Genomic DNA, 144179 nt, shown 5'->3' with positions numbered 1-144179 from the left:
GAAGCAGAGCGTCTGTTTTCTCATTCAGCACTATATTCATAACAATTAGAAAAATACATGCCCTATTTTATGGACTTAATGCATATTTGCAGATTGACCCATTGTAAATAATTACTGGAGCTAGATTGTGTAAAGAAGAGGTCAGCAAAGTATTGTGGGCCAAATCTGGGCCACTGTCTGATTTTGCAAATAAAGTTTTGTTGGCACACAGCATGCTCATTCACTTATGTATTGTCTGTGCACTGTAATGGCAGAGCTGAGAAGTCATGACAGAGACCGTATGATTCACAAAGCTGAAAATATTTACTATCTGGTCCTTTACAGGAAAATTTTCTTGACCCCTGGAGTAAAGCCCCATTTTTTTTTTTTTTGTAAAACACCATTTAAGGACAGTTATTTCACAGCAGATGGGAAGAGATACCTTTACTTGGCTTAACATAGCCCTTCAGCTACCAGAATATTACTTTGCTCTCATTTGAAGAAAAACTCTTCAAGACAGTTTTCTGTAATGTCTGTAATTCTTATCCTTACATTTTCTTTTAAATCCACTCCACTGAAGATTTTACAATTTGCAATTGCTCTTGTCAAGATCATCAGTGTTGTGAAATCTGTGGTCAAATTTGTTGTCATATCATTTGACTTAGCAACAGTATCTGACATGGGTGGCCACACTTGGAACATTTTCTTATCTTTGCTTCTGGGTCACCACATTTCTTCTAGTTTCACTGTTTGCTCCTTCTTGGTATACTTTGCTGGTTCTTCCTCATCTTATTGGCCTCCTAATGTTGAGTGCTCTAAGGTTCATTTCTTGCCCTTCACTTAATCCATCTATATTGCCTTGGTAATCCCATCTAATTTTATAACATTAAATATCATCTATAAAACCATGACTTTCAAGTTTCAATATTCAGCCTAGATCTCTCCTCTTATCGGCCTCTTAATGTTGAGTGTTCTAGGGTTCAGTTCTTGACCTCTACTTAGTCCATCTAAATTGTCTTGGTAATTCCATCTAGTTTCATAACATTAAGTACCATCTATACAACTATGACTTTCAAGTTTCAGTCTTTAGCCTGGATCTCTCCTCTTAATGGCCTTTTAATGTTGAGTGTCCTAGGGTTCATTTTCTGACCTTCACTAATTCCATCGAAATTGCCTTGTAATTCCATCTAGTTTCATAACATTAAGTACCATCTATATAACCATGACTTTTAAAGTTTCAGTCTTTAGCCTGGATCTCTCCTCTGACCAATATAATCTAACTTGACCTCTCTATTTGAACATCTCCAGTTTAACTTATTCCAACAGAAACCTGATAATTCTTCCACAAACGTGATCCTCCCATAGTCTTCTTTACCTCTGATGATGGAAGCTTTCTTTTCCCAGTTCCTCAGGCTAAAACTCTGAACCATCCTTAACTCCTCTTTTTCACACTTCACATCCAATCCATAAGCAAATCCAGTAGACTGTACTTCATTTTTTTTCTTTTTAAAGATGCATTTATTGAAATATAATTCATATGCTATTTATTCAACTGTCCTTTAAATTATATATCTAGACTCCACCCCCTTCTTACCACTTCCTTTGCTAAAGTCATAGTCACCACCATGTCTCACCCGAATTAATGAGATAGCTTTTGTCTCCCTGTGGTCACTTCATCCCCTTTATCTATTCGCAACATAACAGAATATTCCTGTTAATTTAAATCACATAAATACCCTAAATGAGCCAAATATAATTTAACTCATTACTCATTATTTTATATCCCTAACTACTCTACTCAAAACTCTCCAATGGTTCCCTTGTATTTGAGAGTAAAAGCCAAAATCCTTACAATAGCCTTCATGGACCTACATGATCTGGCCCTCTTATCTCTCTGTCTTTACATGCCACCACTTTGGCAGTCATGAAAATGCACTTCAGAGATCTCCTACTGCAGAGAGAAGAATATAGAGACAGTTCCAGCTGCTATGCTCTGAAATTCATTACTAAATTTATGCCAAGGCCATGCTTCTCATGTTTGTTCTCTGTCAATGACTGAGCATGGTCAAGATACTGAGGCAGGTCCATTCTTAGAAGATGCAGGATTCCTGTAACAAAAGCCTTTGGCAAGAAGATTCCTTGTTAGCCTGGTCAGAATTTTCCTAGAATCAGACTGAACTCATACACTCTCCCTACCTTTCTTTCCTTACCTCTCTCCTTTACAATGTTCAGACCTGTGTCATGGTGGGAGGCCCTCCCTACCTCATCCAGCTCCTTCTTTCTTTTCCCTCACAGGTGTTTTCCCCATCTGGTAAGATTCAAAATTATGTAAAATTATGGCATATAATTTGTTGTTTTCATGAAGACTTTGACTAATTTGTCATTTGTCAGTTATTTCTAATGATGTGGACAGTGGGTTCCATAATTTATTTTTCATGCTGAAGTTCTTTGACTGTATTGAGCCAAGGGTATGACTATTTCATTAGGCAAGAAATATAAATAAGTCCTCCCCCCAAAACCCCAGAGACCCAAAACCCTCCCTTTTTGATAAGTAACTCCATTAAATGAATCTTTCTAAATTAGGAAAAGGTTGCTTCAACTTGTATTTTTTTGTGTGTGAAACTTCTAATGAGTGAAATAACTTCAACTTAACAATGTATGGTTGAAGAATTATTGTGTTTGTAATTGCAAATGAAGTGTCAGTGTTGAAACTGATGTCAAATTTTATTCAATATGCAAAATCAAAATAAATGAATTAGATTCTTTTGAAACTTTGAAGAACTATTTAATAAAGACAACCACTGAGGAATATGAAGTTTTATCAAGTGGCATTGTTAAACATCTAAGAGTGTTTAAAGATGTTTGAAAAAAAATTTGCTGTTAAAACAATGAAGATTCAGACTGGTTGAGGACCTATTCATTGACTTTCTTCAAAGAAAACCATTTGTAATTAGAGATTCTGAGTTATTGTTAGATATTGTTGATGAGTTACCTTCAAAACAATTGTCTACTACTCTTTTTTTCTAGCTTCTGGATCAATTTAATAGAAAACTCTCCTGCTACTCTTTTTTTCTAGCTTCTGGATCAATTTAATAGAAAACTCTCCTGGATGGCAAAGCAGGCTATAAAAATAAAGAAAACATCAGAAGTAGTAACTTATGTAACTACTCATCCTTGTGAATTAAAGCTTTCTTGATTCCTTAAAATGAAAACAAAATATACTGGATGCTCAGGCTGATTTAGTTATCATTTGTAATCTCAATTTCACAGTTATATTTATTGAAATAGTTTTATTTTTACACTTAGAATAAGTGAATATTTTCATATAGTAAAATCTAGTGTTGACTTTCCTTCCATGATTTTTATACCTGCTTAGAAGGAATTTTTTCATCCCAATATATATAACTCTTCACCCATATTTACTTTTGATACTTTTTCTGATTTCCTTTTTTCATTTGTATGGAGAATCTATTAATTTTTGAATATGCATTTTGAAACTGACACTGTCCTGAATTCCCTTGTGTATTATAGTCATGATTATGTAAAAATTATATATAAAATATGGTATGGAAACTAAAAATACTATAATTATTTTAGATGATGGGATTATGGGAAGCTTTCTCATTTATTAGGAAACTTTTTAAGAATGATTACATCTTCCCTAAACAGGGGGAAAAAGGCAGGAATTTATGGATCCAGGCTCAAGCCCTGGCTCTACCCTTTTCTAGCTGGGTGACTTTGGCAAGTCCCCTCTCAATTTCCTCATCCAGGAAGATGAAGTCATTTGAGCAAATGACCCCTAAGGCCTCTGGTAACTCTAGTATTCTGGATTGTGCATTTTGACTGAACAGATCTTATTAATAACTTGTCAGTTCAAATCAAAACAGGAAACTGTTTTGTAGTTCTTGTAGACATGTTTTTAAAATGTCTTTTGAAGTTTTAAACAAGGAAGTGATAATCCCCAGTCTTGCTTCTAACATGGGTCATTATAAACCAGACATTGGAAAAGGTAACTGTAATGATGTGATCGGTTATTTGATGTTTCCTGGGAATATTAACCATATTGCAGAATTCACATAGTTGTTACAGTTTGTGGGATGTGCTCTGGAGAAATAGGGCTGAGCAAGCATGGGGACTAAAATACATGTGCTTCTACCCACGTTATCCTTAGTAGTGGTTCACAGGCCTTAGACATGAGTGTTCGTTCTGTTTACTCAAAGTACATTACCTTCCAATTCTCCGAGTTCTCATCTGTCACTGGTCACTATGTCTACTCTCTTCTTTAGCTAAAATGTACCAAAGTGAAGTTGTCAAAAACACTACAGTGCTTTTACAGTAATTGGATTTTCTGCTCTGAGTTGGAAACATAAGACATGTATTAAATGGAACATGCCAGAATGTTAAGGCAGTATGAGGGACACCATCTGTCACAATATTTTTCTAGTGAATTTTAAGTGAGCAAAAGATGAAAAATATGTTTTCTTAGTCCTTGTATCTTCACTGAGGAAATCTATTAAAGCGGGACCTGTGCTGATTGCCATTCCCTTATCTGTCTCCCTAAGTTACCAGCATTTAAATGAGGTTATGAATCATGTAGGAAGGGAAAGGAGCTTTGGAGGAGGAAGGAAGTTGGAGAATGATAGAATTCTTTGCCGACTGCTTTAGTTTCCTATTGCTGCTGTAACAAATTGCCATAAACTTAGTGGTTAAATAACACAAATTTATATTGCAGTTCTTTAGGATAAAAATCTGAAATGGGTCTCACTGGGCTTAATGTAAGTGATCACAGTGCTGCATTTTTTTTTTTAGAGGCTCTAGGGAAGAACCTGTTTCCTTGCCTTTGTGGCTTCTAGAGGCCACCTACATTCTTTGGTTCATGGCTCCTTTATCCATCTTCAAAACCAACAAGTTTCCATCTAACAGAAAAGAATTGTTTAAATATATAACAGGTGACAAGTAGAGAAGTAGAACCAGAAGAGAATTTGTTAGATGAAGATGAACTATAGTGGTGAGTAAGGCTTTATATGTAATGAACTTAGCACAACTTATATCTCATAGGTCTGTTTCAAAAGTGGTTGGCCAGGTCAGCATTCATTTTGTTGATTGAAATATAATGGATGTGTAAGCTTTGTGCAGTGGCAGTATCGTAGCCAATGAGGTTTATCTGAGACGTGATTATTCCTAATTGAAATAGAATGGATATGTAACATTGTGTAAGTTTAAGGTGCACAGTATTTTGATTTATACTTACACATTGCAATATACTTACCACTATGATGTTATTAACACCTCTGTCTTGTCACATAGTTGCCATTTGATTTTTGTGGTGAAAGCATTTAAGACCCAATCTGTTAGCAACTTTGAAGTATATAATACAGTGTTATTGATTACAGTCACAATGCTGTGCATGAGATGTCCAGAACTTATTCATCTTCTAATTGCAAGTTTGTACCCTTTGACCAATATTTCTGCAATTTCCCTGACTCCCAGTCCCTGGTAACCAATGTCCTACTTGGTTTCTACAAATCTGACCTTTTTAGATTCCACATATAAGTGAGATCATGCAGCATTTGACTTTCTCTGTCCAGCTTCTTTCACATAGCATAATGCTCTCAAGGTCTATCCATGTTGCTGCAAATGGAAGGATTTCTTTCTTCTCCATGGATGAATAATATTTCACTGCCTAGATATATACACCACATCTTCTTTATCTATTCATCCACTGATGGGCACTTAGGTTTTTCCATGTCTTGGTTATTATGGATAATGCTGTAATAAACGTGGGAGGGCAGGTATCTTTTTTTTTTAAGTTTTAACTTTTAATTCCAGTGTAATTAACATATGGTGTTATATTAGTCTCAAGTGTACAATACAGTGATTCAATACTTCCATACATCCCCTGTGTTTATCACAATAAGATCAGTCCTTTATCCCCATCTCCAGTTTCACCCATCCCCCAACCCATCCTCCTTTGTGGTAACCATCAGTGTGTTCTCTGTAGTTGAAAGTCTGATTCTTGGTTTATATCTCTCTTTTTTCCTTTGTCTGTTTTGTTTCTTAAATTCCACATATGAGTGAAATCATATGGTATTTGTCTTTCTCTGAATGACTTATTTTGCTTAGCATTATACTCTTTAGCTTCATTCATGTTGTTGCAAATGGCAAAATTTCATTCATTTTAATGGCTGAATAGTATTTCATTGTACACACACACATATACACACCCCATATCTCCTTTACCCATTCATCTATTGATAGACACTTGGACTGCTTCCATATTTTGGCTATTGTACATAATGCTGCTATAAACAGAAGGATGCACCTAGGGGTGCATGCCAGATATCTTTTTGATATCCCGTTTTCATTTCCTTTGGATATATACACAGAAGTGGGATTGTTGGATCATATGGTAGATCTGTTTTTTTGAGAAACCTCCATACTGTTTTCCGTAGTGGCTGTACCAGTTTATATTCCCACTAAAAGTACACAAGGGTTTCTTTTTCCTACATCTGTGCAATACTTATTATCTCTTGTCCTCTTGATGATAGCCATTCAAATAGGTGTGAGGTAATATCACATGAGCATTCATTTTTGAGTTTTTCCTGGGCTCTGAGTATAAGTGACTAATAAAATGCTGTTGATCTCATCTTTTCAGAATCAAGTGTCATATGTTTAACCCTAGTGCAGGGTCTCTTCTTCATCAATGGGGTGAAGAGGAGTTAATAAAAAACAATCTTCAGAGAAATTGAATTTACTTTATGATGGTTTTTCTGAAGCATTGGGGATCATGCATCCTATACAAATGTTACGAAAGTTAAGAATCCTATGCCCAGAAAGAATGAGCTGGTGATCAAAACTCATACATTTTAGGTAGAATATCAGGGGTCAAGGGATCCTCTGATGCACCCAAAATGACTGTCCTCATGAGTTCGAGTTTTTTCTATGACATAAAAAATTGGGTATCATTTTATTTTTTTGCAAAATTTAAAAAGTGAGTAAGTTTGATTCATTTTCTCTGTGAAATGTGCTTCTAGTAGCTTACATCCTAAGATATTTTTGTAACAACATTACTACATATATTACTGTACAGATGGACTCAATGTTAGATATGTAGAAAGAACATTAGATATGTGGGAAGAATAGAGGACTTGGAGATCCTGTTATTCAATTAAAAGAATTACTGTCTTATTTGTTTTGTGTAGTTGATTGGGTTTTGGCAATAGAGAGACCTGGACTGGAATCTTGATTTCTCCACAGCATATCCTTAGGCAATTTACTTAACATCTTTGAGTTTCAACCTTCTTGTGTAAAATGGAAACAACAACAACAATAATAATACTTCTCTTTTATGGTGTATGCGTATTAAAATTGTTAATCTATGTTAAGCACCTGCTTTAGTACCCAGTATTACCACCACTCTTTTACAGATGTGGAAACAGGTCTTGAAAGGTACTTAACTGAATGTCACAAAGCTAGTAACTTATCAAGGTCATAGAATTGATATGATCTAAGTGAAGTGACAGATGATTGGACACATATTTTAATTAGATTAATCTTCAGAATGTGTGCAATTTTCTGCAGTTTCTCTTAGCACATCAGTATCTATCAACAGAATGAAAACTTGGAGCAGGGGAATAGGGACATCATATTTGGTGAGAAATAGAGGAACAGTTGTAGCTATAACATCTCAAGAATGCTCAAAGAGCAAAGACGGGGTTAGTGGGAAACCCATTAGGAAATCTGAGTTGAGAACTTGCCTTCTAAGCTTCTGCCATGGTGTTCTACCATAGAGGGCTCCTCTGCTGTGATTCAGCTGTGCCTTGGAGGTATCTGCTATATTTCAGATGCTGAGAGTTTGCATACATTTTCGCATTTGAGTCCTATAACTAAAGAGATATATTCATCCCCATTTTACATACATTGAAATTGAGGCTTTCAGATGTTAAAGAACTTGTTCATAATCACCAGCTTTCCAACACAAGTAGGAAAGGCCAACATGCAATCCAGGACTGGCTGAGTGCTCTTACCTAAATTGGTTGGGGAGTAAGATGATAATTATATAATGATAAGAGTAGCTATTATAATTACCCTGTATTGAGTGTTTACTGTGTGCTAAGCACATCACTAGCACTCTACATGAAATAGCTCATTTAATCCTCACCAGAATCAGAAGACATAGATGCTATTATTACTCACATAAGGAAGAGGAAATGGGTTCAAGAGGATAAGTCTTCTTTGGTGAAGGGTTTGGTAAACCTTTAAACGTTTCCCCATGTTTATTTAAATTTTTTGTTATTTGTTGCATTTTGAGGGTTTTAATACGTATCCTCAATAGAACTTTCTTGTCACATATATAACTAACAAATATTTCTTTACAGTCTGTGGTTCATCTTTTTATTCTCTTAGCTGTGTTTCATGCAGAAAAGTTGTTTTTTTTAATGTTGAAGAAGTTCAATTTATCAGTGTTTTCTTTTATGCATCATGCATAAAATAATCATTTCACAAAGATTTTTCTTGGGAATTTTTCCATTTTCCATTTAAGCTGGTAATCCATTTTGAGTTAATTTTTGGCTAAGGTGTGCGATAAAGGATGTGGTTCTTTTTTGCATACAGATATCCAATATTTCCTGCAATATATGTTGAAAAGACAACCGTTTCAACATAGAATTGGTTCTATTTATATGCTCTCTATTTTGAAATTTCTTTAGTCTAATTCCATTAATATATCTCTGCCTTTTGGCTACATTTTTTGTATTTTTGATGGTTTTTATAGAAATTACAAGATGCCTACCTAACTTTTTACAGTCTACTTAGAATTAATATTTTACTACTTTAAGTAAAATGTAAAAGGTTCACAGTTGTATAGATCCCTTTTGTCCTTCCCACTTTATATTAATGTTTTCATGTGTATTACCTTTATATACATTGAAAACTAGACAAAGTCAACTTTTGCTTTCAATAGTTATACACATTTAAAATAATTTAAAAGGAGCAAAAGAGTCTCTTATATTTACACAGACTAATCATTTTTGTTCCTATTCCTTCATTCCTGAATTTTCAGGTTTTCCACTGGTATCATTTCCTTTCAGACTGAAGAAGTCCCTTTAGCTCCAAAGCAGACCTCTTGGTGATGAATACTTCGTTTTCCTTCATCTGAGAATGTTTTTACTTCTCCTTAATTACTGAAAGACATTTTTTCTTGGTTACTGAATTCTGGGATAGTAGTTTTCTACTCTAAACACTAAGACGGTATTCCACTCTTTCTGGTGAAAATTGTCTCCATTTGAGTCTCTATTCGCCTATCTGTAATGTCAGTTTTTCTCTGCCTGCCTTTAAAATGTCTTCGGTGTTTAGCAGTTATGAGACACATCACAATTATAAAGTGTCTCTGCATGGTTCTGTTGAATTTATCCTGCTTTGAGTTAACTGAGCTTCATGAAAATCGATACTTACCTATCTCACCAAACTGAGGAGATTTTCAGGCATTGTTTCTTCAAATATTTCTTTTGCACCGATTTCTCTCTCTTCTCATGGAACTCCAGTGACATGAATGCTAGTTCATTTGAGATATTTACAGAGGTTTTTGAGCTTCTGGGTTTTTTTTCTTTAAACTTCTTTTTCAGTTTGAATGATTTCTATTGAAAGACAGAGATAAAAATTATTTCTATTGAAAGACAGAGATAAAAATTATTGAGGATTCCCTCTACATTCTTTGGATCAAAGATTCCATTTTTCTGTTTATCTTTATTCCTGGTGAGAAAAATTGGATTTTCCCATAGTTTTAGCTACAGTTTTACTGAGAGAGAGAGAGGCAGAGAGAGAGAGAGAAGAAAAACAAAACAAAACAGAAAAAATAGGATTTTTCTCTTTTCTCCAATGGCTCCTTTTCTGAGTTTTGTGGCCAGGAAGTCAAGGTTGAACCTGGGACTTGTGCCAGTCTGCACACAGAATTATGAGATCTCTTCTCCAGCTCTAGGCTCCCCTCACATGACTTAGCTCCCCAGGCCCTTTTCCTGATTCTCTGACTGAAAAGACAGACATTCTCTCACATTTTTGGCTACCTCTTCCATGTCTAGGTCAATGACTGAACCATAATTCAAGTCAAAGCCAGAAGATAAAAGAGGAAATAAATCTGAGAAAATCAATTCTGTGTCAGTTGCTTTCCTAAGTTTGAATCACCTCTTCAATCTGCCTGCTGTTTATTTTTAAGGACCATCAGGTAGTTTTTGTGTTTTGTCCAGAATGTTTAGTTGTATTCAGTAGGACGGATAGACCGTGAAGGGTTTACTCCATTTTGGCTGGCACTCTGAATCCTCCTGTTGTGATTTTGATTGGGCTTGTCTTAAATCTAAGTCATTCTGCGAAGAAATGTGGACATGTAAAACAAAAAATATATCGACTCTTCAAATCCTCGACTATAGTATATTTCTTTGTTTATTTATATCTTCTAAATATCTTTAAAAAAATTTTATGACCTTCCTCATTAGAGATGTTGATCATGTTTTTTTGGATTTATTCCTAGGTATTTGATGTTTTTATGTTATTATTCATGGTACTTTAAAAAAACTTTTGAAATTATTATTGCTTATATAGAGAAATTCCCTTGATTATTTTATATTGATATTTTAACAGGAAAATTGCTAAACTGTTATTTTTTAATGACTCAATGTTGAAATTTATCCAGTGCTTTTTCTGCATCTATCCACATGATACCTTTTGTTTTTTCTTCTCTAACCTACCAATGTGGTGAATTATTTATTTTTTTGATTATTCAATATTAAACCAAACTTAGATTACTGAAATAAACCTGACTTGAGCAAAATGTGTATTTTTTTCATTTACTTTTGAATTTGGTTTACCACAATTTTGCTTAGGACTATATATGTCTAACCATTAGTAAGAGTGGCTTATAATTTTTCTTTTCCAAATCATCTTTTCAGGTTTACATATCAAAGTTATGTTAACCTCATAAAATGAGTGGGGGAGTGTACACTATTTTTACATTTTCTGGAACAGTCATTTCAGTTTGGAATTTTTCTTTTGCTAACAATTCACAGAACTTGAAAGTTGACAAAGAAGGTAATTTGTCTCACTATTTGCATGTGTGTATGTATATGGGTGTGTGTGCACACATGTACATGAATGAGGGGTAGTTATAGGACTGTTCATATATCCTGTTTCTTCTTGAGGCCATTCTGGTAAGTTAAAATCTTTCAGGAACTTGCCTATTTTGTCCACATTTTCAGATTTCTTAGAATATAATTTTTTTAATTTCTTATTTTTCATGTCTTATTCATAGTCATTGTCCCTTTTTTATTTCTTACATTTAATAAATGCTTTATCTTTTAATCACTCTCACCATAAGATTGTACATTTTTTTCCATTTTTTAAGAACCAACATTTGGGTTTTGATTCTCTGTATTTTTATGTTTGTTTTCTATGTTATTATTATTTCCTTGCTTCCATTAATTTAGGGAATTTATTTTACCCTTTCTTTCATTTTAACCTCATTTATTTTTAAATTATCTTTTCTGACATATGCTGTTAAGTATATAGTTTTTTTTTCCTGAGTACTGATTTAGTTGCATTTAGTCTTTTTTTTAAGAAGATTTTATTTGTCAGAGAGAGAGAGAAAGAGCACAAGTGGGGGGGGGTGTGCAGCGGAAAAGGAAGAAACGGGCTCCCTGCCAAGCAAGAAGCCCAATATGGGACTCCAACCCAGGACCCTGGACTCACGACCCAAGCCGCGGGCAGATGCTCAAATGACTGAGCCACCCAGGTGTCCCTGCATTTAGTCTTGATCTGTAGTATTGTTATTACAGTTTACTTAAAAAAAATTAAATTTCCATTATCATTTATTCTTCACGGATTATTTGAAAGAGTATTTCTTAATATTTAAACATATGGGAATTTCTTCAATTTTTTTTCAGTTGAATTCTCTCTTAGTTATCCTGTGGTCACAGAACATACTCTAAGATTTCAGTGCTCCAAAATTTTCTGAGACTTGCTTTATGGCCCACAGTATCACAGTATTTTTGGTAAATATTCTATATTTTCTTTAAGTGATGTATTTTTTCCAGTTTTTTGTACAGTGATCTTAATATCTCTACTAGGTCAATGTTGTTTATGAGGTTGTTAATATGTTTGTGTATTTATTAATCATTCTGTCAATTCCTGAGAGTTATGTGTTAAAATATTCCAATGTAATTATAGATCTGTCTAGTTTTCCCTATAGTTCTGTTAAATTTTGGTTTATGTATTTTTAGTTTATTGCTAGTTATATATACATTTCAGATTGTTTGAGCTTATTGGCTATTTAAATCTTTTATCATTAGATAGTGATCCTCCTTATTTCTGTAATGTTTTTTCCTTAAAGTGAAATACATCCAGTATTAACATAGCTATACCAGTCTCTTATGCTTACATGATATATTTCTCTATCCTTGCATTTTCAATCTTTAAATGTCATTATGCTTTAGATTTGTTTCTTATAAATAGCCAATGCTGGGTTTTCTTTTTAATCTAGTGCTATAATCCTCTTCTTATAACTAGAGCAGCTCATCCATTTGCATTGATTATAACTACTGATATATTTAGGCTAAATTCACCATCTTATTTTGAGCTTTGTATTTGTCTTGCCTGTTCTATATTTTGTTTTTCTCCTCCCTTTCTTGATTCAACTGGACTGATTATTAATCTCATTCCATTTTTTCCTTCAACTGGTTTTAAAATTATGCATTCTCTTTCTTGAGGTTGAGTTTCCCTGGACATCCCAGAAGTTACAACTCTGGGCAGCAACTTAGCATGAGAGACTGTTTTTGTTTCACCCTGACTCTGGAAGTGAGGTCTTTCAGTGGTTTAGCCTAAAAGGGATCAGAGTCCCTGACTTTCGTAGGCCCTGGGTTTGATTTCTATTGCTTTAGGCCTGCACAGCCACCAACAGTGCAACTCAATTCTTCAGCTTTTTCTTTTGGATTGGTATATATCCTTAGAGCTAAGATGGCTTTGAGTTCTTCTCCAGGTTCTATTCATCCCTGATATTTGGTTACTGGCAATTTCTCGATATATTTATTAGCCCTTCAGTTCTTTTAAAAGATAGTTTTAATATTTTTACAGCTTTTAACTTTTTATCCTCAGTGGTAGAGATGGCTATATTGCTTAGTTTGCCTTTTGTGAAAGAAAAAGTCCTCAATATCCATTTGATAATAGCAATCCTTTAATCCTTATAACAACCTCCAAATAGGTTTAATTATCCCTATTTGGAAGACAGTGAAACCCAGACTGAGTTAGGTCAGACAGCTTGTATGTGGTGGAGCTGAACTGGGAAAGCTGGTCTTCTGGATTATAAACCTGGTGCTCATGTCATTATACATGCAGTCTATTTTAAAATAATTTGAATCAGGTAGTAGTGGTAGTTCACATGATATTGTGAATTTTTTTTTGCTAGGCAAAAACATTTTTTCCTTTGTTTACTGAGATAATATTAGTAGGATGTGAATTATATAGACATGGCACTTCTAAAAATTGTACTTTAGAACTATTTTAAAGAATAATGGTTAAAAATGGTGGCTGTATGGTAAAATCCATCTATTACAAAGAGAAATGAACCAATGATAAATTCATGTGTGTCAAACAAGGCTATTTACTTACGCAGTTAACTTATAGTTGGTCACTTTATGAGTTGAAAAGCAAACTCCTGGTTTGAGTCAATTTTGTTGAAAAGCAAAAGGGTTTTAATGGGAATAAGACATAAGAGATTTGAATATCAGATTTTTGCCTTGATAAAACATTATGGTACATGTTGAGTGATTGAGTGAATCCACTCTGAGTGTGTGGAGTGGTCTTCTTCCAGGCACAAGAGCAGGATCACTGTTTAATCATGCTCAGTTTTGAATGTTAAAATCAGAATGTTTTTGACTACAAACAATAGTCACAGATATTGTTTCAAACAGTAGCTACTGAGATTTATGGTATAGATCTCTAGCAGTTATGAGTTGAAAATGTTTCTTTTGTGCTGTTTAAAATATCTCTTCTTGAAAATGTTCAGATATTATATAGCAAACCAAGCTGTTTCTCATTTCTGTTGCTATGCATAAATCTACCTAACCAGCTTCACTGCATGTGTTTGGCTTCTTAGTTTGAATGAATCTTCATTGTGGCATTGCCTCAATGCTCGGATCCTAAGACTCTTGGAAACTTTTTCTGATGCCAATTCACATTAAATGAAAACACCTTTTGGGGGTATGAATTGGAGATGTCAGGATGAGGGTGAGCTGATCTAGCTGACTCAAGGCAAAGTTGGACGTTTGCCCTCACTTAAGGTAAATCAATGTTTTCCCATTGGTCACATACCAGCAGAAAGCATGAGAAACTAACTGCTTATGGATCAGAGTGGAAAATGAAACTAGTTATTTCTACAGCTAAATAATATGAAGGTATTAGAACACTTTTTGTTGAAAAATGAGGTGGGAAGACATTAAAGCTCATGTCTTTTGCCCATGGGAGTCATCTGCTCCAGGTTTAGTCTCCTTTGCTCTTTAAGTTCCTGACCCAACAGGTAGTGGGGGGAAAAAAAAAACAAACCCACCCTCAAGCCAAACAAAATGAAAAGCCCCTAGACCAAGGTAAAAGTTACTGGTATGGGTTTCATGTTGAAACCTAACCCTATTTTTGAGCTGTCATTTAAAGACAACCAGGATGTTGCCCATGTAAATATATGGCTCCCCCTCAAGGATTTCATTGCTAATTATAGATTTCTTTATTAACTAACTGTAACTTGTGTTGGTTTGAACAAACTGGAAGATAAGACCTTTTTGAAAAATACAACTTAATTTTTAATTAAAATGATTCTATGCTTATTACCAAACGTAGCAAATACATATACAAAGAAGAGAAAAATAATTGATGATTTCATAACCCAGAGGAAACAGTTAATATGTTTGTGCATTTTCATTTAGTCTTTTATTTATGTATATGAGTATGTATGTGTACATGTATGGGATAATAGTACATATGCAGTTTTATTTCTTGCTTCCTCTCACTTTGTATTATATGTATTTCATCATGTCACTTAATGAACATGCTGTGATTTAATTATTTACCCATTGGATGTTTATACTTTTTAATCTTTTGTTATTATTAATATATATTTTATATACTAATTGTCTAGGTGTTCTATCTCTGAATATTTCCTTTAGAGCCCTAGAGATGGAATTAGTGGATCAAAGGGTACAGCACATTTTTAAATAAGCACATTTGTTACCCATTGCTGAAATGCCATTCAGAAATCCTGCTGTACTGATTTGTACTCCCCCCAGCAGTCTATGATAGTGACTATTTCTTTGCCTCCCCAAGTCCCATATAGCAGCACTGTCCACTAGAAATATAATGTAAGTCATACCTATAGTTTAAAATTTCTTTTAAAAATGGTGGCTATGTGAGGAGATAATATGCTCATTAGCTTGACTGTGGTAATCATTTCACTGTGTATATGTATATCAGATCAGGTCGTAGACCTTAAGTCATATTTAATTTATGTTAACAATAGAATTAAAAAATTTCCTAGTAACCAAATTAAAAGAGCAAAATGAAATAAGTGGATTAATTTTGGTAGTGTATTACATTTAACCCCATATATCCAAAATATATCATTTCAACATGAAATCAGTATAAAATTACTAATGGTATATTTTACTTTTCTGTGCTAAGCCTCTGAATTCTACTGTATAGTTTATGTCTCACAGCACATCTCAATTTGGACTAGCCATGTTTCAAGTGGCTAGTCATGACCCTAATGGATAGCGTAGCTGGAGTATTGCATTAAAAAAAATCCCTTGACAAAGGAAAGCAAGGGCAAAAATGAACTATTGGGATTTCATCAAGATCAAAAGCTTTTGCACAGCAAAGGAAACAGTTAACAAAACCAAAAGACAACTGACAGAATGGGAGAAGATATTTGCAAATGACATATCAGATAAGGGGCTAGTATCCAAAATCTATAAAGAGCTTAGCAGACTCAGCATCCAAAGAACAAATAATCCAATCAAGAAAGGGGAAGTATACATGAGCAGACATCTCTGCAAAGAAGACATCCAGATGGCCAACAGACACATGAAAAAATGCTCCGCATCACTCAGCATCAGGGAACTACAAATCAAAACCACAATGAGATACCACCTCACACCACTCAGAATGGCTAAAATTAACAAGTCAGGAAATGACAGATGCTGGCGAGGATGCGGAGAAAGGGGAACCCTCCTACACTGTTGGTGGGAATGCAAGCTGGTGCAACCACTCTGGAAAAGAGCATGGAGGTTCCTCAAAAAGTTGAAAATAGAGCTACCCTATGACCCAGCAATTGCACTACTGGGTATTTACCCTAAAAATACAAACGTAGTGATCCGAAGGGGCACATGCACCCGAATGTTTATAGTAGCAATGTCCACAATAGCCAAACTATGGAAAGAACCTAGATGTCCATCAACAGATGAATGGATAAAGAAGATGTGGTATAGGGAACCTGGGTGGCTCAGTGGGTTAAAGCCTCTGCTTTCAGCTCAGGTCATGATCCCAGGGTCCTGGGATCGAGTCCCACATCGGGCTCTCTGCTCAATGGGGAGCCTGCTTCCTCCTCTCTCTCTGCCTGCCTCTCTGCCTACTTGTGATCTCTGTCTGTCAAATAAATAAATAAATAAAAATCTTAAAAAAAAAAAAAGAAGATGTGGTATAGATATACAATGGAATACTATGCATCCACCAAAAGAAATGAAATCTTGCCATTTGCGACGACGTGGATGGAACTAGAGGGTATCATGCTTAGCAAAATAAGTCAGAGAAAGACAACTATCATATGCTCTCCCTGATACGAGGAAGTGGAGATGCAATGTGGGGGGTTGGGGGTAGGAAAAGAATAAATGAAACAAGATGGGACTGGGAGGGAGACAAACCATAAGGGACTCTTTTTTTTTTTTTGACAGAGAGAGATCACAAGTAGGCAGAGAGGCAGGCAGAGAGAGAGAGAGGGAAGCAAGCTCCCTGCTGAGCAGAGAGCCCGATGTGGGACTCGATCCCAGGACCCTGAGATCATGACCTGAGCCGAAGGCAGCGGCTTAACCCACTGAGCCACCCAGGTGCCCCCATAAGGGACTCTTAATCTCACAAAACAAACTGAGGGTTGCTGGGGGGAGGGGGGAGGGAGAGGGTGGCTGGGTTATGGACATTGGGGAGGGTATGGGCTATGATGAGTGCTGTGAAGTGTGTAAACCTGGCGATTCACAGACCTGTACCCTTGGGGCTAAAAATACATTATATGTTTATAAAAAAGTTAAAAAATTAAAAAAAAAAATCCCTGGCCAATTTTATAGGAGAAAAAATAACATTCCTGTGTTGATTTGAATTATAGTTCCAATTACTTAACAAAGGTGAATATTTCCTCACATGTTGTATTTTGGAAAATATTAACAGATGAGTTATCTCTATATTTAGAATGTTAACCCTTTTATGTCAGAGTTGTAGAAAACATTCTTCCTTTCATCCAACATTTTCCCCAATTTTTGGTACTGAATTTTAAAGTTTCTATCTAATCAAATTTGTGTATTTTTTTTCTTTGTGTTGTCTTTCACTGATCATATGCCTAGGAAGTCTTTTCTTCTTCCAAGACAATTAAATATTTGCCTATCTTTTTTTGTGGTTTCATTTTTTTCTAAGATCAACTCCTTAATCCATCTAGGTTTTATTTTGGGTCATGGCATGAGGCAAGGATGAAAAGTCACTTTTATTTGTTCCCAAAAAACCTAATTTCCGTAATACCATTTACTGAATAATCTATCTCTTCTTTGATTTAATTCCTTCATAATATGTTAAGATTATCTGGGTATTAGGGTCCATTTTCTCTGATCTGTCCCCTTGGTATTTCTGTGGTTTCCCATGTTTATTACTCCAATATTTTAATTATTATAGCTTAATAATAGATTCTAACATCTTGCAGGCTAAGTTTCCTATTTTCTTTTTGTTTTGTTTTTTCTAATATTAATACTTATTCTTGCTTGATTTTTCTTCCAGATAAAGTTCAGAATAATGTGGGAAAGCTCCAAACAATTCTGCTGGTATTTTTTCCATTGGTGTAATATTAGAAATATTTTAAAACTATATATTATCTTGGGAACTATTGCCATCTCCCTAACAGCCACTCTTTACATTCAGATACAGTGTTGCTCAGCAATGTCTTATAGTTTTTGCCATATAATTCCCTCATGTTTCCCGTTAATATAATTAGCAGGTTATTTAGATTTTCTAATTGGTTATTTTTGGTTCATAGGAAAGTATTAATTTTGGAATACTTCTCTCTTATCTAAGCATTATATAGAACTTGTACTATTGCGAGGGTTTGGGAAAAGAAATTATTATGGAAAGAAAACCATTAGGAGACTTACCATTAGTTAACAAAGGATATAAAAGAGATATGTTATTAAGCTTTAAATCAAGGATAAGTGACTCCTAAATATACATCTATATGTTCTTACACTTCTGATCTCTGAGAAAATGCCCTGAGCTATATAGCACACTTCGCTTTGAAACTTCCTTTCTAATCAGAAGCTTTCCGACATTCCTTTGCCTGCACCTCTGCCCGCTTCTTCCCTGAGCTGCTGAGATCTAAGTCTCCTAGGAACCACAGCTGCCTTTTTTGTTTCACTAACTTGAGTACTCCGTTTGTTTTTTTCCTGCTACAGCAGTCATGAGCTCTTCCTGTGCCTTCTCACCACCTGATTCAGTTTAGACTAAATTCAAAAGGCAGAACGTGGCAATCGTCCAGCTGCCCACCCCGTATTTTTCTGCCTCAGCAAAAGGATGTGATCAAGAGGTAGAAATGTGGGGATGCTGGTCTGCATTCAGCCTAGGCCATCCCTCCTGTCTCTCCTCCTCAGCTACTGACTTCCTGATCATTCCCCACCCTTCTCTCTGCTCTGGGCTCCTAATGGCTCTCCCGCTGCAAAATGGGTTTACCAAACCCTTCAGCTTCTGTTAAAGCAATCAAACAAATCTGCTGCTGACACTGTTTTAAATACTTTTTTCTTTAGTATAAAGTCTTTTTAAACATAAATGATTTTGAACAGTTAAAGCAGCACTCTTTTCTATGGTAACCTCATTAAATTCTGCTTTCTCTCAGCTCTGGGACCCACATGTGACAGTTGATTCCAATCACTGAGTCATTTATCTTGGAAAAATGTGTTCTATGCCATCTTGGTGGAAGAGGTAGTAAATTTTAAAAGTAAATTATATTAAACAGAAATACAGAATGTGAGTGTACTTAGAGACACATTACACAATAGCTTCTTAATAAGTTTGCATTGACAATTTGTGAGAAAACAATATTTAGTAACAGAAGCATGGTTCCATTCCATATTGTTGTAATGCCTTACATGAGTTTAACATTTTATTAAGTGTTGACTCTATTTCACAAAAATCTATGATTTGCTAAGAGTTTGGTTGGACCGTGGGAAATATATTATTTTGGAAATGGTGTATAAGCTCAAAGATTTCATCATTACCGCCCCAAAGTATTAATATTGTCCCTACTTATACATGAATGTACATGTACCCAAGCCCATGGGGAATTCAAGTCTCAAACTAAGAGCAATGTTACATTTTAACACATTCATAACAAAACACAGACACTTCTTTCAGCTTCTTTATTGCCATCTCCATTATTTACCAGATACTAAAATTGGTACAGCACTGTGAACATCAGATTTAAGGAAGGGATCTTGAATACTCTACCCTGAAAGGTGCCCAACTGTTTAAAAATTAAACTAGTGGGGCGCCTGGGTGGCTCAGAGGGTTAAAGCCTCTGCCTTCAGCTCCGGTCATGATCCCAGGGTCCTGGGATCGAGCCCCGCATCGGGCTCTCTGCTCAGCAGGGAGCCTGCTTCCTCCTCTCTCTCTGCCTGCCTCTCTGTCTACTTGTGATCTCTGTCTGTCAAATAAATAAAAAAATAAAAAATAAAAATCTTTAAAAAAAAATAAAAAAAAATAAAAAATAAATAAAAATTAAACTAGTGACCTGGTCACACTAATGGGTATCTCTATACTTTCTCTGCTAGTACCCTAACATCAGATTCCCTTAGGTCTGTAGTAAAGTACAGCATCGAGGCAACTTGAAAGTGAGAAACTACCTTTACCGTAGCAAATAGTTCAGTCTAGATGTAAATTACAAAGCAGCCTCTATGTTCTTCATGCAAAGGAAAGTGACCATTTTTCATTTCATACATCATTTACAGCATGATGCAGTGATTCCACAAGATCACTAGACTTTAAAAAGAACAAATGAGACAGAAATACTCCTTTCCTCCTTCTAAATGTTCTATAGTCTGTAAAGGTAGACATGTTGCTGCACATTTTATTTTGTTTGTCCTATATGGAAAGCAAAGATAACATTTGTAAGAAAGAAGAGTGTGTTAGAGACACTTTTTGCTACACTGTCTGAAGTATGAAGTTTCCTTTATTGGGACAGCTGGAGATACATCTTAAATTTAGATAAATTCAGTCATGTGAGGGAGAGCATCAAAGTCATTCATTCAAACTGTATTAATAAAAGTATGGCTGATTATTTCAGTAGATCGCTTTTATAGCATTTAATCTGCTTAATCATCAGAAGTTAGGAATATGTCAGAAGTTTTACCCAGGTCTGGTATTTCATACTATTAAACTTTTGCTTAAAAAATAACTGGTATACCCAAGAGATTTCAGTAAAATTTGATGGGCCATAGTTATATAGTGGGATTAAATGTGGAGGTTTTCTATTCATTATCCAGTAGCATGTCAGCATCCATTCAGTTAAACAATTTCATTGATACTCTTTCTCATTACACTTTTTAGCCTGCAATATACTCACATGGCAAAAAAGAAAAGGAAAGATAATACATTTCACCAAACTTGGAATCATGGAAGGTTGGTTGCTATAGGTGAGATTTGAGGAGAGAAAGGGTGGAATTGGAATTGGAGAGTAGGAATGAGAGCTTTTGAACGAATAGAGAAGTTAATTTGGGTAAACAATGGGTAAGATAATGTCAGGCAAGCAGTTAATAAATATGGTGCTTAGTAACCCCTTGTGTTGGTTGACTTTCCATCTATTAAAGAAACTTCACGGTTGCTGATGATAGTATTATGTACACAAACTTGGATTTGGTTTTAAAAGCTTTCTTTTTCTCCCCCTATGTGCATTCAGAAAATACTTTTGCCAGCATTTTTCATTTGTAAGTTGGCTGTTTTAATGCCGGCTTTGTTTTGGACAAGTGAGTGTGATGACTAACAAGTTCCCATCCTGCTTTCTCTGAAATGATGTTCCCTGCAAGAGGGAGTTGGGAAGCATCATTTGAACTAAACAATATGGCTTTTACATTGAAGTTATCTGGTTTTGTGTAACATTAAGAGGTTCACAGAATGTCAGTAGGGAAAGAGGTGTTAGAAATTGGCTATTCCAACTTCATTTTACTAATGAGGAGCCCAAGACCCATGTGTGGTGAGAGTTTGGCCTCCTCACTTACACAGCTAGCTCTTCCTCCTGGATCGTAGTTAGGTATATAGCTGTCTTTCTCCCCACTTGACTGTGGGAAAATTGAGAACCAGTACTAAGTTCTACTTGCCTTTATACTCCGGGTGACATCTTGTGTGGGGGCTTGCATGCAGCAGACACTCAATAAATATTTGTTGAATGAATATTAAATGAATACTTAGTAGAGATGAATTTTACAGGCCACTAAACTTAGACACCGAAGTACTATAACAATTTTTTGTATAACCCAATTTAGCCTCTATTTTGAACTCCTTCTCAGCTCCAAAGAAGAAAACTTAATTTTGCCAATTCAAGTTAATTTTGTAGCCTCAGGTTTTTGCAGCTGATTTGGAATGAATACACAGTCAATTTAGGGTTCTTTTCCTCACCATCTGTCCACAATGGCACTTAGGTCTGATGCACTCACTTAAGTGTATCTGACATTTTTTATGCATCCCTTTAGATCCTTCTGCTATTTCAGCCACCAATGAGGAGACCAGTTTGTCACCAGCTTGACCTGATTGAAGCTAAAGTATGAGATTTTTCAGAAATCACTCAGAGCCTGTGCATGCACAGCACAGAAATGGGAAGGAGTTCATGCCCAGTGGGGCAAAACTCTGAAGCAAGGGGCATGGGGACTAGCTGATAATTGCTTCTCAGCTTTATCCCCAGGAAGATGCATTTCATATGGTTTCTCAGACATTCCATTAGATCAAACAGCCATTTACTTTTGCAGTGGCTAGCTCAATAATGCACTTATTTTGCTTCTGCCCCTTCCCTGCTTTATTTCCCTTTACCTCATCCTTAATCTCCAGGATCACACTCCCAAGAAAAGTCTTTGTGTCAGGCTTTCCTTCCAGGGAGCATGGGCTAAGACACGTTGGGGTGGGTAGTGGGCCCTGGATGGCATCTTCCCATGCTGTCTTGTCCTGAAATGTACTTATTCCTGTCCTGTTTCGAATCATCCTCACCCCTCTGTACTGCTACCTGCTGAAATGTTTCATTCCCATCAATTCCCATTCCTAGCCTTAAAATTCCTCTTGTATCTGCTGAGTGGCTTTTCATTCAAGTTCTGAGGCCCTTCCAGATCCACTGTGGGCCACAGGGGACATATGAAATATTTCCCACATGCCACGGGGATCTATGAAGATTCTGTGAGGCCTATCTTCCTAGGATGAATCATCTTTCCTTTCCTCTCCTAAGCTATGATGGTTTAAGGATGTCTCTCTGAGTCTTTTATCCTCCCAGAGCAATAGTTAGAGGAAGTAGTGTATGGGACCTTCTTAATCTCGATTCCAAAATTTATCTGGGCGCTTTATCACCTCCTGCTCCTGATTGGTCTGGGAGACCTCACCAAAACCTCTCTGGCATTTTTCTTGGACCATCTCTCCCCTCCTTTATGCCTACCCCATTATTCACATGAAATCTTAAACAAATTCGGGTTGGGGGTGAAATTCATTCTGAGAGATGATATTGTTCTTTTCCTGTTGTTCATACCAAGGTTTTGTGTTCTGAGACTCAAAGGACACAGGCTCTTATAACTCAAAGAAAGTATTTCCTCTAAAGGCAATTGTCTCTGTCTCGAATTCAGAAATTCTACTGGGAAATTCAGACACTCAGCTTTGGTCACTTATTTGCTTTTCTATTTCTGTCCTAACAGCCTGCCCTAGGGGCAGTTAATTCTGTGATGCTCCAGCTGTGGGTAGTAGGAGAGGACCTTGGGAAACCGTGAAGTGGCAAATCAGTTAACCACAGTTTAATGTAAGACTGGATATGGCTGAAACTAAAACTAATCTTTAGTAAAGTTTTTCTTTGGCATCACCATCCTTCCTTGGCTTAGTACCCTTCTTTCTTCTTTGTACCCAGGCCTCCATGTCCTTCTTCATTAAGCTGTTCTAAGTAGTTGCTAAGGGACATTTTATGGCATTCTTGAAAGCAAAATATGCTTGCTTTTTCTTTAATAGGGACATTGACTTCCAGTTCTGTTGAACTGGGCTTAGAGCTAAACTTCCAGTTTGATTTTTATTGTGGGTTACCCCTTTGGGGGGTGCGAGAGGATTGATTAGCCAGACCCTGCTGTGCCCTAGGATGGAGCATTTCCTTTATTAGATTCAGAGAACTTTCTCTCTTTTCTTCTTCATTTATTCTATTTTTAAAACTGAGATATAAGACACAAAGCATAAATTCACCCTTTTAAAGTATACAGTTCAGTGGTTTTTAGTATATTTATAGATTTGTGCAACTATCTCTACCATCGAATTCCAGCATGTTTTCATCACCATGAAAAGGAACCTCATATGCATTAGTAGTCATTCCTTGTTTTGGTTCTACCAATTCTTGACACAACACAAATCCATTCTCTTTCTCTATAGATTTGCCTATTCTGGACATTTTATAGTAATTGAATCATACAATATATGGTTTGTTGTGTCAGGTACAATTAGTATAATGTCTTCAAGTTCTATATATGTTGTAGTATTTAGCAGTATGTCATTTCTTTTTTTTTCAGCTTTATTGAGGCATAATTGACAAGTAAAATCACATATATTTAAAGTATACAACATGATGATTTGATGCACATATACATATGAAAAGAAAACAAAATCAAGTTCATTAACACATTCATTACTTCACACAGTTACCATTGTGTGTGTGTGGAGGGAGGAAGAACACTTAAGATCTACTCTTAGAAAATTTCAAGTATACAGGACAGTATTATTAACTATAGTCACTATGCTGTATGTTACATCTCCAGAACTTTTTATCACTTTCCCCACCTCTTTAAATTAAAAATTTTTGAGATATATTGATGTAATGACAAATGTAATGACATTTGAGAGTGTATAGCTTTAAGGTGTACAATGCATTGATTTGCTACATTGCATATTGCAAAATGATTACCACTGTGGCATTAGCTAATACCTCCACTATGTCACATAATTACCATTTTTTTTTTGACATAGAGAGAGATCACAGGTAGGCAGAGAGGCAGGTAGAGAGGAGGAAGCAGGCTCCCTGCTGAGAAGAGAGCCTAATACAGGGCTCAATCCCAGGACCCTGAGATCGTGACCTGAGCCAAAGGCAGAGGCTTAACCCACTGAGCCACCCAGGTGCCACTACCATTTCTTTCTTTCTTTCTTTTGTAAAAACATATAAGATCTATTCTCTTAGTAACTTTTAAGTATGTAATGTAGTATTGTTAGCAATAATCACATGCCATACACTAGATCCCTAGAACTTATTAATCTTATAACTGTGTTTCGACCTCTGATAACCACTATTCTACTCTCTGTTCTTATGAGGTCAGCTTTTTTAGATTCCATATATAAGTGATACAATATTTGTCTTTGACTTATTTCACTTAGTATTATGCCCCCCATATTTATCCAACAGATTATGAATGGTAGGATTTTTTTCTTTCTTATGGCCAAATAATATTCCATTGTATGTATACACCACATTTTCTTGATCCATTCATCTGTCCGTGGACACGGGTTTTTTCTCCCCATGTCTTGGGTATTGTGAATAATGTTGCAATGAACATGGGAGTGCAGCTATCGCTTCAAGATATTGATTTCATTTCCTTCAGATATATATCTAGAGGTGGGATAGTTGTAATGTAGAGAACAAAGGCAAAAGGAAATGTAGATAAAATTAAATTTCCTTTTAACTTACAGCCCATTGACATACACTAGAGGCAAGCAAACTATGACATTCCTCCAGGAACTCCCAACAGTCTTAATGCTTTGCTAGAAGGAAAAACTACCTTAACTTAACAAGAGGTGATATTTCATTGTGGTTGTGATTTGCATTTCCCTGATGATTAAAGAAGTTGAACACCTTTTCAGGTACCTCTTGACAATTTGTATGTCTTCTTTAGAAGAATGTCTATTCAGGTCCTTTGCCTTTAAAAAAAAAAACTGGATTATTTATTTTTAATTTTTAGTTTTATTTTTGCTATTGAGTTGTATAAATTACTTACATATTTTGTATATTAACCCCCTATCAGATATGTGGTTTGCAGATATCTTTTCCCATTTTGTCGATTATTTTCCATGCTATACAGTTACTTTTTCTTTTGATATAGCCTCACTTGCTTATTTTTGCTTTTGTTGCCCATGCTTTTGTTGTCATGTGCAAAAAATAATTATCAGGACCAGTGTCAAGGAGGTTTCCCCATAAATTTCCTTCTAGGAGTTTTAAGTTTTCACATTTTACATTTAAGTCTTTTTTGAGTTAATTTTTCTGCTTGGTGTAAGATAGGGACAAATTTTATTCTTTTGCATGTGGATATCCAGTACTCCCTTATACCATTCATTGAAGAGACTGTCTTGCCCATTGTGTATGCTTGGCACAATTGTCAAAGATTAGTTGAACATATATAGGGTTTTATATCTGAGTTCTCTATTTTTTCCGTTGGTCTTTGTGTGTGTTTTTATGCCAACCATACTGTGTTGATCACTGTATCTTTGAAATGCAGTTTGAAACCAGGTATTGTGATATCTCCAGCTTTGCTCTTTTTTTCCTCAAGATTGCTTTCACCGTTTGGGGTATTTTGTGGTTCCATATGAATTTTAGGATTTTTTTTCTATTTCTGTGAAAATTACTATTGGAATTTTGTTAGGGATTTCATTGAATCTGTAGATCACTTTGGATAATATGGATGTTTTAACAATATTAATTATTCAAATCCATGAACACAGGATGTCTTTTTTTAAAGACTTTGTTTATTTGAGAGAGAGAGTGAGTAAGAGAGAGCCTGAGAGGGTAGAAGGTTAGAGGAAGAAGCAGAATCACTGTGGAGCTGGGAGCCTAATGCAGGACTCAACCCAGGGATGCTGGGATCATGACCTGAGCTGAAGGCAGTCGCTTAACCAACTGAGCCACCCAGGCACCCATACAGGATATCTTTTTATTTTTGTCTTCTTCAATTTCTTTCATCAATGTCTTATAGTTTTCAGTGTACGTGTCTTTCACCTCCTTGGTTAAATTTATTTCTAAGTATTAGTTGTTTTGGTGTAATTGTGAATGGGGTTATTTTCTCAAATTTTTTTTCTTTAGATAGTTCGTTGTTTGTGAAGCACAACTGACTGTTGTGTGTTGATTTTGTAACCTGAAGCTTTACTGAATTTGTTTATTAGTTCTAACAACTTCCTGTTAGAATCTTTAGGGTTTTCTATGTATAATCTGCAAATAGACATAAGTTTGCTTCTTCTTTTCTAATTTGGATTTTTTTTTCTGCCAAGTTGCCTTGGTACAACTTCCAGTACGATATTGAATAGGAGTGGTGAGAGTGGGCACTATATTTTTCTTCCTGATGCTAGAGGAAAAGCTTTGAGTATTTTATTATTAAGTATGATATTAACAGTGGGTTTGTCATATATGGCCTTTTTATGTTGAAATACTTTCCTTCTATACCCAATTTGTTGAGTTTTTGTTGTGAAAGGATACTGAAGTTTTTCAAATGCTTTTTCTTCATCTATTTAGATGATCATTAGTTTTTGTGTTTTTTGTGTGGTCTATTTACCAAGATTTATTTTTAATTTAAGAAAATATTAACCAATAATTGTATAGTAATCACACTGTTTTCCTAGTCTTCTACTCATGGGATTTCATTCTCTGATTGTTCCACAAATCTGAGCAGAACTGAAAACCGTCACCACACACGAAACCACATATTCCTATCAGGACCGTGCTTTCTCCTTACCAATGACCTTTCCGTCTTTTACATCCTTTTTATCCTTCATCCTATTAATGTAGTGCATCACATTTATTGAGTTTTGTGTTTTGAAACACCCTTTCATCCCAGGGATAAATCTCATTTGATCATGGTGTATGATTCCATTAATGTGCTGTTGACTTTGGATTGATTGCTAGTAGTTTTTTGAGAATTTTGCAATCTATGTTTATCAGGGTTATTGTCCATAGTTTTATTTTCTTTAGTGTCCTTATCTGGCTTTTGTATCAGGGTAATGCAGACCTCATAAGAAGAGTTTGGAACTGTTCTCTCTTCTTCCAATTTTTGGAAGATTTTGAGAAGTTTCTGCATTAATTCTTTAAGTGTCTGGTAGAATTCACCTGTGAAGCCACTTGGTCCTGGGTTTATCTTTGTTGGGAGGCCTGAATTTGGGCAGGATCATTGACTCTCCTCTATGATCAAGTGGGGACTTAGGCTGGCCTCCACACCTGGTCTGCTGAGCAGGACATCTGTGTTCCTGGCCAGATGGATCTTCTGACTTCATGGATGGACAGAGCTGATGGTTGGGCTCTCTGGCTAGGTGAAGCTGCTGGCTGGGAAGCGGTATCACCATCAAGATCTGTGCACTGGTTGCTGTGAGACCCAGCCCCATTCTTTGTTTCCAGATGACTCCAGGTGGTCTAGCTCTGCCAACTACCCCAGTGTTCCTCATGAGATGAGACTAAATTGCACCTCGTGAGTTGTGCCCTGAAATCCTGGGGAAGTTAGATATCTGACTCAAGCTTTCTTTTCTCCATTGGAGAAATCATAGGCCCAGAGGCTGCCTCTAGATATGGTTCTGTGTTGATCTGGGCTAGAGACAATGTGGTCAGAGTGAAATGGTTCCTCTCACCCTTCTAATGTGTTTTTTCCTAGTTTTTTGTTTTAAGAGAGTGCTTCAGCCTCACTCTCAGGTTCTGGGATTTTCAAAAAGGTGTTCTTGTCTGTTGATAGTTGCTAATCAGTATTTCTAAGAGGATTACTAGAGCCAGGGCCATCCTATTTCACCATCTTCTTGCTGTCATTCCTTCATCCCTTTTTATGGCTTAATACTATTCCATTGTATGACTATACCACATTTTTGTTTATCCATTCACCAGTTAGATATTTGAGCTGTTTCTACCTTTTGGTGATTGCCAGTAATGCCACTGTGAATATTTGTATGCAAGTATTTGAGTATCTATTTTCAGTTCTTTGGGATATACCTAGGAGTGGAATTGCTGGGTCATATGGTGCCTCTATAGTTAACTTTTGAACTGTTTTCCAAAGAGGCTATACAATTTTACTTTCCCATTAGCAGTGTCTGAGGGCTCCAGTTTCTCCACATTCTTACTAACGCTTTTTATTCCTATCTATTCAAATTTTTCAAAATTTTCAAAATATGTTCCTGATTATTTGGAACCACAAGGATGCTCTGTGCTCTTAATAAAAATGCATACATATTATCACTTATTGCATTTATTGAACTCTTTATGAGTTTCAAGAGTATATGCATGATTCCTTATGGTTAACACTTTGTAAGAGCTCCTGTTTGCTAGTGGGGGTTGTCTCCTGCTACCATGCAAAAAGAAGGTTTATCAAAGTGTTGATTTGCATATGGAAAAGGACCTGTGTGTTTATTATCCCAAACATATTCTGCTGAGGAGTCATCTTCACTCTCTCACACTCAACTCTTTGAATTAATGCAGCTGAGATCTTGGATAAATATAGAAAATTTACATGGCTCTAGCAATTGCATGCCAGCTTTTTATTGTGATTTAAACAAAGACAAAATATCATGTACAAAAACAAACAAAAAATAGTTAGTCAGGCATTGTTGTTTCTAAAGATGGAACCCAACCTCCAAAGCTAGAGATTCTTCCTCTATTTATAAACCTATGTGGAAATGTCATTGCTAATTTTAAAGAATTGAAGCCTGAGTTGTTGAGTAGTGCTGAGTGTTGGGCAGTTGTTGGGTAGTTTTAGATAAGCATTTGAATTTAGATTTCTAAAACAAATCCAAACTCTGAATCTGAAAATAGCTTCTTATTATGTATAATGTACAGTGCTTGGGATATAAAAATGTTTGAAATTAAAGCTTTATATAACGTTGATTTTAATTCCTTTATTTGCCAGTTTAATGGGGGTATTTTGGAAATACTAATCTATCATGTCTCTCCTCACCACCTCCGAATCATGTCTCCAGTAGCCATTACACTGTTATGCACTTGGGAATGATGGGGTGATCTTTTCCCCCATTTAACCACCTCAGAAGAAGAAGGGTAAATAAGATAGAGGAAGTAGAAAGCCCATACTACATTGGATAATTAGCATGCCTTTTGCTGTGCAGCATCTAGATTATTTTCCTATTTTGGGGGCAGTGCCAACTGTATGAGCTTTCTTTGCAGCAGAGAAGCTAGAAATCCTAATACTTGCTTCCCTGTGGTCCTTTGAAGCCAGGGCCATCCCAGTCACATTGCTCCAGACCTTAAATGGCAAATTAAAGATACATAGCAGGGATTCTATAAAATCCATTCTGACAGCCATAGTATTGATGTGATGGCAGCCACATTCATTGACCAGCATCAGTGGCCGTGGCAGTATATCTTCCAGGACCCATTTCTGTGATGTTGCAGTTAGCCATGATACCTCTACGCTTGGTTCTTCAGCTCTTCTGGAATCTGTTATCCAGGACTAAAATTATTTTATGTTCAATTTAGGGAAACTGCTTTCTATTGTTTCAAGTTAAGACCCCTAATGGGTACACTTACCCTCCCTGTCCCTGGTGAATTAAGGAAAAGAGAAGAGATCAGAGGTATGGGAATCAGGTAGTGTTTCACTTATGCATTAGATTCACATTTCCAGCCTGGGGTTGGGAGGAAAGCCTAAACAAGAAAAACCATTTACTCTGCTTCTCAAATTTGGGAGGTCTTACAAAGTATTTCTATGGCCTAAGTTTTGCTCCTCAGTTTCCTTCTCTTCCATGTAGTAGAGAAAGCATCTAGAGGTCTAGATGAGGAGAAGAGTGGAATATAACTGATATTACTTGATGGTGAACTTATAAAGGGGATCACAAAAAAAATGGGACAAGGTGATCTTGTATTTGAGGACTGCAGGGTAGACTGACTGGGTCAGAGATGCAGTGAGAGATGGAGCCAGATCACAGGATGGTAAACTATGCCAATGAATTGAGGCCAAGTTAACAGGACCATTGGGCGCTTTCTGAGCTGAGAGATAACAGGCCATTAGTTTCCATCCATAGGCCGTATAGTTGAACAGTGACAACGGACAACTACTCCTCTTACCACAAAAGCCACTGGAGACCCAGGGACATAGTCGTTATAGGACAAGATAGAAAATAATATTATTCCATCTTATTAATAAGGAATAGACACTCCTTTCGTGATATTGAAGTGAGACTTGGATAGAGCTCTATGATCATTTTTGTGAAACTCATTTCAGCTCAGATGAAACAGGTATGCTAGTTGACTTGTGGCCTTTTATGGAGTTCACTTCTTATGAAAATGAACTTCTTGTTCACTGAAATGTGGCTTATACATGTTGAGATCTTTGCCCAAAGAACCTTTTTGTTCTGCCTCTACATTAGGTCAGAGTTCTTTAGAAATATTTGTCATTAGTCAATATTAGCATTTTTCATTCCTATAAACTGCTGTACTTTTTTAACAAACTGAAATTTACTACCTTTGCATATAGAACCCTACCATAAATTGCCTAGCATATACACAGTATTCTCATTTCCCATTATGTGATCCAGGAAATGAGTATTTCCCTTATTCACTTAAACTAGAAAGCATGGTTTTCTTCAAGCATTCAAGTCGTTTGTGCCATCCAGATCCCCTGACCATACTGACCAAGCAGGCATCATATGAACCATATGGAGGATAACAATCAATAAACACATTTTGATTAATATGACTCACCTATTTATATCCATTCACACCACCTAGTTTTATTGAGCCATACCGATTTCCTTGGGCATTTAGAGACACAGCTAATACATCTTCTTCTTCTCCATCTCCTTCTTTCTTCTTTTTCTTCTTCTTCTTCTTCTTCTTCTTCTTCTTCTTCTGCTTCTGCTTCTTCTCCTTCTCCTTCTTCTCCTCCTCCTCCCCCTCCGAATACCCCTCCTCCTCCTTCTCCTCTTCCTTCTTCTTCTCCTTTTCCTTCTCCTTCTTCTCCTTCATCATCATCTTCTTCTTCTCCTTCTTTTTTTTTTTTAAAGTAAGCTCCATGCCTCACATGGAGCTGAATGTGGGGCTTGACCTCAGGACCGTGACATCAAGACCTGAGCTGAGATCAAGAGTCAGACACTTAACTGACTGAGCCAGCCACCCAGGTGCCCTGAGACATGACTAATTCTTAGAGTTTAAAGGAATTGATGTAGAGAGGCATGCCAAGGACTTCGCCTAAGGCAGAAGTTGAGTTAAAACTTACTAATAACTTAGTTACTTGCTCTGAATGAACTTCAATTTGTTGAAGATAATATCCTTCATCATTTTAATTTCATGCCTGTGGGATTAGGTAGTCCACATATGTAATTAGTGCTGTTGTTACTACACTACAGTTCTAAAATGACATTTTACCAAGAAGAACCCAATATAAGTTATTTGGTTCAGTTGATTATGTAATTTGAAAAACCCTTTGCTATACTGTCATCTATTTGAACACTTTGAAATGATATTCTGTATTTTCCCAGAGGACCAAAATGTATCAAGGTGTATATACCTGTATGATATATATTCTTTCAATTCTCATTGTTTAGGGAAAATGGTATTTAATCAGCTTGATGTAAAGATACCTCTAGGATAGTGATAAAAATGAAATTTTCATAGATTTACTTTTTAAAAATTCCCTGCTATTGTTAAGAAAAACATAAATAATCAAGCTAATTGGATTCTCCTAAATACATGACTGTGAACTTGCCATTTATAAGATGAAAGTATATGAAAGAGTGGCATACTATTAATGGTTGAATTGTCATTAGTAGCCATGACTAAAATTTTGTTAGAGATTGTACAAAGACAATCTGAAATTATCATGACCTTACTTTTTGAAGTATGATCAATTTAAATGTCATTGTAGGGCATTAAAGATTCTTCTGTTTATATCTGTTAAAATTATGAGAAACTCAGCATAATCTCTTCTGAGTGAAATAAGTCAAGCAGAGAGAGTCAATTATCATATGGTTTCGCTTATTTGTGGAGCATAAGGAATATCACAGAGGACATGGGGAGATGGAGAGGAGAAGGGAGTTGGGGGAAATTGGAGGGGGAGATGAACCATGAGAGACTGTGAACTCTGAGGAACTAACTGAGGGTTTTGGAGGGAAGGGAGGTGAGGCTGGGTGAGCCTGGTGGTGGGTATTGTGGAGGGCACGTATTGCATGGAGCACTGGGTGTTTGCATAAACAGTGAATTCTGGAACACTGAAAAGAAATTAAAAAAATAAAAAGTGAAAAAAATTATGAGAAACTAATTAAAAATCATAATACATTGTTCCATTTTATAATAGTTAAATTTATACAGTAATTATATAACTTTTTTCTTATATGTATAATGACTTAAATATTATTTAACAGGCACTGTGCTAAGTAATGCTAATATGAACTTAGATGTATTCAGAGTGCTTGCCTATATGGATAACTAAATGCTATTGCTGCAAAGTTGATTCATTTACTACCTTAGATTTTTTTACAAGGCATTTATTAAAAATAAATAAAAATATAATATATATTTATATAAATAAAAAATAAAAAAATTTAAAAGTCTAGACTAGTATGAATATAATAAAATCCAATCATTGTTATGGGCTGAATTGTGCCCCTCCCCCAAATCATGTGTTGAAGTCTTAACTCCCAGTACATCAGAACGTGACTGTACTTGGAGATAGTTTTCAAAGAGGTAATTATGTTAAAATGGGGTCACTAGGATGAGCCCTAATCCAATATAGGTGGCATCATTATAAGAAGAGGAGATTAGGATACAAAGCCATGGAAGGAAGACCATGTGAAAATACAGAGGTAAGATGACCATCTGAAAGCCAAGGGGAGAGGCTTCAGAAGAAACCAACCTTGCTGACACCTTGATCTCAGACTTCTAGCCTATAGAATTACAAGGAAATAAATTTTTGATGTTTGATCTGCCCAGTCTGTTGTACTTTATTATAGCAGCCCTAGCAAACTGATAGTTATACATACAGAGTTGTCATTTGTGTATATTCAATTGCATGTAACCCCATTACATTTGGGCATTTAAAAACACAGCCCCCATTTAACCACAGGGAAGCAAGTATTAGGCATTTCTAGCTTCTCTGCTGCAAAGAAAGCTTATACAGTAGGCACTGTCCCCAAAATAGGAAAATAATCTAGATGCTGCACAGCAAAAGGCATGCTAATTATCCAGTGTACTGTGGGCTTTCTACTTCCTCTATCTTATTTACCCATTTCCTTCTGAGATGGTGTATATGGCCTTGTAGCTGCTAAATTTGGTTCGAGAGCCAGACAACTTGGTGTTTGCAATTATTCTCAAATGGAAGACCATAGTTTGCTTGTATATGTAATCCTGAGTTATAAAAGGGCAGTGAGAAGGAATAATCCAGCTGTTTTCTCTAACTCTGATAGTCCACTACCTGTAAGGAGAGTGTCATCAAATTCTATTCTTAGTTCTTATGCACTCTCTCTCTCTCTCATGTATTGTGTGTATGTGTGTGTGTGTGTGTGTGTGTGTGTTGTGTAGTGTCAGAAGTTTTCAACCTAAATTCTATACTAGCCAAATAACCAGTTGAATATGTGTCAGAATATAAACATTGCAGAAATTCTAGGTCTTGAAAATATTGACCTCCCACAAACCCTTTCTGAAGAAGCTATTAGAGGCTGTTTTCTACCAAATGAGAAAGAAAATCAAGAGAGATGAAAACACAGGCTAGAGAAAACAGGCAGCATCAGAAAGGTGTGAAGAGAATTATAGCAAGAAGGTGAGCAGAACCCCAGGGTTACAGCTATGCCCTGGGTATCACTGGTCCTGATTAGAGAAATTTAATTCAAGATATGCTACCTCCATCCTATAGTCTTCTTTCTGAAGACCGAGTGCCCTGGGGAGCCTTGTCCAGATTCTTACCTGTTCTTGGCTTCACATTTGCTGGTAAATTTCCTCCTCTGCTGTCCAGGACCTTCTGCCTGGATCAGCCAGCAACACCATTTCATCCTGCAGAGGTGCTCTCTTCACTACCTGGGAGGAACCTAAAAGCAGTAACTCCAGAGCAGCCTCCCTTCCTGACAACTTTCCTGTCAAACCTCCAATACCAGACCACCTTGCAGCCCTACCAGATGTCCCAAGTGAGGTGAACTTTGTGTTTCCCAGTTCTCATTCATAACCTTATTCCCATTACTCCAGAAAACTCTCAGCTGTTTGTGTATTGTCTGTGGCAATTTTGTGCCACAGTGGTACAACTGAGTAGTTGTGACAGAGATTGCATGACCTTCAGCACACCTTTCCTTGAATTCCTTCATTTCACGATAGCAACATTCCCTATTCTTTAGAATGAGGTTTGTGCTTCATACTTGGCTTTTCAAACAAAGTAGTGAATGGGAGGGAAAAGGAGGATGTTATAAGGGAGGGACTCACAGATCTTTTAAAGTATTGTTAAGGGTCAGTTTCCTCACTTGGTTGTTAAGTGCTTGGGAGTTCATTTTGCATGAATATATTTTGTTAGTATTTATTAGCAATTATTTTTGTTAGTATTTATTACAGACACTTTAATGTAGGTGTCTATGAACTTTTTCTGTAAAGGGCCGTATAGTAAAGTCAATATTTTTGACTTTGTGGGTCATGCATTGTCTATCACAGAAAATATACAAACAGCTGGATGTATTGTGTTCCAATAACACTTAATTTACAGAAACAGGTAACGGGTTAGATTTGGCCCATGATCTATAATTTGCCAGCTCCTCCAAATTGCACATACATGTTTTATATACTCTTATAAATGTATGATCCACTTAAAAATCTATATAAACAAAGAAGCACAACCCCCCCAAAACATGGGATGATGCCAATATCCATTCCATGGTTGCTATGGTCTATTTGTGTCCTTGTCCCCCACCCATTCATTTGTTGAAAATCTAACATCCAAGGTGGTGATATTAGGATGTGGGATCTTTGGGAGGCAATTAGGTCATAAGGGTGAAACCCTCAGGAATGAGATTAGTACCCTTTTATAAGAGGCCTCTGAGAGCTTCCTTGCTTCTTCCACCATGAGAAGATACAAGGAGAAGTCTACAACTCAGAATAGGGCCCTGACTTGACAATGCTGGCACCCCGTTGTTGGGCTTCCAGCCATCAGAACTGTGAGAAAGAAATTTCTGCTGCTTATCAGCTACCTAGTCTTATGTGGTATTTTGTTACAGCAATCCAAGTGGACTAAGACAATCGTAAATTTAAAAATGGATTTTTAGCTTTTTCCTCTCTATGTTCTTCCTTCCTTTCTATTATATTTTAGTCTGATTTGTTGTCATATTACTTTAGTACTGTAATTTCTGGCATATACCCTTATAGCAGAATGGATACTGGATTGGGGATCAGGAAAACTCAGTCCTACTCCACACCTCTTCAACTGACTAGTAGTTAAATAGTTAAATGCAAATGCCTTCCCTTCCTTCGGCCTCATTTTCTTCCAATGTGGAATGAGAGATTTGGACTAAGTGGTTTCAGAGGTCAATTTAGAACTCAGATAGTTTGCTTTTTCAGATGTCTTACTATGATTCAATTTTAGACATTTATTCATGTACTTCCTTCCTCCCTCACCTCCTCCCAAATCCCACAAAGTGCAGTTTAAGTCATGCATGAACATTTTCTTGGTTATTTCCATCTCAGTGTTCTAGGTTAGAGGATTTGTATATTAATCAGTGTTTTAGATCTCAACATTCCAGGTTTGTCAGGAAGATAGTTGTTTTTTCTTTTAACTGCAGAGATGAACTCCCAAGTGAAGAACAGAGACTTAGTAATTGTACTGTCTTGAGAGAAGAATTACAAAATCCATCCAGAATCTGTCATAATATCCTAATATTGTTGGTTGCATTATAAATTAAAGGCTTGTCAAGTAATCTGTTACATAAATGCAATTTTTTAGGTGTTTATAAATCCCATGGTGCTGATACTTTTCATGCAGGTTGTCAACTGCAGTATAAAATTTTATTTCTATAGGTTTAGATTTATAGATAAGTATTAGAAATGAGAAGATAAATCCCATCATTCATTGGTAGATAGCTGGACCAAACCCAAGGAAGAGTGAGTGGTCCTTGATGATGATTCATCTCTAGAGATGAAGATGTCCTGACCAGGCTACCTGGGTAGTAGCTGGGAGGAAGCACATTTAAAATGAAGTGTATGATACTCTTACAAATGGAGGAATGATAGTCAAAATTTTCTTCCAATAAATGAAAATAAAAAATCTATCACATGAGAAGATTGAGTGTGATTAGATTTCTATGCTCTTTTTTAAAAAAGATGTTATTTATTTATTTGACAGACAGATCACAAGTAGGCAGAGAAGCAGGCAGATAGAGAGGAGGAAGCAGGCTCCCTGATGAGCAGAGAGCCTGATGCAGGGCTCGATCCCAGGACCCTGGGATCATGACCCGAGCTGAAGGCAGCGGCTTTAACCAGATTTCTATGCTCTTAAGTCTTTCATGTGATTGTCTCACTAAGAGAAATCCTAATGTAATCAATTCCAAATATATGCATCAATTGACTTCCATTTCTCTGTTCCAGCAAATGCATAGGAAATGAGGGCAAGTCACGGTACACTTTAAGTAGTACCGATAGGGTCTGGACTAAGAAAGTGAAGATGTTTTCAGAGAAGAAAAGCAATTCATCCTAATGGGCTGGACTTGCCAATAGTGGCCTAGGAAAGTACCAAATACTTAGGGAGATTGCAGGTATTATGATGTCCTCATTTCTACTCTTCTCCTCACTCAGCCTCCATGATCTTCCAGTAAGCCTGGAACAGGGCCTTGCACATATTAGCTAGTCAATGAAGATTTGTTGAGTAATGGTCATAAAAGAAGTTAGCAAAAACATAGCTATCTAGGTCAGAATGTAATCCTGAACACTTCATTTGAACCTGGCTATTCAATTTCAATGTACTGATTACAGAGCTCCTACTATGTGTCAGAAATGAGAGAAGAGTAAGTGATGCTCCAGGTTTTGAAGTTGTCAGAGGGATATTTCAATTCAATTCTATTTTATTCCATTCTAATAAATAGAAATGTATTGAGTATATACTCAGAATTGGACTGTGCTGGACACTGATTGTCAATTACTCTTAAAAATATCATGACACAAATGGTGTTTTCATTTTCCCTCTTTTGGGGATGAATTTAGAGGGTCTACAGAGGTTACACGTCCTACCAAGATGATCCTGCAAATAGTAACGTGGAAGGTGCGAGTGAAATAGAAGTTCTTTTGCCTCCAAACTCCATATTTTTTCCCACCACACCAAACTGCTCTATCCAAGCCCTACTGCTTGGACACAATTAAGAAGGAACTCTTTAATCTGGCTGTTCACGTACTTTTGGAAATGTGGGAGCCCTTCAAACATTAACCAGTCACCGACCTCCCTGTTGCTGAGCCTAAGTAATCAGACCTGAGACTTAGGCTACACAGGACAAGGTAGCCAATTTGTTTACTTTTCTTCCTTTGGAACAAGTTAATTTCTCTGGGATTTTTTTTTAACAAAATCACCATCATCACAGCATATGTGTATTTAGTCTTCCAGTTTCTTTGGATAAACCTAGTTTGACCACTGGCCCTGCCTAATCTAGGCCACACCCCTGCTTATTTGTTTGTTAATTGATTCATTTACTCAACCTTTATTAAGCATTTATTTATGTTGGGCAATGTGCTTCATACAAGGGATTCAACTGTGAACGACACAGACGCAGTACTTTTGCCCTTATAAACTTCTGGTATAGAGGACAATTATAATGAAATGTGACCACAGTAGGTGTGCTATGGGACTAGTCTAGGGGGTCCAGAAAGACCACTCCCTTGGAGAGGTGGTGTGTAAGTGAGTTGAGAAATAAAATATAAATGGAAGTTGCCAGGCTAAGGAGGAGGACTATAGGAGCAGGTGAAACATGTTGCTGATGTCTCTGCAGAATTGTTGATGTTTTTAGCCATTTCCTCCCCACTTCTCCAGCCTCTACTGCAGAAATGTGCACTAACCAAGCTTCCTTCCCAGTTATAAAGCCCTCAGAAGTCATCTAAACCTATCTTAGCCTATGGGCCAGAGGGGAGGAAGTGTAAAGATAAATGACCCTGTAGGAAAAAGCTCCTGCCCTAATTAATCAAGGAAGACTCACCCTTGGCCATATTCATTCAGGGCCTTACACAACTTATGTTCACTTGGTTCTCATATACTGTTAAAACTATCACCATCTCTCTCAAATGTTTAAAGACCTTGCTAGCGAACAAGTTCAAGAGAACTGTGCATAGGATGGAAGAGATGGTTAGCTAGAGATGTTTACTAAAGAAGGCAACTTTTCTCTTGAGGTTTTTGATCTATGTGAATGTAGATAGTGTGGTTGATGTGTGAATGGATCTTTTCATCTCTCTTATGTTAGCCAGTATTCATTTATCTCAACCATCACTCTTCCTCTTTGTTTTTTTTTTTTTTTCTTTTGATCCAGATTTTGTCTTTGTCCCTGAGAGCAAAAGAAACTAATGATTACTGCAAGGGTAGCCTAGTCAGCAAACAGTCTCCCGTCTTGTTAGTGATTTTCCAGAAGCTTGAAATTGTACTATGTGTGGGGGGCTGACGATGGTTTAAAAAAATTATAAATCATTTCTGAAATCTTTGACTGGTCTTGAAAAACACCATGGCCTCTCAGCTAAAATGTTACTAGGTTTCTTACTTGATCTCTGTGTTCTTTATGTTCTGTTCTGTCAGTTGAGTACTTGTCATCTGTAGCTTAATGGGCCTATGGTGTCTTCATTATCCAGGTCACTGTACACAAAAGGAGACTTATTGTTACTCTGTACCCTTGACTTTGATTGGTATCTGTACATTTATGCCCTTATTCTGTTGTGCATCAAATATTTCTTGATCAAGGCTCTGGGGAGGTACTGGGGCAGATCCAGCAAGAAAAAGACAAAATCCCCTTGCCTAAGGGAGTTGAGGGAAAAAGCATACACAAGTAGATAATGCACAAGGCAGTGTGAGACAGGGTGTGACATTGATGTAAACAAATTGCTGTGGGATACTGTCTCTCAAGTTGGCAAAATTCTCTAGAGGGGATGAGAGGGTTTGACTCACATTCATTAGATCACAGTATCTAACTTTTTTTTTTATTGAGGTGTGGTTGATACACAATGTTACATTAGTTTCAGGTGTACACATAGTGATTCAACAACTCCACATGCTGTGTTCAACCATAAAGTGTAGCTACATTTGGCATCTGTATCTAAGATTTCTGATTAACATTGTGACTGATGGTTGCAGCTCATCTAGTGAGAATACGGTGACTCTGAGCACTGAAGTTGTACGTTTGTGTATTCTTTTTTTAATTAATTTATTTATTTTAATAAACATATAATGTATTTTTATCCCCAGGGGTACAGGTCTGTGAATCGCCAGGTTTACACCTTTCACAGCACTCATCATAGCCCATACCCTCCCCAATGTCCATATCCCCACCACCCACTCCCGTCCCCCCTCCCCCCAGCAACCCTCAGTCTGTTTTTTGAGATTGAGTCTTTTGTGGTTTGTCTCCCTCCTGATCCCATTTTCTTTTATTTTTTCTTTTCCTACCTCCCCCCAACCCCCCCACATTGCATCTCTACTTCCTCATATCAAAGAGTGATAGTTGTCTTTCTCCGATTGACTTATTTCGCTAAGCATAATACCCTCTAGTTCCATCCATGTCATCGCAAATGGCAGGATTTCATTTCTTTTGATGGCTGCATAGTATTCCATTGTGTATAAATACCACTTCTTCTTTATCCATTCATCTGTTGATGGACATCTAGGTTCTTTCCATAGTTTGGCTATTGTGGACATTGCTGCTATAAACATTCGGGTGCACGTGCCCCTTCGGAGCACCACGTTTGTATCTTTAGGATATATACCCAGTAGTGCAATCCGTGGGTCATAGGGTAGCTCTATTTTCAGTTTTTTGAGGAACCTCCACACTGTTTTCCAGAGTGGTTGCACCAGCTTGCATTCCCACCGACAGTGGAGGAGGGTTCCCCTCTCTCCGCATCCTCGCCAGCATCTGTCATTTCCTGACTTGTTAGTTTTAGCCATTCTGAGTGGTGTGAGGTGGTATCTCATTGTGGTTTTGATATGTATTTCCCTGATGCCGAGTGATGTGGAGCATTTTTTCATGTGTCTGTTGGCCATCTGGATGTCTTCTTTGCAGAAATGTCTGTTCATGTCCTCTGCCCATTTCTTGATTGGATTATTTGTTCTCTGGGTGTTGAGTTAGACAAGCTCTTTATAGATTTTGGATACTAGCCCTTTATCTGATATGTCGTTTGCAAATATCTTCTCCCATTCTGTCAGTTGTCTTTTGGTTTTGTTAACTGTTTCCTTTGCTGTGCAAAAGCTTTTGATCTTGATGAAATCGATGAAATCCCAATAGTTCATTTTTGCCCTTGCTTCTGTTGCCTTTGGCAATGTTCCTAGGAAGAAGTTGCTGCGGTTGAGGTCAAAGAGGTTGCTGCCTGCATTCTCCTCAAGGATTTTGATGGATTCCTTTCTCACATTGAGGTCCTTCATCCATTTTGAGTCTATTTTTGTGTGTGGTGTAAGGAAATAGTCCAATTTCATTTTTCTGCATGTGGTTGTCCAATTTTCCCAGCACCATTTGTTGAAGAGGCTGTCTTTTTTCCATTGGACATTCCTGCTTTGTCGAAGATTAGTTGACCATAGATTTGAGGGACTATTTCTGGGCTCTCTATTCTGTTCCATTGATCTAGGTCTGTTTTTATGCCAGTACCATACTGTCTTGATGATGACAGCTTTGTAATAGAGCTTGAAGTCTGGAATTGTGATGCCACCAACTTGGGCTTTCTTTTTCAATATTCCTTTCACTATTCGAGGTCTTTTCTGGTTCCATATAAATTTTAGGATTATTTGTTCCATTTCTTTGAAAAAAACGGATGGGATTTTGATAGGGATTGCATTAAATGTGTAGATTGCTTTAGGTAGAATAGACATTTTCACAATATTTGTTCTTCCAATCCACGAGCATGGAACACTTTTCCATTTCTTTGTGTCTTCCTCAATTTCTTTCATGAGTTATTTATAGTTTTCTGAGTATAGATTCTTTGCCTCTTTGGTTAGACTTATTCCTAGGTATCTTATGGTTTTGGGTGCAATTGTAAATGGGACTGACTCCTCAATTTCTCTTTCTTCTGTCTTGTTGTTAGTGTAAAGAAATGCAACTGATTTCTGTGCATTGACTTTATATCCTGAAACTTTACTAAATTCCTGTACAAATTCTAGCAGTTTTGGAGTGAAGCCTTTTGGGTTTTCCACATATAGTATCATATCATATGCAGAGTGATAGTTTGACTTCTTCTTTGCTGATTTGGATGCCTTTAATTTCTTTTTGTTGTCTGATTGCTGAGGCTAGGACTTCTAGTACTATGTTGAACAGCAGTGGTGATAACGGACATCCTTGCCGTGTTCCTGACCTTAGCGGAAAAGCTTTCAGTTTTTCTCCATTGAGAATGATATTTTTGGTGGGTTTTTCATAGATGGCTTTGATAATATTGAGGTATGAGCCCTCTATCCCTACACTTTGAAGAGTTTTAATCAGGAAGGGATGCTGCATTTTGTCAAATGCTTTTTCAGCATCTGTTGAGAGTATCATATGGTTCTTACTCTTTCTTTTATTAATGTATTGTATGACATTGATGGATTTGCGGATGTTGAACCAACCTTGCAGCCCTGGAATAAATCCCATTTGGTCGTGGTGAATAATCCTTTTAATGTACTGTTGGATCCTATTGGCCAGTATTTTGGTGAGAATTTTCGCATCTGTGTTCATCAAGGATAATGGTCTGTAATTCTCTTTTTTGATGGGATCTTTGTCTGGTTTTGGGATCAAGGTGATGCAGGCCTCATAAAATGAGTTTGGAAGTTTTCCTTCCATTTCTATTTTTTGGAACAGTTTCAGGCGAATAGGAATTAATTCTTCTTTAAATGTTTGGTAGAATTCCCCTGGGAAGCCGTCTGGTCCTGGACTTTTGTTTGTTTGGAGATTTTTGATGACTGTTTCAATCTCCTTACTGGTTATGGGTCTGTTCAGGTTTTCTATTTCTTCCTGGTTCAGTTGTGGTAGTTTATATGTCTCTAGAAATGTATCCATTTCTTCCAGATTGTCGAATTTGTTGGCGTAGAGTTACTCATAGTATGTTCTTATAATTGTTTGTATTTCTTTGGTGTTGATTGTAATCTCTCCTCTTTCATTCATGATTTTATTTATTTGCATCCTTTCTCTTTTCTTTTTGATAAGTCTGGCCAGGGGTTTGTCAATCTTATTTATTCTTTCAAAGAACCAGCTCCTAATTTCATTGATTTGTTCTCTTGTTTTTTTAGTTTCTTTTCATTAATTTCTGCTCTGATCTTTATGATTTCTCTTCTCCTGCTGGGTTTAGGCTTTCTTTGCTGTTCTCTCTCCAGCTCCTTTAGGTGTAGGGTTAGGTTGTGTATTTGAGACCTTTCTTGTTTCTTGAGAAAGGCTTGTACAGCTATATATTTTCCTCTCAGGACTGCCTTTGTTGTGTCCCACAGATTTTGAACAGTGTGTTTTCGTTATCATTTTTTTTCCATGAATTTTTTCAATTCTTCTTTAATTTCCTGGTTGACCCATTCATTTTTTAGAAGGATGCTGTTTAGTCTCCGTGTATTTGCATTCTTTCCAAATTTCCTCTTGTGACTGAGTTCTAGCTGCAGATCATTGTGGTCTGAAAATATGCAAGGAATGATCCCAATCTTTTGATACCAGTTGAGACCTGATTTATGACCCAGGATGTGGTCTATTCTGGAGAATGTTCCATGTGCACTAGAAAAGAATGTATATTCTGTTGCTTTGGGATGGAATGTTCTGAATATATCTGTGATGTCCATCTGGTCCAGTGTGTCATTTAAGGCCTTTATTTCCTTGTTGATCCTTTGCTTAGATGATCTGTCCATTTCAATGAGGGGAGTGTTAAAGTCCCCTGCTATTATTGTATTACTGTCGATGTATTTCTTTGATTTTGTTATTAATTGGTTTATATAGTTGGCTGCTCCCATGTTAGGGGCATAGATATTTAAGATTGTTAGGTCTTCTTGTTGGACAGACCATTTGAGTATGATATAGTGTCCTTCCTCCTCTCTTATTATAGTCTTTGGCTTAAAATCTAATTGATCTGATATAAGGATTGCCACCCCAGCTTTCTTCTGATGTCCATTAGCATGGTACATTGTTTTCCACCCCCTCACTTTAAATCTGGAGGTGTCTTCGGGTCTAAAATGAGTTTCTTGTAGGCAGCATATTGATGGGTTTTGTTTTTTTATCCATTCTGATACCCTGTGTCTTTTGATTGGGGCATTTAGCCCATTAACATTTAGGGTAATTATTGAGAGATATGAATTTAGTGCCATTGTATTGCCTGTAAGGTGACTGTTACCGTATATTGTCTCTGTTTCTTTCTAATCTACTACTTTTAGGGTCTCTCTTTGCTTAGAGGACCCCTTTCAATATTTCCTGTAGAGCTGGTTTGGTGTTTGCAAATTCTTTCAGCTTTTGTTTGTCCTGGAAGCTCTTTATCTCTCCTTCTATTTTCAATGATAGCCTAGCCGGATATAGTATTCTTGGCTGCATGTTTTTCTCGTTCAGTGCTCTGAATATATCATGCCAGTTCTTTCTGGCCTGCCAGGTCTCTGTGGATAGGTCCGCTGCTAATCTAATGCTTTTACCCTTGTATGTTACAGACTTCTTTTCCTGGGCTGCTTTCAGGATTGTCTCTTTGTCGCTAAGACTTGTATATTTTACTTTCAGGTGACGAGGTGTGGACCTATTTTTATTGATTTTGAGGGGCGTTCTTAGCATCTCCTGGATTTTGATGTTTGTTCCCTTTGCCATATTAGGGAAATTCTCTCCAATAATTGTCTCCAATATACCTTCTGCTCCCCTCTCTCTTTCTTCTTCTTCTGGAATCCCAATTATTCTAATGTTGTGTCGTCTTATGGTGTCGCTTATCTCTCGAATTCTTTCCTCATGGTCCAGTATCTGTTTGTCTCTCTTTTGCTCAGCTTCTTTATTCTCTGTCATTTGGTCTTCTATGTCACTAATTCTTTCTTCTGCCTCATTTATCCTAGCAGTGAGAGCTTCCATTTTTGATTGCACCTCATTAATAGTTTTTTTTAATTTCAACTTGGTTAGATTTTAGTTCTTTTATTTCTCCAGAAAGGGCTTTTATCTCTCCGGAGAGGGTTTCTCTAATATCTTCTATGCCTTTTTCGAGCCCGGCTAGAACCTTGAGAATCGTCATTCTGAACTCTAGATCTGTCATGTTACCAATGTCCGTATTGATTAGGTCTCCAGCCTTCGGTACGGCCTCTTGTTCTTTTTTTTGAGGTTAGTTTTTCCGCCTTGTCATTTTGTCCACGTAAGATTTGCTTTCTCCTGCTGTGGAATTCTGCTGTTCTTGGTGTGTGAAGTTGGTTTTGGCTGGGTTTCTTGTTGATCTTCTGGGGGAGGGGCCTGTTGTGGTGATTCTCAAGTGTCTTTGCCGCAGGCGGAATTGCACCGCCCTTGCCAGGGGCCGGGCTAAGTAATCCGCTCGGGTTTGCTTTCGGGAGCTTTTGTTCCCTGAGCGCTTTCCGTAGAGTCCAGAGGACGGGAATGAAGATGGCGGCCTCCCAGTCTCCGGCCCAGAGGAGCGGAGAGCTTGGGGTCCCGCTCCTCAGTGCGCCCTCAGAGAAAAGCGCCCAACCGCCCTGCCTCCCTAGCCTGCGGTCGCACCTGGAGTAAGCAGTCAATTGCTGGCACTTGTAGAAAAGCGCCCATTCGCTTCCGTCTCCGTGGCCTCCGGCCGTGCTCCGAGCCCACCCAGCCTGCGACCGGCACAAGGTAACCCCGGGCTGAGAGCTCACTCCTCGGCTTTGTCGCTGTAGCCAGCTTCCCCGCTCTAATACCTGTGAGCTCTGAGGCACTCAGACACCCCCGGTCCTTCTGTGACCCTGCGGGACCTGGGGTTACGCTGACCCCGCGTGGGCTTCCCCCCGTTTTAGCCTTCGGAGCAATGTCCCTCTGTGGAGCAGACTTTTAAAAGTCCCGATTTTGTGCTCCGTTGCTCCGCCGCTTGCAGGGAGCCGGCCCCTCCCCCCACGGTATGTCTCCCGTCACTTTGGATTCACTTCTCCGCAGGTCCTACCTTTCAGAAAGTGGTCTATTTTCTGTTTCTAGAATTGTTGCTCTTCTTCTCTTCGATTTCGCATTGGATTTGTAGGTGTTCACAATGGTTAGATAAGCTAGCTAGCTGATCTCCTGCTACGCGATGTCGTCTCAGCCTGCTACTTCTCCGCCATCTTGTCTCCTCCCCCCTCACGTTTGTGTATTCTGTATCCAAATCTTATGGTCATAAGCATGTTATAAAACACTGGTCTTTGATTCAGGGCCCACTAGTAAAATCTCTGTAACCTGGACACCCCTTCCCCCATTTTCCCTCTCATTCAACAAGTGCCTCTGGGGGAACCTGCATCCATACCTCTTCTGTACTTTTGGATACATTTATTATAGTCTCCGCAGGTTTAGCATTTTTTATATTTAAAGTATAATTGAGCTATGATACTGTGTTAATTTCAGGTGTATAACATGAATTATTCAACATTTGTATACATTGCAAAATGATCACCACAGTAAGTCTAGTTACGGTCTCTCCCCATACAAAGTTGCATGCTTTTTTATCTTGTGATGGGAACTTTTAAGATTTAATTTCTTAGCATCTTTTAAGTACACAGTACCATATATTGACTGTAGTCACCATGCTGCACATGATACCTGCCAGTATCATACTAATATAGTTTTAATTTTCTTATTTAAATTCCAGTTAGTCCACATATAATATAATATTAGTTTCAGGTGTACGATACAATGATTCAACATTTCCATACAACACCTGCTGCTCATCACAACAAGTGTACTTCTTAATCCCCATCACCTGTATAACCCATCCCCCCACTTGCCTCCCTTCTGGTAACCATCAGTTTGTTCACTACAGTTAAGAGTCTGTTTCTTGGTTTGTCCCCTCCCTCTTTTTTTCCCCTTTGCTCATTTGTTTTGTTTCTTAAATTCCACATACAAGTGAAATCTTGTAGTGTTTATCTTCCTCTGACTGATTTGTTTTGCTTAGAATAATACTCTCTAGCTCCATCCATGTCATTGCAAATGACAAGATTTCATTCTTTTTTATGGCCAGGTAATTTACACACACACACACACACACACACACACACCCCACATATATACCACATCTTCTTTATCCTCTCATCTACTGATGGATACTTGAGGTGTTTTCACAACTTGGCTATTGTAGATAATGCTTCTATAAAGATCGGGGTGCATGTATCTCTTTGAATCTGTATTTTGGGGGGGTAAATACCTAGAAGTGCAATTGCTGAATCATAGGGTAGCTCTATTTTTACCATTTTGGAGACCCTCCCTATTGTTTTCTACAGTGGCTGCTCTAGTCTGCATTCCCACCAACAGTGCAAGAGAGTTTTTCTCCACATCCTCATCGATGCCTGTTGTTTCTTATGTTGTTGGTTTTAGCCACTCTGACAGGTGTGAGGTGATACCTTGTTGTAGTTTTGATTAGCATTTCCCTGATGATGAGTGATGTTGAGCATCTTTTCATGTGTCTGTTGGCCATCTGTATGTCTTCTTTGGAAAAATATCTATTCATGCTTCTGCCCATTCTCAAATTGGATTATTTGTTTTTTGGTGTTAAATTTTATAAGTTCTTTATATGTTTTAGATATGAACCCTTTATTGAATATGTCATTTACAAATATCTTCTCCCTCTTTGGGTTCATTTCTTTGGAACGCTCTGGGCTTCTTGGGTCTGGATGTCTGTTTCCTTACCCAGGTCAGGGAAGTTTTTAGCCATGTTTTTTTCAAATAAGTTTCCTGCCCATCTGTCATTCTTTTCTCCTTCTGGGACCCCCTAGAATACAAATGTTCTTTGGCTTGATGTTCTTTTTAAAATTCTTCTTTTTTTTTACTGCTCAGGGTGAGGCTAAGGGAGAGCAAAAAGATGGCAATCCCCAGCTTGTGTTCCCTAAGAGAATTTTTGTAGTCTCTAGATGTGTGGTAATCCTGAAGCATGCCCCAGAAGCTGGCTGAAGCTCCAGAACAAGTAACTAGGCCTTTTTCACAGCAGATGGGGTGTGTTTTCGTCTGCTGTTTGTATAGTGCCCAGCAGATAGTAGTCTGCCCAGAACCTTATTTCTGATGGTTTTAGATCTGTAGGGCCCAGGAATGCTATCCTCCCCGGCCACTGAACCAAGCCCTCAAGGGCTGTCCTTTGTATGGGTTATATGTGCCTACCAGTTCTGGCAGAGCTATAGGGGTGATGCAAATGTGGGCTACCCACCTGCCTGGCTCGGGGGGGGGGGGCAAGTGTAGGATGTGGGCAGGTTGTGCCCACCAGTACTAGCAAAAATTGTGCAAAAATGGCACATCCCATTGCCAACACTAGCAAGGTAGAGTGAGAACATAAAAATTGCACTCACTAGTCCCTTCATGCAAGCCCTTCAAGAGCAGAATCTCAATCTCTTACAGCCCTATGGATCTCCTGGGTGTACGTCCCATAGGTTTTCAAAGTCAGGGATTTTGGGAGCTCATATTTCTGTTACTGGCCCCAAGTACTGAAGTGTCAGATGTGGGGCATAAAGCTCTTATGCCTCACTGAGAAAATCCATATTTCTGAAACTCCTGATTTTGGGTCACTGTGTTGGCAGTAGGGTTTTTGGAAAGACTGCATCTCTCCATCCTACCTGTGTCAGTGTGGCCCTTTTATCTTTTGTTGTGGAGTTGTTCAGCTAGTTTTCAGGTCTTTTTCAGAGGTAATTATTTCATATCTAGCTATAGATTTGTGTCTGTGGGAGAAGGTGAGTTCAGATTTTCTTATGTTGCCATCTTGAACTGCCTCCTGGAATGGTGGAGAGTACCTCTCACCACCCCTATCTCCCCACCAGAGCTTTTTTGTTTTTTTAAGATTATTTATTTATTTATTTGACAGACAGAGATTACGAGTAGGCAGAGAGGCAGGCAGAGAGGAGGGGAAGCAGGCTCCCCGCTGAGCAGAGAGCCCGATGCGGGGTTCGATCCCAGGACCCTGGGATCATGACCTGAGCCAAAGGCAGAGGCTTTAACCCACTGAGCCACCCAGGCACCCCCCCACCAGAGCTTTTTTAAAAATTTATTTATTTGACAGAGAGAGAGAGATCACAAGTAGGCAGAGAGGCAGGCAGAGACAGGGGGAAGCAGGTTCCCTGCTGAGCAGAGAGCCCCCTGCAGGGCTCAATCCCAGGACCCTGAGACCATCATCTGAACAGAAGGCAGAGGCTTAACCCACTGAGCCACCCAGGTGTACCACCCACCAGAGCTTTTATCTATACTAGTTACCTTTTCTTTCCTTTTTGGTTCATCTTGTTATTTGTAGTTTTTCTAGTTTCTTAGCTAAATGAATACTTAGCTCATTAATACTAAATCTTTCTCCTTTTTTTGAAAAAAAGATTTTATTTTATTTGAGAGAAAGAGAATGAGAGAGAGTGCATGAGAGGGGAATGTCAGAGGGAGAAGCAGACTCCCTGCTGAGCTGGGAGCCCGATGCAGGACTCGATCCCAGGACTCCAGGATCATGACCTGAGCCTAAGGCAGTCACTTAACCAACTGAGCCACCCAGGCGCCCCAGTCTCTCTCCTTTTTAAACAAATATTTAAAGCCTAAATTTTCCCAAGTACAGCTTGGGTTATATCCCATAGGTTTTGCTATGAGTTATTTTCCTTTTTGTTATGTTCCAGAAAATTTATACCTTCAAGTTTTTTTTTTTCAATTTGGCATTTATCAGAATATTCTTTTTTAAAGATTTATTTATTTTAAAAAATAAAGATTTAGGGGCTCCTGGGTGGCTCAGTGGGTTAAGTTGCTGCCTTCAGCTCAGGTTATGATCTCAGGGTCCTGGGATCAAGTCCTGCATCAGGCTCTCTGCTCAGCGGGGAGCCTGCTTCCCTTCCTCTCTCTCTGCCTGCCTCTATGCCTACTTGTGATCTCTCTCTCTGTCAAATAAATAAATAAAATCTTTTTAAAAAATAAAGATTTACTTATTTGAGAGAGAGAGAGAGAGAGGCCAGAAGGAGGAGGGGCAGAGCGAGAGGGAGAGAGAATCTCAAGCAGACTCTGCTGAGTGTGGAGCTTGACACAGGCCTCAGTCCACAATGCTGAGATCATGAACTGAGCTGAAACCAAGAGTTAGATGCTTAAACAAATGTTCCACCCATGCCCCAAGAATGTTCCTTAATTTTTAATTGTTAAAGTTAGGGGCCATCTCTGAGTTGTTAATTTCTATTTTTATTGGACTATAGTCAGAGTATGTAAACTATATTATCTTAAATTTGAGAATGTAGTTAGCTTTCCCCTTGGTGAAGTATGTGAACAATTTTTATTAGTGGTCCAATAACATAAGAGAAGAATGTGTTGCTGTTCGTAGGGTAGCTATCTGTCTGTCCATCTTTCTGTCTCTCTCTCTGTATCTTTGTGTGGTGGGTGGTATGTGTGTGTATATATACAGATGGTCCCTGACTTATGATAGCTTGACTTACGATTTTTTTTTTACTTTACAATGGTGTGAAAGTGATATGCATTCAGTAGAAACTGTACTTTGAATTTTGATTTTTGATCTTTTCCCAGGCTAGTTATATATGATCAAGTAGTCTCTCATAATGCTAGGCAATAGCTGCAAGCTACAGCTCCCAGCCAGCTATATGATCTCAAGGGTAAACAAGCAATATACCTACAACCATCCTATAACCATACAATTATTCTGCTTTTCACTTTAAGTATAGTACTGAATAGATTACATGATATATTCAGCACTTTATTAAAAGTAAGTTTTGTATTAAATGATTTTTTCCAACTATAGGCTAATGTAAGTGTTCTGAGCATGTTTAGGGTAGGCTAGGCTAACCTATGATGTTTGGTAGGTTGGGTGTATTAAATGTATGCTATTTTATGGTATTAAAATATTTTCAGTATAATTATGGGTTTAATGGGACATAACCCCATGATAGGTCAAGGAAGATATATAGGTAGATATAGATATAGATATAGACATAGATATATATCTTTGTGTGTGTGTGTGTATGTGTATGTGTATGTTGAGCTTTTGATACATATTATTTAAATATTTTATAAGTTTTTTTTTTTTTTTTTTGGTTTGGCCTCCTCCCACTTCAATCCCAGTCAATGATCCTGGGATTTTTTTTTTTTTTTTTTTTTTTTAGTTTTTGCTGTCTTCCTAGAAGGTTTTGCTTAATGTATTTTATTCTTATGCTGTTTTTTACATGAATTTAGTCTAGTTTTATTAACTTTGTGGATTCTAGCTTTTACCGTCACAAAACTTCTTTCTGTCTGATTCAATACTTTAGATCTTGGGATAACCCTAAAACTGATAGCATATTGTCACTCTTTTCATTTGCATTTGCTTGATATAACAACACATCCCTTATTTATTTTCTTTCTATTCTTTAAAATTATTAAGTTTTTGTAAATAAGTAATTGGAGCAGAGTCTGACTAGATACCCAACCTGGCTGCCCTTTTTGTGTCAATAGCTAAATGACATTTACCAGGACTCTTACATGAAGATGGGGACACAGGACTTGTCTGATCAATAAAATGTAGACATAAGTAATGTGTATCACTTTAAAGTCTTGCCTTGAAAAGATCCCCTAAAATCCTCTGTGTTCTCACTCTCTCTTTGTTCATGGACTAACTACACTCAGATGATCCAGCAGAGAATTTTGAGGCCCTAGCTAGCACAAGGCAGACATAAGGATGGAAGTTTATATGGAAAACTTCAAGGAGACCACCCAAATGGATTATGACATGAGGGGGTATATGTTTTTTTTGTTGTTGTTTTTTGATCATAGTATTTAATCCACCATAATATGGAAATAAATTTTAAGATTTTATTTATTTGTTTGACAGACAGAGATCACAAATAGGCAGAGAGGCAGGCAGAGAGAGGGGGAAGCAGGCTCCCTGCTGAACAGAGAGCCCGATGCAGGGCTCGATCCCAGGACCCTGAGATCATGACCTGAGCCAAAGGCAGAGGCTTTAACCCACTGAGCCACCCGGGCGCCCCCAATATATGCAAATAAATTTGTAATGCTTCAAATTCAAAAGGTACATGCATAGATACATTAGAAAGTCATTCATCCATCCACTCTGGTCTGCCAGCCACCATGTTCTCTTCTCCAGAGGCAGCCATAGTCAACAGTTTTTTGTGTATCTCCCAAGAGAATTGTTCATATCCTTTTATTTACTATTAAATCATTGCTCTTTTCCTATCAATTTAAAACTTCCATTGATATATGAAGGAAATTAGGGCTTTTTGGTGGTATAAGTTGCTAATCTTTTTCTCAGTTTGTCTTTTTTTATGTAAAATTTTTGATTTATATGTAGTTAAACTTGTCAGTTTTTTTAAATTAAATCTTGTTTTGTGTCGTGGTATATACAATTTCTCTACATTTATCTATCAATATATTGAATTTAAATAGGCCTATGCTCTTTCTCCACTCTCTCGTTTCCATCAACACCTTTAGAAAGTCATTTACTTTCCTGTTTCTGAACACTCTCCAACTCCCCTAAGTTCACCCCATATCTCTTGGATTTTTGCTGAGATAGTTGGGAATTTTAGGTCCAGGATCTACATATTTTTAATTAGAAAATGTCCCTTCCATTTCAACAAAAATCCTTGAAAACCCCTTTTATTAGTTTTTATTATCATTATCCTCATTGGTTTAGACATAATTATAAAAAAGATATGAATCATTGTTCAATGCTGTTTCTTGTACTTTGTTCAGAAGATTTTTGTCCTGATTTGATTTGCATTTAGCTAGAATACTTTCTTGAATGAGTTTTTCAGAAGTGCCTTCATAGCCCTTGCAAGTCTTAAAATATCTTTTCTTTGGTTTTTCATATAAGTGAGACCTTGGCCAATAGACATTGTTTAGCTACAGGTCTTTTACCTCAGCAAACTGTAGATGTTGCTGCATTGTATTCTAGCTTCTAGTATCACACATAAGTTGCTTGATGTTACTCTGTTTATTTTTCTTTAACAAGAAAGCTTTCCTATCTTTAGATCTTTGAAAAAAATTTTTTAACTTTGGGGTTCAGAAAGTTAATCAGTATAGGTCCAACTATGTCTATTTCATTAACCATGCCTGAGTCTCAGCAAGCTCTTAGAGTCTCAAAACTCAAGTTATTCTTTAGCTGAAGAAAGTTGTTGCTGTTTTATTGTGGATGATTTACTTCTTTTCTACTATTGTTGATGATCTACTTCTTTACTCTTTCCTTCCTGGAGGTCTTGGTAATCGTGTTAGGTTTCATAGATCTTTCCTCAGTGTCTCTTATTTTTTTATTAGATCTATTTCTTTGTATTTTTGCCCTGCAATATGGAATTGTTTCCCTTTTTATCTTGTAGAAAACCAATTTGAATTTTAGTAGAGACTGTTCCATTTAAAACTTCTTTATTGACTTTAATAATTAGATATCTATTTGTCAGTTCCTGAAACATTTTTTGTGCATAATTTGTATCATCTTAAGACCTCATTAAATTTATTAATTTTATTAATTAATTGATGAATTTTATAAATTTATTAATCATTCCCAATTTTTGTTTCTTTTAGTAATTCTCTCTCCATAAGAGACCCCCCTGTTCAGGTCATTTACCTTTAAACAGTTTGGAATCTCATTTTTCTTCTATTAATGTCAAAAATTTCCTAATGTGGGTGCCTGGGTGGCTCAGCTGGTTAAGTGACTGCCTTCAGCTCAGGTCATGATCCCAGAGTCCTGGGATCGAGTCCTACATCGGGCTCCCAGCTCCACGGGGAGTCTGCTTCTCCCTCTGACCTTCTCCCCTCTCATGCTCTCTTTCTCTCTCTCAAATAAAGAAAGAAAATCTTAAAAAAAAATTCCCAGTATACTGGAAATTCATTAAGGCTACAGTCTCTTGGTACTTACTACTGCATCAACAGATGATAGGAGATATGGTGGGAGTTTATCCTCCAAAAGATGAGCAGTCCACAGTGTTTGGCAGGCTGGGACTCTGATGCAAGTCTGGTGTGAGGAGGACCCTTTGCTGTCAGGAAGGAATTGCAAAGGATTATATTCAACCTGCTGATATTGACAGGAGCAGCTGACCTCTTCCCAAAATGCGAGCAGGTGTTTTTCTGTATTGTGAGGGAACCTGCTAGGGTAAACTGAACTGAACCCTATCCTCGTCCTTCAATGTCCCAGGCCACCCTGGAGACTTCTTTGCTCCATATTCCATTGGAGAGGCAAGCCTGTTCTGGGTTCCAGGTCAGCTCACTTCCCAGCAGTACAACCAATGAGTTCCACTATAGAATTTTCTTCCCAAGTGAGTCTATAGCTTACATGTCATCATTGATCTTGTCTAGGCCCCGCATGTTGTCAGGGTTACTTTTAGTTGTTTAGTTGGTCTTGTACAGAGTTGTCAGGAAGAAAGAATCAAGGACTGAACTCAGGATACTCTCTTCCCAGAATCCTTCTCCCTTACCTCCATTCCCAGTAGCCATCTTACTGAAGAAGAAGGAGGGAGCATATGGTTGTAGATATAAGGTCCTGCACTTTCTCTGTCTGTCCACAAGTACCATGGCCTTATGCTCTCATGGTCTCAGTACTTCTGTCATCAGCAGTGGCATTATTCTTTGGATTTATTCTTTATGGCATCCTATGATTCTGAGAGGCTTGACAGAATATCCCTGGACTACTAAATTGCCTGACACCATGGGGGTACTCAAAATCATCTGTTTCTTCTGTCTGTTACTGAGCTCCCAACAGTGTACTTATTCCAGCCTGGGCCCACACTCACATGCACAGTCATCACTGCTTGGAAAGTTAACCAGGTTGCTTTTGTTCTCTGACTGTTTGGGAGCCAAGTCTCTTAACCTAGTTGGTCAAGATCTCCTCAGTGTGCCTATGGGGTTATCAGGTAAGCAAATTCTGGCTGTCTTATCCTTCTGGATCTGTCAGGTGCACCTTAACTGGGAGTGAATACTTTGCTTAGGTCCTTGCTCTGGGGAACTGACTACCTACCACTTCTCTTACCTAATAGTGTTGGCATGAAGTTGAAATGAGACAATGTTTGCAAAACTGTCATGTACAGAGACCCCCTCCCAATGTAACTGCCCTGACTTTCATTGTGTGTGTGACATTTGAGCTCGTATCCTCTAAAGGGCCCATTAGTGTGCTTACTGTCCTTCAGGGTGAATTTGTTCCTTTTGATCTTTCATGTAAGGCATTCCAGTGGGCTTAAATGTTATGCCATTTCTTTGCTACCATACCACCCTTTGCCTGTTTCAAAACTTCTTGAGTTTCATGGATTTTGATACTAACCGTTTCAGGAAACCCACTCTTCTCATGTGTATATCCTTACATCACTTTATTCTTCTAGCTAAGTGCATATTTGAATCCTATGGTTTGGGACTTTTCCATGTATTTTCCATGTGACTCCTGTTTTATTATATACTTCTTAAAAGCACAGGCCTAATTTACTTTGTCCTTTACATCCTCTCAACACTTGGTATAATACAGAAAGTATTCAAGAAATGGAACTAAAGCAATTTAAACAGCAGCACTGCTCCTCCCCCCACTACTAAACACTTTTTCTTTCCTAGAAGGATTTATCTGGGGACACATATATAAAAATACTTTTCAATGATTTTCCCTATACCTATATGTAAAACTGTGCATGCCATTAAGCCCACCTTTCGAAATTGGAGTTAGTTTTAAAAATGAAAAAATATATTAGTGCATTGCCCTTGCCAATGTGTGGGTGGTGATGCTGGGGAGCAGGAATGATTAATGAAAAAAGAGGATATATAGACAAGTAGGTAGGCAGGTGGAGAGAGAGAGAGAGAGATTTTGTGGTTAGTTTTGGGAAACCACCTTTAATATCCAAAAGTTCTTTTTTTCTCAAGAGGCTTTTTGAAATCAGGGTTAGGGTAATTGACAAAAGACAAGCTCTAAGAAGCCTTGGATTTGGCACTTTGCCCACATGATTGGTGTCTGAATACCTTATCTAATCCTTCCTTGCACTCATTCTGTTTAACTTGCGAGAAATGATGAGCAAGGAGTTGTGTCTCAGAGAGAGAGGGAGGGAGGGAACAGGAGAGAGAGAGAGACAGAGAGACAAAGAGAGAGGGGGATTTGGTAGTATGAATTCATTACCTGAATTTCAACATTCTATTTTATGGGAGACATTTTAGTTAGAGCACTCACAACTAGTTTTGCAGCACATAGGTTAGAAGAAAATACTAAGGGTCAGGAGAAAAATAGAACTCCTTGAATGCAGCCATAAAGGGGACCTGCTGGCTCCTTTGAATTTGCAGGGCTAATTAAAACCAGCATCTTAGGAAATAACAGTGCTCGAGAGAGAACATAGTCAGTTGTTATCACTGAATGTGTCACTAGAGATTACTGTTATATTTATGGCTAAAAGGAATTTGAAAATGCAAAAGAAATACTCTTCTGCAAACAGGACAGAAAAATTTAATCTATGGTCAATCTCACTGTGGGTTGTATAATTCTAGTAATGAGTGCTGAAATGGGCTAATGGGAGCCTGGCTTAAAAATGTACTAAATGCAGGGGAAAAAAAAAGTTTGATGCATGAAATAAGCCTGATGGTTAACCTAGGGGAGTGGAAACTTTCAGGATCAGTGTTAGTTTCAAACCCTTAGAAGTTCAGAAGGTGCTCTGGAGTCTGAACATTTCTGCTGGTTTTCAAACTCTGTTTTGAGGACTCAATTTCTGTCTTTAGAAATCTGTTCTGTTTCTCAGTTCATCCTGTCAGATCAATTTGGACCTGCCCTCTGATGGGAGCCTGCACTACAACATAACTAGGAAACTATTAATTAGAGACTGTATTTAAAATTGTATGCACCAGGACAGTCTTAGTAGTGAAATAATTTATTTTAATCAGGGGTCCTCTGGGAGTAGATCTATAACCATCTGACTGCAGCAGAGCCTGAGTAGAAAATACAATGTTTCCACTGCATACAAAACTGAAACCTGCTGTGACACTACCAACAAACTCTTTCTTCTCTAAGAATGCAAATCAAGCTATGGTAGAAAGCATCTTAAGTCCTGAATTATTGTTTTTCTCTAAATGTTTTGGAGAAATGCCATCTGGAAATTAGATTTAGAAAACATGACATTATTGTGGTATTTATATCAATAAACTGATCTTACTCCAAGAAGTTGAAAGAGTTAAAAACCTAGTTATTTGCAAACATCTGATTTAAGCAAATGAAGGTTGTTCTTTGTTTTGTTTTGTTATTTGTTTATATATTTATTTTTTGCACGGGCCTGGGATGTCTGGAAATCAGGAGTTCTTACTCCTCTGGATGTCTCTTTATTTCATAATTAAAGTATAAGAACATCTCCCTTGGAATGTTTGCTTTGGAGACTGGAAGAACCTAAACTTGTGCTCAAATATTTTCTTAAAGAATCAAATTTTTAAGTTTTGTAACTGTGTTTTGAGATTGCTTGTACCTGTTTCACTCATTTGAGGATGTGCACAATTAATTAAGCATTAAAGTCATTCTTCAAGTGCTACAGTAATTGTTCATAGAATAGTGTATCTCAAAATGCACTTAATATTAATGACCTGAGTCTTACATTTGGAAGTGTAGAACTGTATCATGCTATTTCTTGAGAGCAGAAAGAGATGAATAATTCACCAATATTTGATATTTTTTTTCTAAATTCGATTTTGCCACCTCATCACATTGTAGTGGCTACAGTATAAAAGTCCAGAATTACTGTCCTAGACAAAGGATGACATGTTTCCAGGGGCTGGCTTTTTGGGGCCTCTTTGTTTCTCCACACCATGTAGTGTATTGTCTTGCACATTGCAGGTTCTCCATAAACATCTGTTGAAAGAGAGTTAAACCCACTACTCCTTGGCTGTCCACTTTTCACCAGGTACCCCACCTAATTGTAGACTTGCAACATCTTTAGTCTTATGTCTTTGTATCACTCCCATTTAACAATAAAAAAATTAAGGTACAATTAACTGTTTTGCTTGATTCCAGAAAAGTAGGAGGTAGATGACAGCCAAACCTATGTAGGCTGATTCCAAAGCCTGTGATCATTGGAGTAGACTGCTTGCCCAGAATTTATGAATGAATAAGTGGATTCATATGTTATCATCCCATGATTTTGAAACTACTTAAGTATAATCTCATTGAAGTTTTTACCCACTTATTCAAGTCTCCCTCTGAATTGATATTAGGCTAAAACAAACAAGCAGTCAGAATTTTGTCTTTTAACACACCATGTTGGAGTGCAGTCTTCAGCAATATTTTGCACTTAAATGTGGAGATGGCCTTTAGTAGGCTTTCTGAAGAGATAGAGGCATGAAAGGGTGAGGAGAGTGGTTTTGGAGATCCAGGGTTCAAAAGTTTTTCCCTTTTCCATGCTATTTGGAAACTGGCAAGTTTTAGAGATTTTGGCCTCAAAATCTTTTGGTCTCCCGATTGTCTATATGAAAAGATAACACACTTCAGCTGCTGTGAAAGAAATCATTACGATGGTTGCACGGAATCTTGGTTCCTGTTAAAGGATTGGGCTGAATCTAATAACTCAGTGCACTCTGAACCCAGTTCCTAGAGACTCCTAAATGCTGGAGGATACTGACCAGAAGAATATCTACTTTCTCAGAAGATCAATTGAATAAAAAGATTTATTAAACATCATGAAAATTCAGTCCATAATAAATATATATCCCATAGAAAAGAAAATCCATGGAAACATCCATAAGCTCTATCATCACCTTCTGCTAGATCCTAAATTTATGCTGCTTTCTCTGTTTCAGTGTCTGATAGGCACGCCATTGTCTCAGGCCCTGGAGTGCTAAGCTAGGAGACCTCTTTATTTCTCTTGCTTTAGATGTCTTCTGGATCAAGTCCCTTAAGATCAAATGAATTTTGCATGCCTAATATAGTTAGCATTTCTTGCTTTCCATCTCTGCTGTACAGGTCTAGACCACCGTTACTGCTCCCATGGACTACAACAGCCTTCTAAAAGGTCTCCTTATTCATGTTCTTATGTTCCTGGAGCCCATTTTCCACATCAAGGAATGATCTTTCCAAAGTGAAAATCAGGTGTTGTTGCTGCTCTGCTTAAAAGATTTCAAAGTCTCCTGATTGTTCATGGCATACAGTGAAAAGTCCTTGCTAGAGCATTCCAAGTATCTGCAGTCTGGTTCTCACCCACCTTGAGGATTGTATTTCTAGATGTTGTTCCTCCCACCCTCTACACTCCAGCAGTAGATGAGACGGCTCGGTGTATTAGATGAGGAAGAATTGTGGAGTCCTAAAACCTACCTTATTTGGAATCCTGGCATTGCCATTTACCAGCTGTGTGACTGTTGGTGAGTGAGCTAACAATGTCCCCAAGACTCTCTGTTCCCATCTGTAACAGTGGGAATGATGGCATGCACCTCAAAAGTTGTCAGAAAGATTAAATGAGACAGTGTATGCACATAACATCTGGTGAGTCTATTTCAGCGTGATCCTGTTCCACCTTGTGTTATAAATGTTGTTGACATTCCTATTTTCTTTGTGTTCTAAGTGCCATGGCAGCCACGGTTGTGTCTTATTCATCTTTCCATCTCACACAGCACTTAGCACAGTGTCTTATACATTATAATTGCTCAAAAACATGTTGAATTGATTTGAAATAAAATGACAGCCTAGCTGTTCAATATCTGAGTTTCGTACCAACTTTCTGAGGAACACAATGAGAGTCACCCATCGGAGTGTTCATGTGTATACGTCTGAATACCAAACATTTTTGCTCAGTAATCAAAATGCAATATCATTAGATTTCTAAACTCTCCCTTATATCCTGTGCCCCTAATTCTGGCCATAGTTTTCTGAGATTTCATGGCTTTGCATTTGCAAATACTCTAAAAATACAGCTAACAAGAATGAATGCTTCCATTTTCTCCTCTAGTGCAACTGTTTTATTCCTCTTTGCAGGTGTACCTCCTTTTATACAACACACTTATTTATGCATAGTCTGCAAATATTTATAGAATGGCTGATATTTTAGCTGCAGAGAGCCTATTGTGAATACTTTTTGCAGAGTTAATGAATTTCTAAAAGTAATTTATGTATTTTGGGTGGGCAGTTTGGAGTCATCCATTTATATTTGTTTTTCTTAGAGTGGAGTATCATTCCCATGTGATGAAAGTACTTAGTTTCATGCCTTGGGTGTTCTTACCCACACTGATCAGGGATAAAAAGGACTTGGTGGTTAGAGGAGACTTGGGAAAATACATCAAAGAGAGGGAGAGAGCCTGGGCTGGCTGCTTAGCTGTGTGCAGAGCTCACAAAACACTTATCTGATGGATGCTCTGGGATTGGCATGGGGGAGGGTGGAGAGTGGGTGGTGGTGAGGGTTCTCACTGCCAAGTGATGACTGAGTCCTAACACATGTTGAGGCTCACAGTTAGAAATCTCTCCATCATGTGCTCTTGTTTAATGAGGCTAAGTAGAAACAAGGAAATCCTGCCTTTGGTCATCATTGAAACATCTAATATTCAGAAGGGCAACATCTGTTTCCAGTGCTACTTCAGGAAAGATACTGATATGAAAGAAGGTCATCTAGTCTACAAACACCATGAGCCACACAGTCATCCCAGTCCTAAATGGTTTAATCTGAACAATTTAGCTCACAAGATCAAGGACCACTTTCAGAGCCCATCAGGTTTTGGCCTTTGAGTGCCTCTTGGTTAAAAAGTGGGCCTTGTAGAAGGAAAAATAAAATAAGATAAAAACACAGAGGGAGGCAAACCATGAGAGACTGTTAACTCAGGGAACAAACTGAGGGTTGCTGGAGGGGACGTGGGTGAGGGGATAGGGTAAGTGGGTGATGGGCATTAAGGAGGGCATGTGATGGAATGAGCACTAGGTGTTATAGGTAACTGATGAATCACTTAATTCTGCCCCTGAAACTAGTAATATGCTATATGTTAACTAGCTAGAATTTAAATAAAATCTTGAAAGACAAAAAAGTGAGCCTTGTAAACAAACCACTGAAAAAACTTTAGACACTTTTTGAAATTTGAACCATGATCAACAGACCTTTCCCCATCATGGGAAGCCAAAACAGGAGACGCAGATTTACTACCTTTTAAATCATCTGGATGATTTAAAATGTCAATATTCAGGTATTTGAAGCTATGGACATTGCAGGTCTTCATGTTAAAACACAAGATTTTTTTGTTTAATGCTAAAAATTATGTCTTGTCATTTGATTAGATTTTTCTCTGTAGGTTACATCCTTATCCCTGGCATCTCCCCTGCCTTGTGCTTTATGCTCTATATTATGAACTGGATGTTTGTGCCCTCCCCAAATTCACATATTGAAATCCTCACCTCCTATGTGATGATATTAGGCAGTGGGGCCTTTGGAAGGTAATTAGGTCATGTGGATGGAACCCTTATAAGTAGGATTAGTCCCTTTATAAGAAGAGATTCTAGAGAGATGATCTCTCTCAGCTACATGAAGATACAATGTGTCTCGGTCATCTGTAAACCAGAAAGTGGTTCCTCACCAGACATGGGATCTTGTAGCATGTTGATCTTGGACTTAACCCCCAGAACTGTAAGAAATAAATGTTTAAGCCACCCAGTTTGTGGTACTTTGTTATAGCAGGCTGAGGAGACTAAGACATTCTAAAAAATCTCTTTCTCACCCCATTCACTTGGATAAGTTATACTCTTTAAGTTTAAATATCCCTGCTTCTTGGGAGGCTCCCCAGGTTGTTCCTTCTGTGTGCTTCCATATTGCCCTGTACTTCTGTCTCTCCGTCTACTCACCACATTACATTATAATTCCCGGTTTATATATTTGTGGTGCACGTCGCAGTTTTATTCTCTGAGTTGTTTTTCTCTCTTGAGCCTCCCTTCCCCCTGGGAGACTGAAAAAGTTTTAATTATTTCAGATGCATAAACCCCTTCTCCAGTTCCTGAGGACTGGAACCGAGTTCTTGGGCTAATGTATTGTTCAGACATCATGGGAAGATTGCAGTTAGTTTTGGATCATCATCTAGCTGTGTAGCATCTGCCGAATGGTATGGTATCTCAGGTGATTACAGGCTGTAGGTCCAGGCAGGACATTGCTTTCTCTGACTTTGTTCCCAACCAAAACACTTCTCCTGGGCCAGTTCAATCTCTGCTACTTCTGTATCCTTTCTGAAGAAATGATTTTTCTTCTGTGTCACCTCAGGTTCCTTAGAGGACTATTGGGGTCCTTCAAAGCAATCTTCCACCTTGTCTACTTCTCTTCATCATTTAGGAAATCATTTTCCTACCTTCACAGCAGCCTGGGCAGAGAGAAACTAGGGAGTCTTGTTGTTTTCCCAAGTCTTTCCCCGGAAAAGGACGAAGATTCTCTCTGTTCTTAAAAGCACATTAGGTTCTCCTTGAGCTATTATTTTCTCTCCCTCTTTCCTCCCCAAACATTAATAAGATTTTATGTAGACTCTGAAGGTAGTAGGGGTTGGGGCTGGCTTTTTCCATAGTTTTTCCTCCCCATGTTTTTACTTCTTATTGAACCTTGACTATTGAAACTTAAGGGTCAAAACATGTTTCTTTTGTTTATCTTCCTTGTGATCTCTTTCCTGAGACAATGAGTACTGCAAGTCTAATGGCCCCAATATTTTTGGTAATGGAGTGGGAAGGAATACAGAAGCAACTGTTAATATCTCAACAGGTGATCACATCACATATTTGCCTCACTCACTAATCTGTGACTTGCTTAAAGGGAAGGACTATCTCACTAGCCTCTAACATAGTGTTGGCCCCATATTAGGCATATGGGATATGAATACATTGGTGCATTGCAAGAGATCACATATGACTTTGTTCGTTCTCTTACTCATTAGTGCAACAAATGTTTTTGAGAATCTCTTCTATTCCAGACCTTAGGCTAAGCTCCACAGATAAATGGATGTCAGGCACAGTCCCGGGCCTCAAGGAACTTAGATGCAAGTAAATTCTTGAAAGTTTAAGGTAGCAATATGTCAAAGATATAAAATAGTAGTGGAGTAAATTTATAATAATTGGAAAATATTTGTAAACCTAGGGGTGTGAGAAATGTTCTTAAGCAAAACTGAAAATCCAGAAATCACAAAGAAAAAACATTAACAAATTTGATCACATATATATTTGAAACTATATGGCAAAATACACCATAAATAAAGTAAAAAAGTAAACCCTTATAGACTGAGAGAATATATTTGTGACATATGATAAAAGGCTAATAGCTTCAATGGGTAAAGAGTTTCTACAAATTACTAAGAAAGAGATAAAGAATCCAGTAGAAAAAATAGGTCCAGGATATGAACTGTCAATTCACAGGTGAGAATATATGTTGCCAATAAACATATAAAACACTCTAATAATCAGGGAAACACATATTAGTAAAACGATGAAATGCCATTTTCATCAGATACAAAATAGGGACGTCAATCCTGAAAAGTGGGTGGGGCATAGGCACTCTGATAACATTGCTGGTGGAAGGGTGAATTGCTTACCTATTATGGGAAAGTAATCTGGCAATATTCAAAATTGACAAATTTAGGATATGCATATCCTTTAGTTTTCTGGGAATATAATTTACAAAAACAAAAACCCTAGCATGTGCAAGGATGTTTATAGTAGCAAAGAGGAAATTCCCATAAGCATCTTGAATGTCCATCCATATAGAAATGGTTGCATAAATTATAATAGATCTTTGGTATAATAGAGCAATGAGTTCAGTCTGTATAGAGCCAGGGAGACTAGGGGAAGCTTATTGATTTTTTCCTTGTACATTTCTATACCGTCTGACTTATAAAGAGAAATTATCTTTTGTAATTAAAAACCCAATAAGGTAAAAAAAATATATAATTTTAAAACTTGGTAATTACAGCATACCACGTTACATGTTACAATAGGGGTCAGTCGGGCGCTGGGGGGCATCACAGGAGGAGGCACCTAAGCCCGTTGTAGTGCATCTAGACAGGTTTTCTGGAGGATATGACATCTGTGTTTACTCTCAAAGGTTGAGTGGGAGTTAGTTTAGCAGGCTGGGGTGGAGAATATTCTAAAGTACGGGAAGCAACAGATATGGAGGCTGTAGAAGACAGTTTGGTGGGTTCTTCCAAAACTAAACATACTCTTACCATATGATCCAGCAGTTGTCCTCCTTGGTATTTACCCAAATGTGTTAGAAACCTATGTTCACACAGAAACCTGCACTCAAATGTTTATAGCAACTTTCCTCATAACGCCCAAACCTGGAAGCAACCAAGATGTCCCTCAGTAGGTGACTGGATAAATAAACTGTGGTCCACCTAGACAATGGACTGTTATTCAGCGCTAAAAAGAAAGGAGCTGTCAAGCTGAACACATGCACAGGAAACCTCGATGCATATGGCGAAGTGAAAGAAGCCAGTCTTGGGCTACATACTGTGTGAGTCCAACTAGCTGATGTTCTCGAAAAGGTGAAACTATGGAGACAGCAAAAAGATCAGTGGTTTCCGGGGGTTCAGAGGAGGAAGGAGGGATGAAGAGGTGGAAAACAGAAGACTTTTAGGGCAGTGAAACTATTCTCTATGGCACTATAATGGTGGACACGTGAAATTAGGCAGCTGGCAAAGTTCATCGTCATGCATCACAAAGAATGAACCCTAATGTAAATTATGGATTTTAGTTAAAAATGATGTAGCAATATTGGTTCATCAATGATAATGAATGTACCACCAAATGCAAGGCCTTACTAATAGAGGAAACTGCTCAATTTTTGTTCAAACCTGAAACTGCTCTAAAAATAATCTACTAATTAAAAATAAGGTAATTCAGTGTCTCAGCTAACATAGGTCATCCAAATTTGATTTTACTACTGCTAACTGGGTATATACCACATGAAAGTTCAGGCATGGCAGCTTATGGTCCAGTTATATATCGATTCTGATAAATTCTATTTCACATGATTTCATGAAAATGAAAAACAAAAAGTCACATTTACAAATGAATACATTGACTCATCCCGAGAGGATACATCTCTATTTTGACTGGGCACTATCTACTTCACTGCATTCTGAGACAAGCCATGTCTAAACACATATTTGCAAGGAAACCCGGGTTTGACACCACCTCACCTTCACCAAACTTCATCTTCTGCATGGCAAGTTTGCATCCATTGGCCATTGAAAATCAGGGTCAAGGCCCCAGACCTGGGAATGAACTATGGCATTGTCAATGGGCTGGGGTTCCAGGCTGAGCAACGAACTAGGACTAAAGAGTAGAGACCAAAACACAAGTGTAGAAAGAGTAGAGACCAAAACACAAGTGTAGCTTATAAATATGGCAATTGCGAATGGAGTGGGTGTGGAACAGAGAAAACTCTGACTCAGGGAGTTTCACTGGGAGTCCAGAGTTTCACCCTGAGAGAGACTTTGGGCCCTGAGCCTTACTGGTAAGAAGGATACCTGAGACTCAGGGTTGACACTGGGGTCTTGTTTCCTGCTTGGATTTGGAACACACTCCTTGCACCCCAAACTTCCCTCATATTTTTGTTACATCTTTCAGTCTTCCCTTCACTTCCCTGTCTCTCCCACCTTCTAGCCATATCCAACTTGGGCACCTCTTGTTCAAGATTGTTGGGGGCCTTTTCAGCTGCCTCATAGACTCTCAGGGTCCACGGGAAGCTTTGGGATTAACTCAGCTTCTCCAGAAAACTGGAATGGAACAGTGAGCCCCATACCTATCCCTACTGTGAAGTCTCTGCTGACAAGGCATCGGCACCACAAAGCAGTTCCTATCATAGGGGAATAATTTTACATGGGAGATGTCCTTGTTCAAGGCCAAATCTGTCTCCTTGGGACTGTTCTAAGTTCTCAGTATTTGTTAAATGAAGCCATTTAGAAAAAGGAACAGAAGTCTATTTCTTCTCTCAGGTGACAGCCCTGCAGGGATTTGAAGATGGTGTCTTGTCTTTGTGCACCCTTCCAAGTTAAACATCCTGAGGCCTTTAACTGCTTCTCTGTGTCTGCCATCCCTTCAACGTCTGAGTGACTGCTATCCAGACATGTCCCCTTAAAGGGTGCTGCCCACTGCTTCAGCTTTACAGAGGAGGGTGAGCTGGCCCACCTCTTATTCTGAACACCATGCTTTTATTCCTGTGGTCCAAGGTCAAATTAGCCCTCCAGGAGTCACCCAGCATTCTTCATTTCTACTGAACTTGCAGATGACCAAAATCTCTGTTGTCTTTGCACATACTGTTTCTAAGCCACATCTCCTTCCTCCATGCATATTTACTTTGAGATTTTGGACTGAAACATGGTGTTTATTCTCTATAATGGGAACTTGGGCCTAGCATTCCTGCTTGGGGAGATCTCAGGCACCCTCGTTCTACCACATGCTGTTATTCCTTTGTGCCATCTCTGATTTCGATGTGCAGGCCACTTATGTCTTCATTTTGTAAATGTGCAGGGTGTAGGATCTGGCTGCTTTGGCTATATTCTTCATGGAACTTCTATGTACCCGGCCTCTGCTATGAACAAGGTTTGTATTAGTCAGTTCTTGCCACAACTTTCCAAATAGGTTTTTAGCACCATTTCCTTTTTTTTTTTTTAGATGAGAACACAAGTTTCAGGGAGATTGAGTACTTACTCAAGGCCACACAGCTAGTGTGTGTGTGTGGGGGTGTGGATCCAACTGTTAGCCAATGTGTGTTTGACACCGATGCCCTGGTGCCTAAGCAATCTACTATATCATCTTCAACTTCTAAAAATCCAGTCTTCCCAAGTCCACATTTCTGTTACATATAAGATGTGGCTGGAACTGAGTGGACAAGAGGGGTGGGTGGGTGGGAGATATTTCAGAGAGGTAACTGGGGCCCATATTATAGTGGGACTTATAAAGTTTTAACTTGTACTTTGAGTGACATGAGGGACTATGGGAGTGTTTTGAGCAAAGGAATGGCATGACCTGGCTCTTATTTTATTTTTTATGGAAGTATAATTGATATACAGTGTTACATTAGTTTTAGGTGTGCAACATATTGATTGAACAAGTCTATGCGTCACTCAGTGCTTACCACAATAAATATACTCACCACACAGAGTTATTACAGTATAATTTGCTGTACTTTTTATCTCTGTGACTTATTTATTTTATAACCAGAAGTTTGTACCTTTTCATCTCTTTTATCCATTTTGCCCACCCCCTCCATTACTTTTTTTCTTTTTTTAAATTTAAACTCAATTAGCCAACATATAGTAAAAACTTCTTCTTGTCGCTGTCTGTGTTGAGAGTAGAGTGTGGAAGACATGGACGAAGTGCCAGGGAGCTCAGTGGAGAAGGTCATACCTTAGAGGATGAGGGGTGAACGGAGGGTCAGACAAGGCCAAGTTTTCTCATAGCTAAATCCAAAGGGCATACATTATTATGCATTCAACATTGGAATTGCGACTTAGTTCCCATCTTTGGGAGAGTGCAATTAAATTTATATTGTCCTTACCAGATTAGCTGTAGTTCACAAAGGACTTGAGTTGAAGTCCCTGATCCTGAGAGTACTTTTTCCCTTTGTCACTAGATGGCACTGGTGAGTACTTGGCCTTTTGAGAGCACTTACTCCGACAGCATTTACACTAGATGGCGCTCTGGCCATTTCCCCCTGAGGTTGGCCCGCTCCCAGTGCGTGTTGACACATAAGCCTACTTACCGCTAGTGCACAGAGTCTTAAGAAATTCGTCAGTACTCAGTTCAGGTAATACAATCAATTTTATTATGACTAGTTTTCTGTGCAGTGTTGAATTATACACGCCCAATGCGGCGATTCTGAGTCAAATTCAGAATTCAACTTAGATCCAAGCTGAGCTCGGGTTTATTTTACCGACTTGAGGAGGAGTCCCCATCCCCAGTCCACTCTTTGCCATTGAGATTGGAGATCCATGTCTAATCTGCAGCAGGAGGTAGTCTTTTCCTGCCTTAGGTCAGCTATGTGATCTTAGGTTAGTTGCCTGCTATCATATTGTTAAAAATCTCTTTGATGAAATGTGTCTTAAAGCCAGAAAACTGAAAGACAATTCCCTCGCTTCCAAGCTAACATTCATCTTTTAGTTTTTTAGGGGTGGTCATTTCTTAAACAAACAAAAATAAATACAGGCTTCTGGCATCCCCTCTCCCTTGTGCTTAGTTCTAACTTTATTATCTCTTCCTAGTTGACATATATGACTTTAACTGGTCCTTGAGATAGGAATGCATTTCCTTTTTACAGTTTATCTTTCAAAGCTAAACTGACCAAAAGATTTTATACTTGGTCTGGAAGCCTTCCTCATCTTTCTAGCACTCAGAGCTCCTCCAGATTTCCTCTGGAGTTCTTTTAGTGGAAAGAAGACCAAACTAAAAATCTTAAGACCTGGATTTCGACTGGATCTTGCCCCTCACAATTGTGCATCCTTGGACTTGAAAAAACATTTATCTTAGCTTCACTTTCCTCATCTGTAAAATAGGAGAACAGTTAAAAATTTCTGGTTGCTGCACTCTGCTCTTCCCTATCTGATGAGAGTGTTTTTTTTTTTTCTTTTAGGCCTGACTGTAAACTAAAAGTGACTTCAGAAGAATTTCATCTTCTGTGGAGAAGAAACGTAGTATCTGTTCTGACAAAAACCAACCTCTATAACCACACATTAAGAGTGTAGAAATTCACATGCATATATATATGTACAACAACTTTCTTTGCAAGAGGGGAGAGCAATGCAATTATGATCTCTCACTTTTGGAGAGTTTCCAAAGCATATTCACATCTTCTACCTCATTTAATCCTCCACCAAATCCGGTATGGAAAAGGCATACGCCATTCCAAGTCTTATTTTACAAAGTATGTAAGACTTAGAAAAGTGAAGGGACCAGCTCAAGGTCACAAGTTACGGGTGGTGGGGTAGGCATGTGAGCCCATGTCTTTGTGAGTCCTCTACCATTGGGGACCCACGTGACTAATGCTGGTTATTAGAGTTAACAGGGTAAGGGGTTTTGAAACATTTGCCCAAAGTAAAGGGGAAAGCTAGTCACCTAAGGTCACATAAAGAATCACATAAACAGAAAATTGAAGAAAGAATGAAGTCAATCCAACTTTAGTCCATGCTTACAACAAAACCTCCTTTTGTTTAGTTATGAGCCAATCCCTTAGGGAAAAAAAAAGGAATCTTTGTTCTTTTCAAAAGAACCAAATGCATTTCTAAATGTTATTTCCTTTATTAAAATCCTAGGTATAAAAAGTAAGAAATGTTTATACTTGAAAACAAAGGTCCCCTTTGGGTTGAGCAAATGGGAATCCTTTGATTGGATCCCAGAGTTTCTATTCTAGGTATGGTTACGTGGTTTTTTTATAAAGAAATAAAAATGGAAAACATGCAGTGCTTTTAAATACCACCTTTCTCTTTCTCATTTTGCTTGCTTATTATTAATACAGTTTGAATGGTTTCTTGCTTTGACATGGAAGTTTATTTTTAAAAGAACTGTGGATAATCTGTTACTATAGCAATAATTTCTCCCTCTGAAGCTATTTAATCTTAAAGGAACATGGGACTTTAAATGTCAAGGTGGTCCATATATAGAATGAATGTAGCACTTGACTCTACCAATAATTAAGGTGTTCATGATGAAGAGAAATGAAGTTTTGAGGTCTTGGTGTTTGTTTTTAATTCTCTTACTGTGTCTCTCACCTGTTAGCCACTCTCAACAGGGAGGAAACCATTTGCATGTAATGTCAGCATAGATGCCTATGCAACACATGAAAAGTGATTAGCTATGTGCCAGCCACATCTGTTTGTGCACAGAGATGCCCATGTTCCACATTCTAAAGCAAATATGCACCAGAAAATAGAACAGTAAGTTTGTGGCAAAATATGCTCGTAAGTCAATCACTTCATCTCTGGTTTAGCAGGTTCTGAATCCAGTATCTGGGAAAGGACTATCTTTTGCTCCCCATAGACATTGTACTGTTTGGACATGGCTTCTGGGGAGTAATCACACTTCCAAGAGGCACTTCATGCAATTTGATGTAGCTGCCACCAGGTGGTGCTTAGGTTCAGAGCCAGTTTAGGTGCTCTTTCTGCTGTGATAGACCTAGGACTTGGCCTTCATTTACAGGGTTCCACTTGCCTATTCTGAAACACACCCATAAAAAATATAAATATATGTATGTATATGTACATACGTATTTTTTTTTCCAGGGGAAATGAGAATTACAAAGAAATGTAACCTAAATTAAATCTGTCATAGAATCATAGATCTGTATGGCATTCTTCCTTCCTATTTACTTTCTATATACTTGACTGGTCTTGAGAAAAACTGCTAGCATGAGCTACAGGGTCCAGTGGACCTGATCATCTACCCTGTGACCCACCTTTTTCCTCTTACTTTATCTGGTCTAACCACACCACAAGTTGTAAAATTCCTAACTGTTCTTTCTTGCTTGGGGACCTTTAAACATGCTGACCTGTTGCCTGAAAGCCCGCCCACGTTATTGTACCCTGTTGCCGTTTTCACCCAGCTAATTCCTCTTTATTGTTCAGATCTCACTTCAAGGTCTTTCCTTAGAGAAGCTTTCCCTAAATGCCAAGTTTAGACGAGAATCCTTGTATTGCCCATGACATAAAACTCTTGCTCATTGAGATGGCTTATTCAATGTTTAACTCTTCAGCTAGACTATACATTCAGTGATATCAGAAATCTGCCTTGTTTACCGTGGTGTTTCCATGATCTAGCTCAGAGTGGGCACTTAAATGTTTGTTGAATTAATGAAAGAATTACAGGCAGCATTGGTGGTAGAAATCAAAGAAGAAGTCTGCTTTAAGATAAGCGACCTCTGGAACTTTAAGAGTCCATTTTTAAATGTGCTGCTGAATTATTCCTGATGAGCTAGGATAAGGAATGCAGCTGATTTTTTTTTAATTTTTTAATTTTTTGGTAAACATATAGTGTATTATTAGTCCCAGGGGTACAGGTCTGTGAATCGCCAGGTTTACACACTCCACAGCACTCACCATAGCACATACCCACCCCAATGTCCATAAACCGACCCGCCTCTCCCTACCCCCCTCCCCCCAGCAACCCGCAGTTTGTTTTGTGACATTAAGAGTCTCAGGAGAGGAGTCAAGATGGCGGAGAAGTAGCAGGCTTAGACAACATCGGGTAGCAGATCAGCTAGCTAGCTTATCTAACCATTGCAAACACCTACAAATCCAATGGGAAATCGAAGAGAAGAAGAGCAACAATTCTAGAAACAGAAAATCGACCACTTTCTGAAAGGTAGGACCTGCGGAGAAGTGAATCCAAAGTAACGGGAAGACAGGCCGCAGGGGGAGGGGCCGGCACCCGGCAAGCGGTGGAGCAACAGAGCACAAAATCGGGACTTTTAAAGGTCTGCTGCACGGAGGGACATTGCTCCGGAGGCTAAACCAGGGGGAAGCCCAGGCGGGGTTAGCTTAACCCCAGGTCCCGCGGGGTCACAGAAGGACCAGGGGTGTCTGAGTGCCACAGAGCTCGTAGGTATTAGAGCCAGGAAGCTGGCTACAGAGACGGAGCCGAGGAATGAGCTCTCAGCTCGGGGTTACCTTGAGCTGGTCGCAGGCTGGGTGGGCTCGGCGCGCAGCCGGAGGCCACGGAGATGGAAGCGACTGGGCGCTTTTCTCCTAGTGCGAGCAATTGAGTGCTTTCCTACAGGTGCGACTGCTGGCCAGGGAGGCGGGGCGGTTGGGTGCTTTTCTCTGAGGGCGCACTGAGGAGTGGGACCCCAGCTCTCAGCTCCTCTGGGCGGGAGACTGGGAGGCCGCCATCTTCATTCCCGTCCTCCGGAACTCTATGGAAAGTGCTCAGGGAACAAAAGCTCCCGAAAGCAAACCCGAGAGGATTACTTAGCCCAGCCCCTGGCAAGGGCGGTGCAATTCCGCCTGCGGCAAAGACACTTGAGAATCACTACAACAGGCCCCTCCCCCAGAAGATCAACAAGAAACCCAGCCAAGACCAACTTCACTCACCAAGAACAGCGGAATTCCAGAGGAGGAGAAAACAAATCTGGACAAAATGACAAGGCGGAAAAACTCACCACCGAAAAAAGAACAAGAGGCAGTACTGAAGGCTGGGGACCTAATCAATATGGACATTGCTAATATGACAGATCTAGAGTTCAGAATGACGATTCTCAAGGTTCTAGCCAGGCTCAAAAAAGGCATAGAAGATATTAGAGAGGGGCGCCTGGGTGGCTCAGTGGGTTAAAGCCTGTGCCTTCGGCTCAGGTCATGATCTCAGGGTCCTGGAATCGAACCCCACATCGGGCTCTCTGCTCAGTGGGGAGCCTGCTTCCCTTCCTCTCTCTCTGCCTGCCTCCCTGCCTACTTGTGATCTCTCTCTGTCAAATAAATAAATAAAATCTTTAAAATAAAAAAAAAAGAAGATATTAGAGAAACCCTCTCCGGAGAGATGAAAGCCCTTTCTGGAGAAATAAAAGAACTAAAATCTAGCCAAGTTGAAATAAAAAATCTATTAATGAGGTGCAATCAAAAATGGAAGCTCTTACTGCTAGGATAAATGAGGCAGAAGAAAGAATTAGTGACATAGAAGACCAAATGACAGAGAATAAAGAAGCTGAGCAAAAGAGAGACAAACAGATACTGGACCACGAGGAGAGAATTCGAGAGATAAGCGACACCATAAGATGACACAACATTAGAATAATTGGGATTCCAGAAGAAGAAGAAAGAGAGAGGGGAGCAGAAGGTATTTTGGAGAGAATTATTGAAGAGAATTTCCCTAATATGGCAAAGGGAACAAACATCAAAATCCAGGAGATGCTAAGAACGCCCCTCAAAATCAATAAAAATAGGTCCACACCTCGTAACCTGATAGTAAAATTTACAAGTCTTAGTGACAAAGAGACAATCCTGAAAGCAGCCCAGGAAAAGAAGTCCGTAACATACAAGGGTAAAAGCATTAGATTAGCAGCGGACCTATCCACAGAGACCTGGCAGGCCAGAAAGAACTGGCATGATATATTCAGAGAACTAAATGAGAAAAACATGCAGCCAAGAATACTATATCCGGCTAGGCTATCATTGAAAATAGAAGGAGAGATAAAGAGCTTCCAGGACAAACAAAAGCTGAAAGAACTTGCAAACACCAAACCAGCTCTATGGGAAATATTGAAAGGGGTCCTCTAAGCAAAGAGAGACCCTAAAAGTAGTAGATTAGAAAGAAACAGAGACAATATACGGTAACAGTCACCTTACAGGCAATACAATGGCACTAAATTCATATCTCTCAATAGCTATCCTGAATGTTAATGGGCTAAATGCCCCAATCAAAAGACACAGGGTATCAGAATGGATAAAAAAACAAAACCCATCAATATGCTACCTACAAGAAACTCATTTTAGACCCGAAGACACCTCCAGATTTAAAGTGAGGGGGTGGAAAACAATGTACCATGCTAATGGACATCAGAAGAAAGCTGGGGTGGCAATCCTTATATCAGATCAATTAGATTTTAAGCCAAAGACTATAATAAGAGATGAGGAAGGACACTATATCATACTCAAATGGTCTGTCCAACAAGAAGACCTAACAATCTTAAATATCTATGCCCCTAACATGGGAGCAGCCAACTATATAAACCAATTAATAACAAAATCAAAGAAATACATCGACAGTAATACAATAATAGCAGGGGACTTTAACACTCCCCTCACTGAAATGGACAGATCATCTAAGCAAAAGATCAACAAGGAAATAAAGGCCTTAAATGACACACTGGACCGGATGGACATCACAGATATATTCAGAACATTCCATCCCAAAGCAACAGAATATACATTCTTTTCTAGTGCACATGGAACATTCTCCAGAATAGACCACATCCTGGGTCATAAATCAGGTCTCAACTGGTATCAAAAGATTGGGATCATTCCTTGCATATTTTCAGACCACAATGCTCTGCAGCTAGAACTTAATCACAAGAAGAAATTTGGAAAGAATGCTAATACATGGAGACTAAACAGCATCCTTCTAAAAAATGAATGGGTCAACCAGGAAATTAAAGAAGAATTGAAAAAATTCATGGAAACAAATGATAATGAAAACACAACGGTTCAAAATCTGTGGGACACAACAAAGGCAGTCCTGAGAGGAAAATATATAGTGGTACAAGCCTTTCTCAAGAAACAAGATCGGTCTGAAATACACAACCTAACCCTACAACTAAAGGAGCTGGAGAAAGAACAACAAAGATAGCCTAAACCCATTAGGAGAAGAGAAATCATAAAGATCAGAGCAGAAATCAGTGAAATAGAAACTAAAAAAACAATAGAACAAATCAATGAAACCAGGAGCTGGTTCTTTGAAAGAATTAATAAGATTGACAAAGCCCTGGCCAGACTTATCAAAAAGAAAAGAGAAAGGACACAAATAAATAAAATCGTGAATGAAAGAGGAGAGATCACAACCAACACCAAAGAAATACAAACAATTTTAAGAACATACTATGAGCAACTCTACGCCAACAAATTTGACAACCTGGAAGAAATGGATACATTTCTAGAGACATATAAACTACCACAACTGAGCCAGGAAGAAATAGAAAACCTGAACAGACCCATAACCAGTAAGGAGATTGAAACAGTCATCAAAAATCTCCAAACAAACAAAAGTCCAGGACCAGATGGCTTCCCAGGGGAATTCTACCAAACATTTAAAGAAAAATTAATTCCTATCCGCCTGAAACTCTTCCAAAAAATAGAAATGGAAGGAAAACTTCCAAACTCATTTTATGAGGCCAGCATCACCTTGATCCCAAAACCAAAGATCCCATCAAAAAAGAGAATTACAGACCATTATCCTTGATGAACACAGATGCGAAAATTCTCACCAAAATACTGGCCAATAGGATCCAACAGTACATTATAAGGATTATTCACCACGACCAAGTGGGATTTATTCCAGGGCTGCAAGGTTGGTTCAACATCTGCAAATCCATCAATGTGATACAATACATTAATAAAAGAAAAAATAAGAACCATATGATACTCTCAATAGATGCTGAAAAAGCATTTGACAAAGTGCAGCATCCCTTCCTGATTAAAACTCTTCAAAGTGTAGGGATAGAGGGCTCATACCTCAATATTATCAAAGCCATCTATGAAAAACCCACTGCAAATATCATTCTCAATGGAGAAAAACTGAAAGCTTTTCCGCTAAGGTCAGGAACACGGCAAGGATGTCCGTTATCACCACTGCTGTTCAACATAGTACTAGAAGTCCTAGCCTCAGCAATCAGACAACAAAAAGAAATTAAAGGCATCCAAATTGGCAAAGAAGAAGTCAAACTATCACTCTGCATATGATATGATACTATATGTGGAAAACCCAAAAGGCTCCACTCCAAAACTGCTAGAACTTGTACAGGAATTCAGTAAAGTGTCAGGATATAAAGTCAATGCACAGAAATCAGTTGCATTTCTTTACACGACAGAAGACAGAAGAAAGAGAAATTGGGGAGTCAGTCCCATTTACAATTGCACCCAAAACCATAAGATACCTAGGAATAAACCTAACCAAAGAGGCAAAGAATCTATACTCAGAAAACTATAAAGTACTCATGAAAGAAATTGAGGAAGACACAAAGAAATGGAAAAGTGTTCCATGCTCATGGATTGGAAGAACAAATATTGTGAAAATGTCTATTCTACCTAAAGCAATCTACACATTTAATGCAATCCCTATCAAAATCCCATCCATTTTTTTCAAAGAAATAGAACAAATAATCCTAAAATTTATATGGAACCAGAAAAGACCTTGTATAGCAAAAGGAATGTTGAAAAAGAAAGCCCAAGTTCGTGGCATCAGAATTCCAGACTTCAAGCTCTATTACAAAGCTGTCATCATCAAGACAGTATGGTACTGGCACAAAAACAGACATATAGATCAATGGAACAGAATAGAGAACACAGAAATAGACCCTCGACTCTATGGTCAACTAATCTTCGACAAAGCAGGAATGTCCAATGGAAAAAAGACAGCCTCTTCAACAAATGGTGTTGGGAAAATTGGACAGCCACATGCAGAAAAATGAAATTGGACTATTTCCTTACACCACACATGAAAATAGACTGAAAATGGATGAAGGACCTCAATGTGAGAAAGGAATCCATCAAAATCCTTGAGGAGAACGCAGGCAGCAACCTCTTTGACCTCAACCGCAGCAACTTCTTCCCAAGAACTTCGCCAAAGGCAACAGAAGCAAGGACAAAAATGAACTATTGGGATTTCATCAAGATCAAAAGCTTTTGCACAGCAAAGGAAACAGTTAACAAAACCAAAAGACAACTGACAGAATGGGAGAAGATATTTGCAAACGACATATCAGATAAAGGGCTGGTATCCAAAATCTATAAAGAGCTTATCAATCTCAAAACCCAGAGAACAAATAATCCAATCAAGAAATGGGCAGAGGACATGAACAGACATTTCTGCAAAGAAGACATCCAGATGGCCAAGAGACATATGAAAAAATGCTCCACATCACTCGGCATCAGGGAAATACAAATCAAAATTACAGTGAGATACCACCTCACACCAGTCAGAATGGCTAAAATTAACAAGTCAAGAAATGACAGATGCTGGCGAGGATGCGGAGAGAGGGGAACCCTCCTCCACTGTCGGTGGGAATGCAAGCTGGTGCAACCACTCTGGAAAACAGTGTGGAGGTTCCTCAAAAAACTGAAAATAGAGCTACCCTATGACCCACGGATTGCACTACTGGGTATATATCCTAAAGATACAAACGTGGTGCTCCGAAGGGGCACGTGCACCCGAATGTTTATAGCAGCAATGTCCACAATAGCCAAACTGTGGAAAGAACCTAGATGTCCATCAACAGATGAATGGATAAAGAAGAAGTGGTATATATACACAATGGAATACTATGCATCCATCAAAAGAAATGAAATCTTGCCATTTGCGACGACGTGGATGGAACTAGAGGGTATTATACTTAGCGAGTGAGTCAATCAGAGAAAGACAACTATCATATGATCTCCCTGAAATGAGGAAGTGGAGATGCAATGGGGGGGTTGGGGAGGTAGGAAAAGAAAAAATGAAAGAAGATGGGATTGGGAGGGAGACAAACCATAAAAGAGTCAATCTCAAAAAACAGACTGAGGGTTGCTGTGGGGAGGGGGGACGGGAGTGGGTGGTGGGGATATGGACATTGGGGAGGGTATGGGCTATGATGAGTGCTGTGAAATGTGTAAAACTGGTGATTCACAGACCTGTACCCCTGGGGATAAAAATACATTGTATGTTTATTAAAATTAATTAATTAATTAATTTTTTAAAAAGGCCCATCTCAGATAAAAAAAAAAAAGAGTCTCTTATGGTTTATCTCTCTCCCAATCCCATCTTGTTTCATTTATTCTTTATCTACCCCCCAAACCCCCCACGTTGCATCTTCACTTCCTCATATCAGGGAGATCATATGATAGTTGTCTTTCTCTGATTGACTTATATTGCTAAGCATAATACCCTCTAGTTCCATTCATGTCATCGCAAATGGCTGATTTTTAACACGTAGGTCAAACGTACACAAAAAAATCTGGTGTGTCCTCCAAATCTCTTTGAGAAGAGATCTTTAGGTTGTGTGGCATATTTCTTGTTCTCAAGTGAGGATTTTTTTTATTTTGGAAATTGTTAAAAGTTTTTTAGACACACTAAATTCGTTCATTGATTCATTTAAAGTATTCCAAATTTTTCCCTCAAAAATAAGGTGTGACTAGTAAACAATGGGGCCAGTTTTCTTGTGTGACTCATAAACTGACTCAGATAGCAATTCAAAAAGTTACATCCCTAATGGGAAGCATGGCGATTCTACTTTACTCATTTTCAAAGTCACCGTATAAGCCAGATTTTGGCTGACTTTGTGAATAAGCCAAGCATCTACTGAATATTATACATATTGTTCAAGTATCTCATGCTTGGGTTGCATTTTTTCACAAAAGGCATGTTGGGCTCGAGGACCACACCTACCACCAGGCCTGTGGGCTCTAATGAGCAAACAGGATTTCACCAGTAAGGCTTGTCTTCTGCTCTCCATCCCTGACCTGTGGCCCAGTTGTCTGGTTCTATCTTCTTTAGAACCTATGTCTTACTTGATGAGCGTCTTCCTGGCATCTGTGGGTGGGCAGATCATGGTGTATGCTTCACCCCTTATAGACAGATCTCATTGGTGTATTCCATTAATTCAGTTCTGTTTAATTCACATGTGTTGAGCATAATGACAGGTCTTTTGCTAAGCACTGAGATCAAGGAGATTGATGATATATAGGAAAATGACAGGGAAGTTACAGTGTAAAGAGGAAAGCTGAATAGACACTTAAATAATGACCACAAACTATTGTGAGTGGTGCAACAATCACGTACATGCAAGATTTAAAGGAAAGCAGCTCCAGGAGGGAATCATTTCCCTAAGGACTTCACACTACAACATGAGCACATGCTGTGAAGGACTGTGACAGGTATGAGTGCAAGGCAGGGTGCCATGTCATCTTGAAATGCCAGGGAGAGGGGCTGCCTGCAGCCTACCTTGTCTCCTTGGAGTGACAGCTTTTTCCTATAGTTCACAATGGTGTTTATGGACTGCATTAGTCTCCTGTTGCCACTGTAACCAATTGCCACAGAGTTAGTGGCTTTCAACAACACAAATTCATACTCTTTCACTTTCGGAAGTTGAAAATCTAAAATAGGTATCAGTATGGTTGCCTTTTCTCCAAACGCTCCAGAGGAGAATCCCTCCTGTGGCCTTTTTCAGCTTCTGGAGGCCACCTGTGTTCCAGGGCTTATATTATATCATAATATAATATATTATATTATTCCAACCTCTTGCTTCTTTCACCTCATCTCCTACTACTCTGACCTTCCTGTCTCCCTCCTGTGAGGACCCTTATGATTACACTGGACCCACATAGAAAATCCAGAATAATCACTTCATCTCAAGGTCCTTAACTTAATCTTATCTGCAGAGTCCTTTTTGCCATGTAAGGTGACATCCAGGTTCCAGGGATTATAGCATGGACATTCTGCCTCTAACAGGGAGAGGCAATGAGAATAGCAACAACAGAAAAGAACTTGATGCTATGTTAATCCTTCTTTACCCCATTAATCCCTTGAATCAAAATCATGGACAGTGACTCTTCCAAATATTTTCTCTTTTTACTTTCCCTTCAAACTTCTCTACTTTGAAACATATATCATAAGACCACACTACCCATACATGTCCTTGTTGATGTTAACTGTCTGCATCCTGGTTCACTGTGCTCCTCTCTATTCTTATCATCATCTTTGCTGGCATTACCCATCTAACACTCTGGTCTTCCTGTTGGTGACCTTCTTTTTATCACTGACTGTTTTTCTCAAGCCCACATCAGCCCATAGTTCCTTGTTTACAATTCTGAAATTCTAATTTCAGGCATACTATTCTCTAATCATTTCCTTTTATCTATTTTGCTTACTTACTGTAATACTTGCAACCAACACAATTTGATTCAACTTTTCTCTTTATCTTCTCTGTTCTGACCTCAACTATCTCTTTCTCATTATATTTTATGATCCATCTTTATATTCATTCAGTTATTCAAATATTAATGGGACAGCTACTACATGCTTATGTGAGATACTGTGGGGAGAAAAATAAAGCTCTTGCCCTCATAAGACTTACATTTTAGTTAAACTATAATCACTTCCATATAAATGTTCATAATCCCCTTGTACCACTTCTGAAATTTCAATTTCAAACATTCTTTTCTAAAATTGTGACCTCCAGTAAATTAAACTCACCGCTTTCTCTGTATCATCACTCTCTTTTCTTCACGTTCTTTGTTTTGATCTTCAGACTTCCCCTTTTACTAATTCTTCAGCTGATGACTATACTTCATTAAAAAAAGAGAATTCATAAAATAAGAACCCCTTCATCTTCCCACTACTATGTTTCAAAATCTTCTTGCATCTCCTTAGTCCTGTAACTCTGCCATTGCATCCATTACAATGAAAGGAGTGTCCTTGTGCATATCAAAGGTGGACACTTTCTCTTTTGCCTACTAAGGACACAACTCCATCAATTGTTCCCTGTCTCTCCTGTGTCATCAGTTTCTCTCTGTTGTATCATCTTATCAGCATACAAACACAATTAGTATTTTTGGTTTTAAAACAAAGAAGCGTCATGGTGCCCTACTCAATGCATGTAATGTGATGAGCCCACAGTGTTACATGCAACTGATGAATTATTGAACACTACATCTGAAACTAATGATGTACTATGTGTTGGCTAATTGAATTTAAACAAAAAATTAAAAAAAAAAGTACAACCTGCTATAGGTTAAAAAAAAAATGAAGAAACAACAAAAACTTGTTTTGATCACATATCTCCTTCCAGCTACTGCCCCATTTCTAGGTTGTACTTCACATGAAAACATCTTGAAAGAGTAGGGTGATTTCTGGGATACCACTTCCTCATCCCTCATTCACTCCTAAAGTCACCATGATCTAACTTTTGTGAAAAGATGTACATCGTACCCTTGAACAACACAGGTTTGAACTGTGCATGTCTACTTATATGCATGTGTTTTTTGACAGTATAGTACTGTAAATGTATTTTCCTTATGATTTTCTTAGTGACATTTTTTTCTCTAGCTTACTGTATTGTAACCATATAACATATAATGCATATAACACACAAAATATACATTAATTGATTGTTTATGTTGTCAGTAAGATTTCTGGTGAACAGTAGGCTATTAGCAGTTAGGTCTTCAGGAAGTCAAAGTTTATATGTGGCCTTTTGACTTCACTGGGCTCGGTGCCCCTCACCCCTACCCCTACATTGTTCAAGGGTCAACTATACTCCTGTCAAAGTCAACATTCATGACACCAGTGTGACATTGATATTCTTGCCATCAAATCTAGTGACTACTATGTATATATACAGTGGGGTGCTCAATATCTCCACTTGGATGTGTGTAAGGTTTCTCAGTATTAAGTATGTCCAACATGGAATTCCGACTCCTAACCCCAAAACTGTTATTTCCCCAGTCTTTACTCCTCAAATCTTTTTCCATGGACAAATGCATCACAAAATTGTGTAATGAAAATGTCTCTAATCTATCCACTTCTTTCTAGCCCAGTCATCTCCAGTCTAGTCTCCTGCCTGCTCTCCTGCTGCTACTTTTGTCCTACTCATGCATTCATCACCCAGATGCCAGAGTGATTTGAAACTCATTCATACTTTTCCTCCATTTTTCATTTGCTGTTGCAAACTCTTCTTCCTACAAATGAGTGAAGTAAACCAGGTATAGTTTTTCCTTAAAAAGAAAAGGAAAAGAAAAAAGAAAAACTTCCAGAAAGCTAAATAAAAATTTTTAAAATTTTTACTGAATTAAATTACTGTAAACACTTAACAACATGTATGATACTGTAGATTATATTTGAAAATTAAATTATAAAAAAAGAGATAAATTAAACCAGAAAGATTTAATTATCCAGACTTTGTTTTCTTATCTTTTCTAGATTTGTCTACAGATCATTATCTCTACTATAAGAAAAATAGTGCAACAGTGAGGATAAATAGTGACAAGCACACCCTCGGTCTCAGAGTGGGGAGGACAGCTACAGGTCTGTTAACCATCTTTATGGTTTTACCTTTTCCAGAATGTCATATAGCTGGCATCATACAGTGTGTAGCCTTTTCAGATTGACTTCTTTCACTTAATGATATGCACTGAAGGTTCTTCCATGTCTTCTCATTGCCTGATAGCTCATTTCTTTTTAGTGCTGAATGATATTTCATGGTCTGGATGTATCACAGTTTATTTATCTATTCACCTACCACAGGACATTTTGGTTGCTTCCAAGTTTTGGCAACTATGAATTAAGCTGCTATAAACATCCATGTGCAGGTTTTTGTGTGGACATAAATTTTTATTTTTATTTTTTAATTAATTATTTATTTTTTCATTAACATATAATGTATTATTTGTTTCAGGGGTACAGGTCTGTGAATCATCAGGCTTACACAAGTCACAGTGCTCACCATAGCACATACCCTCCCCAATGTCCATAACTCAGCCACCCTATCCCTCCCCCTCTACCCACCAGCAACCCTCAGTTTGTTTCATAATATAAATTTTTAATTCATTTGGTAAATACCAAAGAAGCAAGATTGCCATAGTGTATGGTAAGAATATGTTTAGCTTTGTAAAAAATTGACAAACTCTCTTCCAAAGTGACTGTACCATTTTGTATTTCTACCAGCAACAAAGGAGGCTCACCATTGCTCTGCATTCTTTTTTTATTTTATTTTTTAATTTTTTCAGTGTTCCAAGATTCATTGTTTATGCACCACACCCAGTGCTCCATGCAATATGTGCCTTCCTTGTCAGCATTTGGTATTGCTTTGGATTTTAGGTATTCTAATAGGTGTGTAGTGGTATCTCATTATTTTAATGAAGTCCATCTTATCAGTTTTTTCCATGGATCATGCTTTTGATGTTATACCTAAAAAGTTATTGCCAAAGCCAAGGTCACCTAGGTTTTCTCCTATGGGATCTTCTCACAGTTTCATAGTTTTGCTTTTTATACTTAGTTCTATAATCCACCTTAAGGTAATTTTTGTGAAGGGTATTAAGGTCTGTGGCTAGATTCTTTTTTTATGTGTGAATATACAGTTGTTCCAGCACCATTTGTTGAAAAGACTATCCTTTCTCCATTGATTTGCTTTTGCCCCTTTTTCAAGAGTCAGTTGACTATATTTCTGTGGTTCCATTTCTGGGTTCTCTATTATGTTCCATTGATCTGTGTGTCTATTCTTTTACCACGTGTTTTCTTTTACTGATGACTGGAGATTTATGGTTAGTCTTGCAATTGGATATCAGTTCAACTGCTGTTGATGTCAATCCTCCAACTTCGTTCTTCTCTTTCAATATTGTGTTGGGTTTTATGGATTTTTTACCTTTCCAAATAATCTTTAGAATCAGTTTCTTGCCATCCACAAAATAACTTGCTTGGATTTTGATTGGGATTGCATGAATTTATAGGGTAATTTGGGAAAACTGAAACCTTAGCACTATTGAGTCTTCCTATTCATGAACATGGATTCTCTCTCCATTTATTTAGATTTCTTTTGATTTCATTCATAAGTTTTGCAGTTTTCCTATTATATATCTTGCACATATTTTGTTGGAGATATATCCTATTATTTGATCTTTTGGTGACAACATTTGTTCAATATTTGTAAAAAAAATGTATCCTGCTAATATGATGTTAATGATAGAGAAAACTCTGGGCAGGAAAAGAAGAGTTGGTTTAGAGGGCAAGATGGTAAGAAGTAAGCAGTTCAGTTATAGCTTACATTGTATAGGATATTTATTAAGGTTTTAGGCTCCAATAACATAATTTGTTTTGTGGTCAACTAGATGATTATATGTAATTTTTATAATTGCCCTATAAGAATAGAATTATTATCACTGTATGAGGAGGAAGCTTGGTGGTAGATAACTTGCACTGTGTATTCTTGAGGGTGGACCTGCTACCTTTTTTTCAGTCTTTTTTGTGAGCAGACTGTCATTTACCATGGCTGATTTAAAAAAAAAAAAAAAAAAAACCTTAAAGAAGGGACCAACACCATGGAAAAGAAAATCCATTTTGAGGTGGCAGGGCAGGATGATACTCTGCTGAAGTTTTTAAACATTGTTTTCAAGCTAATGATCACTTACTGTGGATGGAAATGTACTACTGAGTCACATTAGATTCCTTTTCACATTAGATTCCCTTTCAGTGAACAGCCAACACACAAAATAGGTAAATCTGCCTCAGTAGTAATAAAATTTGTTCTTCCCCCCAGAGCAGATGGGCAATGTCTACTGAAAAAGGAACTGACTATAATTTATGTGAGAAATTCTGTTCCCCTATTCCATATTCTGTTCCTAAAGACAAGGATACAATCTTGATTGAAAACTATTTTTTCATTATATTTTGACTACTGAATTAATGTTTTTTTCTATTCTTATATTTTCTTTACTGTTTTTAATCATCTAAAGTGTGTATCTAAAGTATGTTCACAAATACCATAAATATAAAATTTACTCCAGCAACCAAAATACACCATTAGCATAGTACATTTGACTGATGGATTAAGTTATTTTGTTCATACTCTATAGCAACAACAACAAATTTTTTTGCATACCTTATTTGCTGTAGAATTTCACTATGTTTCATTTACCATCATTGAATGTAGGATAATTTTATAACCTTTTTATATGTAACTATTACATGTAGGACAATCTGTCTTTACGTTGGGATAACTTCCTCTATTAATTAATTTCCTTTATTAATTTTAGAGTAAGTTATCCCTACTTAAAGGGATTAATACTAGGTATTAATTTTGTCAGTTAATGACAAGTGTCTTATAATTTAAATATCATGGTTATTTTTTTAAAGTTTTTATTTAAATTACAGTTAGTTTATGTGCAGTGTAATATTGGTTTCTGGTGTAGAATTTAATGGCTCATCACTTATATACAACAGCCAATGCTCATCACAAGTGCCCTCCTTGATACCTATTTCACCCATCCCCTTTCTGACCTCCCTTCTGGTAACCATCAGTGTCTTCTTTGTAGTTAGAATGAAAATTACATATGTGGCAAAGAGCAATACTTGCACTTGATACATGTCCTGAGGCATTTAGTCTCATAATTGGAGAATCTTAGACCTGACAACAACATCGGGATGGCCTAGTCTAACTTTATTATTTTACACTCAAGGAAAGGGAACAGTACAGAAAATAAGTGGCTTAAGGCCTGCTTCATCTAGTCAGTGTCAAAATCAAAACTAAAAGTCAAGATCACCTGGTCTAGATGGACCTTGGGGTCTTGGGAAGATCTTAGCCTTTGAAGTTATATAGGCATGTCTTACTAGTTTTACAAACTTGGGAAACTACCTTAACCTACTTGAGCATCATTTTCCTCATCTTCAAATTAAGGGATTCATTCATTCATTCATTCTGGTATCTTTATGTCGTAGGCAACAATAGCAACAGAAGAATGGTTGTTGAGATCTGAAAAAGAGTTTGTAAATGTCTAAATGAGCTATAAATGCTAACTTCTTATTAATGCTCTTTCTTTACTCCATATGAGATAGTTGCATATAAATCACAATAGACTTGAGAAAAGTAACACAGGGTTACATATTATCCTCATTTTATAGTCATACAATTCATCAAAGATCAGGAAACTCACCTATGACCAGGGCAAATGAGAAACAACCATGTAGAGAGTCTCTGTGAATGATTTTGAACCTTAGGTTCACATGGGTCCATTGGAGAGCTTTTCTGTTTACATCTCTTCTTTCATGCTGATGCCTAGATCTCACAGCTGGTGGTTCTGATTGAATTGTTGGGGATGAGGGGTGGGGGGGAAAGACATTATTACAAAAAGCATTCAGGTGATTCTCATGTGCAGATGGGATAGAGATCCTGTGGGCTAGACTGCTCGGTGTGAGTTTTCAGTGGGGTGCATCAGTTGACAAGTTTTCTGAGGGTTACATGGTTGGGTAGCATGAAGAGGCTAAAGTTCTCAGCAGGGAAGCTCCTCTGTAGCCAGCACAGTTCCATTAATGTCTTCTTAAGCTCAGCTGTGATCTTAACTAGCCCTAGTTAAGCTTCTTCATTTTTACTGCATTTTATTCCAAGTATAATAGCAGTTATAGTCTGGTGGGGTTGGCATGAAATTCAGAAAAAAAGGTATTTGTCAAATTGAATGTGGTGCCTGCTATTTCCTCAGTATTTTGAGTTTGGTTTTGAAAATGAATTCCCCCCCGCCCCCAAGGCAGGTAGAGAATACTATGACAAGTTGAAATTTCAGTGTATTACAGCTTTGTCTCTTCTTATTCAAGTATTTTTCTTGGTAATGACTTAGCATAGAATTATCTTTTTTTCTGTCTTAATTAATCCATAAGGAAGATGAGGGCTTAGGCGGGGTCATTGGAAACCTATTCTGGCTTCTTTAGCTAAGTTTTCACCATGTTATGCCCAGAAAGTGTCTAATAAGAGCATTAATGTAAATGCCTATTGATCAGAAAGTTCTGAGTATGGGGGGAGAGGAAATAGAAGGCAAAGTATATGCCTTGATCTATGAAGAGCAAAATAAGCAGAATGAAGAGGGTGTTTTATCAGATACTTTATCATAATTGTGGAATGTCAGCTTGGCCTTATTTCCTTTGTATTCACCAGCTCTCTTAACACCACCACCAGCATGCGTGTGCGCGTGCACACACACACACTCTCTCTCTCTCCCCCCTTGGCTTTCCTAGTACTGTTAGATCCATACCAGTTCTTAATAAGTCCTGATAAAAGAGGAGTTTATACATCTCAGTAGCCTCCTTCTCCTCATCTTGTCTATCCATTAAGTCTTGGGGATCAAGGTGGTTTCCCAAAACTAGGGTTAGGGATCCGGCCAGCAATGTATTCTTGTCCTCTCTCTTACCTCCTTTATTAGCCTTTGCTGCCAAGCATATTTGGACCAGGGAAACCCCTGAATTATGTACCCTGCCCTCCATGGTTTGGTCCTCTTTGGGACTAATCTGGTTTTGGGCAATCCCTTTCCTCAGAAATAAATCCCGCCTCCCCCACTTGGACCTTTTGGCTGGTATACTGTTGTGTGTAAACAGGTCTCTAGATAATATTTTGCTCCTGCATGGGGCACTTGGGTGTCTGAATCTTGGTTTCAGCTCAGGTCATAATCTCAGGGTTGTGAGGCAAAGTCCCACATGGGGCTCCATGCTCAATGTGGAGTCTGCTTATCCCTCTCCCTCTGCTCCTCCCCACAAATCCCACCCCCCGTTCATGTGTGTGCAATCTCTCTCTAAAAAATAAATAAACATACTGCCCCTAATGAGATGTCTGAGCACAGAATGCTTCATGAATCTCCTACTTTTGCCCCCACTCTTCCACCTGAATGCAAGGTTGCAGAATTGACTAGTGGCTGCATAATGACAAAACTTGCCACAGCCCATCAGATAGAGGAGGCAGCCCCAGCTCCTTTGTACCTCATTCATCTCGGTCTCTGTTATCTGCCTCTCCACACTCTGCCAGCTGTATTGGTGCCATTAAGTCTGGGTCTTTCTGAGTTCCCTGAATGATACCAGGAAAGGACTAGATGGCCTGGCCTACTTGGGATAACCTCTGTTACCCAGCACTCCTTAAGCTCACCACACTTTGAGCTTGCTACACTCCTTTAGCCTACAGAAAACTTGTGCTATTAGGTTTGAGCAATTTAGACCTTTGGTTTTCTATTTGGTTGGGATCTTTGAATTAACATTCAGTCCTAGGGAAGGCTCCTAGGGAAGTCTCTCTTGTTCCATTCTCCCTACTACCTGCAGGCCTGGACAGTGAAGAGCTAGCCTATTACCTTACAGAGAAAACGGAACCTGTTTCTCTTTTTTCCCCCAGCAACTACCAATCACTACCAAATCAGTCTATTTTTTCCTGGGTCTGGTATTTGGAAATGTTGACATTATATATGAACATATATAAATCTCTCCTAGTTATTCTTTCCCTTTGATCCATGGTTTTTATTCTTAAACTGTTTCTCTCATAAGACCCATAGGTTGTAATATATGTTCTTTTCTGTTTTTATATTTTAGAAAAATACCAAAAATGCCTTTGGCTTCTAGATGCTATATAAGGAACATGTGCAATGTTATGACTGTTCATTTTCATCCCCTTCTTGCTAAAGCTATTTTTTCCTTTAGAAATTCTCAGCAAGAGTGGGCAGCTGGGGAAGGAAGAAAAACAGCATTGCTAAAGAATGTTCCCAAGACCTCTTCAATACTATTTATTTGATTTAAAATAAATTCTGCAAATCAATTACATTTAACTAATATAAAAGTGGCTGGATATCCATGATTTCATGTTAGGTTGAGCCATCTGCTATACACTGAGCCTGTTCTCCTCTCAGGCCCATGTAAATAGTTGGCAGTGATCCCAGGATGACATCTGAAGGAGGAGGGCACTTCATCAGAGAAGGTGGTTTGTAGAAGTTTATTTCTGAACCATGATAGCCTTAACCAAAAAGAAAAATGAGAGAGAAAAGGGAAGGAGAGGTGAAACCTTATTTGCTGTAATTAGGTTAACTCCTGGGGAGAGGGTTGAGGCAGTGCCAGCCAATGTATTCTGTGGGGGGTGTGAATATTCTGGATCTGTGTTGTGCAATATGGTAGCTAGTATCTCCATGTGGCTACTGAGCACCTGAGATGTGGCTAGTGTGCCTGAGAGACTCATTTGTATTTTAATTTAAATAGCTACATGTGACTAGTATCTGTGGGATTGGGCAGCTTGGAATTTGAGGATTGGATTCTGGAGCGAGTGGCTCTTTGATTGCAATGTTGAGCTTCTCACATACTTCATATCAGGGATTTTCTGCACCATCACTCTCACCTATTGCTAGAGTGCTTCTGGGCTTATTAGTCCATTTCCTTTACTTCTTGTAGATTCTTATGTACTATATTTGTTCAACAAATCTGTCCTAATGCATAGAGTGTGGCCACATGTGCTCTTTCTGAAGTTATGTAACTTTCATTCAAAATGACATTCATACACATTTGATTAAATACATTTAATTTCCTCCTACAAAGTCACTTGTTTGGTATGAGCAAGTAATTCTCACGTCACTGAGACTATAGACTTGAGGAAGAAGTATAAACACCAGGAGGAGATAGAGATTTTTAATTTACCAAGTTCTAACTAGAGTATCTCATTCAGTACTTTAAAAAAAAAAATCACTCATCAGTTAAGATAGATCAACAAATCTGAGGCCTGCAGTGGATCATGGAGACATCTAGTAAAACCGTCTATCGAATGCTACTTTTCTCCTTGCCACTGCCCTTCCTTACCTCTTTCCCCACAGTTGGCTACTCAGTCTAGTCCAGGAGTTTCAGTGACAGGAACTTTTTTTCTCTACTTCCTGGCATGGTTCATTCTATTGCTGGGTGACTTCCATCCCTAGAAATCACCTCCTTATGTTGTGATGGAGTCTGTTTTCACCCATGTTTACTATTCTGAGATAACACAAGCCTATATAACTCTGTTTCCATGTATTGGTCCTCCAAATCTCTGAAGATAAAACTTTTTTTTTTTTACATAGGATTTTCTGGATTGATTTGAATGAATTTATTCGTGGCATACTTTGAAGTATCCTCACTGTTTTGTCTTGTTTATCTTGATCCAGACATAAACTAGTTTGTCAATGGGTCCACTTGACAGTAGTACTCAAAACTGAAACTGATCTTACTGCCAGCTGAAGGGTCATGGTAACTTTGGTTCACACGATGGGGGCTGATGCATTGCCACATCTTTCTCTTCTGACATGAATAACTTGTTTATCTTGCACCTTGGAGTGCTGTTGTCAGTAACCATCAGCTGTTGGCAATATTTCTCAGCTAAAGAAAACTACCTTGCCAAGACCATCCTTACTTTTAGGGGCGGCCTCCATTTTATGACTGATCAACTCAGGGGTATAAAATGCCCCCCTCCCCACATTTTGGGCCACTTTTTTAGGGTCTAATATTCCCTATGGGGAGTAAGCTGGGCCTTCACTGGGACAGCATCACAAATCAATCTCTTCTGCTTATTTCTTTCCCTTCGTTTCACATGTATTGATCCCAAGAGCCCACCCTAGTGTTCTATATGCTACTCTGTACCTCAGAGTCCGCTTCACAGAGAGCCTCATTTGCACTCACAGATTAGTCCAGTCTGAGAAGCAAATTCATTAGGAGTCCTGCATCTGTCATCAAAGGTACCAGCTTTTTAAATTTTCAGATATGATTCCTTTCCAGAGCTCCAGAGTCATACTTGAAACTCTTCAACAAATATCTCTACTTTGATTTGTCATAGGCATCTCAAAGTCAACACACCCATAACTGCATCCATTATTCTCACCAGCTTCCCCTCTAAACCTGTTCTTCTTTTTACAACAACTCAGTCACCTACATTAGAAATCTTATCTTCTCCCTCAGCCTAAACATCCAAAGCTTCCTTTCTTACTAATTGAAGCTCTTAGCATCCGTGATTTATGCTATTATAATAGCCTCTTTCCTGACCTTCCAGGCCATGAATCTTTACTCATGACACTCCACCTTTCTTCACAGAAAATGTCATAGAGAATCTCTCTATGACAGAGATTTAAAAACTTTGATGCCCTTCCCCATACCCTTCTTTAAAGGATCAAGTTCATACTTTATAGATCTTAGAGCATCTACCTCAATCTTTCTCTTTTTCTTGTTTTATTTGCTTTTTCCCTCTTCATTTGTACCCTAGACTCTAGCCATACTAGTCTCCAAACATAAACACTCTTTTATATTTGTGTCTTTGAAGGTGTTTTTCTCTCCACCACCCTTCATGCCTAGTAAATTGTCCCTATCTTCTAGTAGATTATGAGATTCTTGGAGGCAGGGAGTTCACCTTGCTTTCAGGCTTGCTCTCCAACACATAATGCAGTGTCGGACACGCTGCGGTTCTACCGGGTTACCTGTATGGTACACAGGTACTAAGGTGTATGTTCCTTCCATGGAATTAAACATGGGATTCAAACTTAGAAGCTGAAAAAAGGAAAAGTACTGAAAACTTAGCATGACAAGCCAAAAGGATGGATTAATAGGCCTATTTTAAGTACGTTGAAAGGGGTTCGATATTTTACTATTAAGTACTTTGAAAAGGATTTGATATTATACTACTTTTCTCAGTATTAGCCAATCCTAGAAGTCTGAACTTTTTATATCTTGATGATTAAACTGGTACGCCCCAGACTAAGGTGTCATGGTGGATTAAAAGCACATTTCTATAGAGAATATAGTTTTAGGATTCTCAGAAGTGCTGACAGAGGAAAAGGTAGGAAAAAAAACTCAATAAGATGCACAGGTGGTTTAATGAAATATTAAACATACTTTCCATACATAAGACATGTTTATGCTTGTTTTTCTGAGAAGGCAAATGTCGGATTTAGACACTATTTCTTGGTCTTGAATTTAGCATGAGGTATGAGTTCCAAGGTAGGGATTCTGTGGTCTAGTGATATTATGAAATCGCTGGAACAAGTTGAGCAGTTTAGTAGCTTCAACCTAGTAAGCAAATGGACAGAGTCAAAATCCTCCAATGTGACCCAAATGGGAATGCTAGGCTGAAATCAGCAAGAGGAAACTTATAAAAAATAATTTTTTAATCCTGAATTTAACTTTAAAAATATTATCACAAGATACAGAAGACCTGACTTACAAATGGTTTATGTGAAAAAGAACTTTATGTTTTTGTATGCCAACAGTTTGATGTGACTCTTAAAAAGGAGAGGAAATCTTGACTACAATGTCCAGACCAGAGTATAATAGCTAACTAACCTTGTGTTGATTCAAATGCATCAGGAATATTGTATTTAAATTTGAAGGGAGTAATACCAAATTAGGAGCCTCCAAAAAAGGTTATGCTGGATGGGGAAGTCTCTGTTTTCAACTAGGAAATGTTGAAACATCATACATGCTAAACTGGAGAAGACATGACAATCAGATCTGGGGGTGGGAGGGTTCACGCTGGAAGAACGATCATGTACAAAGGACCAAGCATTGGGTTATATCAATTGTGAATATCAATGGCTCAAAGTTAAAAGAATGATAATTTTGTCTAGAAATAAAACTTTATATTCTAATGCATCAAAATATGTCAGAAAGTAAAATATTCTGCCTTTTGTGGTAATGAATTTCATGCCATTAAGTAGCAAGCAGATCAGGGCTGTATGGAAAATATGAGATGGGAGTTTAGACCAGATGGCTACCAACATTTTAGTTTAAGATGGTATGAACTCACCTAGTGTCAGAATGCATCATCATATATTAAAGTGTTGTTGATGAAGGTCATTTTGAATTTTAGGCTATTTTTTTTCACTAAGGTGTTATTAAAGTGTGTTATATAATATCTGTTCATTTTTTAAACATGAGAGTTATATTCTTAAAAGGCAGGTGACATTGTGAATTCCCATGTCATAGAAGTTAAGAGAAGAATGTTTTGTTTCTTGTCCTGGTTTTACCACTTTCTATGTGACCATGGGTAATTCACTTTGCTTCTCTGAACATTAGTTGTTTTGTCCTTCATTGTTAAATATAACTAATAATAGTGCCTACATTATGGGTAGTTGTCAGGATGAAATAAAACATGTAAAACATTAAGGTCATATTCAGTAAATAGTTATCATTGTTCTTGTTGTTATTATTATTACTTGTTTCTCTATAATTATTAGAAGTTAACCCAAACATGTTCCCTTCCTATTGAAATAATGCAGACATTTTACTCTTTGCCCATAACATAATAAGGTTCCCTTTGTGGTTGCATTTTGTAATTATTTGATAAGTCATCCTTATTAAGTCTATAGGAAGCTTCAAACTTTTAATTTTTCACCTTTATTTGTAACATAAAAAAATAACAATTCATGAGGCAACAGATGAAAAATGTTATCACATTTTGAATAATGCATTCAGTTGAAAATTAAATGATTAAAAATATAATCATTTCTGGAAATAACTATACGAATAGTGGAAGGATTTAGTGGAGGAATGAAAAATAAAGCCTGCACAAAGCATGATTAGATTTTTTTGCCCTGGCTTCATACGAGAGTCACTTGTTGCCCTGTTTTCCACAAAAAGGTCACTTTGACATTAGTAAATAGCAACGTTCCATTCTCGAATCAAATATTTTGAAATATGGTTACTGCATGTTTGTGTTGGTAGAGTTAGGACTCAAATGTAAGTTACATCTTTTCTCAAATGGAAACACAAACCGAATTGGATATAATAATTGTTCTTGTTTGCTTAGTGATCTTGTTAATAGTAAAAATGTTATCTGGGGGCACCTGGGTGGCTCAGTTGTTAAGCATCTGCCTTTGGCTCAGGTCATGATCCCAGGGTCCTGGGATCAAGCCCCGCATCGGGCTCCCTGCTCCACGAGGAGCCTGCTTCTCCCTCTCCCACTGCTTGTGTTCCCTCTCTCACTGTGTCTCTCTGTCAAATAAATTAATAAAATCTTTTAAAAAAATGTTATCTGTAAAGTAATGTTGCTTCTTCATGAGGTAATAGTGATATTGAAGACAGTATATTGGGCATCAAAAGCTTTACAAACTGAGAAATTTTAGATGAAATAGTTTTAAACATACTCAATTACTTCAGGAGCACTTGAATTCTTTTTTTTTTTAATTTAGATTTTGTTACTTACCATAGAGTGCCATATTGGTTTCTGGAGTAGAGTTCAGTGATTTATCACTTACACACAACACTCAGTGTTCATCACAAAAGTTGTACTCCTCAATCCCTATCAACCATGTAGCCCATCCTTCACCCACCCCCCTCCCTCAACCCTCACTTTGTTCTCTATCATTAAGAGTCACTTGTGACTTGTTTCTCTCTCTCCTTTTTTTCGTTTCCCCTTCTTCTATGTTCATTTGTGTTCTTTCTCAAATTCCACACATAAATGAGATTATACAGTATTTGTCTTTCTCTGACTTATTTATTTCACTTAGGATAATACATTCTAGCTCCATCCATGTCATTGCAAATGGCAAGATTTCATTCTTTTTTTTTTATTTGACACACAGAGAGAGAGGTCACAAGTAGGCAGAGCGGCAGGCAGAGAGAGCGGGGGAAGCAGGCTCCCTGCCAAGCAGAGAACCCGATGCGGGGCTCCATCCCAGGACCCTGGGATCATGACCTGAGCCGAAGGCAGAGGATTAACCCACTGAGCCACCCAGGTGCCCCAAGATTTCATTCTTTTTGATGGCTGAGTAATATTCGTGTGTGTGTGTGTGTGTGTGTGTGTGTGTGTGTGTTTGTGTACCACATCTTATTTATACATTCTTCAGTCAGTGGACATTTGGACTCACACCATAAGTTGGCTCTTGTTGATAATACTGCTATAAACATCGGGGTATATGTACCCCTTTGAATCTGTATTTTTGTATCCTTTGGGTAAATACCTAGTAATGCAATCGCTGGGTCATAAGGTAGTTCTATGTTTAAAGTTTTTTAAGGATTTTTTAAAATTTGATTTGATTTTTTCGGTGTTCCAAGATTCATTGTTTATGCACCATACCCAGTGCTCCATGCAATATGTGCCCTCCTTAATGCCTACCAATAGACTCACCAAGCCCCCGACCTCCCTCCCCTCCAATCCCCCGACCTCCCTCCCCTCCCCTCAGTTTGTTTCTCAGAGTCCACAGTCTCTCATGCTTCTTCTCGCCCTCCAATTTCCCGCAATTCACTTTTCCTTTCTTTCTCCTAATGTCCTTCATGTTATTCCTTATGCTCTACAAGTAAATGAAGCCATATGATAATTCACTTTCTCTGCTTGACTTATTTTACTCAGCATAATCTCCTGTAGTCCTGTCCATGTTGATACAAAAGTTGGGTCTTTATCCTTTCTGATGGAGGCATAATATTCCATTGTATATATGGACCACATCTTCTTTATCCATTCGTCCATTGAAGGGCATCTTGGCTCTTTCCACAGTTTGGCTATTGTGGCCATTGGTGGTATGAACATTGGGGTACAGGTGGCCCTTCTTTTCACTGCATCTGTATCTTTGGGGTAAACACCCAGTAGTTCAATTGCAGGGTCATAGGGTAGCTCTATTTTTAATTTCTTAAGGAATATCCACACTGTTTTCTAAAGTGGCTGCACCAACTTGCATTCCCATCAACAGAGTAAGAGGGTTCCCCTTTCTCCACATCCTCTCCAACACTTGTTGTTTACTGTCCTGTTAATTTTGGCCATTCTAACTGGTGTAAGGTGGTATCTCAGTGTGGTTTAGATTTGAATCTCCCTGATGGCTAATGATGATGAACATTTTTTATGTGTCTGTTAGTCATTTATATGCCTTCTTTGGAGAAGTGTCTGTTCATTTCTTTTGCCCATTTTTTGATGTGATTATCTGTTTTGTGTGTGTTGAGTTTGAGGAATTCTTTATAGATCTTGGATATCAGCCCACTGTCTATAGTGTCATTTGTGAGTATCTTCTCCTATCTGTGAGTTGCCTCTTTGTTTTAAAGATTTTATTTATTATTTGAGATAGAGGGAGCTCCAGCAGGAGCAAGAGAGAGAGAGAGAGAGCACACAAGCAGGGGGAATAGCAGGCAGAGGGAGAAGCAGGCTCCCCACTGAGCAGGGAGCCCAATGTGGGCTCCCAGAACCCTGGGATCATGACTTGAGCTGAAGGCAGATGCTTAACTGACTGAGCCACACAGGTGCCCTACCCATACATTGTTGATAAAACTATTGTCTGCTTCATTTTGACACACTTATTCATAAATATAATTATATATGTTGACCTATGCATTTATACAACTTGATAAATAGGTAAAATTTTACTAGTTGAGATCATAGTACACTGGCTATTAAAAAATGCTTAAGATTTTTTTTTTATTTGTCAGAGAGAGAGAGAGAGCACACACAGTTTGAGCAGCAGGCAGAGGGAAGGGGAGAAACAGGCACCACTGAGCAAGGAACCCTGGACTTGATCCCAGGACCCTGGTATCGTGACCTGAGCCGAGGGCACATGTTTAACCAACTGAGCCACACAGGAGCCCCCTCACTATTTTAAATGAGAGGTATTAAATTCAATTTTAGTTGATTTAACAGGAAAAAAAAGAGGCTGTATAACTGAAGAAATCTATAAATTTCAAGTAACTATTGCTTCTCTAAAAGAGAGATGAGATCTTTTAAGTTTTATCTTAAGATAACAAAATATTATTAAAAACAATGAGGGGGTATGCAGTCTTATTTTTAAAACATTTGTGATAGGCGGCCCCTAAGATGGCTCCCAATGATTTTATTTTTATTTTTATTTTTTATTTTTTAAAAGATTTAATTTATTTATTTAACAGAGAGAGAGATGATAAGTAGTCAGAGGCAGACAGAGAGAGAGGGGGAAGTAGGCTCCCCGCTGAGCAGAGAGCCCAATGTGGGGCTCGATCCCAGGACCCTGAGATCATGACCCAAGCCGAAGGCAGAGGCTCAACCCACTGAGCCACCCAGATGCCCTGATTTTATTTTTATATTGTCAAAGTTTTTAGCAGTTTTACAATGTCGTAGGTTGTTTTTTTTTTTTTTAATCATTTTCATTATGTTCTGTAACCATAATTTGTTTGGATATCTTCTGTGCCAGAAGAATATTTCTACTCTTTTTTAACTTGTAACTACCTTTTCCCATGGTTATTGTGCACTGATGTCCTCTCTGTTATTCCAGAGGGTACAGTAAGAGCATACTTCTCAAAACCAAAAGACATGTGAATTTGCCTTGCAGAGATTGAAAGAATATCAGGGAAGACTTTACTCTTATCTATAGGCTGTCTTCAAGGAGAGAAATCTACAGAACTCCCTAGGTGATGGCAACTCTGAATTGGTAGGGAGAGAAGGCCACAGCCAAGAAGGGAACACAGAAGGGGAGTGACATATCGATGGCTTACATGGCTAGTGGATGGTAAAATTGGGGTTAGAACTGAGGTAGTTTACACTTCAGTGTAAGGCTATGTCCTCAACCACCATTCTCTACTATCTTGTGAGGGAACGAGAATCCAGGGCTTTCCTTGTTACCAAGTGGCACTTGCTGGAAGGAAAATAAACCCCTTGCTAAGAGTGAATCTACCAAGAGATCTCATTGTGAATAAACCGACATTTTCATTGGTTCCTCATCCCCTCATCCCCTTGCCCTTAAAAGTACTACTTAACCTCACTGTAACTCCTAAAGATTTTATGTTTTCAGACATTTCAGAGGCTAGCAGTGTAGCTGATACTCATTGCTTTCTCTCTTGTTTCTCTCTTGGCTTTGGTACACTTGACTTCCCACCCTTATGCTTTAACAATATCCTCTTGCACAAGCTAGATATGGCTTGTAGGAGTAACATTGTACTTCACTGTGCTGCATATAGCTCCTGGAATCCAGATAGACTGTTGACTGCTGAGGGTAGATTTACCAACCTGCTGCATTTTGCACAGGGTTCTAAGCTGCCACGGTTGGGCAAAGCCTTGCCAGATATAGCTGTCTTGTGGGCTTACCAAATACAAGTACATGTCTAGCTTTGAATCAGATTAATTGATATCAATATAGGAGTCAGGCTGGGCTCTTCATAATTTAGGAAAATGGAGCCATCTTGAGCTCAGTCAAAATTTGACCCATTTAAGGTAAAAAGAAAGCAACTTGTTGAGGATTTTAGTCCACTTAAGAATCTGACCACAGTGTGCAGTATATCAAAGGGGCTTCATATAATAATACAAGTGGGGTGTTTCTGATCAAAGTGGAAATACAGCTCAATTTGAAAAATTCTGACACAAGAGCTGTTTCTCACACACATTTCTAAACTTTCTTAGATTTTTAAATTTTAGAGAAGATTTTTATATTTATATTTGAATGTTGGTATTCTGTTTTTCTTTCTGAATCATAAATGAATCATTGAACATGAATCATAATAATCTGTTTATTTATGGTAGTATTTTATATATGTTTCTTATTCTCAATGCTGCTTTGGAAATTATTGGAATATAATAATTATAAAAATCTTCAGGAAAGGAGTTGGATTTATTTTTGAGATTACCTTTCATCTATAACAATAGATAACATTCCCTTACATTTTTACAGTGCTGTAAAGAAAATTCATGTGTGCTGTCTCTTTTGATTATTACTGCAAAATTGGGAGGCAAATACATCAGATATTCTTATTTTATAGAGGCACAAATTGAGGTCCTAAGAAATTACACAGTTCAGAAAACTTTCATTTGAAAATCCAACATATATGTTTAATTGCTGAAAAATAGTTTGTTGGTTCAGGTATCTGGGAAGGACAGTCCTGGCATTAGGATCTAGTGGATCTAGGGCTCAAGCGGCAATTGGACTCTTTTTTGCTTTTTGGTCTCTTTCTTGCTCCTTCTCCAGCTCCCAGCACAGCTCGTATCTGCATGTTACTCTTTGTCTTTTGGGTTCCTCCAGTTAGCTAGGGATATGGTTACTGACAGATATTGGGGTCATATCTTTCCTTTTTTGAAATCCAGTGGGGATGAGAAACCTCCCTGTTCCTGCTCAGCACCAACTGGAAAACCCACGGGAAGATTCTGGGTGGTCTGGCTTGGGTTATATGCCATTTCATGGGTCAAAATCCACATTCATAGAGATACAGGATTGTAATTGACCTGACCTAGGTCAGATAGGCATGTAAGTATGTGGTCAGGGGAACAAGGTCTGTAAACAGAAAATAAAACTGTGGAAACCACAGAGGGTAAATAATAGCCAAAGTTATTCTCATTCTTGGTCCAGTCCTTCTTGCCACCATATCATGCTGTTGTATACTGTTTTTGTTCTCCAGAATGTCTCATCTTAGAAGGAATTGTGTTTAGAAGTACATAAAACTCCCATTCATTTACTTTCTAAAAATTTTAATTTGGGGGCAAGTGGGTGGCTCAATCGATTAAGCATCTAACATCTAGTTTTGGCTCAGGTCATGATCTCAGGGTCGTGAGGTTGAGCCCCATGTTGGGCTCCAAACTCAGCATGAAGTCTGCTTCGGATTTTCTCTCCTTTCCCCTCTGCTTCTCCCCCAACTCCTGAGCACTCTCTCTCTCTCTCTCTCGAATAAATAAAATCTGTTAAAAAATTTTAATTTTGAAATGGTTATGGATTTTCAGGAAGTTGCAAAAATAGTACATAGAAGCCCCATATAGAATCCCTATTACTCAGCTCCTTCCAATGTTAATATCTTACATAATAATAGTACAATATCAAAACCAAAAAACTGACATTGGTATAGTCCAAAGAACTTATTCAGATTTTATTTCATTTGTATATGTGTGTATGTGTGGTTTTATGTAACTTCATCACTTGTGTAGATTCATGTAACTGCCACCACAATCAAGATGTAGAAATGTGCCATCACCACAAAGACTTTCTTTATGTTAATTAATCATTTACATTAATACCCATATCCCTCCGCCCCATCACTAATGCTTGGCAACCACTAATGATGTCTTCTCCATCTCTATACTTTGTCATTTTGATAATAGCATGTCCATGAAAATCATATAATATTTGACATTTGAAACTGGCTCTTTGCACTCAGCATTATATCTTTGAGGTACACCAAATTGTTGAGTGTTTCAATAATCTGTTATGTTTTTATGGCTCAGTAGTATTCCATCATATGGATATACCACATTTGTTCAACCATTCCTCTGTTGGAGGACATCTGGACTTTACTTCCAGTTTTTAGCTGTTACAAATAAAGCTGTTAAAAGCATTTGTGTACAGGGGCTCCAGGGTGGCTCAGTTAGTTAAGTCTCTGCCTTTGGCTCAAGTCATGATCCCAGTGTCCTGGGATCAAGCCCCACATCAGGCTCCCTGCTTGGAGGGGAGCCTGTTCTCCCTCTCCCTCTACCTACCGCTCTGCCTACTTGTACTCTCTCTGTGTCAAATAAATAAACAAAATCTCTAAAAAAAATTTGTGTACACATTTTTATGTGGGCCTGAGTTGTCATTTCTCTGAGGCAATTATTAGAGACTGGACTCAGTGGGTCATACAGTAAGCACCTCTTTAGCTTTGAAAGAGACTGCTAAACTGTTTTCCAGATTGACTGTATCATTTTATATTCTAACCAGCAAAGGATGCATGATCTGGTGTCTTCACATCCTCATCAACATTTACTGGCATCACTTTTTCTTTAGGCATTTTGAAGGTGTGTAGATATGTCATTGTGGTTTTAATTTGCATTTCTGTGATGATATTGAACAACTTTCAAATGTTTATTTGCCATCTCTATATTCTCTTTGTTAAAAATGTCTGTTTTTATCTTTTGTCCATTTTCTTTTTTTTAAGATTTTCTTTATTTATTTGACAGAGAGAGTTCACAAGTAGGCAGAGAGGCAGGCAGAGAGAGAGGGGGAAGCAGGCTCCCCACCGAGCAGAGAGCCCCATGTGGGGCTCAATCCTAGGATCCTGAGATCATAACCTGAGCCGAAGGCAGAGGCTGAACCCACTGAGCCACCCAAGCGCCCCTCTTTTGTCCATTTTCTAAATGGATTTTTTTGTTACTGAGTTTTGTAAATTTTCTATATATTCTAGAAATGTATCATATCTAGATATGTAAATATTTTTTTCCCATTCTGTAAGCTTGTATCTTCATCTCTATATCAGGATCTTTTGCAGAGCAAAAATTTTAAATCTTGATGAAGTCTTATTTATCCATTTTTTATTTTATGTAAAATAATTTTGGCATTATAGCTAAGTTCTTCTTGTAGCCCTAGGTCCTGAAGATTTTTTCCTATGGCTTTCTCTTGGGATTTTATAATTTTGCATTTTACATGTAGTTCTGTGGTCCATTTTGAGTTAACTTTGTATAAAGTATGAGATTTAGGTAGAGGGTTTTTTTCCTCCCCTATGAATTTTTATTCAAAAGAATGATATTTTATATCATTAATAGTTTATATGTTTATAATATTAGTGATTACCCATAAATTTATACAAGCATATTTCTTGATGATTTCTACATCTTGTTGCTACTCCAAAGAGTGCTGGGCTGAAGGAGGAAGCTCAATAAATGCTTGGTTAAAGGGACAGAAAAGTCTGGGTTCAAATTCTCTACTTACTTGGTGTACTTTTTTTAAAATTTAGGATCACTTGGGGGACTTTGAATAAGTCCTTTAGTGTCTCAGTTTCCTTATATAAAAAATTAGATAACAATTCCTGCCTTGTCTCTCTCACGGAAGAAAAAGTGAAATAATGTATGTAAAAGTTGCTTTAAACAATTAAATAATTTTTTTAAAGAGAGGGAAGTGGGAGAGGCCAAGGGAGAGAGAGAAAGAGAATTCTAAGCAGGATCCATAGTGGGCATGGAGCCCAATGTAGGGCTTGATCTCACAACCCTGAGATATGACCTGATCTAAAATTAAGAGCTGAATGCTAAACCAACTGAGCCACTCAGACACCCCCAATTAAATATTTTTAAACTGTAAAGTAATTTTTTAAACTGTAAGTGGTTTACTTCTGGATGATACTGGATTTTATTAACAAACATAATAGAATAGAAATAGAAAACCTAAATGTTTGTGGCTACCTCTGTAAATGGGCAGCATTCTCTGCCTATAGGAGCAATCAGAAGGTTTTCCTTTCCTACCTCTCATGTCTTTTTGAGGGGGCTGTCTGGCAGTTACCACCTGCAGCTCTGACATGTTATTCCCTTGTCCACTCAGTAAGCCAGGGTCTGCTCCACTGGAGCCCAGGAAAAGATGGTGTGGAATACTCCTGCTTTCCATTGTCTGACATGGTCCCTTCATTCTACCTTCATGACCACACCCAATGATACAGATTTGGAAGTCTATGATGCTACCACACAAATTTTACATTGAATGAGCAGGTTATTCATAATGTCCAACTTGGACATTATGTTATATATGAACATTGCCTTCAATTTTTCATGCAGAGTCCATCTTCACTGAGCATCTGGGAATTTCCTCCCCCTTCCCCATGATCCTGTGGTTTTTTTGTTTCCGTTGAGTCTCAACTTCATGCACAAGAGGAAAGCACCAAATACTTCAAGTACTATACGAACTTCTGATTGTCCAGTGGGGCCTCTTTAAAAATCCTGCTCTGACCATACTGCCCCAAACAATGTGCTCGACACCATCTATTCTGTTATCCTGTTTAATTACGTAACACTGATCACTGTTTAATTACAACCATATTTGTTGTTTGTCTCTTCTATGAAAAGATCTGCTTCATTAAAGGGAAGGACTTAATATGCTTTGTTCACAGCCAGATCCTCAAAAGTTTGAACATAGAATATGCTAAATTAATATTTTTGAGGGAATAAGTGAATTTTTCAGAGCAGACACTCTATAAGACAAATATTGGACCATCTTTTATAGCATAGTCATATCTCATAGTTTAACTAGTTTAGTTTATTTGCTAACAAAGATTCTCTCTCTTTTATATGCCCTAAATCCCCCTTTCCTTAGAAGGTATGTGGGGGGATAGGAAGGAAGAAGTGAGGAGGAAGGAAAATCCTGTCCTGCCAAAGGATACTTTTGGAGGAAGTGAAATGGAAGGCAGGGACACAGTGGTCAGGAGACTCAGGTATAATAATGAGATAATAGATTTCTATCCTTGCTAGGCAAGACAGCTGTGAACATAATAAACAAATATAAAACTATGCAGCAGAAAATGATTGTAAGTAATTAGTGCTGAATGGTTTATTAGTCAAGGAAAAAGACAAATGAAAGGAAGGTTTGAGGTTACTTTTGGGGGAAGAACAGATACCAAATCTGTGGCCTTTGTGGTCAGGTTTGGAACCTGCCATACAGGGAGGGGCACGTTTATGAAAGGGAAATTCAGCTCCTCTCACAAAAATGCATTGCTCTTCCTCATAAATATCTAATGCTATCGATAACAATAATGATTGCCTAAGTGAACACTGAGCATTTTCTGTGTGCCAAGCTTTGTGCTAAGTGCATCATGTGTATTTGGTTTAATCCTCACTATAACCCTATAATGGAAACTACTACTATGATATCTATTTTACAGTGAAGGAAACTGAGGCAAAGTAACATACCAGAGATAATAATGAGCCTCCTCCCAGCCAGTTAGACTCACTGTACTTTATTTTTGTTGGAAAGATGTGATGTATTTTGATATTTAGAATGATGTGATTGTGACTTTAATTTTTTTAAAGATTTTATTTATTTGACAGAGAGAAAGGAAGAGGGAGAGAGAGCATGCCAGCACAAGTAGGCAGAGTGGCAGACAGAGGGAGAGGGAGGAACAGCCTCCCCATGGAGCAGAGAGCCTGATGCAGGACTTGATCCCAGGACTCTGGGATCATGACCTAAGCCAAAGGCAGAGGCTTAACCCACTGAGCCACCGAGGTGCTCCTGTGATTGTGACTTTAATGCATAAAGTCCTCTAGGTCATTGGAACTGCTATAAATGAAATAAGGCAGATTTTCCCAGGGACTAATAAATAAATAAATTTTATTTGTTAAATAAATAAATAAAGTTTATTTATTTATTTATTTATTTACCATACAATTTATTATTGGTTTCAGGGGTACAGGTCTGTGAATCCTCAGTCTTACACAATTCACAGCACTCACCATAGCACATACCTTCCCCAATTTCCATCACCCAGCCACCCTATCCCTCCCCCTACCCTCCCCCCACCCCCAGGAGCCCTCAGTTTGTTTCCTGAGATTAAGAGTCTTTTAGTGTTTGTCTCCCTTCCCTGGTCCCATCTTATTTCATTTCTTCCCCTCCCTTCTCCCCCATGACCCCCCTGTCCTGCCTCTCAAATTCCTCATATCAGAGAGATCATATAATTGACAGACTGCTACTTTTTATTTTTTTATTTTTTTAAAGATTATTTATTTATTTATTTGACAGACAGAGATCACAAGGAGGCAGAGAGGCAGGCAGAGAGAGAGGGGGAAGCAGGCTCCCTGCTGAGCAGAGAGCCAGAGGCTTGATCCCAGGGTCCTGGGATCATGACCCGAGCGTAATGCGGAGGCTTTAACCCACTGAACCACCCAGGCGTCCCCAGACTGCTACTTTAGTTAGACACCACATGTTTCTTTTTTGGACTTTATTTGTTGGATACCCTGGCATGGCCAACACAATATCCCCTATTTATTTCAAGGTGGGTTCATTAATAAAACAGGCCCAGTCAAAGTGGTATCACAAAGATGGTTGTGAGCCCAGGCTTTGCAGACAGCCTTTCATTTATGCAACAAATATTTACTGAGCACTTACTGTGTGCTAGGTCCTCTCCTAGGTGATGGGGGTACAACAGTTCACCAAGATGTCAAGACCTCACCTCTCATGAAACTTAGGTTCTAATGAGGAGAGGGAAGAAAAAGGCCCTTCTTTAGATAAAGGGCAAGAAATCCTGAAGGATGAGAAAGCAAGAGGGTGGAGAGAAAATGTTCCAGAAAGAGGGATTATTTCACACTGCTCTTTGAAACATTATAATGGTGTCAGCCCAATAGGATAAGTCTAAATTCCTTAGTGTGAGACAGAGATGTCTTCATGATCAGACTCCTGCAGACCTATATCAGCAGCTTTGTCTCGGATCAGTCTCCCCTGCTGCATGACATTTGCACCTTCTTGGCACTGAACAAATTGTGTCTACAGCCTTGAATTCCTTTACCACTTTCATTTCCTGGTAAACTGCTGTTAATCCTTCAAGATTCCAATCAAGGGCCAGGTTCTCTTTTTCAGGTAGAACTGATCTGTTGCCTTGTGGGACCCTACTATATTTGGTAGCTCAAGCTATTTTAGCACTTGTCACAGTGCAGTGCTCTTTACCTCTTACCATATCAGACTCATGTTCAAAACCCAGCTTTGCCACTTGACCCTTACGATCATCCACTTCCCAGCAGTATATCTCAACAAATTATTACTTTGTTTTTACATTGCGATTATTACTAATATTGACAATCTGTTACAAGTCTCTAAGCTTCTGCTTCATATACCCATATATTATAGGGGCTGAACAGTACCTTAGATTGCTTCTAATAAAAACCAGAATAGAATTCTGTAACACTGATAAGGACCTTGCTAATGATTTTCAAATTGTGTTTAAACACTCAGAAGTGTTTCTGGGGCTAAGCCCACATACTTGTGGGCTACCACCTTGCTTTACCCAGAGCATCTGTTTATATATATTTAATCTCATTTGCTAAGTGAGTTTTCATAAGATTTCATTTAGATTTTTAAAAATTTCAACTGCTTGAAAGTCATTTATCTCACTCAACTCCTCATTTTATAGGACTCTCACTTTTTCAAGGGAATAGAACTAGTTGCTGGTAGTCCTAAAATCCAGGTCTCTCAGCTCCCATGAAGCCCTCCAGGTAGGACTCAATCTCATGATTTTTAGATTCCATGTCTTGCTTTGCACTGAATAAGCAAGCCAAGCCTAGCTATAGAATTCACCAGAATCCTGAGACTCCAGGATTTTGTTTTGTTTTTTAGAATTTAGAATTCCTGATTATCTACTAACAAATCTCCTAACATGCTTGATCTGTCTTTCTCCATGTGCAAAGATGTTTACACTACAGAGGAGACCAGTGAACCAGGAGATAGAAAATGCCGTCTCATGGGTATTCTCTGAGTGAAAATGTGAATAAAGTCATCCAAGGTGCACACATCTGGTACATGCCTTTGCAAAGGGAAGTGTGATCTTCTTCTCATCCTTGCTTTCCATATTAATCACCCTAGTCACTAATGTTTTGTGTGAACTGAGTTTGAGTATGAAAGCATCACCTCATATTTCTCACATTTGTAAACTTTACCATCCTCTTTCCTTTTCTCAAGCTAGGGGTTATTTTTATTTCCCAGGGTTGGATACCATAATTGTCCTAGTAGCAGGTTTTATAGAGCTGTGTTTTAATTTCAGACTTGAATGTTTACTTATTACCTTTTGCATTAAAGCCCATATGTTTGCTCTAAATAGCATGAAGTGATTAATTGAGCCATTAAGACAACTGTTGCCTTATTAGGGATCCAAGAGAGCTGAATGGAATGCTGCAAGTAAAAACTAACCACATTTATTTAGGTTTCACTGCACATGGGCATGTGTGTTTTCCAAGCAAATGCTTCTGCAGTACAAATTTGCAAATGATATGAGACTCGAAGAGATTGCTAAAGCTTTAGACAGGGCTAATGCCTTAGGATCCAAAGAGATCTTGACAGCTTAGAAGCAATGGTCAATTCAAACAAAATAATAAAGGAAAAATGTCTGCCTTGCCCCTGGGCTTGAAAAAGCCCACTTGACAGAAGAGATAGTCTTTAAATTGAAAATTTCAGTTGATCATAAATTCAATAAGAGTCAATCTTCACTATGGTAATAGAAGGATAAAATTTAGAACAGAGTAAGTGATAATATTGGTATTCTCATTTCTCCTTCAGTCCTGTGTGTCACCAGACCCAGGAATGGCCTATTTGATTTTGTTGCTGTTGTTATATGTTTTTTGGTTTGGGCTCCTATAATATTCATCGCCTTCAATGCCCCCCTTTCCCCACATTTCCCTGCAACTTTTGTTTTGGAGACTTGATGTTTTCTCAGTCTTCCATAAAGAGATTATAGACCAATCTGAGCACATTTGTAGGAGGCTGTTGTCCAGCAAGAAGCAATCTGGAGATTCAGTCATGGTAATCTGGGGGGAAATGGTTTGTGAGGGGAGAATTGGAGAGGCCCAGATTTTTGAGAGGCCCCCTTCAGCAGGGTGGCCCTGTTTGGGCACTGGGTCCGTGAACCCTTATTACTCAGCTGACACTTGAGAGGGTCTGGGACAGAGACTGCCAAGTACTGCATAGGCCAGGTGCATCTACTCCTAGTATAAAGGTGATGTATACTGAAGACAACTTTACTTTAGGACTGCATATATCTTGCTATAGAAGGGAGGTGCCTGGACCTACAAGTAACTGAAAGAATGTAATTCCAATGGGCATTATCTGAACTCTAGGGAGAGTAGTACACTTTCCACGAACAAGGGAATGTGGGTTCCCTTGTTCCAGGCACCCTCACCTATATCTTAAGGAGTTGGCATGAAATAAAATGATTCTGTTGGTAAATATGGAATTGAATAGGACAAATAATTGTAAAGAATACTTGGCACAATTCTGGCTGTGTAATACACGCTCAAAACAGTGTTGTCATCATTATGGTTATTATTATTGCAAAGAGTCAACTTATGTTGCGGTCACAATTGCAGTTGTGATCTTCATTTCTGGATGTGCCTCTGTCACTGTTTCTAGACTTTAATGGCCCTGTCTCTGACCTATGGCATCTATGTCTGCATCTGACCCAGGTCCCACCAGATGGGATGGTATCAGTGTAGATACATTCTATTCATATTTGCTCTATTGACATTTGCTCAAAGTTCTGTCCTTAAAGTATATACGCTTTTTGTCTCTGTTTTATAGAATTTGGTGACTGCATTTCTGGTGCTCTCCTCTTAATAATTTTTATCCTTAATTACAAGGGCATACATTCATGGGACACATCTCTGCTGTGTTAACTCCTTTCTAAAACTCTAGAATGCCTTATGTGAATGTGCTGGAATGTTTATTGCTCTTGTGCAGAGTAAGGTTTTGTAGTCAGAGCTTCATGGTTTTAGGCGAGAAAAAAGAACTTCCCCTGTGCTGAAAGCCTCCTGGAACATGTTCATTCATTACTCACTCTTTTCTCTGGATACTTCCTGCTATTAGGACAAATATGCCCACAGCAAACATAACATCAAAGGAACTGTCTGCCCCAGTGTTTAACTGTTTCATATCCACCACATGTACAACATAGTTATTCCTGGGTAAAGAAATCCTGACCTGCCTGTCATTTTTAAGTAAATTGGGATGTTTTTTCCTCAGACCTAAAAACAAAAGGACAATTATCTATCTATAAGCCAACAGCAGATTTTATTATAATGAGCCAGGCTATAAGAGACAAATGACCCTGTTATCTATGTATTTGTAGGAGCTATTTAACATTAACTTGGACAAAATAAATCGTGTAAGCTCTTCATCTAAAACGTTGCATGTCCATATTTGTTCAGTTCCACTGACTGTACTTTGTTGCTATCTTACCCTACAAAAATAGTCAAAAGTATACTGTTTAGAACTAGATTACCTACAAGAATATAATTGATTTTTCCTTCTCATTGTATTATTTTCTTTTTAACTCTTTTCTTTACGGACAATTTAGAAGTAAAGAAGAAAATCCAAAAAGGGAGAAAAATCACCCACAAATCCCATAATGCTATTATTCACTAATAACCATAATGGATATTTTAAGTCCTTCTAGTCATCTCCCTATTTATCTGTATTATATACACATATGTATATGAATATAATATATATGCTTATCAGATACATCAGAATTCTCATAATACTGTATCTATATTGGTAGTTTTACATATTGGGTTAATACATATTTTATATTTTATATTTTATGGTGTCACAATTTTTTTCATTTAATACTCTATTGTGAATATTTCTCAATATCATTTTATAATGATATCATTTTATTTTATTTGAGTCTAGTTGACACACAGTGTTACATTAGTTTCAGGTGTGCAACATAGTGATTCAACAAGTTTACGCTATTTTCATCGCAAGTGTAACTACCCTGCCCGATACATCGATACATTGTTATTACAATATCATGGACTACATTCCCCGTGCTGTGCTTTTTATTCCTGTGACTTATACATTCCATAACTGGGAGTCTATATCTCGCACTCCTCTTCATCCATTTTGCCCATCCCCCCAGCAACCATGAGTTTAGTCTCTGCATTTATAGGTCTGATCCTGCTTTTTGTTTCTTATCAATTTTTTTTTTAGATTCTACTTATGAGTGAAATGATACGGTATTTGTCTTTCTCAGTGTGACTTATTTTGCTTAGCAAATATCCTCTAAGTCTGTCCATGTTGTCTCAAATGACACAATCTCATCCTTTTTAATGGTTATGTAATACTTCAGTGTGCGCACACGCGTGTGTGTACCATATCTTCTTTATCCATTCATCTGTTGATGGACACAGGTTGCTTCCATATGTTGGCTGTTGTAAATAATGCTGAAATAAACATAGGGATGCATATATCTTTTGGAACTAGTGTTCTCCCTTTCTTTGGGTGAATGCCTAGTAGTGGAATTATTGGATCATATGGTATTTCTATTTTTAGTTTTATGAGGAAACTCCATACTGTTTTTCACCATGGTGATACCAGTTCACATTCTCGCCAACAGTGTTGAAGGGTTCCTTTTTCTCCATGTCCTCACCGATACTTGTTATTTCTTATCTTTTTTATTTTAGCCATTCTAATAGATGTTAAGGTGATACCTCATTGTGGTTTTGATTTGCTGATGATGATTAGTCATGTTGAATGTCTTTCCATGTATCTGTTGGCCATACATATATCTTCTTTGGAAAAATGTCTATTAGGTCCTCTACACATTTGTAATAGGATATTTGGTTTTTGGTATTGAGTTGTATGAGTTCTTTATATATTTTGGTTATTAACTCCCTATCAGATATCTCCTCCCATTTAGTAGGTTGTCTTTTTTTTTTTTTTTTGATGGTTTCCTTTGCTGTGCAAAATCTTTCTATTTTGATATAGGTCTGATAGCTTATTTTTGCTTTTGTTTCCCTCACCTCAGGGGACATATCTGGAAAAATATTGTTATGACCAATGTCAGAGAAATTACTGCCTGTGTTCTTTTTTTTAGGAATTGTATGGTTTTAGGTTTCACATTTAGATCTTTAATTCATTTTGAGTTTATTTTTGTGTATGGTGTTAAAAGGTGGTCCAGTTTTATTCTTTTGCATAGTGCTGTCCACTTTTCCCAGTACCATTTTTTAAAGAGACTATATTTTCCTTGTTGTATATTCTCGCCACCTTTTTCTCATAGATCTGGACCGTACAATCGTGGTTTTATTTCTGTGCTATCTATTCTTTGCCACTGATCTATGTGCCTATTTTTGTTCCAGTATCATACTTTTTTGATGACTGCAGCATTGTAGTATATCTTAAAATCTGGAATTGATACTTTCACCTTTGTTCTTCCTTCTCAAGATTAGCTTTGGTTATTCAGGTTTTATGGTTCCATACAAATTTTAGTATTATTTGTTCTAGTTTTGTGAAAAATGCTGTTGGTATTTTGACAGAGATTGCATTGAATCTGTAGATTGATTTAGGTCATACAGACATTTTAATAGTATTTGTTCTTCCAATCCATGAGCATGGACTGTCTTTCCATTTGTTCATGTTTTATTCAGTTTCTTTTATCAGTGTTTTATAGTTTTCAGAGTAGAGGTCTTTCACCTCCTGGATTAAGTTTATTCCTGGATATTTTATTATTTTTGATGTAATTGTAAATGGTGTTGTTTTGTTAATATCTCTTTCTGCTACTTTGTTATTGGAGTATAAGAATGCTACTAATTCCTGGTTACTAATTTTATATCCCGCAACTCTACTGAATTCATTTATTACTTCTAGTAGTTTTTTGGTAGAGTCTTTAGGATTTTCTATGTATACTATCATGTCTTCTGCAAATTGTGACAGTGTAAATTTTTCTTTACCAGTATGGGTGTCCCTTATTTCTTTTTTAGTCTGATTGCTTTGGCTAGGATTTCTAGTCCTATGTTGAATACAAGTTGTGAGAGTGGACATCATTGTCTTATACTTGATCTTAGAGGAAAAGTTCTAAGTTTCTCACCATTGAGTATGATGCTAGCTATGGGTTTGTTCTATATGGCCTTTATTATGTTGAGGTATGTACCATCTAAATCTTCTTTGTTGAGAGTTTTTATTATGAATAAATGTTGAATTTTGTCACATGTTTTTCTACATTTATTGGGATGATCATACAATTTTTACCCTTCATTTTGTTAATGTGTAGTATCACAATTGATTTGCAAATATCAAACCACCCTTGCATCCCCAGAATAAATCCCACTTGATTATCATGAATGATATTTTTAATGTATCGCCATATGCAGTTTACTAACATTTTGTTGAGGATTTGTATCTGTGTTCATGAGGGATTTTTGTCCTATAGTTTCCTTTTTTGTGGTATTTTTTGTTTTTGTATCTGGGTAATGCTGGCCTCATAGAATATATTTGGAAGCTTTCCTTTTTCTTCTATGTTTTGGAATAGTTTGAGGAAAGTAGGTCTAAACTCTTGATATGTTTGGCAGAATTCATTGGTGAATCCATTTGGTCTTGGACTTTTAATTTTTGGTGGATTTTGATTACTGATTCAATTTTGTTACTTGTAATCAGTCTATTCAGATTTTCTATTTCTTCCTGGTTCAGTTTCTGAAGACAGTATGTTTCTAGGAATTTATCCATTTCTCCTAGGTTGTTCAATTTGTTTATATATAATTTTTTACAGTATTCTCTTATAATCATTTTTATTTCTATGGTATCAGTTGTTATTTTACCTTTCTCATTTCTGATTTTGTGTTTTTTCTCTTTTTTCTTGATGACTCTGGTTAGGAGGTTATCAATTTTATTTGTATTTTCAAAGAATTAACTCTTGGTTTCTTTGATTTTTTTTTTGTCCCTGTGTCATTTATTTCTGCTCTGATCTTTAGTATCTTTTCTTTTACTCACCTTAGGTTTGTTCATTCCTTTTCTAGTTCCTTTATGTATAAGATTAGATTTTTTATCTCAGCTTTTTTTATTTCTTAAGATTAGGCCTGTATCACTATGTATTTTCCTCTTAGAACTGCCTTTGCTATGTCCCAGAGAGTTTGGACCATTGTGTTTTCATTTTCATTTGTCTCCATGTATTTTTAATTTATTCTTTGATTGCTACATTAACCCATTGGCTGTTTAGTATTATGTTGTTTAGTCTCCACATATTTGTGGGGTTTTTTTCCAGTCTTTTTCTTGTGATTTATTTCTAGTTTCATACTGTTTTGGTCAGAAAATATATATAGCATGATTTCAGCCTTCTAAAATGTATTGAATCTTGTTTTATGGCCTGATATGTGATCTGTTCTGAAGAATGTCCCATGTGGACTTGAAAAGAATGAGTATTCTGTTGGTTTTGGATGGAATGTTCTGTATATATTTGTTATGTCCATCTGGTCCAATGTGCAATTCAAAGACATTGTTTTCTTGTTGATTTTTTGCCTGAATGATCTATCCACTGATGTAAATGAGGTGTTAAAGTCCCCTGCTATTATTGTATTACTATCAGTTTCTCTCTTTATGACTATTTTTATTTGCTTTACGTATTTAGGTGCTCTAGCATTTGGTGCATAGATATTTACAATAGTTATATCCTCTTGTTGGATTGACCTCTTCATCATTATCATTATGTAATGCCCTTCTTTGTCTTTTATTGCAGTCTTTGTTTTAAAGTCTATTTTTCCTGATATAAGTGTTGCCACCCTGCCTTTTTTTTTTTTTTTTTTGCTTACATTTGCATGGTAAATATTTTCCCATCCCTTCACTTTCAGTCCGTATGTGTCTTTAGGTCTGAGGTAAGTTTGTTGCAAACAACATAGGTGGGTCTATTTTTCTTTTCTTTTTTTTTAAATTTAATTTAATTTTTTCAGTGTTCCAAGATTCATTGTTTATGTACTACACCCAGTGCTCCATGAAATATGTGGGCCTTATTTTTTTATCCATTAAGTCACCCTATGTCTTTTGATTAGAGCTTTTAAGCCATTTATAGTTTACATAATTATTGATAGGGATATAGTTATTGATATTTTTTGCTATAGTGTTATGTTTGGCTTTATGTTATGTGTATAATGTTATGTTTGACTTTCTTTTTATATTTTGTGTATCTTCTTAGATTCTGGGTTTGTGGTTACTATGAAGTTCATATGTAACATGAGTAAATAGCAGTCTATATTAATTTGATATTCATTTAAGTTCAAACATATTCTTTAAAAAAGAAGGAAAAAACCTCTCTTTTTCTGTTTTTCTTTCTTTCCTTTTTACTCCCTTCTCCATGTTTTATGTATATGTTTATAATGATATAATTTTAAATGCTTGCATAATATTCCATTTCAATTTTTGTATAACATTTTATTTGACTTCTCATTTATGACAGGACATGAAAACTATTTCTAATTTGTCTTTCTCATAAGTGACATTGTAAAGGAAAGTCTGGTAAATAGGTCTTTGTACAACTAGACCTCTTATTTAACATAGATTACCATAATTAGTAGTACTTGGTGAGATGGCATGAACATTTTTCAGGCTCTTGATAATTATTCATTAATTAATTCATTTAATCGTTCATTCAATATATATTTATTGAGAATCTACTTTGTGCCAGGCTCTCTTCAAGAGTTTTGGTATTTATTAATGGATTAAAAATATCACTTTAGGGGCACCTGGGTGGCTCAGTGGGTTAAAGCCTCTGCCTTCGGCTCAGGTCATGATCTCAGGGTTCTGGGATCGACCCCGTATCAGGCTCTCTGCTCAGTGGGGAGCCTGCCTCCTCCTCTCTCTCTGCCTGCCTCTCTGCCTACCTGTGATCAGTCTGTCAAATAAATAAATAAAATCTTTAAAAACTCACTTTACTCAGGCAGCTAATACTTTAGTGAAAGAAAGCAAACATTATTTATATAAATGTTATAAATAAATGTATTACAAATAAACATAAAATATGTTGGGTAGTGATGTGTGATATGGTAAAAAACAAAGGAGGGTAATGGTATGAGGAGCTCTGGGGTTGGGCATGAGGTGGGATTACTATTTTTATGAAGTAGTCATAGAAGATCTCCCTTCTGAGGTGGCATTTGAAGGAAAACTGAAGGAGGAAGGGAGGGAGGTTCATATATCCAGAGAAGAGAATTTCGGGCAGGGAAAATGACAAATATGTAAAGACCCAAAGCCAAGTGCATGTCTAAGGTATTGCAAGGAACTACAAGAAGTTCAGTGTGGCTAGAGCAGAGTGAATGGTGAGAGAGAAGGAGCCCATGTGGCCAGAACAGCAGAGAGGTAAAGGGGACAGCAGATCATGTAGCACTTTGTAGGCCTTTTTGGAATTTTTGGGCTCTGAAGTAGATGAACGATTATTGGAAAGTTTTGAACAGAGAAGAGATAACAGCTGACTTGTGTTTTAAAATAAGAACAAAATGCGGGCACCTGGGTGGATCAGTTGTTAAGCGTCTGCCTTTGGCTCGGGGCATGATCCCAGGGTCCTGGGATCAAGCCCCATATTGGCAGGAAGCATGCTTCTCCATCTCTCACTCTCACTGCTTGTGTTCTCTCTCTTGCTGTGTCTCTCTGTCATATAAATAAATATTTTTAAAAAATAAGAACAAAATGCTCTTCACAATGATTGTACCAATTTTTAACCCCCACCAGCAGTGTTTGAGAGGTCTTTTCTAACTGTAGACATTGTCATTCTAAAAAAGCAAATGGAATAAAAAAATAACTTCATTCATTTAATTTGTCTGTTTGACAAAACTTGAATGCCTACCCTGTGCCAGATACCATGGTAAGATATATATATATATATATATATATATATATATATGTAATATATGTGAATAAATGATATTCCTAAGGGTGCCTGGCTGCCTTAGTTGATAGAGCATGTGGCTCTTGATCTGGGGTCATGAGCTCAGGACCAACATTGAGTGTAAAGATTGCTTAAATAAATAAACTTAAAAAATGATATTCCTTACTCTTGTGGAATTTTTTTGTCTAATGGGATAGACAGAAATCAACATATACCTTCTTTTTTTATTAACATATAATGTATTATTTGTTTCAAGGGTGCAGGTCTGTGAATCCTCAGTCTTACACAATTCACAGGACTCACCATAGCACATACCCTCCCCAATGTCCATCACCCAGCCACCCCATCCTTCCCACCCCCCCTTCCCTCCAGCAACCCTCAGTTTGTTTCCTGAGATTAAGGGTCTCTTATGGTTTGTCTTCCTCCCGATCCCATCTTGTTTCGTTTTTTCCTTCCCTTTCCCCCACAACCCCCTGCCCTGCCTCTCAAATTCCTTGTATCAGAGAGATCATATACATTCTTAAGGTAAGTGCTGTGAAGGAACCCAATGGCAATAGTGGAAAACGTGTGTCTGTTGGAAGTATGTGTGACTACTTAAATAAGGCAGTTAGGAAAGTTCTCAATGAGGAGGTGATACTGAAAACGTAAGTTAAAAAGTAAGATGAGATCAGTCACACAGAGATCAGGTGGAAGAGAAATCCAGGAAACAGGGTGGACTAAGTTGTTTTGTTTGTGTTTTGTTTTTGATTAGTTGTAAAGTCAAACATAGTTTTATGTACTTATATGGCCATTTACATTTCTTTGGTGAAATTGTGGTTTGTATCCTTTACCATTTTGGGGGAGTCAGTGTTCGCCCTTACTGGTTTGTAAAACAACAGTAAGAACATTAATAATTGTTTTGTCTTATTTGCCATATTTGTTGCAATATTTGCTAACTTTCTTTCCCTTTAAGTTGTTTTAGGGATTGGTGAAGTTTTTGCTGTTGTCTCCAACATATTTGTTGAAATTTGGTTGCTAAATCTGACAACATTAAGTTCATAGGGTCCATTTTAGGATTCTGCCTTCTGTCTTTTTTTTTTTTTTTTCTGCCTTCTGTCTTACTGATCAGCCAGCCAGTCTTTGAACTTGCTTTTGAGAGGGCAATTCTTTTCAAAACTTCCTGAAATTACTGTCCAATATTCTTTACATGAATTTTAGCCTTTTATAAAAACTTTAATTCAATTTTAGTAATTAATCTCTGATTGTGTCAAGGCTATGAATAATGAAAGGAGGAATTGGAATTTTTACTGTATTAATTCTTCCCATCCGAGAATTTAGTATGTTTTTCCATTTATTTAAATGTGTTATGCTGTCAATAAAATTTAATATTCTCTCTATTTATCTCATATTTTAATTTAGGCTACTATGAGTCGAATCTTTTTTTTAAATCAAATTCCTATCTGATCATATTACTCCTTACATTATCATTGATAATATTATGATGTATTTTGCTTATCATTTTCTAGTCATGTATTTAGTATTCCATATTTATGTAGCTTTGGTTATTTCTAGTTTACTGTTATTATGAATAATGTCATAATTATGTATTTATTTGTATTTATAAAATGTTTCTGACGGTTTTTGTGACTTCTTTTTGTCAACAAAATATGACTTTCCTTTCTACATTTAGTGCCTTTTGTTTTAAGTTCTCTTTGTCTGAATTTTATATTATCAAACCTACTTTAAATTTGCTTACACTACCTGTCAGATCTTTGCCCTTTCTTTTATTTTAACCTTTATCAAAGTTTTCATATGTAAACTGTAGCTATTAAAACATATTAATTGAAAAATACTTAAAAAAAACTAATAAATAAAATACACTAAAAAACATACTGATTTATGTCAGTCCTGAGAAAAACAATCCAAGAAATCTGTCACGGTTTCTGGAATTGATGTGTTTGCATATTTGGAAACTTCTTTCAGAATGTGACATAATTTCCATTTATAGAATGGAACGCTAAAACTACTAGCCAAATTTTAGGACAGATTGCCTTCAAATTTCAAATGTATTTGATGAACAGTTACACTAGATTAATCTGGTTGAATGGCAAACTATAGATTTATGATATTACAGAGAGGAAGGTATTGTTGATAGTTTGGAAATCCAAATAATATTTTATGGAATTCCCAGATTTCCCTCCTTTGATATGGCCTCAGTGTGGACTACACTGAGGTTTGGTGACTCTATAGTAGCCTAGGCCACTTCGTCCTCATTTCCCCTCTACTTGCTCTTCCAGTGAGCCACCCTTTTCCTCTGCCAGAGGATTCCTTGCTGACAGTGTAGGGACTTTAGAGGATCATGGTTTCTGTTATCTTTAATTTCCACCCAGTCTAAGGAATACTTCCCATTTTGGTTTCATGTGCAGTTTCTCCTGTACAGTTCAGGTTGCTCATTCTCCTGGCCCCTCAGGCTCTTCTTTCTGTTCTCTAAAGTTTGAAATTCTCAGAGGTCTCTGTCTCTATCTACATTCTTAAGATAATGTCAGCTATATTCATGACATAACATATACTTATATGTAGATGACTCACAAATGAGAGTGAAAAAAAGGGGAGAAAGGAAGATTAGTTCAACAGCATTTATATAACATCTAATGATAATATTCATTGAATAGTCACAGTGTGCTAGGCATTGGGCTAAGAGCTCTAACTATATAATCTAATTAAATTTTCACAAAAATTCTCTGCTATTTCATACTATATCAAACTGTATTATACTCATCCTTTTTTTCTTCTTGCCTTTCCATTTATACCACATCCCAATTCTTTTTCAAAGATGTTGTTTCAGCAATTCTTCCTGCTCATTATATTACCAATTTTAATCCAATGGATCCCTTTTAATACCAATATGCTGTAATTTCTCCAGTCTTAACCCACTGAGCCACCCAGGTGCCCCTAATTTCTCCAGTCTTAAGAACAGAATCCTCCACACATCCTTCCCACTAGCACCACATATCTCTCCTCCTTCTCAGTAAACCTCTTCAAACCTCTTCAAACCTCTTCCATTTGTTATTTCCACTTCCTCTTCTCCCTGTCTCTCTTGAACCTACACCAGTTAGGCTTTCACCACCATTATTGTGCTGAAACTGTTCTTTTGAAGATCAACAATGAAATCCATGTTGTTAAATCCAATGATCAATTATTACCCCTTCTCTTACATGACCTATAAATAGTAGCTGATGAAGGTCACTCCCTCCTTGCTGTAACACTTCTTGACTTTGCTTTCAGGAGTTTTCTGATTTTCCTTTAATCTCACTGTCTGCTCTTCCTCAATCTCCTGATTGTTTTCCTTTTTTATGAATTCTAAAAGTTATAGTGGTTTAGAGTTCACGTCACTTCTCAGACATCTTTATTCACATTTGCTCATTAAGTTTGTATCACAAATTGGATGACTTAAATAGGAATTTATTGTCTCCCTGTTCTGGTGGTTAGAAGTCCAAAATGAGCATGTCGACAGGGTTGGTTTCTTCTGCGTGCTGTGAGGGAAGAATCTGTTCCATGTCTCTCTCCTTGGCTTGTACATGGCCATCTTCATGTTAGCATGGCATTGTCCCTCTTGTGTGTTGTCAAATATCTCATTTTTAGAAGGACATTAGTCCTATTTCAATCATGCCATTCTAATTACTTCATTTTAATTTGATTACTTCTGTAAAGGCCCTATTTCACATTCTGAGGTATTAGAAGTTAGGAATTTAACATACAAATTTAGGGGAGGGGAACACTTCTACTGTTGGTTTCATGAAATAAATTGACTTTAAATACCATCCAATTCAGAGGGATCCCTAAATTGTGTCTCCAGCCTGGGCCCCCATCATGAATTCTAACTGCCTATTGTATGAATCCTCCTGGATAGCAAATAGACATCCCAGATTAAATATGCCCATACCAAACTCTGATCTGTGCACCTTGTGCTCCAAGAAAACCCTTTTTTCTCCCTAGCCTTTCCATTTCAGTCAATGGAAACATCCTCCCAATTTCTTAGGCCAGAAATATTGGTGTCATCCTTAGCTCTTTTTTCTCTCTCATACCCAACAGCAGATGCTGTCTGTTCCATAGTCAAAATGTGTCCAGAATCTGGCCACTTCTCGCTATATCCTCTGCCACCAACCCAATCCAAGTCACCACCTACTTCTACATAAATAATTGAAGATAGCTTCTTGATAGATTTCCCTGCTGTCTCCCTTGCTCCCTACGGCTTACTCTAATAATAGAAGCCAACATGATTTCTTTAGACCCCAGTCAGATCATGTCCGTTTTCTGCTTTGAACCCTCTACTGACTTCCTGTACAGTGACTTATGAGATCCTTCATAATATTGGACCTTAGTTACCCTTCTACCCTTAAATCCTACTATACTTTCTTTTATGCGCTCTCTTCCAACTAGGCAGACTTCTTGCTCTTATTCAGACTGGCAGACTCTAACATCAAGAACTTTGCCCTAGTCCTTGCATCTGCCTGAAGCACTTTTCTCCCATTTGACAGCATAGTTTAGTGCATTATTTCCTTCAAATCTTTGCTCACATGTCTCTTTCACAGAAAGGCCTTCCCCAGTCTCCCTGTTTCAACTTCCATACCTCCTTCCACCTCCCCAGTACTCTCTATAACCCTGCCCCACTTTTTTCCTAGCATCTATCACCATCTGATGAGCTATATCATTTTAATTGTCTGTGTCTAGCCACAAAAACATCACATGTCCCTTTGCTTAGAAATTTCTATGTATAAAATCCATGATTTGAAGAAACATTAGTGGACTGCCTCACCTTTTTTCACCAGTCATCAAATACCTTCTTTTCTGTGCCAGACATTATGCTGAACAGTAGGGGCACAGAGATGAGAACATTGATATCTTTGTCCTTGCCCTTGAGGAAATCATGGTATAATCAGGGAGAAAGATATGAGTCCCAGTTTTCCCAGAGGGAGTGACACATAGCTGTGTGAGTGACAAACACCACTGCTCTGGAAGGGCTGTTCAAAACAAGCCAGGAAATAATAACTCACCAAGTCAAAGCCAAATGTGCCCTTCCCCAAGGCTTCTCTGACTTTGCAATTTTTCCATATCTATAAAATGCTCATTTCCACAACATCTCTGATTTATATGCCCATGGAGTCATGACTATCACTATGATTATTTATGCAAACGAAATTAATTTCAAACTTGATCAGAGTCCTATTTAGTGTTTGGGGGACTAGGACTCTGCATTACTACAGTGGCCCCGCATTTTCAGTAGGAGTCAAGTCTAATTTCAAATGCAGGAGAAGGGGCGCCTGGGTGGCTCAATGGGTTAAAGCCTCTCCCTTCAGCTCAGGCCCTGATCCCAGGATCCTGGGATCGAGACTTGCATCGGGCTCCCTGAGCCCACATCCCTCTCTCTTTGCCTGCTTCTCTGCCTATTTGTGATCTCTGTCTGTCAAATAAATAAAATCTTAAAAAAAAAAATTTAAAAAGTCAAATGCAGGAGAACTGCTTTTTCAAGGAACCCCACTGTGAGATTTTTCTTAAAGCAAAGTCTTTTTATTTCAAAGCGAATAATCTCTCCCCATTTATCTTCTTTGTATAATTTGAAAAAAAAAACCTGGTATATGAACTTTTAATACACGGGAGTTTGAGTTTGTGTATGACATAGTTGAAAGTACCCTGGGTTGAGCCTTTGTCCAAGCACTGCAAATGATTGATTCTGTGACCTTGGACAAGGTATTTTTTTTTTCTTTTAACTTTTCTTGTATCTCAGTTTCCCCCTTTATGAAGAAAAAGACATACTTCCTGTTCCCTGAGAATACTTGTCATTCATAGAATCTGTGATTCTATATCAGTCTTTAATATCCTTGCTTTTTTCCTACTATTTAATTGACCTCTTCCTACATTTTTGGTTAACAGTGAATTCTCGCTGCACCCCATGAGTACTGAACCTAATTTCTGCCCTGTGGAAGTAACACATACCTAATGTCCAGATAGAGCCAGATTTTACTTCTGTTTCTATTATTTGTTACTATCCCATGAGGCTGTAGAGTCTGTCCATGTGAATAGGACTTTATTATTCTTACTGTTATTTTTTTATAATATTCACTGGGAATATAAAGGAATGGTAATACACAATTTAATATGCTTAATGCATTTATTTCTTCCCTCATAAAACCCACGGGAGGTAGATAGTATTTTGTAAAAGTGGAAGCTATGATTGAAAGAGGATATTTTTCCTACTCGACAGGCACTTAAAGAGCACTTCCTGTGCCCCAGACACAGCTCTAAGTATTTACAAATATTAACTAACTGGATCCTCACTTAACCCCATGAAGAAACTGAGGCACTGAGAATTTAAGCAGCTTGTCCAAAGTCATAGAGTTGTCAGTGGGTAAAGCTGACACTGGGACTCCAGCAGTGTAGCTCAGGATTCATGGTTTTACCTTGTACAGTCAACGAAAGCAAGTGCTCAAGTTCACACAGCCAGTCTACAGGGGAGCCTGCATTTCTAACATCCCTTTGCCCAAGTCTCTGACAATCTGTATAACTAACCTATCCATGCCTGCAAACATGTTCCCAGCCTTGAAGGACCCTGTATATTTGTTTTTCTGCATCACCAGATGGCATGATCTCTCTGCATTTGGCCATTCCTAATAGGGAGGGAAATATTGTTTCTTAATGATAACCTTGTGAATGGATACAGTGTTGGTTAATGTTTTGTTAGAATTCTGCTAGTCCTGATGGATTTTCTGAGTAGTTTTCCTTGATTTTCTCATCTATAAAATAGGTTGAGAGTTGAGCAGTTTCAATTGGTAAAGTCTTAATAAACTGGGTACCTTTGGGAACCCTTTGAGGTTCTAGATAATTCTCCTTTGTAGATAAATAGGTGTCCAACAGGGAAATTGATAGTAGATGTATGTTATGGATACTATGCAGTCCTACAAAAAATGAACCAGGTTTACATATGGCAACATGGATGGATGTTAAAGAACAAAGTAGTGAATGGAAAATAATAAAAGTATGTGATAGGCTTTATCATTTATGTAGATAAAACACACAAATGTAAAATATCAGATAAAAATATTGAAGTGATTGCCTATGGAGAATGAGGGTAGGGAGAGAGAGTGACAGGCAAAACTAAAAATGAAATTGTACAAAGGATATGCCTGTGTATGAATTCTTGACAGTGAGCCAGGCGGCATGTGTGGTAGGAAGAACACAGACTCCAAATCCCAGTCTTGCTCTCATTAGTTTATGTCACTGGGCAGTATTTTTAATCCCACTAAGCCTCAGTTTCTCTATAGCATGAAAGGTTTCTGATAAGGATTAAATAAAGAGATAGATAGATACAGGTATCTGAATCTCAGGTATACTGAGAGAAGACCCTTGTCCAGTTCCAGGACCTTGTCTTGCAATTTAATTTTCAGTCTCTTTTTAATGTCTTATTCACTATAATGCAGAGCTATAACTAGCTCTCATGGGGACCCACAGCCATGACGCCCTTTGCTATGGACACCACCAACTGACCTTCCAATGCACAGGACTTCTACCAGGTTGTTGGCCTTGCAACATTTCGAACAATTTTGTTTACATACAAGCCATCCCTTTTCAACTTTAATTTCACTATGAAATGAATTTTTCCAGGCATATTTTTAAATGTGCATTCGTATAACAAATGCAATTTACAAAACACTTTCACATCTATTGTTTCATTGAACCCATGCATTATTTTTTTTTATTTCACATAGTTTTTTTTTTATTTTTTATTTCTTTTCAGCGTAATGGTATTCATTGTTTTTTCACCACACCCAGTGCTCCATGCAATCCGTGCCCTCCCTAAGACCCACCACCTGGTTCCCCCAACCTCCCACCCCCCGCCCCTTCAAAACCCTCAGGTTGTTTTTCAGAGTCCATAGTCTCTCATGGTTCACCTCCCCTTCCAATTTCCCTCAGCTTCCTTCTCCTCTCCATCTCCCCTTGTCCTCCATGTTATTTGTTATGTTCCACAAATAAGTGAACCCATGCATTAATTTTTTTAGATTTTATTTATTTGAGAGAGAGAGAGAGAGTAGGGAGAAAGAGAGAGAGAGAGCAGAGAGGGAGTGTGAGAGGGAGAGGCAGGCTCCTTGCTGAGCAGAGAGTCAGATGCAAGACTCGATCCCAGGACCCCGAGATCATGACCTGAGCCGAAGGCAGATGCTTAACCCACTGAGCCAGCCAGGCGACCGCCATGCATTAATTTAATTTAATTTAGTCAGTATCCCCATTTCAGTGATAAGACTGACACTCATAGGCACTAGGTAACATAACTCTCAACGCACAACTTGTAACTGACAAGGCCAGAATGTGAATCGAGATCTTCCTTCTTTAAATGCCAGGATTTTCCCATAACAACATGCCCATGTCTTTTAAATAACCTTCAAGATTTATTAATCCAGAAGCTGGTACCTTTTATTTCACAAGCCACCATTAGGTTATCTTAGAAATCTAAGCTAGTATTATAAATTCTGCTCATGACTCAGAATGAATGATTGTGAAATGCAGTCACTTCTGTGTGGTCCCATGCAGCTTCTCAGGAGCCAGTTTTCTGACCTGCAGGTGAGTAAGATGGACTAAGTGATCCTAGGGAACTTTCTGGCTCTAATGTTCTTTGGTTAGTCATATCCAGGAAAGTTGCAAAAGGGAACTTAAATTCAAGCGTTGTGAGCTGAGGCTATTATTTTGCTATATTCCAAGGCAGTGATTATATTGCAAGTGGCACAGTAGCACTTACTTTGGAATAATTTATATTAGAATCACACTTACAGTTAGTACAATCCTGTTAAAAGCTGTTAATGGAATTATTATTCCAATAATAAGCTGTTACTAGATTCTTAGTGTTAATGATATTCATTGCAACACAAAATTAATCTCGTACTAACATTTAAGTTCTCACTCTGACTGTAAGGGGCATTTTCAATGTGATAAGAATGTAATGGTTAAGACTAACATGACAGGAAAAGATTTCCTTTTGGTATGGAAGTAATCATGCTTGTGTGTGTTTTTCAAAATGCTGAGGAAAAATAATTTTGTGCTCTGCTTTAATCAGAAATGTGAAATAAACAATCTGGACTTGCCCAGTGAACTAGAATCTGGGCTTTTGTAATCAATCACTTGGTTAAACCAATTGAATTATGATTATTTCTACAACTTGTTTAAATTTTGTTGTCTTCTCTGTTATTCACCATTTTATCATTTCCAGCCCAAGTACCGAGTTTGAAGTGTGATATTCTTTTACTAAACACTAAGTTTTCCGGCACATCATACATGTCTCTTCAGTGTTGGATATGGCTGCTCTTGGCAAGCCTACACAGTCACGAGGGACCTTTGCTGTTTTAGTAGAATGTTACCATTCACTAATATCATTATATTTAAAGTGATTTTGGTGAGGGTAGGGGGAGGTAAAGAGAATTTGTGGCATTTGATAGGCTGTACCGTTGCTCTGTCATCTGTTTGATGAGGTTAGGAACATTCCAATTCTTTCAGTATCTCAACAATTACTTATTAAGGTTTATAATTAATTATGCTTTCAAAAAATTAAATAATAATAGTACCAATTAAACTATGAGACATTTCATAATTTATAAAGAGATTTCATATACCATATCTCATCGAAACTTCCTAAGGACCCTACAATTTAGGAATAGGATATATCACTTGCTCTATTTTAAAGATGTAGACACTAAGTCTCAGAATGAAGATGACACTGCTAGAAAATGACAGAATCCAAGTTAACTTAGCACAAGACACATCTTTCCACTATACTATATTGCCCCTCCAAGGGTAGAGGGCAATTCTGAGTTTGGGGAATGTCCATTCATTAATCTCTTTCTTATCAATATTAAAATCAACTGACTCAAGGGTTTTCCAAATAGGTTCACTTTGCATTTAGTTCTCTCTTTGAAGTGTTCACAAGGTTATTTAACTTTTTAATGTTGCATGGCATTTTAGCTTCATAAAAATGGCTTCAATCTCATTTAAAGACTCCTGAGCCAGTTCATAGACTAATTACCAGTTGTGGATGTTCTCTCTGAGCCGAGGGTCTTCCTAGTATGATGAATGTTCATCTCTACTAGGTTGAATGAATTCTAAATGAAGTGATTAATTTTAAAAATCAATTAGTATGGAGAGCAAATATTTCAGTCACAACAACCTCTAGTTTAGAACAGTCCCACTTGTGTGAAGGTGGTTCTATGGCAATCAGGGTGAACAGGGAGGAACTAAGCCATGGAAACAAAAAATAAAAACGAGGAAATGAAATAAGACCTGATCTGTACCTTTGAGAAGCATTTACTCTGATAAAGGAAGCAGATATGTAGAGAACCAATGGAAGGCAGAACAACCCCTGGGGCATGCTAACTTTTCTTTGTCTAGAAGAAGGAATTTTCTCTGAGCTAAGAGCGTTCTTTTCCCTGCCCGCTGAGTAATGACTGCCCTTGACTTGCTCCCTCAGTTTGCCAGTGATCTGGTTCTGAGATGAAATGTGTATTATATGGAGTACCTTCCTGTCTTGTGCTTCCATTCTAAGTTAGAGAGAATCAGAAAGTAATAGCCCTTCAATGTATATATGCTTATCTGTACTCCAAAGCTTGTCCAAATCTCCAAATTTAAGCTCTGTTAGCCTCAGGATATTTTAGAAATGAACAAGATGTCAAAACCAGTTACATGGAAGTAATTAACTTGAGCTTATTTTCTTCTGACCTTAACTCATATTTTTCCAAGCTGATTGATAGCTGTAGTTAAATTAACTAGATTGCTCTAGTGGAACTAGTGAGTCTTACATTAGCAGACCTGGTTGATGGAGAGGGATGGGGCATAACACATCCTTGTTCTCCATTGTTGGGGAGACCACAAGTCCTGGTTTTTTACTTGTTTTGATGATTGAGTCTATTTATTAATAGTATCCCCTTTTTGGGGTGGCTCTGTTGGTTAAGCATCTGCCTTTGGCTCAGGTCATGATCCCAGAGATCCTGGGATTGAGTCCTGCATTGGGCTCCCTGCTCTGTAGGTAGCCTGTTTTTCCCTTTTCATATGCTTGCTGCTCCCCCTGCTTGTTCTCTCTCCCTGTCAAATAAATCAAATAAAATATTTTAAACAATAATATCCCCTTTTCAACCTCAAAATTATCTCAGTTTGACTGATAAATTATATGGCTACCCTATTTATTACTTCTTTTTAGTTACCTATACCTTGAAATAGACATGGGTACACTGACCTCTCAAATAGGCTATAATTATTTTTATATACTTTATTTTCTGAGATCCTCAAGCAAACATGCTGACCAGAAAGAGTTATATATGTGTAGTCAGCTTTATAATAAATGGTAATTGTATTAATTGACTATTACTCAGCCATAAAAAAGAATGAAATCTTGCCATTTGCAACACGGAGCTATATAGTATTATTTTTAAGATTTTATTTATTTTATTTGACAGAGATCACAAGTAGGCAGAGAGGCAGGCAGAGAGAGAGGGGAAACAGGCTCCCCGCTGAGCAGAGAGCCCGACACGGGGCTCGATCCCAGAACCCTGGGATCATGACCCGAGCCAAAGGCAGAGGCTTTAACCCACTGAGCCTCCCAGGCGCCCCTGGAGCTATATAGTATTATGTTAAGTGAAATAATACAGTCAGAGAAAGACAAATACCATACATTTCATTCATATGTGGAATTTAAGAAAGAAAACAAATGAACATGGGCAGGGGGAATGGAGGGGCAAACCAAAAGACAGACTCTTAACTGCAGAGAGCAGGCTAGTAGTTGCTAGAGGGGAGGTAGGCAGGGGGATAGATAGGTTTAGTGGGTGATGGGTATTGAGGAGGGCACTTGTGATGGGCACTGGATGTTGAGTGTAGGTGATGAATTACTGGATTCTCTACCTGGGGCTAGTGTGTTGGATTGGCATTTGAATAAAAACTTGAGAAAAAAGAGAAAAAAATGATTATTATATTAGTTTGCTAGGACTTCTGTGGCAAATTACCACAGTCTGAGTGGCTTGAACACAATTTACTGTGTCACATTGCTGGAGCCTCGAAGTCTGAGATCAAGGTGTGTCAACAGAGTTGATTCCTTCTGAGGGCTGTGAGGGAAGGATCTGTTCCAGGCCTCTCTCCTTGGTCTGTAGATGGCTGTCTTCTTTCTGTGTCTTTACATGGTGTTCTCTCTGTATGCAATCTCCCTGTTTTCAAATTTACCCTTTTTATAAGGCCATCAGTCATATTGGTGACCTCATTTTCACTTAGTTACCTTTGTAAAGGCCAAGTAAGGTCTTAATGTCTCCTAATAAGGTCATGTTCTGAGGTACTGAGGTTCTGAGGGATTAGGTCTTCAAGTTATGAATTAGGGGCACAATTCAAACCATAACAATGATTGATCATTGATAAAACACATACCACATACCAGAAAATTGTTTTACAAGGATCATTCCATTTAAATCGAAGAACAGAATTATAAATAGGTCCTACCTCATCCCCAGTTTGCAGACGAGGGAACTATGGCCCAATGAGATGACTTACCCAAAAACATACAGCTACTGAGTAGGAGCACTTGGATACATCCTCAGAGCCTGGATCTTTAGTCACTCTGTTCTGCTGGCCCTGTCGTACACAGAGGTAGAGGAGGCTGCTGTGCCATGGGGTAATTCTGTGGCTTGGGTAAATAATTGAGATTCTCATGACTTTCCCTTATCTGGAATTTTATTTTATGGGTGACAAAGTCTTTAATCCCCCAAACTGAGAGAAATCCAAGGAGAAGTCACAGGTTGATTTAAATGTACACTAATGTTTAAGGGGAGAACAGGAGGAAGTTTGGTTCCTTGAAGTTTGGGGGGTTGGGGTAGTAAGGAGAGAGGAATCTTTTGCATGAGGAAATGAAATAAAAAGGGGGCTGCACATACGTATACAAGCTGCTCATCTGAAAAGTATTTATAGAGCTTATTCCTTACTGTGTCTGGCTCATATTTCCCTGCTGTGGATACTTCATTATAGACTGAGTAGAAGATTTAAGGACCTAAGCCTTGCTTTTTTGGCACATGGGCTGAAAGTGAGGGTGAAATGGACAGGGTCAGCCTGGTATGTCATCTCGAAGGTATAGCCTAACAGTAATATCCATACAACATAGTCACTTGTGGGACTATCTGATAGTGATTGAATCTGTCCTCTTAATTCCTGTGCAGAATATGATGGGGTAGAATTACATGCACATTGAAAACCATTTCCCCTTGTGATTTAAGGTAGTTTTGTTACTCTTGTCAGGGGAATATAAGGCTGCTATTTTTTCATATTTACTTTCTTCATAATATTCTCTTATTCCTCAGGAAATAAGTCTCTTCTCTAGCACTGAGAGACACTGTTCAGTAGAATGGTGAAATTCTTTATTTGGGTTGGCAGACTTTTTAGAAATATAGTCAAGAAAGCACTACGTAAAATATGGCAATTGCTAAGGTTTCGTACTGACTATAGCATCTGAGGAAGATCAGAAGATTCTAGCTGGGAGACAGATGATTTGACATCTGTTCCCATGTTTCCACAACGTGCTCTGTCTTAGGTGGTGCTGGCTTTCCTCTCCTTTTCAATTTGCCACTTAGGTTTCAGAAAATTGGATGAATGTATATAAATTAGGCAAGTGAACCTATGGTGACCTTTTCAACACTTCACCTTGTGATTAGTCAGTTTTCTCTTCTCCTTCATGGAGAGGCAGAACATGCTGACATCGTTTGGTAAAGTCTGAGAAAATGCGTTTACACAGTCTTTCATAAAACCAGGTGCCAATCTTGGGGGAAAACATGGAAAAGCAATTAAATCTTTTCTCGAAACAGACCAGGCAGGTGCTAACCAAGTGATGAAGCTCACAGTGCTCCAAGCATACAGCATCTCTCTGAAGGATCTTGAGAGGAAAGTGCCTTTAACAACTGTTTGTAAACAGTAAGATGAAGTAAGATGAACATTTGAATAAATCTTTATGGTTTTCAAAGCATTTTCACATTTATTGTTCATTTAATGCCCTCAACAGCTTTGTGAGGTAGGCAGAGCAGATGTTGTCATTGCTCGGATGTCTTAGGGATGAGGCATACTGGAACCTCAGCACCATTGGGTGGCAAGGAAGTAGAAGAAGGGAAAGTATTACTAATTGCAGAGTTGTCCAAAGGTAATAGCTACCTTGGGATTTTGTCAGTGTCTGAGCCTAATACAGATACATTTTTTTGTTTTTGTTTTTTGGTTTTTTTTTAAATTAAATTAAATTAAGTTTAATTTAATTTTCTTTTAGTGTTCCAAAATTCATTGTTTATGTACCTCACCCAGTGCTCCATGCAATATCTGCCCTCCTTAATACCCACCACCAGGCTCACCCAACCCCCAACCCCTCTCCCCTCCAAAACCCTCAGTTTGTTTCTCAGAGTCCACAGTCTCTCATGGTTTGTACAGATACATTTTTATGGGAGCCCTATCTGGTGAAAGGCCATTGTAGCAGGGGTTTTAGGTGTTAGGTAGAATTCAGTAGGAGTCAATATGGTCCTGACTTATTAGCAAAGGGACTTGGAGAAATACAGGGAAGAGAGTTCATGGAAAGGGGAATGGTCAGGGTCTAGCAGAGTAGACAGAGTCATAGGACCAGAATCACAATGAATTGCTCAGCAGAGAAAGTGAGACAGACACCTGCTCATAAACATTGAGGCATAGAGGTACTTAAAGTTGATCCCTGGCACACTGAGTCCTGAATTAATGGGGGGCCCACTCTCCAGGTTCCACCGATAGACAGGGCTGAAGCTATCAACACACATAGGCTTGGCTTAGATTAGACTAGGAACTGAAGTAGGATTGAAGCTATAGATAAGTTTCAACTATGACTCCACTTGAAATGGCTAGTGGAAAGCAAATGCAAGGAAAATGAGGCAGGAAGTAACAGCCACTTTTTTCCCCCATTGTATAGAAACAAAGGCATACCAGAGTTATAATCACAGAATAAAAAGGATAGGATCAGTCAAGAACAAATTTTTGGTGACTCCCAAACCAGTGCTCATTCTCCTACCTGCTATGAAAAGACATAAGGAAAAACAGAAAGGTCTTACTGGTATTTTACACATTAAGGAACAGGAAGACTCCCAGCATTAGACTTGCTGGCTCATTGGTGAAGTAGATTAGAAGTGAAAGAAAACAAAGTCTGTGCCACAGAAAGAGAAGACAAGCCAGTGAGATGTTAGGGAGAACTGAGAAGCTTTGTGTAGGCTTACAAATTTTTGTACCAATTGGTCGTTTCAACAAAATGACTTGTTATAGGTATTTGTTTCAGATTTTATAGGTATTTGTTCCAGATTTTCCAGGAGTTTCCCTTGGCTTAGCACATTGTTACTCATATTGATGGCATAGACAGTATCTTTGTTCTCTATGTGGACTTATTCCCTGCATATATTAGATCATTGTTGTATATTTGTTGCATTTATATAAATTATTTGGACAAAATAAGGAAGATCTAACATATAATTCTAATAACCTCTGAATCCTCATAAAATAAGGTGAATTTAAGAGTGTCTACAGAGAGATTGTGGTGTCTGGGTGGCTCAGTCAGTTGAGTGTTGGACTCAATTTCAGCTCAGGTCATGATATCAGTGTTGTGAGATCAAGCCACATGTCTGGCTCTATGCTCAGTGGGGAGTCTGTCTGTCTCTTTCTTCCTCTCTTTCTCTCCCCCACCCTCTGTCCCTGCCCCCCACTCTCACTCTCTCTCTAAAATAAATAAATAAATCGTTTTTAAAATAGAAGAATAAAAGCGTGTCTACAGAGGGAATCAGTGATATGAGGAAAAACCCTGAGAATGTGCCCAGTGTACAGTCATGAGCAGAGATGCAGTGGACAGATGTGTCCTCAATGTCATTATGAGCATTCTATGTTGGGTTACCCAAACATCCTGAGATGGACAGTGTCAAGAGATAATCACAAATGTCTAAAATCAACAACCAAGGAGTCTATGTACTCAGGAATCAATGAATAGACTCCAGGACATGGGATACCTTCAGGTAATCAGAATTACTGTACCCCTTGGCTGTGCTCCTTTAGTTCATGTTTTGTTATGCCTTCCATTTGTTCTCTACATATCTGCTTCCTTTATTAGCGTAAACACTTCTCAAAGGTAGGGATCAGGTCTTATTTCATTTCCTGTTTTTTTTTTTTTTTTAAATATAGCACATAACAGTCTCCTGAACATGGTGGAAACTAAATAAATTAGTGTGTTTAAGATCAAGGTAACCTGAAGAAATGGAAATAACTGCTATAGTTCTTTTATTTCAAAGATGGTTCTAATCTGAAGAAATTAGTATTTAGAATCAGATCCCCAGAAAGAAGGAATATAAATGAATATGTTGAATGAGTATGTTGATATGATAAAAATAACTAAGCAGTCAGAACACCAGAGATCTTGTTCTACTTCTGCTGACAATTTACTATGTGATTCTGGGTGAGGACCTTCTTCTCCATGAGCTTCCCTTACTCTTATCTTCAAAATGAACCCATTTAGCTGATAATCCCTAAAGATCTTTCTTACTCAGCAGTCTGAGTCCAAAAAGGAAAGCAGTGTGAAAATGGTACCAAGATGTTAAGATTCTATGAGCTCTATCAGTCTTAAATAGCAGTTGGCAGGAAGACGGGTTGTAACTGTAGAATTTTTTTCCTTGATTATTAAACAATACAAGCTCATTTCAGAGAAGAATAAAGAATTGTGTAAAATAAAATAAAAATCAGCAATAATCCTATTGAGAGATAACCACAATGGACATCTTTGGGTATTTTCTTAGAGCAGGAAGGGCAGAAGGAGGAAAGAAATTGAGATTGAGATTGAAGGGGTTGGGGAAAGATAAATTTACATTTATGCCATTGTGCTCCATAAATTGCTTGGTATCATGCTTTAGCCACTTAGTATTAAATTTTAAACACTTTTATGCCATTAAATATTACTAGAAAAATGATTTTTAGTGGCTGAATTATATTTCACTAGTATATATCATGATTTATTTCACTAACCCTCTGTTGTTATAATGTGATGCACATCTTTTAACATAGATCTTTACAAATGCTGGTCTATTTTCTTATGATAAATCAGTTGCATATGAACATTTTAAAGACTTTTGGCATCTGTTGCCAAGTTATAGGAAGTGGTACAATTTAGTTGCCATCAGTAGCTCATGAGAAGACCCGTCTTAATATATTTAATATATTGCCTGCATGAAGGTTATCCTTACTTTTCATAGCTTCGAAGGTTTGATAGGTGAAATTATTTCATTATTTTAATTTAATTATTTTCCTGGACTATTGGTGAGATAGAATATTTTATACCACGTTTATTGCATCATTGTACCTTTTTTATGAGTTGTCTATTTGATCACTCTTCCTGTTTTTTCCTGTTTTATCACTTTTCTCTTGTTGATTTGTAAAAGTTTGTTATAGAATAAAGATAATAACTTTTTATATGTCGTGTTTTACAAATATATATCAATTTTATCATTTGCAGACTATTTTTTATGCTTTCTTTTTGTGATGCATGAATTTTACTTTTTCATGTAGTCAAAACTAGTTAATCTTTAAGATTTCTACTTTGGGGGCACCTGGGTGGCTCAGTTGGTTAAGCGTCTGACTCTTGATTTTGGCTCAGGTCATGATCTCAGGGTCATGGGATCAAGCTCCATGTCAGGCTCCATGCTTAGCAGGGAGTATGCTTGAGATTTTCTCTCTCCCTGTCCCTCTGCCTAACCACCCCCCCCCACTCTCATGCTTTCTCTCTCTTTCTAAAGTAAATAAACCTTTTATTTATTTTTTAGTAATATGTGCTCCATTTAATAAATAATGCCATAGAAGATCTAAATTTTCCTTGTATGATTATTAAGATTAATTATCTGAATAATTTTCATATATTCACCCTCAAATTACATATATTTCTTTTCTTTTTTTATTATTATGTTCAGTTATCCAACATTAGTTTTGGATGTAGTGTTCAACGATTCATTAATTGTGTATAACCCAGTGCTCGTCACAACACGTGCCCTCCTTAGTACCTTTAAAAAAAGATTTCTGCTTTGGTGTTCTGTTTAGAAAAGTCTCTTGCTCCAAGATATTATAAAAATGTAGTAATTATCTCCTTTTTAGGAGTATGTGGGGGGGGGGAGAGAATAGACACTCATATTTGCTTTGTGACTGTGAGAATCTTTATATTGTGTTTAGTCAAGTAATTGTTTCCATTATTGTCCTTGTTTTATAGACACAGTTGCAAGATAGAAAATTTTAAAAGTGTGTTCATAAAAATGTATAAGCCTATTTGACTCTAGTTCAGTATAATCCCTGAAGCAGTTTGTTTTTCTTCAACACTACTATTTTATCTTATTTTCCTTCATATTTAAATATGAAACTTATGCCAAATTTCTTTAAACCATTTTTTCTAAGATTTTAAATACAGATCACTTGCTTTTTTCTCTTACATTGCATATCCCAATTTTGACGTGGCTCCTGAGCCTCTCCAATTGGATATTCTGTAGGCATCTTAAACTGTAAATGTTCAAAACTAGATTGTCCTCCAAAAAGTGAAGCATTTTGCTTCTACTTTCTATGTTTGCTGAGTTGGCTAATGGCTTCTGTATTGACATGGTAGTGCAAAGACAACAGACCTAGCATCATCTCAAAAGCCTCCCTCTTTCTTGCCCTCAGATTAAATTAGTTACTGAGTCCTGTTCAGTTTCTCTCCTTAAGAGGTTTCAAAATATCGTCTCTCCTATCCATTCCCACTTCTGACATACTATTGGATTTTTCTCTTCCCCTGGATGATTACCATAACTGGCTTGCCCTGCCTGCACTACCTTGCCTTTCTAATCAGGCTTCCTGAGTCATTTCTCTAAAACAGAGTTTCATTCGTTGCCAAAAGACATAAGATAGGGTTTGTCCATAGTGGAACTTATGGACCATTGGAATGGGGTTGAGGGCAATCATTTCTCTGAGTAGATTCTCCTAAAGTAGTACTTTGTTGACTAGTTAATAGGTCTATAAGGAAAAGATTTTAGAGTTGACAATATAAAAACAAGGCAATAAAACACATGGGGAAGATAGATAATGACCATGTGCTATCTCCTTCAACCACCAATCACACATCCTGCTCATGTACTATTCAAATCCCTTCATGATTATAGAAAGGTAAATTTAAAAAAACTACATTTTACTTAACAAATTTCCAAAGATTAATTAATAAGTATAAAAATATAACATGTTGGTAAATATATGGTGTGTTCTTAAACTATTGAAGCATTGCGATTTGTATACCCTTCCTTGGTGACTGCAATTTGCTTATGCCTATCAAAATAAAAAATTCATCCATCCTTTGACCTGGGAGCTCTACTTCTATGGATCTATCTTATAGATATATTTGCATATACACATGCAGAAATGAGAAACAATATATAAGATATGATAAATGAAACAAAAGACAGAAAATATATATACACATATACTTAAGTTATATAAAAGGAAAACAGATCATATAGTATAGATTATATATATATTTATTTGGTTACTGTAAATACTATATATCATAAATAATATAATATACTAACTTATTTAACTTATTTTTCCCTACTTTGCCCTCTCACTCTTCTCACGTAACCATGAGCTGAGGCACTTTATAATTCTTACTTAAAGGAAAGGAGAATGCAGGAGAAAAAAAAATCATTTTCCTGGCCATTGAGTTTCAAAAGCTTGGGTTCTCTGGAAGAGACAAAAAGGACAAACACAGTTGAACGGACCACTCAGTAGTACTGTGTAAAATCAGATGATGTAAGAATAGGGCTTCTAACCAACTCAAGATTACATACCATTTCCTGGACTAGGGGCATGGGAGGGGGATGTGGAAGGGGAAGCCTGGTAAAAAAAGATTTCATGGCTTCTTAGGATCAGTTATAGTTAATAGAAGTTGAAGTGACCAGGGCTTTGTAAATCATTTCTTAAATAGAGCTTATGAAATAAACCAGAGCCTAGGATAGAAAAAGTGTGATGTGTTTATAGTAGAAGTTAAAAACTTAAATTCCTACAGGTAATAGACCAGGAATATAATAAGTGTGGGCCATGGGCTTGTTGGGAACAATCAAGCTGAGAACTCATGCTGTGATTACCAGCTCCAACCAACTAATACCAACTAATACTAATACCTTCTGATTATTTAAGAGAAGCTAGAAATTAGAACTATCCTAATGTTTACATGTTGTCAGCTAGCTCACATAAAAAAAAAAAAGCAACACACAAAAACATTGCATGGCCAGGTAAAACACATTTGCAGGCCACCACTTTGTAATTCTGATATAGACTATAGAGCTGAGTTGGCCTCAGAGACTTCTCTCTGAGTTATAGTAAGCTGATAGGAGTTGTAGATGATTTCTCTATTTCTCAGGGCAGCACAGAAATGGCAAAAGGCCCAAGTCTCTCTGAATTTCCTGAGAGCTTAGCAGAGTTGAAGAAATTCCCAAGGTCTGATCCTAGCATCTGGAAATGTTGGGCTTAGGGAGAGAAAGGAGAAAAAGAAGGAGACAGGAGAAGAAAGGGAGCTATTGGGGGGGAGAGTAGGGGAAGAAAAGGGAAGGGTAAGAAGGATTTTCTTGGACTGCCAGAATGGATGGATGATAACTTAGGCAAAATGTCCACATCTTCCTTTCTTCAAAGTTTGAGACCAAGTAAATTTAAATTCCTGGAACTTGGATGCTATCTAAGAAAATGGTGTGTGTGTGTGTGTGTGTGTGTGTGTGTGTGTGTGTGTGTGCGTGTGCATGTGTGTGTGTATGTGTGTGTGGCACATTGTTCATTTGGTTGAGGCTGATTACCTCTACCAGCTAGAATGGAGGCTCACCTAAAAATTAAGTGCATCTGTGGAAGAATTATAATTCCACGTTTTGAACATCTGTCCTTGTAGAGTAGAGTTGGACCTACTAAGTGTGTATATTTATAAAATAGCTATGGAAATAATATACTAAAATCTATCAACAGTAATGTGGGAACTAGGAACCAGAAATTGATCTCTCTTTATTAAGTAGACATTTGAACAGTGTGAACTTTTCACCATATGAACCTCTTACTTAAATAAATGAACAAATGAACCTATCTCTCTAGCTTAATCTTTTCTTGTTTCATGGTGCCATCCTATGACTTAGCCTTTTTGGATCACCCCCTTCCTTCTCCATCTGATTTTATTTTGTATGGATTATCAATACCCACCCCCAACTTCTCAAATGTCCTATCCTCTGCTTGGCACTCTGATTTACCTTTCAGAGCCAACGGTTCCTTTCTTTTTAGAATTTTCCAACCTCTCTCAGCAGCTAAATCCATTATTTGCTTTCTAAAATGTATAACATTGCTCCATACTATAAGCAACACATGTACCAAATTATCACATGGCTACTGGAATACTTGCCTGTCTCTTTCACTAGTCTGTGAATCCTCTGAGGTAGGACTCATGTCTGATTTCTTGTAATGCCAAGCACATATCATTCCTCAAATGAAAGAAAGTTTCAGCTCTTTGGATTTTCTGGGCATTGTAATATTGCTGTTATCTTTCATTCAATAACAGAGATGATACAGATCTTGGTTCTAAGACCTGGTGTGATGTTGTAGGCCAGTAGTTCCTGAACCACTGCAAGTTATAGTTGACTAGATTGCTTTAAAAAATTATGATGCCCACTGGTCCATGTGTCTGTTTTTATGCCAGTACCATGCTGTCTTGGTGATCACAGCTTTGTAGTAAAGCTTGAAATCAGGTAACGTAATGCCACCAGTTTTATTTTTGTTTTTCAACATTTCCTTAGCAATTCGGGGTCTCTTCTGATTCCATACAAATTTTAGTATTATTTGCTCCAGCTCTTTGAAAAATACTGGTGGAATTTTGATTGGAATGGCATTAAAAGTATAGATTGCTCTGGGCAGTATAGACATTTTAACGATGTTTATTCTTCCCATCCAAGAGCATGGAATGGTCTTCCATCTTTTTGTGTCTTCTTCAATTTCTTTTAGGAGTGTTCTGTAGTTCCTCGAGTACAGATCTTTAACCTCTTTGGTTAGGTTTATTCCGAGGTATCTTATGGTTTTTGGTGCTATAGTAAATGGAATCGATTCTCTAATTTGCCTTTCTGAATTTTCATTGTTAGTGTATAAGAAAGCCACTGATTTCTGGACATTGACTTTGTATCCTGCTACATTACTGAATTGCTGTATGAGTTCTAGTAGTTTGGAGGTGGAGTCTTTTGGGTTTTCCATATAAAGAATCATGTCATCTGCGAAGAGAGAGAGTTTGACTTCTTCCTTGCCAATTTGGATACCTTTTATTTCTCTTTGTTGTCTGATTGCTGTTGCTAGGACTTCTAATACTATGTTGAACAAGAGTGGTGAGAGTGGGCATCCTTGTCGTGTTCCTGATCTCAATGGGAAGGCTGCAAGCTTTTTCCCATTGAGGATGATATTTGCTGTGGGTTTTTCATAGATAGATTTGATGAAGTTCAGGAATGTTCCCTCTATCCCTATACTTTGAAGCGTTTTAATCAGGAACGGATGCTGGATTTTGTCAAAAGCTTTTTCTGCATCAATGGAGAGGATCATGTGGTTCTTCTCTCTTCTCTTATTGATTTGTTCTATCACATTGATTGATTTGCGAATGTTGAACCATCCTTGTAACCCAGGGATGAATCCTACCTGGTCATGGTGGATAATCTTTTTAATGTGCTGTTGGATCCTGTTTGCTAGGATCTTGTTGAGAATCTTAGCATCCATATTCATCAGTGATATCGGTCTGACCCTCAACTCTATGGTCAAATAATCTTTGACAAAACAGGAAAAAATATCCAGTGGAAAAAAGACAGTCTCTTCAATAAATGGTGCTGGGAAAACTGGACAGCTATATGTAGAAGAATGAAACTTGACCATTCTCTTACACCGTACACAAAGATAAACTCGAAATGGATAAAAGACCTCAACGTGAGACAGGAATCCATCAGAATCCTCGAGGAGAACATAGGGAGTAACCTCTTTGATATCAGCCATAGCAACTTCTTTCAAGATATGTCTCCAAAGGTGAAGGAAATAAAGGCAAAGATGAACTTCTGGGACTTCATCAAGATAAAAAGCTTCTGCACAGCAAAAGAAACAGTCATCAAAACAAAGAGGCAACCCACGGAATGGGAGAAGATATTTGCAAATGACAGTACAGATAAAAGGTTGATATCCAGGATCTATAAAGAACTCCTCAAACTCAACACACACAAAACAGATAATCATATTAAAAAATGGGCAGAAGATATGAACAGACACTTCTCCAATGAAGACATACAAATGGCTACCAGACACATGAAAAAATGTTCATCATCACTAGCCATCAGGGAGATTCAAATCAAAACCACATTGAGATACCACCTTACACCAGTTAGAATGGCCAAAATTAGCAAGACAGGAAACAACGTGTGTTGGAGAGGATGTGGAGAAAGGGGAACCCTCTTACACTGTTGGTGGGAATGCAAACTGGTGCAGCCACTTTGGAGAACAGTGTGGAGATTCCTCAGGAAATTAAAAATAGAGCTTCCCTATGACCCTGCAATTGCACTGCTGGGTATTTACCCCAAAGATACAGATGTAGTGAAAAGAAGGGCCATCTGTACCCCAATGTTTATAGCAGCAATGGCCACGGTCGCCAAACTGTGGAAAGAACCAAGATGCCCTTCAACGGATGAATGGATAAGGAAGATGTGGTCCATATACACTATGGAGTATTATGCCTCCATCAGAAAGGACGAATACCCAACTTTTGTAGCAACATGGACAGGACTGGAAGAGATTATGCTGAGTGAAATAAGTCAAACAGAGAAAGTCAAGTATCATATGGTTTCACTTATTGGTGGAGCATATCAAATAATATAGAGGACAAGGGTAGATGGAGAGGAGAAGGGAGTTGAGGGAAATTGGAAGGGGAGGTGAACCATGAGAGACTATGGACTCTGAAAAACAACCTGAGGGTTTTGAAGGGGCGGGGTGGGAGGGTGGGGGAACCAGGTGGTGGGTATTAGGGAGGGCACAGATTGCATGGAGCACTGGGTGTGGTGAAAAAACAATGAATACTGTTACGCTGAAAATAAATAAAAAATTTAAAAAAAAAAATAAAAAATAAAAAAATATAGTACCTATGCCCAAAAAAAAAAAAAAAAAAAAAAAAAAAAAAAAAAAAAATTATGATGCCCAGCCTGTGACCCAGACCAACTAAATCTGAATCACTGGGAGTGGAATCAATATATATATATTTTTACAATTCCACAGGTAATTCCATTGGACAGCCAAGTTTGAAAATCAGTGTTCTAAATATTTTCAAATCTGATTTGAAGGTAGAAAAACATTCTAGAGAAAGTGCTTTGTTTCCTCTAACTTTTATATACTTTCTTGCTTCATTTATTTGCTTTTAAAATTTTTTGGAGTCTTGGACTAGCCAAGAACTCTGAGCCCAGTTGCTATGTAAAAAATGGAAGCAATATTTGTTTTTCTTATTTTATAGGGTTGTTCTGAGGATTAAATGAGATGCTATAGGGAAAAGTGCTTTGTGAACTCTACAGTGCTATAAGAATATGTTCTTTACTGTAGCAAACCTTTATTTTCTTTCTGTACATAGTTTATTTCTCTCTTGTCCTGAACATCTATAGCTATTTTTCCTATTTTCTGGCTTCTTGAATGGCGATAAGACAGCTTTGCATTGATCTCTGTATTAACTAGAGTTCTCCGGAGAAACAAAAACAATAGGAGAAGCCCCAGTCATGGGGAGCCATTGGTATGATTCCATTCCAACTCTGAAGGCCAAGAACCAGGAGAGCCAATGGTATAAATTTCACTCTGAGTCAGTCTGAAGGCAGAAGGAGACCTATATCCTTACTTGAAGATAGTAAGGTCGAGACAGAGGATTCTGTCTCAATCCGGACCTTTAGTGGATGTGGGGAGGCCCACCCACATAGGAGAGGGCAATCTGCCTTACTTAGCTACAGGTTCAAATGTTAATTTATCCATAAATACCCTCAGAGACACACCCAGAAATAATTTTTAATCAGATATCTGGGCACCCTGTGCCCAGTCAAGTTGACACATGAAATTAACCATCACAATGTAAATTATAGAATATTTAGAAACTCTACTAATTGTGAGCAAAATCTGTTGGTAGTGGGATAATTCATATAACCTCAAAAGAACTTGTAGGTTTTTTTAAGGGCACATTTTTGCTTTTGAGAAATTGCTGTGGTGTTTGATGAGACATGAGGTTTCATATTTGTTAAGTTCCCCTATCAATTTGCATGGCAGATACTTCATAGAATAATTTCTGCCCAGTGCTGATCACTGAGTCATTGTCAGTTTGATTAGGTATCTTTCTTTTGACATAAATGCACTTCAGTGACATTTAAAATTGAATGAATGCTATTCTGGGCAAGAGAACCAAGCAATAAATTTCTCATGCTTTGCAACTCTGAGCTTTCTCAAGGTAGCATACCTTCAAATTCAAACATATGGGCAGTATAATTTTATATCCTCCAACAATGTATTTTTCATACTCATCTCTTTATTTAATTTTTTTTTTTTTTTTGCTTTCAGAAGAAGCAGAAGTACTAGAGGACTCTGTAGTCCTCCGAGTCACATCTATAGTAACTATTTCCACTTACTGTCTCAAGCCAGTTTTTTAAAAGCTAAAACTTGTTAGGTTTAAATTGCCATCTGAGTGCAGTGTCCTTTTTGGCATCGGCATGGTCACTCCAGAAGGTGCAGTATAACACTGATGATGCTTGGAACAAGGCTCCCAGAGGTAAGGGAACAGGGTTAGAGCACAAATTCCACCATGCTTGCTTCACAGGTTGAGTTAAGTTAAAACTCTCTGTGCCTTGAATTTTTTCATCTATAGAGATGACTAGCAGATGTCCAAACCACACTGAATGGTTTTGTAAAGAAAAACAAGTCTCATGAAAAAATGACATTTTCGTATAGTAAAACATGATTGAGTGGAGCTTTTTAGACGACAGGGTACTTACAGATGCCTGTATATCTTGATTTTCACTATTGTCTAGTGAGGCAGGACTTGTAATAACATGAGCAAACTAAGAGTCAGAAAGGTCATGTGACCAGTCATTAGTACAGCCAGGACTTGGGCCAGGGTCTGACCAAGGCCCTGGTCTTATTCCTTTTAAGAAGAAAGTAGGTGTGAGTGTGTATATATGTATATCTGTGCATGTGTGACTGTGCAAACACGTATGCATGCAAAGACATGCACACACATTTATGTGAACACGTGCACACATGTATGCATGTGTTCTGTTACATGTATGAGTAGGCATATATTTGGGCACAAGTGTTCTCATGCGTGCATACATGCATACTTTTGAGTGTGTGCAGGTATGGAGTGTGTGCACATGGTTGCATGTGAGCATGGTTGCATGTTCATGTAAGTATGCATAAATATGTGTGTTTACAGGACACCTGGGTGTCTCAGTGGGTTAAGTGTCTGCCTTTGGCTCGGGTCATGATCTCAGCGTCCTGAATCGAGTCCTATATGGGGCTCCTTGCTCAGAGAGAAACCTGCTTTTCCCTCTGCCTTCTGCTTCCACTGCTTGTACTCTCTCTCTCCCTGACAAATAAATAAATAAATAAATAAAATTTTTAAAAGAAATATATGTGTTTACGTGTGTGTGTGTGTGCATGCACACATGCATGGTGAAGGCAGGAGAAGGGAGGCAATAGGTGATGTAATTCTAAGACAGTACAACTCTTTGATTGATTTTTCTATGTATTTTATTCTTTGAAAATTATACAAGGTATCAAAGAACAAAAAATTATGAAAATGTCTCCTAGAGTCAGCAGCTGGCATCTTTGTCACTAGGCACTCTGTTCTTTTTTTTTTTTTTTTCAAGATTTTATTTATTTACTTGAGAGAGAGACAGAGAGAGAGCGTGAGAGGGGAGAAGTTCAGGGGGAGAAGCAGACTCCCCGTGGAGCTGGGAGCCTGATGCGGGACTCGATCCTGGGACTCCAGGATCATGACCTGAGCCGAAGGCAGTCGCTTAACCAACTGAGCCACCCAGGTGCCCCACTCTCTTCTTTTTAAAGAAGCTACCTCATAAGATATGAAGTCAAAATAGCTGATTTAGAAGAAAAATTAGAGATCTTGTTGACAAGTACTTGAGAATTGTCTGAGAACCTTATTAAAATTAAAAAAAAAAAAAGGTTCCTGGGACACCTGGGTGGCTCAGTGGGTTAAAGCTTCTGCCTTCGGCTCAGGTCATGATCCCAGGGTCCTGGAATGGAGCCCCGCATCAGGCTCTCTGCTCATCAGGGACCCTGCTTCCCCTCCTCTCTGCCTGCCTCTCTGCCTACTTGTGATCTCTGTCTGTCAAATAAATAAATAAAATATTTAAAAATTTTTTAAAAAAAGGTTCTTATCCAGCCCTACTGAATAATAATTGACATGTATTAGTTTCAGGTGTATAACATACTGATTCAGCAATTCTATACATTACTCAATGCTCACTACGATAAGTGTGATTGCCATTTACCACTATACAACATTATTACAATAGTCTTTTCAGCAAATGGTGCCGGGACAACTAGGTATCCACATGCAAAAGAAAGAAGTCACACTCCCTGTTAATAAATACAAAAACCAAATCAAAATGTATCAAAGTCCTGAATATAAGAGTGAAAACTATAAAACTCTTAGAAGAAACAGGTGTAATTGTTTGTGATCTTGGATTAGGGAGTGATTTCTTAGATTGGGCACCAAAATCACAAGCAACAAAATAAAAATAGTTACTTGGACTTTATTCTTAAAAGTTTTGTATTTCAGAGGACATAATCAAAGAACTGAAAAACCAACCTTCAGGTTGGAGAAATAATTGCAAATTATGTATCTGTCAAGGACTTGAATCTAGAATGTGCAAGAGTTTTCTAACTCAATAATAGAAACCTAAATAACCCAATTTAAAAATAGGCAAAGGATTTGGATAGATGTTTCTCCAGAGAAGATATACAAATATCCAATAAGTACATTAAAAGATCCTCAGTATCATTAACCATTAAACACAAATCAGAATTACAAGATTGTACTTCATACCCACCATATGGTTATAATAATAAATGCTGATAGTAACAAGTATTGGTAAGATTTCAATTAGCATCCTCATACATTCCTGGTAGGGATGTAAAAAGGTGCGAGTGCTGTGGAAGTTTGGTGGTTCCTCAAATATTTAGGCATAGAAATGCCATGTGACTCAGTGATTTCATTGGTAGTTGATCCCCAAGAGAAATGAAAACATGCCCACATACAAACTTTCACATGGACATTACTGGCAATGTTATTTACAATAGCCATACAGAACAAGCAAACCAAATGTCTATCAAATGATATATAATATAAACTTGTATATCCATATATAATGGATTATTATTCAGCCATGGAAAGGGCTGAAGTACTGATCCTTGCTATACCATGGATGAATCCTGACATGCTAAGTGAAAGAAGCCAGATACAAAAGGGCACATATTGTATGAGTTCATTTATATGAAATATCAACAATAAGCAAATCCCTAGGAAGATATACTTGTGGTTCTTAGGGACTGGGTGGGGGAGCTGGCAATGGGAATGATTGCCAATGGATATTGGCTATATTTTGGGGGGTGGTGAAAATGTTGGCTTAGATAGCGATGATATTTGCACCACCATATGAATATACTGAAAAGCACTGAACAGTACATTTTAAATGGGTGAATTTTAGGACATATGAGTCATATATTTTAAAAAAGTGAACAAAGCACACTAAGAGGCAATTCACAGGGAAGATAGTTTATAAACATGAAATGGACTAAGATTTATATATAATGAAATAAATACAAATTAAAACAGATCATTTCTACTTATAAGAATGGAAAAGTACAGAGAAGCTCAATATTGCACAGTGTTGTTGGTGTGGAAAAAAGAGGCATTCACATTCCTTCCTGATAAAAATGTATATTGATACAACTACTTTGGGAGGCAATAGGTTAATATCAAAATTTTAGTGCCTATAAATTTGCATATATACACAAAACAGTATGTGCAAATTTATTCACTAAAACAGCTGTTTTCCAAGGAAGGAGAGACAATAAAGGAGTAATACCTTGTTGGTAAGGGAATTTAAGAAGACTAAAAAAATCACTAAATATTGGTCTGTTCTTTATTATCATCATGTGCAGCTGATTCTAAACTATGTCAGTGTTAGAATACTGCCTCTCAGGGTGAATTCTTCCCACCGTCTCTCATTACATGATTGTTATGCCATAGCACTATGGCGCTGTTTATAAAAGCAAAAAACTAGAACCAACCTAAATTTCTATTGATAGGGGAATTGTCAAATAAATAATAGCACATCCATATAATGAAATAATATGTAGCCATCAAAAAGAGTACAGTGATTTATGATATGGAATGATCTCCGAGACCAATTTTTAAAGGGGAAAAAGTCAAGATGCAAAATGTGTGTATAGTATACTTCAGCATATGTTTCATTTGCATAGAAAATTGCTGGAAAGTGCAGAAGAATTTTATCAGTTGTCTCTGTGAAGTGCAGTTGGGGAAGCTGAATTCTATAGGGAGCAAGAAGAAGACTGAGTTTTCAAAGTATTTCATTTTTTTATTATATGGGTTTTGTACCACGTTCACATGTTATTATTAAACATGTTTTGTGTATGTATGTGTGTTTTATCAGGTTCATTCTTAATTTTTTTCAGTGTGTGTGTGTGTGTATGTGTATGTGTTAGGAAAATCCCTGGTCCTGGACATTTTATTAGATGCCTTTGTATTGCATCAGTGATTGTGTTTGCCTGTATGCAAGAAAACAAACAATCCCACAAAAGTCACGGCCCTTAGGGCTCTATTTCCTTACATGATAAGAAACATGGATATGGGCACTCCTGGCCTGGTGTAGCTGCTCCAAGAACCATGTTACTTTTGTCTTTGTGCTCTGTTCTCCTTGGCAAATGAATATGGGGATGATCCAACAGGGAATAATTTCTTGGGTTTTAGAAAATATAAAATGATTGCATAGTTTACAATTAAAAGTGATTGGTGGAGAGCATAAGAGGCTTAGTAAAACCAATCTTCCCACTGGGAAGAACATAGTAAGCATCTTCGAATGAAAAGAGCACTGGTTTAGGACATGGATGTCGGAGTAGGATGTCAGCTTGAATCCTGACTTTACAGTAATCAGCTGGAAAATCTTGGACAAGAGATTTAAGCACTTATAAATAACATCAACTTCCTGATTTTAAAAAGTAGAAATCCTAACAGCTGCCTCAGAAGATTGCTATGGGTGCTAAATGATACAATGCA

This window comes from Martes martes, assembly GCF_963455335.1.
Source record: "Martes martes genome assembly, chromosome: X".
NCBI classification, from domain to species: Eukaryota; Metazoa; Chordata; class Mammalia; order Carnivora; family Mustelidae; genus Martes; species Martes martes.
The sequence above is the reverse complement of the archived record's forward strand: the minus strand, read 5'-3'. Positions refer to the sequence as shown.